Below are 144179 nucleotides of genomic sequence, written 5' to 3'. Positions count from 1 at the left end.
ATGGAATTTATGTGACCTGTATGTGTCCCCACTTGAGACTCCACCTTCCACCCTGCTCTGGGCCCCACCCCCAGTCTGTACCCTCACTTGTGCTCACTCACAGAGCTGTCAGTGGAATCCAGAGGTGTGGCAGGAACCTCTCTTCCTGCCCAGCAGGCCTGCTGGGGTTCACAGAGCAGATTTCGGTTCCTGCCTTTTGTGCCCAAAGGGATGGAGCCCTGTTTTCCTAACCTCACCTGCTTTTGAGGGTCCAGCATCTTCCAAGGACCTCCTGGGATGATGGGGGAGGAGGGGAGCTTGCCTCCTCCTTCCCTCTAGTACAACCTGGGTTGCTGTTTGGTCAGCTAAACATTCCCACCAAAAACTGGTAAAGGAAGCAACAGCTGGTTTAATTCTCAGAGTCTTGGCTGCCCGTTTCCTGGAGTTTATGGAGGCAACATTGCCACTTTCTGAGCACCTACTGACTGTATTCATGGGCCCCCAAGGGAAGGTCATCACCCTCTCCCCTAGCTTGGCTAAATCCTACCCCTTCAATCAAGACTCAAGCCCCATGTAGCCCAGGGCTTAATTTAAGAGCCTACCTTTATCACTTGCCATCGTTTTCTCTCTCGGTTGTTGCTGTCTCCAAAAAGAGACAATGTTGTCAACTTTGTCCCTATGATCAGCTCTGGTGCGCCCCACCACACCTAGGCTAGACAGCCGGCCACATGCCAAAAGAGGCAGGACTCCCCTTTCCAAGGGCCCTCGGGACATGTGCTATGGATGGGTGCCCAAGAAGATATGTGCAAAGTTCCCTCATGCCCCATAAGGCCACCACAGGGCTATTCTTGGCCCCTTACTGAGGACACACTGTGTCCTGCCCCTGGATGAAGACAGGAGTCCATCCTTTCAGGGATACACACTAAAATAGTGCTTCTCATATTTCCAGATTTTTATACACCAGGAAAAAGCATTGGAGTTTCTAACTTTTCACTTTGCCGAGAAGTTTACTGACAGTAAGTACCATCTACTATCACCATCATTTCATTTATCCAGAAACTTTAATTCCAATAATATGGGAATGACATAGATGCATTGCTAACATTGTGCTTTTTAAAAAGTTTTTTTTTTTTTGAGGGGTACCTGGGTGGCTCAGTCGGTTAAGCCAACTCTTGATCTCAGCTCAGGTCGTGATCTCATAGTGAACTCAAGCCCCATGTGGGGTTCTGCACTGACGGTGTGGAGCCTGCTTGGGATTCTCTCTCTCCCTTTCTCTCTGCCTCTCCTCCACTTGTCCTCTCTCTCTTTCTCTCTCTCTGTCTCTGTCTCTCTCGAAATAAATAAACTTAAAACAATTTTTTTGAGTTTTTGTTTTGAAATGATTGCAAACTTACAGAAATATTGCAAGAATAGTACAATGAATTCCTATATACCCTTCACTCGGATTTACAAAGTACTAACATTCTGCCATATTTGGTTTATTGTTCTCTCTCTTTCTCTACACACACGGGCACACACACACCAACAGAGAGAGAGAGAGAGAGAGAGAGAAGTCTCTATACCAATAAATGTATTACCTAAACCATTTGAAAGTAAATTGTAGATATGGCCCCTCTTAACCCTGAAATACCACAGTACTATTATCAAAATCAGGAAATTTAGCATCTTTGATACAGTACCATTATCTAATCTATGTACCTTCTTCGAATTTTGCCAGATGTCCCAATAATGTCCCTCCCCACCCTGCTGTTACAGCCCTCTCCTCCCTCCCACCTCCTCCTCCTCCTCTCTCTCTCCTCCCCCTCTTCCTCCTCCTCCTCCACTTCCTCCTCTCCTCCCCCTCTCCTTCTCTTCTTCCTTTCTCTCTCCTCCCCCTCTTCCTCCTCCTCCTGCTTCCCCTCCTCCTCCTTCTAATAGCTATTGTTTTCTCTGGTTCAGGATCCCATCCAGAATCTCATATTGCATTTAGCTGTCATGTCTCTTTAGTCTCCTTCAATCTGAGCAGTTCCTCAGCCTTTTTTTGTCTTTCATGATATTGGCTTTTTTCTTTCTTTTTTTTTTTTTTTTTTTTCAGTACAGGCCAGTTACTATGTAGAATGTCCCTTAGTTGGAGTTTGATGTTTCCTCATGATTATATTCAGGTAATGCGTTTTTGCCAAGAATACCACAGAAGTGATGTGTCCTTTCTCAGTATATCACATCAAGAGGCACATGACATTGGTTTGTCATACTTTGAGAAATGTTAATTTTGATCACTTGGTTAGAATGGTGGCAACTGTGTTTCCCCACTGTTAAATTACTATTTTTCCCTTTGGAATTTGGTAAGTAATTTGTCAGGTGAATTAGCAAGTCTTTTCAATGAAATAAAATTGGCTTTTTGGAAAACTCATTCCATAGCCCTGTTTTCCTCATTTGCTCATGTCTGTTGAAAATATCTTCAAGGGGCGCCTGGGTGGCTCAGTCGGTTAAGAATCTGACCCTTGGTTTCCACTCAGGTCACGATCTCCCAGTTTCGTGGGTTCAAGCCCAAAGTCGGGCTCTGTGCTGGCAGCATAGAGATTGCTTGGGATTTTCTCTCTTTCCCTTTGTCTGCCCCTCCTCCACTCATGCTGTCTCTGTCTCTTTCAAATAAATAAATAAACTTAAACAAGGAGAGAAAATATCTTCAAGATCACCAGTGATCCATATAGTGCCTCTTAAAAATCACTGCACAAGGATGCAAGCAAATTATTCATTTATCTAACAAATACTTGAGTACTATATAAGCCATGTACCTCAGAGGGAAGAACAGCATACAATCAGGACACCATATAATTAAGTATGGCACACCTCTTTTATAGAGGGCCTCTGGACCTAACTTCCAATTTGCAGAAAACACAGGGGACAGAGGAACAAGTTGAACAACTCAATGAGGAAACAACCACTAAATCCAGAATGTGAACCATTCTGTAAGAAAGCTGGCCTACAAAAGGACACTGTCTTGGAAAAAAGAAAGGAGTGACTAATCTGGATTAAACGTTGCAACAATTCATGAGCTTTGATCGAATCCGATTTTCTTCAAAACTATAATTGGGGACAATAGGGGAAATTTTCATGTAAATTAATATTAGATGACATGGAATTTATTGTTAGTTTTCTTAGGTATGATAATGGTTCTTTAATTATGTAAGGGAATGCCCTTATTTTAGGAGAAGCATGCTAATGTATTTAGAGGGGAGGGGGCATGATGTTTGCAATTTACTTTCAGCAAGGGGTGCCTGGCTGGCTCAGTGGGAAGGCCATGCAACTCTTGATCTCTGGGAGTTCAAGTCCCACTTTGGGTACAGAGATTACTTAAATAAATAAAGCTCTAGGGGTGCCTGGGTGGCTTAGTTGGTTGAGCATCTGACTTGATTTCGGCTCAGGCCATGACCCCAGAGTCGTGGGATCAAGCCCTGTGTGGCGCTCCGGGCTGAATGTGGAGCCTGTTTAAGATTCTCTCTCTCCCTCTGCCCCTCTCCCTTGCTTGTGTGTGCTTTCTCTCTCTCTAAAATAAAATAAAATAAAATAATTTAGTGAATAAAATTTAAAGAAAGGTTCCATGAAAATTCATTCATACATCTAGAGCGCGAAAGAGCAAAGTGGTAAAATGTTAAAAATTGTTGATGCTTGATAGAAGGTTTAGGGATGCTCATGGTACTATTCTTTCAACTTTTTGGTGGTTTTGGATTTTTGAAAATTAAAAATATGAAGGAAAAATATATAGGTGTAATTGTGATTACTAAGACTAAAACTCCCTTTAAAATGTTGCTGAATTTGTAGTATTTTTATTATTCTAAGTTTTCTCTGCTAGTTTCTCTTCACTGTTATATGTGGAGAAGGTCCTCAATTTTTTTTTTTAATATATTTAAAAAGGCTCCTAGGGGCACCTGGGTGGCTCATTAAGTTGAGCAGCCGACTCTTGATTTCAGCTCAGGTCATGATCTCATAGTTTGTGAGTTCAAGCCCCATACTGGGCTCTGCGCTGACAGTGAGGAGCCTGCTTGGGATCCTCTCTCTCCCTCTCTCTCTCTCCCCTTCCCTTGCTCTCTCTCTCCCTCTCTCAAAATAAATAAATGAACTTAAAAAAAAAAAAAAAAGGCTCCTAATTCAGCCTTTCTGGAAAGTGTCTGGATAATATATGAGAAATCTTACAAACTTCATAACAACTTTAACTTGGGTATTTACCCAAGAAAATAACTATGGGCTCCTGTAAAGATTCAGCAACAGGGTTGTTCATGCCAGTATAATAATACATCAGTGAAGAAACTGTATAATTTAAATGCTCACCTCTTTATTGTTGATTAGATAAACTATGGCCCAGCCACCTAAAGAAAGGAATGTAGCACAGGCATCAAAAATGTTGTGAGATCGGGGCGCCTGGGTGGCGCAGTCGGTTAAGCGTCCGACTTCAGCCAGGTCACGAACTCGCGGTCCGTGAGCTCGAGCCCCGCGTCGGGCTCTGGGCTGATGGCTCAGAGCCTGGAGCCTGTTTCCGATTCTGTGTCTCCCTCTCTCTCTGCCCCTACCCTGTTCATGCTCTGTCTCTCTCTGTCCCAAAAATAAATAAACATTGAAAAAAAAAATTAAAAAAAAAATGTTGTGAGATCAACCATGTGTTGACAACATTTGAGGCTGGATGACTTGTATATAGGAGCCCATTCTTTTTCCTTAATTAGAAAAAAAACCATTGCAGAACCATGTTTAACAAGTCGAAAGATATTGGTACGATATATTTAGCTTATGAAAAAATGGTATGGGGGTGCCTGGGTAGCTGGGTCAGGTAAGCTATCAACACTTGATTTCAGCTCAGGTCATGATCTCCCAGTTCCTGAGTTCCAGCCCCAAAACGGGACTCCGAGCTGACATTGCAGAGCCTGCTTGGGATTCTCTCTCTCTTCCTCTCTCTCTCTGCCCCTCCCCTGCTCACTCGCGCTCTCTCTGTCTCTCTTTCAAAATAAATAAATAAAGTTAAAAAAAAAAAGAAGGAAAAATGGTATGTACTGTCTAATCCTATTTTTGTTTAAAAAAAAAAAAAAGACTGGAAAAATATACATCCAAGTGCTCAACCTTGATTCTCTCTCCAGGTTGGATTTACAGGTAGTTTTTATTTTTTCTTGTTCCAACTTTCTGGAATTTGTAAAGCGAGCATGAATTGTCTTTATGTTAAGAAGACAAAAATCATGTTTGAAGAGATGTTACTGAATTACCCAGTGTTTTCTTCTACCTAGTATGAAGCATCCCCACTGGGGGTTCCTGGAGCCTCACCCAGAGGTGGGACCATCCTAGGCCACAAGGTGGCAGTGCTGCTCGCTGAGGGCGGCTCTTTAGCACCCTCTATCGCACCCCTGAGTGTCCTCTGCCTCCCTTCCCCCAGTCTCAGCCTCTTAGCCTGAAAAACACAAGAGGACTCCCTGAAAAAAGAAAGGCAATCTGGCGAATACAGGGTCTCCTCCCCACTCTGTACCTGGGTTAGGAGTGTAACTAGTGCCCGCAGTGGCGATGGCAAGTCAGGAAATGTTCCTTTCCTTGGGGATACTGGGAAGCCTCCCCACAGACAGTTGCCTGGTTGTTTCTAGATGTGACAGGGCCGCCAGTGTGTGTGTGTGTGTGTGTGTGTGTGTGTGTGTGTGTGTGTGAGAGAGAGAGAGAGAGAGAGAGAGAGAGAGAATGTGTTAAGAATGTATTCTGCATGTTTTACTGATTATGTCATTTTTCTTGGTGTGTGTTAATATTTAGAATATGTTCTTTTATTTCAAAACAACAATTATGGATAGAATGTTGAAGAAAGCATAATATTTACTTCATACCCAATTCTATGCATACTTTCTTCTGCTTTTCAGTCCACACATTGTTCATCATGCTGGAAATCCTTGCTATACCTTCCTTTGAAGCAGGATCAATGCACTATACAGATATAATTTCAGCAAATGACCTAACCAGTATGAAGTGCATTGAATAATGGTATCATTTTGTGTTATGCTCTGTGGACTTTTTTTAAAAAGTGCTTTATCTACAAAACAATAATGTAACTGTATTTATAAAATTGTTTCCCAATTAAGAACATATTTAATAATTTATAAAAGTGGACATTTGCACAATTTTTTATAGTTCGCCTAATTGTTTGAAGTGCAAAAATTAATGTTTTAATATATTCACAGAGTTCTGCAACCATCACCCCCATCAATTTTCACGGTCATTATACTACTGTATCAATTAGCAGTCATTCCCCACCTGCCCCCACATTCCCTCCCCAGACTGCAGCAAGCCCTGCTCTGCTGTCTCCATACATTTTCCTGCTCCAGAAATTTCATACACAGTAAATGGAATCATACAACATATGCTCTTTAGTGGCTGACTTAGCATTATGTTTTGAAGAGTCATCCGTGTTGTCACATATAGCAGTGGTTAAGTCCTTTTTATTGCTGAATAATATTCCATTGTGTGGACTTTTACTTACCCATTCATCAACTGATGGATATTTAGGTTCTTTCCACTTTGGGGTTATTATGAATAATGCTACCATGAGCACTCGTGTACAAGTTTTTGTGTGTGGGTGGATACATGGTTTCATTTTTCCCCCGGGGTATGTACCTAGGTAACTCGATGTTCAACGTTTTGAGGAACTACCAGGCTATTTTCCAGGGGCAATATATGTTGATTCCAATTTCTCCATGTCCCAAACACTCATTACCTGTCTTTTTGGTCACAGTCCTCCTACTAAGTGTGAAGTGGTATCTCATTGTGGTTTGAGTTGTATTTCCCTGATGGCTCGGGACCATTTGCATATCTTCTTTGGTGAAATGTCTGTTCAGACCCTTTGTTCATTTTTTGGTTGGATTATTTGCCGTTTTATTGTTGGGTTGGACGAGCTCTTTATACACCCTAAATATAAGCCCCTTATCAGACATCTGATTTGCAAACATTCTGTCTTATTCTGTAGGTTGTCTTCTTACTTTCGTGATAGTGTTCTTTTGAGGCACAAAAGTTTTTAATCTTTTAAGTTTTAATTTTGATGAATTTTAATTTGGGGGTTCATCAAATCTTAGAAGCCACCCACTCACAATGTCTGGCCCACCCAAGACCCAGGCCGCTGGGGGTTCATACTCTAGTGTCCCTGCTTAGGTATAAATAAAACAGCGTCCCGAATAATTGCATTTGCCCTTAGCTTTTTTTCCCCTGACCCTGTAGTTACCTTGAGTAGTGGTTGGGAGTAGGTTGGGCTTTCCTCTTCTTTCCCACTGAGAGAGCAGAACTGAAGACCCCCTACAAAGGCATCTCTAGTGAGCTGCCTGGTGTCTATGTGGGTTGCCCACTGTAACCCCACCTTAAGGGATGTGGGCTCTGGAGACCAGAGCCAAGCAAAGTTAAAGCTGCTTGTACCCAGGGATAAACACAGCTGACTGTGGCCGCTGTCCTTCCGGAACTTTATTTAGGCACATGAAAATATATGGACTTGTTTACGAGTGTGGGTTGGGGTGGTCAGTTTTTTTCTTTTCAGCAGACTGGGATCATTTTCTTTCAATGCAACAAGTATTCGTTGATTACCTCCTATATGCTAGGCATTTTTAGATCGCTGAAAATCTGCAACTTGCAGTTTTTGCTTAAAAGCATAAAATCTTTCTGTGTCAATACATAATGATCTGTCATTTTTTATCACTGTAAAACATTAGCACACTTAGCATTTTGATGTATTTAATGCTCTGATAAATATAAATTGATCGAAGTACCTCTAGCTATTTCTATCACCATTATTGGGTGGGATGCAATGAACAGATTTCCTAAGGTTAGGGAATTAGACATAAGCAGGGTTATGAGTTTAAGTCATAGACTCTTACTCCCTAATGGGTTAAAACATATTTTTCAGTTTTGCTTTATACTGTGGATCTGTAGAAAGAATTAGATTGGTACAACTATTTTTTTTAATTTTTTAAAATGTCTATTTTATTTTTGAGAGAAAGTGAAAGAGAGAGAACAAGTGAGGGAGGAGCAGAGAGAGAGGGAGACAAGAATCTGAAGCAGGCTCTAGGCTCTGAGCTCTTAGCACAGAGCCTGACACAGGGCTAGAATCCACAAGCCATGAGATTGTGACCTGAGCTGAAGTTGGATGCTTGACAGACTGAGCCACCCAGGTGCCCCATGATGAGAACTTTTAAGATCTACTCTCTTAACAACTTTCAAATATACAACACGCTATTGTTAACTATACCCACCATGCTGTACGTTACATCCCCAGAACTTACTTATTTTATAACTGGACATTTGTACCTTTTGACTCCCTTTCCCCATTTCCCCCACTCTCTTTCCCACTGGCTCTGGCAACCAACAATCCCTTCTCTATTTATGTGAGTTTGTTTTTTTAGATTTCAAATATAAGTGAGATAATACAATATTTGTCTTTCTCTTTCTCTCTTATTTCACTAAGCTTAATGCCCTCAAGATCCATTCATGTTGTTGCAAATGCCAGGAATTCCTTCCTTCTTTGTGGCTGAATAATATTCCATTGTGTATATATATATCACAGTTTTTTATCCATTCATCTGTTGATGGACATTTAGTTTCCTTGTCTTGGCTGTTGTAATTAACATTGCAATGGAAATGGGGGTGCAGATATCCTTTTGAGATAGCGATTTTGTTTCCTTTGGATATATACCCAGAAATGGAATTTCCGGATCATATGGTAGTTCTATTTTTTAATTTTTTCAGGAACCTCCGTACTGTTTTCCTGGTACTGGTACAGTGGCTGGACCAATTTACATTCCTGTCAACAGTGCACAAGGGTTCCCTTTCTACGTCCCTCCCACACTTGTTGTCTCTTGTCTTTTGAATGACAGCCAGTCTAACAGGTGTAAGGTATCTTATTGTGGTTGATTTGCATTTTTCTGATGATTAGTGATAGTGAGCACCTGTGGGGTGCTCACTTTTCACGTACCTGTTGGACATTTGTATGTCTTCTTTGGAAAAATGTCTATTTAGTTCCTCTGCCCATCTTATGATGTTTGTTTGTTATTTGCTATTAAATTGTATTTCTTTATATATTTTGGATGTTAATCCCTTGTCAGTTACATGACTTGCAAATATTTTCTCTCATCACCTGGGTTGCCCTTTCATTTTGTGGATGGTTTCCTTTGCTGTGCAGAAGCCTTTTAGTGTGATGTAGCCCCACGTGTTTATTTTTGCTTTTGTTGCTTCTGCTTTTGCTGTCATATTCAAAAAATCATGAGCAAGACTGATGTCAAGGAGCTTACTGCCTATGTTTTATTCCAGGAGTTTTATGGCTTCAGGTCTTACATTCAAGTCTTTAATCCATTTTGAGTTGATTTTTGTGTATGGTGTAAGATAGTGGTCCAATTTCATTCTTTTGCATGTCGCTGTCCAGTTTTCCCAGAACCATTTATTGAAGAGACTATCCCTTCCCCATTGTATATTCTTGGCTCCTTTGTCATAAATTAATTAACTGCGTGTGCATGGGTTTATTTGTGGACTCTCTATTCTGTTCCACTGATCTGTGTCTGTTTTTATGTCAATATCATACTGTTTTGATTACTATGACTTTGTAATATAGTTTAAAATCAGAAGTGTGATGCTTCCAGCTTTTTATTCTTCTTTCTCAAGATTTCTTTGGCTATTTGGGGTCTTTTATGGCTCTACACAGATTTTAGGATTATTTTTTCTATTTCTGTGAAAAATGCCATTGGAATTTTGATAGGGATTGCCTTGAGTCTGTGGGTTGCTTTGGGATCTGTCATTATTTTCAACAGCTGCATGGTGCCTGATAGCGTGGCAGCATTACAACTCCATGATTTCTTTAACTAGTTTCCTAATTGGGGGCATTCACATGGTCTCCGTATACTTTTCTATTACAAATAATGCTACAATGAGTGCCTTTGTCATGTGACCTTGTGCATATTTGTGAATATTTCTGGTAGACTCCTATGGGGAGAATTGCTTAATTAAAGAGAATGTGCTGAATATTTCTAATTGTTTCCAGGTAACAAGATTGTGTCCATTTATTCTCCTACTACTAGTATATGAGAGGATTCTGCTCCCTGTGGTCTAGAAGTTAATATTATCAAGTTGATAGGTGAAAATGGGCAATAACCTTTTCGATAGTTATCCGCCTCAGCCGTTTATCCTGACCGAGCAGCTTGCAACCCTCAGCACAGGGCACTTCGGGGATACAAATTAAGAAAGGTCAAGTTCTAGCTGTTCTCGTGGGTGAGCTGCAGCTATTACCAACGCTTGCTCAGATTCGTTGTGTACTTTTATATCCACGGTCTGTTTTCTCCCTTACCACCACACCCTCTAAGGTAAATGCCATTATCTCATTTACAGGTGAGGAAACACACCCAGTGAGGCCAATTTCTCCAAATCACAAAGTTAACAAGTAACAGAGCCAGGGAGGTAGGGGCCCCTGAGGGTGAAGGAAAGAACAGCAAGGGTAAGGCCACTGTTAACCCAGGAGTTTGAGTACTGACCTGGATGTCAAGGCCAGAACCAGACCAGTTGTGTGGTCTAGAATGGTCCTAAATTCCTTCCCATGGGCTGCGGCGTGTGCGATCTGTTCTGCCTGCACTTGTCCTGACTGGGCATGAGGTGGAGGCTACAGATATGGAGAGAGGAACCCCCCTGAGTCTAGTAACTCAAAGGGATCAGGGGAAGAGACGAAAGGACTGTTACCCTGGTGCTGGCAGAGGCGTTTATGAACGGATGATATGTGTGCAGACCTTGTCCACGAGCTCATGAGAAATCTCTTCCACCCTCCCAGCTGGCCGCTGTGCTAGTCACTGCCCAGGGCCCTCAGCATAGACTTCATTCCTCCCAACAAAGCATCCACTTAAACAGTCCTTGTATTACCGTGGCTCTACGCCTAGGAATTCCAAGGGCAGATTTGTTTAACCGTTTCTGGCTCCAGTACTTGTAGACTGGTCCTCAGAACTCAATGGTTTGGAGAAATATTTTCAGCAGACTCCAAGTGGGGAGCCGGCAGGCAGCTCAGCGTCTTTCCTTTGAGAGTGCATTTGTTCCCCCAGGGAAACTCAGCTCAGTGGACACACTTCTGGGGTCATAAAAACCCCTGTGGCCTTACACCATCAGGATTTTAGTCCCCAAACATGAGGCTCCTCAGGGTGGTACCATCTCAGCCCCTCCCCGACATGACCTGAGGGTTGGGGGGGGGCACAATGCACACTTGCTTTGCCAGCCATGTGAAGGGGGCTCTGCCACTGGGTAGCTGGCTGGTGGTTTCAGATGTGAGAGGCCCGAAGACTACGGAGAAGAGTCTTGTATCCTGAGCCTAGTGAGAATGTGGCCCAGGATCTCAGGAAGGTACAGTCTCTCTGCCCTTTTGTTTGTAAAAACAGTAAGAAATCTATCCTGTGGTCATGTGAGAGAATGTCTTTATTCTTAGGTAACGCGTATACACATGCAGAGAGAGAGAGCGCACGTGCGAATGGTGCATCTGGATAAAAGGTATTTGGAAATTACTTATACCGTGCAACTTTTCTGTAAGTTTGAAACCATATCAAAATTAAATGGTGACTGGGGCGCCTGGGTGGCGCAGTCGGTTAAGCGTCCGACTTCAGCCAGGTCACAATCTCGCGGCCCGTGAGTTTGAGCCCCGCGTCAGGCTCTGGGCTGATGGCTCAGAGCCTGGGGCCTGTTTCCGATTCTGTGTCTCCCTTTCTCTCTGCCCCTCCCCCGTTCATGCTCTGTCTCTCTCTGTCCCCAAAATAAATAAATGTTGAAAAAAAATTTAAAAAAAAAATTAAATGGTGACAAAAAAGTAGAATTATAAAACTCAAAGAAGCATACTTAGGTACATTAATTCTCATTCACACCTGACTAGCCCAAGAATGGACTTCATTTTTGTGTAAATTTTGAATTATTTGTACCCAGTTGTAATCACGGACAGTTTTGTAGTCTGTTTTTTGTTTGTGTGTTTGTTTTTACTTGACCTCGGTCGCAAACTGTTGTCTCTGCTGTTACACGGTCCTGATAACTATCATCTAAATGACTTACAAAATACCATTACAGGTCATAATTTATGCTTTCCCATTGGTGGACACTCCAGAGGAAGCAGGGGATTGATCTGAGTTCATCATGAACTTTGTACCAGGGGCTATCCACCACAGGCCTTATCTTATTTGCCCCTCACAATCATACTAAGATAAATATTTTTACCCCCAGCTTGTGGGTATGGAGCTTATAACAAGCCAACCCCACTCACGCAGGGCAGATTCAGCATTCAAACCCAGTCTCTCTGACTCCTCTGCTCATGCCTTCCCTTGGCTCTTCCACCACTAAAGACTTCTCTTCTTCCTCCTCTAACTGCATGGCTCTTTTTCTGTACTGCAGTTTCTATCTTGGACTGTAGTTATTAATTCCATGTCCCCAACACTGAGGCTAGCCTATGGGCCCTTTGAGGGTAGGGCTCACAGCAGTTTACCCTTGGAGGCCTCAACGTACTTAGGCCCTATGGAGGTCATTCATGGCAGGAGTTCATGTCATTTATTCTTTCCACACATACTGTATTTATGGAAGGCCTACTATGCTCCAGGCACCGTTCTAGATTCTTGGGACACATTAGCAATTCAACAGACAAAATGGAGCTTATATCCTAGGGGAAGAAGATGTACAATAAAAAACATACGTAGTAAATAAGAAAAGCATATGTTATGTTAGTCGGTGCTAAGTAATATGGGAAAAGAGAGCACAGTAAGGAGAATAAGGGATTACAGGAGGAAAGGTGTTTTAATTTTCTTTTTTTTTTTTAATTTTTTTTTTCAACGTTTATTTATTTTTGGGACAGAGAGAGACAGAGCATGAACGGGGGAGGGGCAGAGAGAGAGGGAGACACAGAATCGGAAACAGGCTCCAGGCTCTGAACCATCAGCCCAGAGCCGACACGGGGCTCGAACTCACGGACCACGAGATCGTGACCTGGCTGAGGTCGGACGCTTAACCGACTGCGCCACCCAGGCGCCCCGGGTGTTTTAATTTTCAATGGAGTAATTAGGGTAGGCCACACTGAGGGAGTAACATTTGAGCAAAGATTTGGAGGAGAAGAAAGTGAATACCACATGAATGAACACATGAGGGAATAAAGTTACCTTTAGGATACATTCTAACTATACAATTAGAAAGTGGTCATTAGAAGAGCTAGGACCCATGGGGTGCCTGGGTGGCTCAGTCGGTTAAGCATCTGACTTTAGCTCAGGTCATGATCTCATACTCCATGAATTCGAGCCCCGCATCGGGCCCTGTGCTGACAGCTCAGAGCCTGGAACCTGCTTTGGGTTCTGTGTTTCCTTCTCTCTCTGCCCCTCCCCTGCTCATGGTCTGTCTCTCTCACTCTCAAAAATGAGTAAGTGTTTAAAAAAAATTTTTTTTAAATAAAGAAAATTTTTTAAAAAAGAAAAGCTGGGACCCTAAGTCTGAAAAAGTCAGTGCTAAGGAGACATAAGATCAAAGTTTAAAAGATCATACCAAGCACAGACAGGGTGGACAATGGCTCATTCCACAAACAGTGCCAATTTGGCTCCTCAAAGTAATGTCAGAGCGAACAAGAAAAGCTGCTTTACACACAGGTGGTAAACACCTGAGACTTAAACCCCTAAAGCTGGCATGGGCTGAAAACACAGGACAGTTTTCAGTAAACCCATAGACACCAGCCCTGTGGTTGGTGATTGGAAGAAGTTGGGGATATTGGTAGGGCATGCCCCAACCATCTGACGTGATCCAGGACAAAAGTCCAGTCTTGTGCCATGTTAGGACGGAGGACCTGGGTGAGCTGGATGCCACCGAGAGGTCCTGTTGACCCCGGACTGCACTTCTCACATCAGCTAACACTGAAAGCCTTTTCTTTTACATGTCATGCTGTTGATGTTTGTCGAACAAATTGCAAACTGGACAGGTGGAATTATTACACTTAGAATTATTGCATTTGTGAATTTTTTTAATACAAGACTTACATAGAATCAACTTTTTCAAACATATAATCGCACTTTCTGACGGGGCAGGAGATATCATTTTGACCAAAGTATAATCTTTAACAATTTATTTGCTTAGTAAATAATTTCCAAGTTAAATGGCCTTTGTTTTTCATAGACTGTGTCTGTGTAAATACATAAACATGTTATCGATGAAATGAATCATAACTGAAATATGTGAGGTTGGCCTAACAGAGGATTTCTATGCAAATGGAAGCTTCTTTTGTGAAGTAAATACTTCCTGAAATTTTGCCTTACATATGTATATTTTTGTTTATTGGGTTTTCTTAGAGTAGAGCACACCCACTTGACATTCCATTTTTTAAAATGTATTTAAACTTTCTATCTACTGATATGGAATGTTCTCAAAACAGTAAAACACAGATCAGCACATATTGTATGCTGTATCATATGTTATCATTTCTATTAAGAATATACACATACAGGCTCATATATGCATAGAATGTCCCTAAAGGATACACAAGGAGGTGGAAACAGCATCTATCCCCAGGGGAAGAAATGTGATGATTAGAAGGCAGGAGAAGAGGGAGATGTTGTTTTCACTCCATATCTTTTTATATCTTTTGACCTTTGTACCATGTGTATACATTACCTAGTCAGAAAATAGTCTTTTTTTTTAATGTTTATTTATTTTTGAGAGAGACAGGGAGAGACAGTGTGTGAGTGGGGGGAGGGGCAGAGAGAGGGAGACAGAATCTGAAGCAGGATCCAGGCTCTGAGCTGTCAGCACAGAGCCCCACACGGGGCTCAAACCCTTGAATGGTGAGATCATGACCTGATCCAAAGTCAGATGCTCAACCAACTGAGCCACCCAGGTGCCCCAGAAAATAAAGTACTCTTTAATACACCATAAAAAAATAAAGCATCGCTGTTTCAGGACAAATATGTAGTCACCAAAATGACTCGGACATTAAGTAGTGAATGTTAGTGTTAGGACACACTGGTAGGGTCAGGAAAAGTATTGACTGAGTCCAGGAAATGCCTTCTCCAAAATGCTCCCTTTAATTGCAGACTATATTTTAAATCATTTGACCTCAATTTTGTTTTACAGATTTATTCAAGGTACAGTTTATTTACCTGCCTTTATAGTTAGGGATCTCTGCTCTGTTGTCACAGAGTCCACCATATCTGCTCTTAAAGACTGCCTTTTCTTCTTCTTCTTCTTCTTCTTCTTCTTCTTCTTCTTCTTCTTAATTCTTTCCCCACCCCCACCCCCAGTTGCATTTTGGAAACACAAAGACTTTAATAATTATATGAGCCACAGATATGAACACACACTCTGCATAAGGTAAAGTACAAATAGGAAACAGAATCATTGGAAAATATTCTATCTCAATAGTCAAAGAAACTCAAACTAAAAGAAATACCTTATTTAATATGCAAGTCATTCAAAGGTTACCCCCAGTGGCAAGTAGGGTCTGGTAAAAGCTGTATGTATTTATCATTGGCTAAAATATAAATCAGCTCAACCCTTTGGCCAGGCATATGTCAATTCATGCAGCCATAAAAATATTGATGTCTTTTTTTAAAGTATTGTTATCTCTAACATGTTTTTTTTTTAACGTTTATTTATTTTTGAGACAGAGAGAGGCAGAGCATGAACAGGGGAGGGTCAGAGAGAGAGGGAGACACAGAATCTGAAACAGGCTCCAGGCTCCGAGCTGTCAGCACATAGCCCGACGCGGGGCTCGAACTCACAGACCGTGAGATCGTGACCCGGGCTCGGAAGCTTAACCGACCGAGCCACCCAGGTGCCCCTACTTTATTTGTTTTTTTAATGTTTATTTATTTTTGAGAGAGAGGGAGAAACAGAGAGAGAGGGAGGCACAGAATCTGAAGCAGGCTCCAGGCTCTGAGCTGTCAGCACAGAGCCCCATGTGGGACTTGAACCCACGGACTCTGAGATCACGACCTGAGCTGAAGTCGGATGTTTAGCTGACTGAGCCATCCAGGAGCCCCAAAATATTAATGTCTTTTGACTTAGTAATCCCAACTCCTGGGAATTTGTCCTGAGGAAATTGTTTCCAAAGAAGAGAAAAAGCTGTGTGTGGGAAGATCTTCATTCATCTGTATCCATCGAAGGGAAAAGGTGAGGGGCTAGAAAGAGCGATGGTTTTGCAGTCAAGTGTCTGGGGTTTGATGGCTTGATCTTGGGATCTGCCGCTTAATGTCTGTGTGATGTTGGATAAGTGACTTGATCTCCCTAAGTCTGTATCTGCCAGGATGGAAGGAGGGAAATCAGGCTGGGAGAGTCGTGTGGGACCAGAGTCTGGAGGATCTTGACTGCTAAGACAAGGTCCCCAGGCTCTATGAAGTGGGCAAGAGGAGCATTGCAAGTATTTGACCTGAGCTCCACCTCAGGAAAGTTAAGCTGGTGGTGGCATGTAAGATATATGCAACTAGCGAGAAGGTGGAGGTAGGGAGGCCCTTTAGAAGGCTTCCGCAGTAGTGTATATGAGAGGCAATGACTAATTAAATGATGCAGCCTAAATTGTGCGAGTACTTTGTGGGTGATGAGTCATTATCATAAATCTCCAGCCTCCCCGAAGCATCTATTTTATAGCCTGCACTGAGCAGAAATATCACCTAATAATGCCTTATATTTCTAAAGCCTTTTACGGTTCAAAAAGTGCTTTCATGCGTATTATCTCATACGATCTTCTAGGGTGTTTACAAGTTGGTATTGTGAAGGACTTGTCCCAGATATTGTAGCAGGCCTATTCATTTATAATTTCCAGGGTCCACCCCTCCTCTCCTTCCCTCAGTTCCCTTTTGTTCAGTATTCAGCACTTTCCAGTTCTTTTTTCCATTTCACTGCAGAAAAAGAAAAAAAAGAAAAGAAAAGAAAAACAGAGTGGCTGAACAATGCCCCCTGCTTAAGTCCCCCAGAAGGTGGGTAAGTCATCAATGTGCTGAATTTGAGCACATTTGGTTTATTTAATCATGTGTTCATTTTTCTCTGATTGCACTGGAGTTTCACACATTCCACCATATGTTGTCTCCATGATGCTGTGCACACACGAGCGAGAACCCATGCGGGGGCCTAGCTTTCCCTCTCTTCTCTCCATCTCCAGCCCATTTCCCATCCCAGAGAGGGGTGTCTCCCTCTGGAGGCCCAAAAAGGGATCCCCAGTTACACAGACCCAATCCCTGAGAAATGGGACTTGTGATCACCCGGGAAATCTGAGGTCCTGGCCTCCACTGTGATCACAACGTCCTAACTCGGGGCTTCTCTGGCTTCCAGAGGCACTAATGAGCAGGGCTGAGCGGTAATTAAGACTGTGCTCAGCTCCCCATCACACAGCACAGCTGCAGCCAGCCAGGAGGAGGGAGAGGGAGGAGGACACGAAGGATGCCTCCAGCCTTCTCTTCCCACTCTGAGCCCACTCTCCAGGGCTCTGTTTAGTGCAGCAAGGGGAGTCAGTAAAGCCAAATAATGAGGGAATAACTGTAGGATTCAGCTGCCCAAAGCTGGGGAGGAAGCATCCAGATGCCGGCCAGGTGTTGCTTCTCTATCCCATGAGGCGCCAGTGGGTCAAAGCTGTGCTTTTGTCAGAGGTGAGAAGTATCCTGTTTTGCAACCAGCCTGACACAACAGGACCTGCATCAGGATGGGACTGTGGTCTCTCAAGGCAGGGGCAGCATGATACGCACCACCCACTATTCATTGCCATGCAGATATACCATTGCTTCTGGGGAGGCTTCTGAGACCTTCTCTGGCTCATACCCTAGACCAAGGCTCCACTCTGGGTGAGGACCAACAGCAATAACAAATACTGAGTGAGCAACACTGAGCCAAGTTCTGGAGACCCACAGATCCATATGACCCAGTCTCTTCCAGACAGCATACCCTCCAGGGAGGGGGCAGATGTGGAGAGATGTGACTGCTATGATAGTGGTAAGAACAAATTCTAAGGGAAACAGAGTAGCCTGGATAGATTGAGGATAGCTCTGCTTGTATAGTGGCAATCGAGTCATGTCTTGAAGCAGAACACAGATTCACCAGAAAAGAGCTTTTTGGCAAAGGGAACAGAGCCAGCGAAGGCATGGGCATGAAATAGCAGATGGCCTGTCCTAGCGCAGTGAGCATTCAGATCCAGACGGTGAGGCAGACCTGATGCATAGCTTGAGTGGAGAGAGGAGGGATGGATTCTAGGGGTCGCTGGCCTGGTGGGAGCAATTGCCAGTCTGACTCACATTCCCCAGCTTACACCACTTTCAGGTGCACAGATGCTCCCAGACTATCAGAATCCGTGGGGAGCTGTCCCAGCCCCAGGTGCTGAGCAGGAGAGGGATCAAGGGTGAGTTGAGGGGCTGATGGAGAAAAGCCAGAGCTAGGGGGAAGGGGATTAGGCAGAAGGAAAAGGCCCCATGCTCACACAGGAACGCAACTGCAGCCAGGGGAGAGGGGTGCCTGTTGCTAGGCTGGAGCCTGGGCCTCATGTGGGGCGGCGGTCACCCTTTTCCTTCCTGTCCTCTGCCAGCTGCTCCAAGAGTCACAGGTACCTGAAGGTCCCCAAAACCTACTCTGTCCCCAGGTAAGGGATAGAAGTATTCGGTGATGATTCTGTAGGGGCAGAACTGGGAGGTTATGTCAACCACTTCCCAAACATGTAAACCTATGAGTCAGAGAAAGAAAGGTTAGCCTCAAAAATGCTGAATCTTCAGTAACATTGTGACCACTTTCAAATATATACAATCAGGACTCATTTCAAATAGCCTTTTAGAAGCATGCTAACTTTTTTTTTAAGTAGGCTTCATGCCCAGCACAGAGCTCAATGAAGGGCTTGAACTCACAACTCTGAGATCAAGACCTGAGCTGAGATCAAGAGTCAGACGCTCAATCGACTGAGCCACTCAGGCACCCCAAAGCATGGTAGCTTATGACCGCTGGGTTATGGCCGTCCCCTCTCCTGCCAAGAATCAAAAGACTTCCCCTTTCCTTATCTGAGTGACATGATGAAGTTCTCCAAGGGTATTTTGGGCTGACTGATGAATAAAAGGAGCCTGGAATGCTGCTGTGTTAAGTCAGCCACCTCTTGGCTGGTGAGTGCCCACTTCATGACTTTCCTGCATGTAGATTTTTCAGTTCACGACAAGCTTCATTTTCATTCTGAGCTGGTGGTCTTGTTTTCCAAGGCAGTGTTTCCCAAAAGGCTTGAGATCTCTTGCATGGCCATGGCTCAAAAGTTTGGAAATGAGATCCACAGGTGAGCTGTGTCCTCTACGGAACTAACCTGAGGCTGCCCTGTACCCCTTGCCTCTCCCTTAAGGGGTCACAGGGTCAACAGGACACCTGTGGACACCTCTTCCCGGTGCCTGTATGTCTGCCCTGTAGGAGAAAGGTGTAAGGAGTGGAACGGGTATATCTGGACGGGGAGGAGGGCTGTGAGTCCAAGCCTCCTTCACACATGGGAAACAAAATATCTGGCTTCCCTTCTTGTGCCCTTGTCAGAGAAGTGGATCTGGGACCCAGCCTCGTCTCTCCCCACTGACTTGACAGGCATGGGAAGCGACGGTGGAGGGAACTTCAGAGCTGGGGGAAGTAGAGGGAGGATTGCCTTTTATTTTGAGTATCTTTCTTTGGACTTTTGCATTTATAATATTTCTATTTTTGAAAGAATCATTTGGTTCCTTTTTCTTTTAGCATATTTTCTTTAGAGCAACAGAGGCTTTTGCAATATGGAAAAAGTGACATTTGATCTGAAGGAGTGTGGAGGGGAGCTCTGAGTGTGGGGGACTGACCTTTACTAACCACCTACCCAGAGCGGAGGCTGGAGAAGCGCGAGCTGAGCCTGCAGCAGTGATGTCTGGTGCCCTCCACAGGTCAGTTCACAATGGGAGTCTCGGTGACGACCCGGAGCTGTGTGTGCGTGCCTATGCTCGCCCCGCTCTCCAGCGGATTCTCTGGATGGCTCTGGCTAACGTGTCTGTCCACGCGCTCTGTTGCCAGCTGTCCCAGTTCTCTCTTCCTCTCTCCCTCTCTCCTTTCAGCCCAGCCTGGAAGCCCCAGGGCTGGGCCAGAGGGAAGCAGTTGTTGCTGTTTTTCCCCAGCTCCCGCTCAAACGTGACACCACAGAAAGGTCAAGCCCACGTGGTTCTGCACGTCCCCTGCCTGGCCCGCCCTGGCTGTTACCATGACGACTCCTGGGCTGGAAATGTCCTTAGCCACCTCTACTCAGCATGTTGGGTGGCTGTCCCAGGCTCCGTTCTCAGAAAAGCCACTCCAGCCAGCTGTTCCGGAGTTATAGGTCTTCTGGGAATATGGACAGACAGATATAGAAAAACAGATCAAGTCAGAGGCACACACACCGACAGAGACAAAGAGAAATAAGGCATATTTAGGGACCCAGAGAATGTGAAGAGGCAAAAAAGTGAGATGGTGACAGGGTCTCAGTGATGCAGGACTGAGGGATGATGAACAAAGCACAGCAGAGTCTGAGACAGAAACAAGAAAAGAGACAAAGAGAGGCACAGGGGACTCATGACAACAAGGATGAGAGAAGCCCCCACTGAAGAGTAATGGAGATGGCCTGAGGGAGGCAGAGAGGGGAAAGGGGACAGTTGTGACAGGAGTTGGCCCACACTGCCTTGCTCCCATCCAGTATTTGTCTCACCTCCCCAAGGTCTCAGGTGGGATCTCAGGTGATTTGCTGGCCGGGCTCTTTCTCTGGCTGGGTCACATTTGCCATCCATTTGCCTTGCCCTAAGCTAACAATGGTGAAGTTGAACCCCACCCCAGCACACACCCACACCCAGCCCCTCCTTGCCTTAGGGAGGCCCTTGGTTCCATTTCACCCCAAACTCACCATAAATACCTACAGCTCAGCCTCCTTTCTCCCAGGTGGTGGAATGGGTATTAGAGCACTGAGTAGGATGGTAAGAAATGAGGCAAAATTAGGGAGTTTGAGTATGACCATCAGAGGTGACGTAGCCCCTGGGCAGGGGGCAGTTAACTAATATGAAGGAGGAGAGAAGGGGTGACCGGAAAGACTGAGTACCGGTTGGGAATGCAGGGGTAACAGGGTGAGAGGAATAGGGGAGGGGAGTGTTTGGAGTGCTCACCAAGGAGGCCAGAGGAGCACTAACTGGAGTCACAGACCTACTAGGATTGGTCCTCCAGGGCTGGCCAGGAATTTTGCATCCAACATTAGGTCATTAATTTCCTATCTTAGAAGTGTCTCTAAGGCTTTGAGTAAGGTCTCTCAGGGTCTTTGAATTCTCAGTCATTCTTAGCCTTTCTTCTTAAGAAATAATAGCCCATAAGCAGAGGAAACTTGGAGCCCATCCAGCCTCCGACCAGTTCTGTCCTTGACCATTGTAGAATGAACAGTACAACCAGTATCCCTAATGTCACCATGTTCCAGGCTCACATGTGGGTGTAGAATAGAACAGGTGGCAGCCTAGAGAGCCTAGTGCCTTGGTAGCCTCAGAGCAGACAGCCCAGTGAGGAAACTTGGCCCAGAAGGGAGACTTCAGCTCAACATAGCTGTGGGTGGACATCAGATAAGGCTATGCTGAATTAGCCAACTTGGAGAACTCCTTGGGCCACAGAAGCTAGAATGTGAAAATCAAAGGTCCCATGCTGTCCCTGGAAGATAGGTCCCGGACTGAATGGGAAAGGGACTGTGGCAGATGTTGTTGATGCCCTACCCCACATCCCTTCAGCCCACCTCTATGTCCAACTGCGGCTGTGATGGACAGTTCCAGAACATGTTCACAGTTTCCCATTTATGATATAATGATTTGTAAGAAATGTATATTTAGTCATTCAGATGACCAAAGTATCTTTCTCAGATATATTTGGTCTTCATCCACAGTTCCTGAAAATACTTCACAGCCATAAAGGTGAAAAGGGTGTCTTATAATTACTGAAGTTGACTTATAGACTCCACCCAAAGGCAGCGGCTGGTTTCCAGGAGAAACAACTTTGTGATTAGAGTGTTGGAACTTTCAGTCCTACTCCCACCTCCACCCCAACCTCTGGGGAGGGGAGACTGTAGACTGAATCAGCCAATGGCCAATGACTCAGTCAATCATGACTATGCAATGAAACCTCCATAATAACCCAAAAGGACTGAGTTGCGAGAGCTTTGGAGTTGGTGAACACATGAAGATTATGGAGAATGGTGTGCTTGGAGAGGGCATGGAAGCTTCGTGCCCTTTCCTCATACCTCACCTTATGTATCTCTTCATCTGACTGTTGACTATCACATCCTTTAATAAACTGATAAATAAATGTTAAGTGTTTCCCTGAGTTCTGTGAGCCACCCTAGTAAATTAATTGAACCTAAGGAAGAGGTAGTTGAAACCTCCAATCGGTCAGAAGAACAAATAACAGCCTGGGGTGGGAGGCAATTTTGTGGGACTGAACCCTTAACTTGTGAATCTGATGCCATCTCCAGGAAGATAGTGTCCGAATTGAGTTGAATTCTTGGACACCCTGCTGATGTATGAGAATTGCTTGGCACTATGTGTGTGAGAACCCAACCCACCCCTGTTGGAATTGGGTCCAGGAATCCTAATAGACCATCCTTCTCCTTCTCTGTGGGAGGCTTTTCTCAGTCTCTGCAGGGCAGCCTAGAAGCAGTAGGAGATTAACACTCCCAAAAGACAAACCTCAACCACTGAGGGATGGGGACTGGTGGAATTATAGCCATATTTCCCCATCGCTCAGTAGGAGAAATTCTGAGCTGTGATCTTTTATGCACCTCAGAGTGATCCCAGAGGGACTGAGCCCTAACTACCCACAAGGAACCACTCACTAGACCCTTCACCATCTCATTCTCTTTGCTCCATTATTCTTGCCCACCCCCTAAAATAAACTGTCTACATCCAAGACCTTGTCTGATGGTATGTGTTCAGAAGACATAAAATAGCACAAGGGCTGTCTTTCTGTGATCTTCCCTGCCAAAAAGTCTGTCCCACATGGCTGGGCTAAGATAAGAATTGTTGGAGAGCTCTGCCTCTGACTGATTGTTGGTAGGTGATCAGATGTTTGTTGGAAGAGGTCATTATCATGTAAGGAGGTCATTATCATCTAAAGAGCTCAACAGCTCCTCCTCCAAGATTTTGCGGAGTCCAGGGCTGACTTATTAGCAGCAAGCACCTGTAGGTCTCTGATGGACAACCATAGACTTTCATAACTGGAAAGGACCTTAGGGGTCATCTGATCCAACTTTCTATGAAATAAAGGAATCCATTTACAATATCTCTGATGCCTGATTGAACATATATTATTGGACAGCTATTAGAAAGTTTACCTTACATTGAATTGTGATTGCTCTCCCTGAAACTTACCCCCAGTGGTCCTAGTTTGTCCTTTGTATGTCAGTGTTTCATTTTTCTGCTCAAGACTCCTCCAAATATTTTAAGGCCAACCATGTTTATCATATCTTCTCTTTCCAGGCCAAATTTTATTGCCTTGACCTTTCTTCAAATGAGATGATCTTCTGGGCCTCCTTACGCTGGACCCCTACTCCAGGCAGCACTGTGAGTTTGTCAGTGTTCCTCTTTCATAGTGCCCAAATGATACTTCAGAGTCGTATGGCCAGTGCAGAATTTATTTTTATACTATTATAGCCCTAAGTACATTTCCACTATTGATTCCTAGAATTATAAACTTTGGCAGGTACACAACACTACTGACTCAACTGAACTGTAAAGACATTGAACATCTGTTGTTTTGGTTTCTCAGCATCCCTTTTGCTTTTCTTCAGGTAACAGCAACTCTCTCTCACTTCCCATTTTCAAATGGTTCTGGTGGGATTGCCAACCACGGTACCCTGTGCCTCTAGCCATAGGTTTTGGCCCATGACCTAGGCTCAGCCAATGAAAGCCAGTCCTTTCCCTGGTCACAGCAATTGGTTTGATGATTAGCATGTGACTCAGGCCAGGCCAATCAGAATCCTTCCCTGGGATTTATTATATGGAGTTGGAAGGGCTGGATTTGCTAAGCTGGGATGATGTAAAGAACTCCCAGGCCTATATCTGCTATACCTACACACAAAGAAATAGAGAAGAGTGAAAGAAAGAAGAGATTGAAGATATTACTTGAGTATTTGGATCCAGATGACCTTGAGGCCAGCTCTACTTCTGTCCTTATCAATCAATGTCCCTTTATGGTTTAATCTAGATTGAGTCTGTCTTCTGTTACTAGAACAAACTAATACACAGTTCTTTTTGTGTCCTCTAATTGTGTAGTTACTTTTTAAATCCTAAACGAAGGGCTTCATACTTATCCTTATTAGATTTCATACTTTGTCCCATCATTTCAGTCTACAAAAATTTAAAGTCTGATTCTGTTGGTCAGTCAATTACCTATCCTCTCACTTTTAGTAAGGATGTCTTCTATGCACTTATCCAAATCATTAATAAAAATGTTCAGCTCAGCAGAGTGAGGAGGAAGAAAAAGAAGAAGGAGGAGGAGGGGAGGAGGGGGAGGAGGGGGTAAGGGAGAAGGGGGAGAAGAAGAAGAAAAGGAAACAAAGAAGATATGAGCATCGTGTCAGTTTATTAGTCAATGAGCACAATTTTTAGATGGTTTTTCAAACAACTAAGAATTTACACTACTGTACTCTAATCCAACCTACACCTTCCATCCTGTCTCCCAGATCTCATGATTTAGTTGACCAGATGCTCTGCTGAAGGCTATGCTGCACCTTGGCATTCTGCTGAGATACCAATTGATAATCTCATCCAGGGGCACCTGGGTAGCTCAGTAGGTTAAGCGGCTGACTTTGGCTCAGGTCGTGATCTCGCGGTTCATGAGTTCAAGCCCCACATCCGGCTCTGTGCTGACAGCTCAGAGCCTGGAGCCTGCTTCGGATTCTGTGTCTCCCTCTCTCTCTTCCCCTCTCCCACACATTCTCTCTCTCTCTCTCTCTCTCTCTCTCTCTCTCTCTCTCTCTCTCTCAAAATAATAGATAATCTCATCCAAAAAGGACATAAGATAAAAAACCAAAAGTGGTCCTTTATTTATTTATTTATTTATTTATTTATTTATTTATTTATTTATTTATTTTAGAGAGAGAAAGGGCATGTGAGAGGGGGAGAGAGAGAGGAAGAGAATCGCAAGCAGGCTCTACGCTCAGTGTGGAGCCCAATGTGGGTCTTGATCCCACAACCCTGGGATCACAACCTGAGCCAAAATCAAAAGTCAGATGCTCAACTGATGGAGCCACCCAGGCTCCCTGGTTCTATTCTTTAAAATGCTCAAAACTCAGGGTGCCTGTCTGGCTCAGTAGATAGAGCTTGCAGCTCTTGATCTCAGGGTCATGAGTTCAAGCCTCATGTTGGGCATGGAGCCTATTTAAAAAATAATAATAATAAATACAATACAATAAAGGAAAAAAATAAAATGATGATAAACTCTCAGTAACCCATCTCCTTACCTGTGCACACATGCATGCCCACATAGGTACCATCTCTCTTACCTATCTCTGCCTCCTCCCTCCCTGCTTATCTGCAAAATAACTGATTTTTTAAGTGGATCAGGTCAGCATGAAGGGAGCAAAGAGTCTGTCTGTTTGGGAAGAGAAAAACTTTACTTCCGAACAATCTGTGACCTGTAGCACTTGGGAAAAGGAGGTGGGGAGAATGCCAGGAGATATATCTCAGCCACACATTGACTCATGGTGGGAAGTACCACCGCTTAAGATGGCCTCCAGCTGGAGGGTGGGGCCTCAAGGAGCAGAGACCCACCCACCTGTCGCTCCAGTGCAGCCTATAGGAGGCAGTGTGGTGCATCCAAGGAGCACAGGCTTCGGAGAGCTAAGCCAGGCTCGAAATTCCAAACCCAGCAACACCACTTGCTAGCCACCCCACACTCCCTCGTGCCAAACCCAGGTGTCAGGCTCCACTCCTACTCTCTCACACTTCATTCCACTAGGATACTGAGTTCCAGTGGTTCTTCCCCTCCAAATGCTTCCTTTATCCACTTCTCTCTAGGCTCAGAGCCACATCTTCGTTTGCGTTACTATCATCTCGTCAAATATTTCTTCTGCACCATTCGCTCTTTCTGGGACTCAAATTACACGTATATCAGACTGACTGATATTTTCCCACAGATCTTAGAAGCTTGGTTTTCTTTCTTTACTCCCACTCCTTTTTGCCCCTCTTTGTGTTTCAGCTTGGATGGTTTCTACTGACCTCTCTCAAGTTCATTGGTTTTTGTTTTTTTTTTCCCTCAGCTGTACCTACTATGGAAAAACTTGTTGAAGGAATTCATCTCTGATATCATGTTTTTTATTTCTAGCATTTTTTTAAGTAGGCTCCGTGCCCAACACGGAACTTGAACTCACGACCCTAGGATCAAGAGTAGGATGCTATACTGACTGAGCCATCCAGGAGTGCCCATTTCTAGCATTTGCATTGGACTTTCTCATAGTTTCTGTGTCTCTGCCAAGACTCCCTAAATGTTCATGCAAGTTGCCCGCCCTTTCCCACTAGACCTTTTCACATATTAGTTATTATTATTTTAAAGCCCCTATCTGTTAACTCCAAAATCTGTGTCATCTGTGAATCTGGTTCTGTTGATTTCTGTAACTTTTTTTTTTTTGAGAGAGAGAGAGAGAGAAAGAAAGAGCAAGCAGGGGAGGGGCAGAGACAGAGGGAGAGAGAGAGAATCCCAAGCAGGCTCTGCACAGCCAGGGCAGAGCCCCACGTGGGGCTCAAATTCATGAACCATGAGATCATGGCCTGAGCTAAAATCAAGAGTCGGGTGCTTAACTGACTGAGCCACCCAGGTGCCCTGATTTCTGTAACTTTTGACGATGGATTTTTATTTTTCTTCTTTTTCATATGCGTCATAAATTTTTATTGAATGCCCATCGCATGTAAACAGTAGAGACTGAGGTAAATGGTATTTATGTCTGGAAGTGGCCATGCCTCTTCTGTTGGTCTGAGGGGTTGAGTCTGTTTAGTTCGGTGTCAGGCAGGGTTTGGGCTATGTTGTTCCCACCATTACCTTAGTGCATCACAGGCTTTGAATCCCTCTAGTAGTGGGCTGCTTAGAGTGTGGACTGGTGTGTCAGAGGATTTTTCTGGGTTCCTGCTCCACGGACCTCAACCATCCCTGCATGCCTGCCCTACACCAGCAGTGGAGTGCTCTTGCTTGTCGTGTGGAGCCAGGCTCCTGGAGGGGTAAGACACGCAGTGGGGGTGGGTTGAGGGGGTGCGTCTCTGTTATCCTGGTTCAGCTTTAGTCTCAGGCACATCCCAAGGTCAGGAGTGAGGCTTTCTCATTATTTCTGCCCCTGTTCCCTCAGAAAGCCAAATTCTGCCTTACTATCTGCAGTTGGTTTTTGTGGCCAGTTTCTTGCCCGCTCCCCCAACAGAACAGACCCTTGCTTGAATCCTCAGCCCCATAGTTGCCCGCTTCTCCCTTTGGGATAGAGGGATTTTGCTTCCATTCTTCCTCACCAGAGCAGTGGATCTTTGCCTGTGGCAAAGAAGGACAGAAATGTTTTTACTCCTCACCCCAAAGCAGGTGAGTTTTGCTTTCATTACTCCCCCTAAAGCAAGAATCTGTTGCCCCTTCCTTAGCAGCTTAAGGCTTTTGCTTAAGAGAGGGATTCTGGAAGCAGCTGAGGCTTTTTGCCTTTGCCAAGCAGCTGCCTTAATCAACTTCTGCATGCTTGCACCACCACGGAGGAAAGCCCTCTTCCATTTCCTGCCCAGCTCCCAGTTTTTCTCTGAACCTCCGGGGAGGCCTCTGGAAAAACACTGTGAGTACAAACTCTCCTGTGTCTGGAATAGTCTCCAGCTATTCTAAACTGACACACTAGCCCATGTGTAGCCTTTTAGCTTTTGTTAAAGTTTTTGTTGCTTTCTTCTTACCCACTTGTATGATGGCCACCTCTTTCTTCCGTGCTCTGCTAAAGTTGAGACTGTTCACGTGTGTCTCTCTCTCCTTGAAGAGGCTTTATTTCATTGTCTTGTGACCTCAGCTTCCTGCAGACTCAAGAAAAGCTACGGTTTTGTAGATAATTCGGCTATTTCTCATCCCCGGGCAGGGGAGTGGCATTTTCTTGCAGGATTCTCTACCCTAAGTGGAGATGAAAGTCCTCAGGTCAGTCATCTCTTTCTTAAACAACCGCAGTCACCTCACAGCTGGCCCCTGCATCCAATTTTGCTCCTCTCCATACTGCATCCAGAATTAAGTATTAAAATTCTGTAACCATTAGAAACTAAAAGGGACTGAAAAATAAAATACCTGAAATTAGCTACATAAAATCCGAAACGTAGGTCATGGTGTGCCAGTTACCTATTGTCTTGTAACAAACCAGCTCCAAACCCAATGGCTCAAACCACAGCATTTATTTTGTTCATAAATCTGCAGGGCTTCTCAGGGACAGCTTGTCTCTGTTCCACCTGGTGTCAACTGGGGTAGCTTGAAGGCTGGGGTCTGAAATCATCTGAATCTCTCACATGTCTGATGCCTGGGTGGGAAGATTCATGCTGGGGGCTAAACTGCTGAGAGCCAGCCCCTCTGTCTCTCCATGGCGTTTCTATAGTATGGTGTCCTCAAGGTTGCCAGACATCTTCTATGTTGGCTCAGAACTACCAAGGAACATGTTGAGAGAGAGAGAGAGGAGTGCTTTCATGACCTAGCCTCAGAAGTCACATTATTTGTGCTGTACTCGATTAGCAAGGCACTTACATAGTCATACCCAGGTTCAAGGGGAGGGAGTGCTGACCCAACATCCCAAGAGAGGCATGTCCCCATCATACTTTAAGATGAAAGGCTGGGACGTGTTATGTTGATATGGCCACCTCTGAGGTCTGCCAACCATGATTCTATTTGTTCTGTAATCGTGAAACAATAGCTTCAAAGAAATCAAGCTAGAAAATAAAAATAAGACCACAAGCCATCAACTGCATTATTTCATATAGACATATCATTGCCAAGTGTGAATCTGTGCTCCCCTAATCAGTATAATCATGTCATACCCATGGCAACCATAGCTTGCATCTTTCTAGATGCAAATCCGATCCTGTCACTACCCCTCTTAAAATGACCCATTATCTCCTTGTCCTCACAATAAAACCCAAGCTCCTTAACATGGCTTAGAAAGCCCTTCATACCTGGCCTTGTTTATTAATTTCCCAACCTCACCTTTGGATGTTTCCTCCTTTGTCCTTCATGCTCCAGCTACACTGAACTACTTTCTAGTCTCCAAACTTTCTTTTGCCTTTAGGCCAATGTACATGCTGTTTTCCTCTTCTGGGACTTTTCTCTGTCCCCATGTTCTTCTCCCTCTATTTTCATGGTCTGACTGCTACTCATTTTTCTGGACTTGGCTTCCCTAACACAGCCTCTCTCCTACTTCCCACCCTGACTGGCCTAGGGTTCTCCTATCTTCTTCCCCATGCTCTAAAGCTCCCTGTGCTTACGTCTTGACTCCACAGCACCAGTGATGACAGCACTAATTAGCTAGACCATCTCTCTCCTTCCATCATTGTGTGGGAAGATGTGGTTTCACTTTATTCACCACCATGCACAGTGCAGGGTCTCAACAAATATTGGCTAGGTGAATGAATCTGTGCCTGAAATAACCCACTTCTGGGTTCAAGTAAACAACTCTCCCACAGACCTAAGATTGCTATGGCAGTGTCCTGTCTTGAATCTTATAACTCAAGTAGGGACAAAGCTGGCTGGGATGGTTTGGAATTTTCAGGAAAATATTGCCTGTTTCATGTGGCTGGAGCTTTTCTTAATCTTGGGGAGCCACTCCAAGGCAGGGCCAGGGAGTGGCCCAGGGCGTTTTCCCTTTTCCAGCAACAGTCCTGGTGGGCAGGCCTGCCTGGGAGAGGCACACCTCAGCAACAGCTGGTGGGATGTTTGTTTACTTGCTGTCCCTACATCCAGAGCCTATTTCTGGAACAGGTACTGGATGCAAGCCTGTGCCATTCCAGCCCTGATCCTACCAAAGCCCTGGGTGATGAGCGTGCCATGTGGCAGGAGAGAACAGTGTGGCAGTCACTTACCTTTCCTCCCTGGCTCTAACCCAACCTTCTTTGGGTATGCCACATCATTTCTGCTTTGCCCTATTGGCAAAAGTTGTCCTCCCTTGGCTCTGTGGTTTAGCATTAAATATTGCTCCATTTGCTCTGTTTCACTTAGGGAGCCCTCTCAACTCAAATCTGATTTGAGGAAGTGCTAACTGGAGTTCCTTGGAAATTTCCAGGGTCAAAGAAAAAAGATCAGCGTTTCTGGCCAGCAGAATTTTTCCTACATTTAGTCCAATTTCTGAAAGAAAATTGGAATATAAAGAGATCATTTGACTTGTGATCACACAGTAAGCCACAAGGCAGATAAAGATAGCACCCGAGACTCTTAGATTCAAATTTAGTACCATTTTAATAGTCTAAGTTAAGTCTATATTAAAAAACTAGTTTGGGAAGCTAGTATCAAATTTGGTTTCGCTATGGGATGCCTGGCTGGCTCAGTTGGAGGAGCGTCCTCAGTTGGAGGATGAACTTGGGTTCGTGGGTTTGAGCCCCACATAGGGTGTAGAGATTACAAATAAATAAAAACTTAAATTTTTTGGTAAATTGTGCTTCACTTGTTTTAAGAGCCATCACTCAGGTTGTCACCTCTAAACCATAGTTGTGGGGCACCTGGGTGGCTCAGCTGGTTGAGAGCCCAACCTTGGTTCAGGTTGTAATCTCATGGCTCCTGAGTTTAAGCCCTGCATTGGGCTCACTGCTGTCAGCGAGGAGCCCACTTTGGATCCTCGGCCCCTCCCCCGCTTGTGCTTTCATTCTTTCAAAAATAAAATTAAAAAAAAATAATAAGAAGAAGAAAAGAAACCATAGTTGCAACTCGCTGAACTCCCTTCTGTGGAAATCTGCCTCTATTAAAAGAGTTAAGTGAGGGGCGCCTGGGTGGCTCAGCTGGTTAAGTGACTGACTTCGGCTCAGGTCACGATCTCATGGTTCGTGGGTTTGAGCCCCTTGTCGGGCTCTGTGCTAAATGCTTGCTCGGAGCCTGGAGACTGTTTCAGATTCTGTGTCTCCTTCTCTCTCTGCCCCTTCCCCGCTTGTGCTCTGTCTTTCAAAAATAAATAAATGTAAAAAAATTTTTAAAGAGTTAAGTGAGCAGGTAGCTGAAGATCTAGGACTTTCATCCCATACGTCACCCAGATTTTCACGTGAGGCTAAAAGCCTTCCAGTCCTGCAGTTCCTCTAACTCCACTTCAGTTCCTCTAACTCAATTTCCCACCTTCTCATACTAAAATTTCTGTTTCTTAGGAAACGGGAGGTAGGGAAAAGGCAAAGCTAGAATCTTGACTGAACTATAAAAACACTATTTTCTGGTGCAGATACATTCTCTGTCTGATGATTGACTGCTCTTTAGGAGGGTGTTTTGGGACCTTATTGCTTTTTTCTTAAATTGTTGTTACTTGGGAAAGAGTCATTTTTGTTTATCATGAAGGGAAAAGAAAACTCAGTCTTTAAAAAAAAAAAAAAATCTATCCAATGAGAGCCATCAGATGGCCCCGTAGGAAGTGTGGTCCAGCACCTGAACCCCAGGCAGAGACAGAAACTTGCAAGCTCAGTCCAGGGCCAGATGACTGTTAAGTGTCTGCCTTCCCCAAAGTGTTTGGGGACCACAGACGGTCGCTCTCTATGTCAAAGGTATCCTACTATTAAAAAGCAGTAGAGGAAAAAATTTAAAAAATTAAAAAAAAAAAAAAGTAAAAAGCAGTAGAGGGCACCTGGGTGGCTCAGTCGGTTAAGCGTCCAACTTTGGCTCAGGTCATGAGCTCAGAGTTCTTGAGTTCTAGCCCCATGTCGGGCTCTGCGCTGACAGCTCTGAGCCTGCTTCAGATTCTCTGTCTCCCTCTCTCTCTGCCCCTCCCTTGCTCACGCTGTCTCTCTCTCTCAAAAATAAGTAAACATTTTTTAAAAAGCAGTAGGAATAAAGCTAATACCATTAATCAAATTTTTCTTTTTATTTTTAGAGGCGGGGAGCGGGGCAGAGAGAGACCTAGGGCTTGATCCCACCACCCTGGGATCACAGCCTGAGCCCAAATTAAGAGACAGACACTCAACCAACTGGGCCACCCAGGTGCCCCCATTATCAATTTTAAAGAAGGAAAATATATCTGGAAATTGCCACCTCCCCCTAAATTCATATAATTCAGCAAATACATGGAATTATCTGGTTGATTCCCATCCTTTGACAGTGCAAATACTTGATTTAGATATGACCACATGTTCTCTGAAGATTTTTATGGTCACTCTGTTCCATCATTAGGGATTTGAAACCTGTTACCCGGGAAGAAGCTCCATGGAGTCAGAGCTGCAGAAATCTGGCCACAGAATCCTACCCTAAGAGCACCGAGGTGAGATTTGGCTTGTCAGAGGGCTCATGTCAAAAATAGAAGGCTGCAAAGTTTCTCAGGTCTCCTGCATTGTCAAATACTTGTCTTTACCTCCCCACTAACTGGGAGCATCTCTCTGGGGGAGAAGCAGTTCAAGAGCACCACACACACAGCTATTCTCATCAGAAAAGCTTTATGTAGACAACACGGACTGAACATGAACACTATAAACAGGGAAGCACAGGCTCAGCCAGGAAAGCTGCCGCAAGAAGCTTGGAACTATTCAGAAGGGGTGTCAAATACCAACACCAAATTTACAAGTCTAATTTGAAGCTTGGCCCTTTTTAAGTGCAAGAGGAAGTTAGGGGAGAAACCATGCATGAAATAAAAATATATACATATACACACAAACACTCAAGTTGTCACACTGTTGTCCCTTTTCTCCACAAGGAACAAATCAGACAAAGGAAAAGTGTGGCCTCTTTTCCTAAAGTCTCTATATTTATTACAAACTTAGAGGAGCCCCACATGGGGTGTGGATCCAAGGAGGCAGATTTGATTCTCCTTGGCCTCACTTACCACTGACAATTAACCAAAGAAATACTTGGGATACAGGCAGGAACATCCAGAAGAGGCAAGCAAAAATATGGCTCACTGAGCTTATATATTCTACACAAGGATATCAGTTTCTCCAAATACTTTCATACTTGCTCCTTCACTAGATTCTTAGCAGACTTCTCACCTGTAGCAACAGGGCTCAGGCAAGGTGTGAGACACAGAGGAAAGCGGTATTTTGATCCAGCATGTGCTGGGTCAGTCACTTTATCCAGGACAGTCACACATGCCAGCCCCAAGCCAGTCCTCAGGGGCCCACAGCTGTTTGCTTTGTTGAGTGGGAGCGTGGGCTACCCTCCCTCCTTAGATTTCTCCTTGCTGCTCCGCTGTTCCCTCTGGACCCAAGACAGCTGCTTGGCGTGCGTGTGTGCAATTTACTGTTCCGCGGCTGCTGGCTGGTCCCCGGCCACTGGCTTCTCAACCTGGGACTCTGGAGGAATCAGATACTGGACCTCCTCTGTACTGATGGCTACTTTATCTGGCTGGAGCCACCTCTTGAAATGTTCCAAGGTGCTAGGAGAAAGCAGGAGAAAACGGTGGCCGCATCAGACCTGGCTGATTAATCACTTAATGATTATCTCAGTTACTCAAATGCTGCCTTCCCGCCCACCACCAATTTCTTCCTACAATTGTTTTTCACTGCTAACGGGGAGAACGCCGATCTTCCTCTGACAGCTGTGCATCCTGGCAGCTCGGTGGCATAATTTACCCCCTAGTGGGCACTTTGGCTATAAGCAGCACCAGGCCCCTTCAAATGCAGAGCCTCTGAAGGCTTGACGAGAATAGCTGAAGAGCTTATGTCTCAGTCCTGTCTTTTCTTCCTCAAAACTGGAGTGGAGAGAAACTGTCAGAGGGAGGAAACGTTCAAATAAATACCAAACTATTAGTGGAGCATCTTGAAATCTCCTATACCTGAGGCAGTCTGAGACTCGATTATACTTACAGCACACTTAGTTGCACTAAGCACCATTTTTGTGGTTTTTTTGTTTGTTTATTTCATCCTATAGCAAGTCCCCAAGATGGAAACATCTGCACAGCAATTTCTCCCACAAAGAAATAGCCACTATGCCAGAGGGCTCTTTTTTCCTTTGCATCTGTGCAGAGAGGGGAAGTGCCCCCTCCCACCTTCCTTAATTACCCAAGATCCTCCACTCTAAAGCTTATTAGATACTCATGGTGAACTACAAATGACCACAAATAATATAAACCTTATTCTATGCTCTTAAATAGGCCAAAGTCTCGAGCCCAGAAGTAAAGCCATCACCAGCAGATTTGAGACACCTAAAACGGGGGAATCCTGGTGTAGACAATAGGATTTCTCAGCCCATTACTCCTGCACCAAAAGCATGCCATGATGAGGGTCACCTACCTGGCCTTCACGTACATGAAGAACCACACAATTCCACTACAAAATGGCCTCCGTTTAAATCATAAATGTTGAAGTCAGCAAATAAATGCAAATCTATTTCTGGTGTGCTTGTTCTAACACTGATAGAAAGACGTGTTCCCACAGATGGAGCTTGGGAACAAGTGCCCACAGCTCAGGGGACTAAGGTACTCCAGGGGCATTTAATCTTCATCTACAACACTTTTCATAGAATTGTTTCAACTGCTTCTATAGAAAAGGGAACATCATATCATTTTAGGTATTGATAAACACACAGAAACATGACCTTGAGCCTTGGTGCTGATCTGATTTCAGAGAAAAAGAATTCCTACTTGAGAATCACATAGGAGAAAATTTTGTCTTTTCTTCTCAGAATTGGAGAGGAGGCAAACATTCAAGGGGAGCAAGAATCAAATACCAAGTTATTAGTGTGTTGGGAATGTGTACATCTTCAAGTCTTTTGTGTTTGGGGCAGTTGAAGGCTCAACGGTATTGAGTCTTTAGAGACAGAAAAAAGCAACATGTGTTTTATTTTCTGAACCCTCAGAGGGTAGGTAGTTGGCCTGACTTTAGATGCCACATGATTTCTGAAAAATCTAAGGGCACGCCAATGCAATATTTAAGGTAATGTAAGTAAAAGCACTTTGCAAATTAAAAAGCAAAATGTAGGGGCGCCTGGGTGGCTCAGCTGGTTAAGCATCTGATTTCAGTTCAAGTCATGATCTTACAGCTCATGAGTTCATAGGGCTACTCGTTAACAGTGAGGAGCCTGCTTGGGATTCTCTCTGTCTCTGTCTCTCTGTCTCTCTGCCCTTTCCATGCTCTCTCTCTGTCTCTCTCTCTCTCTCTCTCAAAAATAAATAAACTTAGAAAAAAAAGTAAAATGTAACTATCAAGTTTTATTTCCCTACTGTCCATGATTTCAGCAGCCATAGCTTCATCTGACATCATGGGGCTTTTTAAAATCAACGTTAATGGTATGTTGCAAACTTAGGTCATGTTTCCCTAAGACCTTTTGTTTCAAATTCGGGTTTTTACTTCCCTCACCAATTTTTTTGAATTATTTCTTACTGAACTTTAAAATTCCATCAAGACCAATGATAATAGCTAACACTTATATAGTACTTACCAGGGGCCAGGTCTGTTCTAAGCACTTTATACACAGTAACTCATTTAACCCTCATAACAACCCAAGAGGTAAGAGTTACTATTCCTGGAAAGCATATTACTATTACATATTCCTGTTACTATTCCTGCTCTGTAAAGCAGGAAACTGAGGCACACACAGGTTACTTCCTTAAGGACACACAGCCAGTAAGTGGCAGAGCGACTCTCCCGGGTGTTGGGCACCATGCAGCTCTTTGTGGCAGGATGCCCTCTCCTCCTCTCTGCATCCGCCACCCCCTGAAGATACTGTTCAAGTCCTGCCTTCTTCTCCGGCACAAACACCAGAGCCCACAGGGAGCTCAGTGGTCTCTCAACTCCCAAAGCATGCTCTGTCACTTCCACTCACCCGGCTCTTTTCTTATGCTGCCTTATTTTGTTAGGTTCATCTTTATATATATTTGTCATCTCTCTCCAAATAGTTGTGAGGACCAAAGGAAAAAAAAGGGATCTCTAAAATTTCTTTACATCTCCCCTCTGCCCCAGCACCCCCAGCCCCATAGCATCAAGCACAGTGCCTTCACACAGTAGATGCTTAGGAAATTCATGCTATACAAATTCAGTCTATACAAATTTGAATGCCTACAAGGTGATAGAAACTCTGTAAGGCAATAGGGAGTTACAGGTAAGATACTGTTCCAGTTGATGATTGGTTACTACTTTCTCAAGTACATTGTATACTTGGAAAAGAAGACTATGCTTTATCCTCAATTCTGTCCAATCTGTGATCAAGATGTAGGTGGGGTATTTGCTTTTTTGCAAAAATACTATCAAAAATCTGCTACTGGACCAAGAGCAAAGAGAGCAACCTTAAAAAAGGATGAGTTTTGAGCTCAGAAAAGCTGATGTTGATATTAACCAATATCTCGACTCAAATGTCACTCTCCCTGAATTCTTCAGAGAAAGAGAAATGCCCTCAGTGAAATACTGTCACCTGGAACTGGACTGAGAACCAATTACCTCTCATCAGAATCAAATCCATCCACAAAGAACTCTGATGCTAACTTCTCCTGGAGGAATCGGTCCCAGCATTCCTTCTTGGCTTGGGCCAAGGTTCGAAGCATGTCCTTAGAAGTTACTTCCTGATTTAAACCTTTGATTCTTCTCAGTTTCTTCTCTAAAAACAGATGAGGAGAAGTTAACAAGGAAAGTGAGTATAAAATGAAACTAAATCTAAAATGCAACATGACAACTTAAAAATTCTCTCAATGATGAGTATATTCACACTCCCTGCAAAAGAGCTCATTTTTTCTGAGGACATGTACAGGGAAATGTACATTTTTCTTTTTCCTTCACAATGTCTTAACTCTGGATTGTATCAGAGAAACATTTAACCCCAGAAAGGGAAAAAGCCATAGGCTCTCATAAATAAATCAGTGGCATGTCTTCTTTGAAATCACAGAAGCCAGCAGGTATCTTTCTAAGGAATTACTTGTTTTCCCTGGCTTGACATGTGTCAACTCCTTGAATATAGTCTCTCTGAGGAGTAAGTGGTTTTTCTTTTTGTTACAATGACATGAAGTAGTTTCCAAACCTCAGGAGAAAGAATTAGAGAAAATAATGAAAGATCCAATGGTTCATTAGACACTAAAATTGACTTGATGGGAACTCAATAATCAGAGACCTTGAAGATCTCTATGTGTGATTAAATTCTTCATAAAAGAAAACCTCCCAACGTTTTTTACAGTTACTCAACTTGTGGCCTGGATGTTGGGACCTTATAAAAACAAACATCTTCTAATTCCAATGAATGGTCTACATGGCTTCCTGATGATAGATGTTTACTTATTCTTCTGTGCATTTTAAGTGTAATTGTTGAACAACTGAAGAACAGAAGGAACAGTATCACCATTTGCCTTCTGCCTTAATTCAGTCTTGCCTTCAACTATAATAAATGTGTCAATGATGGCCTTTTGGAGGGGGGAGTGGGGAATAATATCAAGCCCAGACCCAAACAGAAACTTTATGATTTGCAATCCTGTTTTCATTTCTCCTTTTTAAAATTTTATTTATTTATTTTAAATAATCTCTACACCCAATGTGGGGCTTGAAATTATAAACCTGAGATCAAGAGTTACATATTCCTCCGACTAAGCTAGTCTGGAGCCCCCTGTTTTCACTTTTTTTTTTTTTTTAATGTTTACTTATTTATTTTGAAAGAGAGAGAGAGAGAGAGAGAGAGAGAGAGAGAGAGAGAGCGCGAGCAGGGACAGGGAGAGAGAGGGAGACAGAATCCCAGGCAGGCTCAGCTCAGAGCCTGATGCAGGGCTCTATCTCACAAACTGTGAGATCGTGACCTGAGCTGAAATCAAGAGTTGGTCACTTAACCAACTGAACCACCCAGGCACCTCTGTTTTCATTTCTAAACAGGCCACATCATCTGCCATCCACAGATCAAAGCAATAACCACCTTTTGTTGCTGCAAGTTACCACCAAGAGCTCGCCCATGTAAAAAACCTGCAATTGATAAAAGTTAAATATTTGAGGAGTTTTTGCCTCCTTGAGGATGTGAAAAGAATTATGTAGATCTCACACTGAGCTGGCTAAGTTTTTTTTTTTAATACTTTTAAAAAATATATTTATTTTTGAGAGAGAGAGAGACAGACAGACAGACAGGGTGTGAGTGGGGGAGGGGCAGAGAGAGAGGGAGACACAGATTCCGAAGCAGGCTCCAGGTTCTGAGCTGTCTGTACAGAGCCCGACGTGGGGCTCAAAGTCACAAACCATGAGATCATGAACTGAGCTGTAGTCAGTCGCTTAACTGACTGAGCCACCCAGGCGCCCCATGAGCTGGCTAAGGTTTTATAATTGGTGCCCTTAGTGGAAGGTACTCTTTTGGGCTGGCAAAGTCTTCCCCTCTCTGAGTGTGCTGAGTCCCTAATCGGTTGTGATCTAAGTTGGGCAGGTAGAAATAGATACCACTGCATACTCCAAGTCTGCCTGCCAATGTCTCCCAGACTGTGCCATAGGCACAGAAATGGCTCCTGTCTTCCTCAGAGAATGAAATTTTAATCATCTTTTTTTTTTCAAGATTTTATTTTTAAGTATTCTCTATACTCAACATGGGGCCCAAACTTACAATCCCCCAGATCAAAAGTCCTATGCTCTACCGACTGAGCCAGCCAGGAACCCTTTAATCATCTTCTTAACTGATTTTAGAAAAGATCAGTGGAGTTTTAACTTCCAAAACCAGTCTTGACCAATCAAATCATCACCAAATCCATTAAACTTTCTTACATCTCCTGGGCACAGAGTACCAACAAGCTGCAGGATGTGGGTCTCCAGCTTTCTCAGATGATTGCTTCTTCTCCTTATCATCGTTCTGACTACCACTGAACAGAATTGTGTGGGACACCTAGGTGGCTCAGTTAAGCATCTGACTCTTGATTTCAGCTCAGGCCACGACAGTTCGTGAGTTTGAGTCCAACATCAGGTGAGCTCGAGTCTGGCTTTGGGTAAAACATGAGCCCGGGTGAGCCCCTTTCTCTCTCCCTCTCTCTTTGCCCCTGATGGGATTCTCCCTCTCCTTCTCTCTCTCTCTCTGCCCTCACTCACTTGTGGCCTCTATCTCAAAAAAAAAAAAAAAAAAAAAGAGAACACAATTGTCAACAACCTTGGCCAGGGCTGCAGGCTGCAAGTATTACTATCCTAACGTTGGTGGCTTCCCGATAAATTTCACATTACACCTTTATATTTTTCATTATCCATCATTCCTCTTGTGTTTCTCTCATATCTTTTTCTTACAGATCCTGTAAACTCTATTCTGACTCTTCTTTCTGTCCTTCCTCAAAAGCTTCTTCCTGAATTGCCTTTCCTTTCTTAAATAATTATTCCTAGGTTTGGTTTTGTGACACCAAGATGAATCTCATGGGTGTTTAATAATAAAAGGATACCACAATTCTAAAGCACTCACTGCCCTAGACCGATATTTTTCTTTCCCCTTGCATGGGACAATCTGAATCTCTTTCCTGTATTTGGAGTCTCTCGAAATATTAATACTTAAGGCCACAGGACAGAAGATGTATTCAGGAAATATTTTCAAAATTAAACAACAAGAGGTAGAATGAATTTTATGTCAACATGGTCCCATTCCAACAATCAACCTATTTAATACAACAGTTTTTTAGTACAACAATTTTTCAATATAATAGTTTCATCAGAAATCCAAATGCAGCTCTGGAGCCATGCCCTTTTCTTTCAGGATGGCATAATGTTTGACACTTTTGAGTTATCTGAATATATGGGCCACCAATAGTAGGCAAGAGGATTGTACAGAATGGCAAGAAATGAAGCAGAATTCAGATGATACAGTCAGAGGCAGGAGGTAACAAAGACAGTTTTAAGGGATATACAAGGAAAAGGGTGCTCCTTCCCAACAACCAACCTGAAACCCTAGAATTATATCTGACAAATACATGTGGTGAGGACTAAAAATAATACTAATTAAGGGGGCAACTGGGTGGCTCAGTCAGTTAAGTGGCTGACTCTTGATTTCAGCTCAGGTCATGATCTCACAGTTCATGAGATTGAGCCCTGTGTCCGGCACAGTGCTGACAACACGGAGCCTGCTTGGGATTCTCTCTCTCCTCTTTCTCTGTCCCTCCTCCTACTCACACTGTCTCTCTCAAAAATAAATAAACATTAAAAAATTATGACAATGGGCACCTGGGTGGGTCAGTTGGTTAAGCGACTTCGGCTCAGGTCACGATCTCACGGTTTGTGAGTTTGAGTTCCAGATAGGGCTGTGTGCTGATGGCTCAGAGCCTGGAGCTTGCTTCAGATTCTCTCTCTCTCTCTCTCTCTCTCTCTCTCTCTCTCTCTCTCTCTCTGCCCCTCCCCTGCTCACACTCTGTGTCTCTCTCTCTCTCAAAAGTAAACATAAAAATAAATAAAAATAAATAAAATAATAATACAAAATGATAATAGTAATAATTAAGATTAGAAACCAGGTTTGAGGGGCACCTGGGTGGCTCACTCAGTTAAAACATCTGACTTCGGTTCATGTCAGGATCTCGCAGTCTGTGAGTTCGAGCCCAAACCCCATGTCGGGATCTGTGCTGACAGCCCAGAGTCAGGAGCCTGGTTCAGATTCTGTGTCTCCCTCTCTCTCTCTGCCCCTCCCCCGCTCTCGCTCTGTCTCCCTCTCTTTCTCAAAAATAAATACACATTAAAAAAATACATGTTAAAAAAAAACAGGTTTGATGTAACTTTAACATGCTTCCTTAAAACCACCAGCTTATGATTAAAAACATAAAAGAAAGTAATTTAACTCACCTAGAGATGCTAAATACACTTCTGAATCCTGCAAGGGAGCCCAAGGCTTTGTAGCTGGCTGATCAGCAAAATCTGGGGCCTCCCTCTGGCCTGTGCCTGCAGGGTAAGAATCCATAAAGGAGTCTGAAAAGGCATTGTTGGCACCATCTTCTTGATCAGGATTTGGCAGACAGGAACAGATTTCAGCCCAAAGATCAGGGCCAGATTTTGTAGCTGTAGAGTCAACGCTCTCAAACATTTTCATTTGGAATCTGAGCAGGAAAAACAGAACTGTAAGGACTGGCTCTAAGGATACAGCATAAGTATGCAGTACTGAGATATTTGTTTCCCTACTGAAGGAAGGTAACAGGGTTTTAAGAAGTTTCTCTAAACTTAAAATGTCTTTTATTAGATTCCTATGTTATAGATATAAAGATGACCAAAGGGCAATTGGGTTCCTCTTCTGGCTCGGCATTCCAGTTGTTTTCATAATAAAGTTTGTTTTTAAAAATGAAATTTCTCAAGCCAGACACAAAAGGACAAATATCAAATGATTCCACTTGTAAGAAGTACCTAGTGCAGTCAAATCCATAGAGACAGAAAACAGAATGGTGGTGGCCAGGGGGTTGGGGGAGGGGGAAATGGGAGTTACGTTTAATGGGTACAGAGTTTCAGTGGGAAGTTCTAGAGATGGATAATCATGATGGTTGCACACCCACGTGAGTGCCACTGAATTGTACATCTAAAAATGGTTAAAATGAGGGGCGCCTGGGTGGCTCAGTCAGTGGAGTGTCTGGCTCTTCGTTTCGGCTCAGGTCCCTGATCCCAGAGTCATGGGATCAAGCCCCCCATTGGGCTCAGAGCTGACAGCACAAAGCCTGCTTGGAATTCTCTCTCCCTCTGCCCCTCTCCCCCACTCACACTCTCTAAAAATAAAAATTTACAAATTTTAGGGGCACTGGGTGGCTCACTCAGTTAAGTGTCCAACTCTTGATTTCAGCTCAGGTCACCGTCTCACAGTCGTGGGATTGAGCCCCAAGTCGGGCTCCACTCTGAGCATGGAGACTGTTTGGTGTCTCTCCCTCCTCCCCTCTCACTCTCCCTTTCCCTAAATAAGTAAATAAATAATTTTTTTTTAAATAATTTTTTTAAACAGTTAAAATGGGCCCTTTTACATTATGTGTGTTTTAACACACACATACGCACACACACAAAGAAATGTCTAGGACATTTCCAGTGGAGACAAATATTCTGCACTTTGCTCCAAAGATCTCCAAAATGCAACCACTCTGTCCTCAGCCAATTAAATTCTGTTTTCAATAGGACATGAACTAAAGGCCTTGCACAGTTCCATAGACATGAGGATAATAAAAATGCTGTTTGGAAAATACTGTCAGAGAGTAATGTCATATGCAAAGCCCCATGTGCTCATTATATGTAGAAGCTGGACTATATACCTTATTTTATAAGTTCTTATTTTAATAATCAGAAACACTGGAAGAGGCATTTCCATCAGTTTACAGATGAAGAAACTGAGGATCAGAAGGATAACAAAAGTCTAGGGTACCTTACTGACATCTATGGTGATTCCTTGATTGGAAACCACACCTCTGCCGCTCCAAAATCCATGTTCTTATCCAATACCTCGCTGCTGGGGCTTTCATAACTATCTAGTCTTACAGCCTGGGCTGACACCCTCCTTCAGGAAGGACCTTTGAGATTAGGAAGGCTGCCTGGGGTAAGGTCTGAATAATTCCAGGAGAGAGCCCAGCCAGCGCAAGGGCCCAGAAGTAAAAGGGGCAGAAATGTCACAGAGGCTCTGGATGAATTGATGCCGGGGTCCCAGTGAACCTCCACTCCCATCCCGAAGTCGCTTGAACCCACCCAAACCAAAACTTTGCTCGCACCGGAGCCCCAGTCCTCCCCCCTTCTCTCTAGGAAGTCCAGAACAGAGCCGGCAATGCCAGTGTCCAGACCCGGGCCTCCGTCACTCTAACCTCAAGAACTGGCTGGGCAATACGAGTCAGGCCCCGAAGCTCCTCTGTGGTATCCCGGGATAGGACCCGGACCGAGGATCTAAAACTGTAGGTACCCCTGCCCCTCTTCACCTACCGCAACCGCCTGCCCAGCAGCCCACAAACGCTCGGCTCAGTTCCGTCGCTCAAGGCTGTGAAGAAATGGGGGGGGTGGAGTCTCCGAGTGATGGATCCCGGGAGTCCTCCAACCACCGCCCAACCTGACGATGTTCTGTGCGTCGATTGGTTGAGGGGAGCTCGGCTAAGTGAGGAAGTGAGGGGCCGAGTGAGAGAAAGAGGTAGGCGGGACTTGTTGCCGGGATATAGGGCAGTCACTTGGCCTTGGCTCCAACTTCCCTGGGGCAGGTAGATTCCACGCGCATCTGAGCATTCCTGGCGCGCGGACAGCGCCTTCCGCCATCACCTTCTCGAATAGGGAAGCCCAGTTGCCGAGGCCTTTTGAGTTTTCTTGGTTCCCTGAGGAAATTCACCTCCTCGGCAATTCTCTGGGTTGGTGTTTTGTCTGTGAAAATTTCAACCCTTTGCTACCCAAATTAGAGTACTTCAGCAGCTCAGATGGGAATGGAGGCGACTACTTTCCTTATTCTCACAGGAGACCCAGGCCCTATTAGCCAAGTTATGAACCTTTTTCTTTTTTTTTTCTTTTAAAATTTTTTTAACGTTTTATTTTTTTTTCACATTTTAACTTTATTTTTTATGTTTTAAAATCTACATCCAAATTAGTATATAGTGAAGCACTGATTTCAGTAGATTCCTTCATGCCCCTTCGCCATTTAGCCCATCCCCCCTCCCACAAACCCTCCAGCAACCCTCAGTTTGTTCTCCATATTTATGAATCTCTTTTGTTTTGTCCCCCTCCCTGTTTTTATATTATTTTTGTTTCTCTTCCTTTATGTTCATCTGTTTTGTCTCTTAAAGCCCTCATATGAATGAAGTCATATGATTTTTGTCTTTCTCTGACTAATTTCACTTAGCATAGTACCCTCCAGTTCCATCCACGTAGTTGCAAATGGCAAGATTTCATTCTTTTTGATTGCTGAGTAATACTCCATTGTATATATATATATATATATATATATATATATATATACCACATCTGCTTTATCCATTCATCCATCGATGGACATTTGGGCTCTTTCCATACTTTGGCTATTGTTGATAGTACTGCTATAAACATGGGGGTGCATGTGTCCCTTCGAGACAGCACACCTGTGTCCCGTGGATAAATGCCTAGTAGTGCAATTGCTGGGTCATAGGGTAGTTCTATTTTTAGTTTTTTGAGGAACCTCCATACTGTTTTCCAGAGTAGCTGCACCAGCTTGCATTCCCACCAACAACGCAAAAGAGGTCCTCTTTCTCCACATCCTCGCCAACATCTGTTGTTGCCTGAGTTCTTAATGTTAGCCATTCTGACAGGTGTAAGGTGGTATCTTATTGTGGTTTTGATTTGTATTTCCCTGATGATGAGTGATGCTGAGCATTTTTTCATGTGTCGTTTGGCCATCTGGATGTCTTCTTTGGAGAAGTGTCTATTCATGTCTTTTGCCCATTTCTTCACTGGATTGTTTTTCAGGTGTTGAGTTTGGTAAGTTCTTTGTAGATTTTGGATACTAACCCTTTATCTGATATGTCATTTGCAAATATCTTCTCCCATTCTGTTGGTTGCCTTTTAGTCTTGCTGATTGTTTCCTTTGCTGTGTAGAAGCTTTTTATTTTGATGAGGTCCCAGTAGTTCATTTTTGCTTTTGTTTCCCTTGCCTCCAGAGACATGTTGAGTAAGAAATTGCTGCGGGCAAGATCAAAGAGATTTTTGCCTGCTTTCTCCTAGAGGATTTTGACGGCTTCCTGTCTTACATTGAGGTCTTTCATCCACTTTGAGTTTATTTTTGTGTATGGTGTAAGAAAGTGGTCCAGGTTCATTTATCTGCATGTCACTGTCCAGTTTTCCCAGCAGCACTTGTTGAAGAGACTGTCTTTGTTCCGTTGGATATTCTTTCCTGCTTTGTCAAAGATTAGTTGCCCATACATTTGTGGGTCCATTTCTGGGTTCTCTATTCTATTCCCTTGATCTGAGTGTCTGTTCTTCTGCCAGTACTGTACTGTCTTGATGATTACAGCTTTGTAGTATAGCTTGAAGTCTGGGATTGTGATGCCTCCTGCTTGGTTTTCTTTTTCAAGATTGCTTTGGCTATTCGGGGTCTTTTCTGGTTCCATACAAATTTTAGGATTATTTGTTCTAGCTCTGTGAAGAATGCTGGTGTTACTTTGATAGGGATCGCGTTGAATATGTAGATTGCTTTGGGTAGTATCGACATTTTAACAATATTTGTTCTTCCTATCCAGGAGCATGGAATCTTTTACCATTTCTTTGTGTCTTCAATTTCTTTCATCAGCTTTCTATAGTTTTCAGTGTATAGATTTTTCACCTCTTTGGTTAGATTTATTCCTAGGTATTTTATGGGTTTTGGTGCAACTGTAAATGGGATCGATTCCTTGATTTCTCTTTCTGTCACTTCATTGTTGGTGTATAGGAATGCAACTGATTTCTGTGCATTGATTTTATATCCTGAAACTTTGCTGAATTCATGAATCAGTTCTAGCAGTTTTTTTGGTGGAATCTTTTGGGTTTTCCATATGGAGTATCATGTCATCTGCAAAGAGTGAAAGTTTGACCTCCTCCTGGCCGATTTGGATGCCTTTTATTTCTTTGTGTTATCTGATTGCAGAGGCTAAGAATGAAGCTTTTTCTTATTCAATTTGTCAATAGACATCAAGCCCCTGTTGTGTTCCAGGCATCGTGTTAAGCGGGAATTCAAAATAAGTAAGAGTTGGTAGGGGTCCAACAGGTCTTTATAGCTAAGTATAGGAGGGTGTGCCATGGGGGCAGAAAACTTTACAAGTAACAGCAAAGAGTTACAGAAGATATGACAGAAGTGTGGCCAGTGTACATAAAGGAGAGAGTGCCATGGGAGTGTGTCAGGAAGACTTTTTAAAAGAAGATGACTTGGAGCGCCTGGGTGGCTTAGTCGGTTAAGCGTCCGACTTCGGCTCAGGTCACGATCTCACGGTCCGGTCCATGAGTTCGAGCCCCGCGTCGGGCTCTGGGCTGATGGCTCAGAGCCTGGAGCCTGCTTCTGATTCTGTGTCTCCCTCTCTCTCTGCCCCTCCCCCCTTCATGCTCTGTCTCTGTCTCAAAAATAAATAAAAACGTTAAAAAAAAGTTTTAAAAGAAGATGACTTTCGATATCTTTCAGGGATTATCAATTCGCTGAGATGCAACCCTTCCTCCCCCCACCTATCCACCCCCAATTCCCAGGGCCCGTTACTCTCTCTCAAAGAATCAAGTAAGAAAAGACATCAGCCGACCATCGGTAGACATAACTTGGCTGAGGATAAAGTCTCTAGATGTGTCCAAAGCCAAAGTGGCTACGGTGGTAATAACTACCATCATGTAAAAGGGAACTATGAGGAACTCTGCTGCTCATATTTATAACCATCCTTAGAAAGCATATGCAAACAGAGGGAAGTGGAAAGCAAGAAGATTAGGAAGCAAAGGAGCAAATAATAGGCAAGATTTTTTTCAGTGTTTATTTATAAGGAATAAGTAGGGGGCCCAGAGCCAAGTCTACCAGTGAGGGATCCCAGAGTCCTTCAACTGCCACCAGAACTGAAGACCTAATCTGGAAGCATCTGATTCATAGAAAAGGTCACTGCCATAGGTTTACGGGTACTTCATCAAGCTACTCCATAACCTTTCGACTCACTTATGCCCTTTTCTCTGGTTTTCTGCTCACAAACAAATTTTTTTATTTCAAATGTGGCCTCTCAGATATCTTGAACAAGCATAAGAGTGCCTTTAACAGTAGGTATAAATAGTCACTGGTATGAAATAGAATACATTTTCTAAGTTAAAGTTACAGTTGTAAATTAACATATTGGTACCGTTACAGATTCACTGATGTCCCCTGAGTTTAATTAGTGTGTGTGATGAATAAATCAAAACCAGATCCTGGACTCGCAAAAGCCATGGTGATCTGCCACTTCCCAAGGACTCTTCATACTGGGAAGCCACATGAGGGCAGTCGCATCCCTCTATCTCAGACCCTGCATTAACTGCAGCGTAACCTAGCACAAATATGTTTTTTATTTGTATGATGCTGAACAGCATAGGCCGTCATTAAGATCAGGAACCATGTCTTTTTTACCTCTGTATCTCCAGAACCAAATGATGCCTAGGAAATGTTCAAAATTTATTTGGTATGGGAGTGTTTGAATTAGAACTCTCATAGTCCAAGACCACACAGAACTGCAGCTAGAGCTGTGATTCCCTCTTGAGTTCCTTCTTCCCTGTGCTACCAAGGTGATCTGAAAATGGAGATCAGATCATGTTACACACACACACACACACACGCACGCGCACGTGCACACGACAGACTCTTTGATGATTTCCCATTGCTCTTCAAGACTTAAATCCTTATCATGGCAAGTTAGTTGGAGTTCTTAGTTCAAACAATAGAATTCATTCAACCAGTATAAGCAGTAAAAAAAAAAAAAAAAAAAAAAGATTAAAGCTGCTCTGTCCAATAGAACTCTCTGTGATGATACAAATTTTCTGTATCTGAGTTGTCCAATAAGGTAGCCACTAGTTTGGGGCACCTGGATGGCTCAGGTGGTGAAGCATCCAACTCTTGATTTCGGCTCAGGTCCTGATCTCATACTTCGTGAGATTGAGCCCTGCGCTGGGCTCTGTGCTCACGGTATGGAGCCTGCTTGTGATTCTCTCTCTCTCTCTCTCTCTCTCTCTCTCTCTCTCTGTCTATGCCCCTTTCCCGCTTGCATGCATTATGTGCTCTCTTGCTCTCTCTCTCAAAATAAATAAATAAAAATTTTTTAAAAGGTAGCCCGTAGTTTCATGTGGCTCTTGAGCACTTGAACTGCAGTTTGTGCAACTGAAGAACTGAATTTTAGATTTTCTTTCATTTTATTTAATGTAAATTTAAATAGCCACATGTGGCTAATTTTTACTCTATTGTAGAGTACAGAATTAAAGGATATTAAGTAGTGCACAGAAAATCAAGATGGACCACAGTGTGAGGCATGGGGTCTATATAGCAAGGAACAGTGTCTAAACTTCACTGAGGGACTGCTCACGGAATACCCAAATGCCTTTGAACATAGACACTGCAGCTGTCATTGCTGACGAGCACTGGACACAATAATCCCCTGCTGTTAGCCCTCCAAAGCAGATGTTTCCAGGGGCTCCTGGGTGGCTCAGTCAGTTAAGTGTCTCACTTCAGCTCAGGTCATGACCTTGCGGTTCACGGGTTCAAGCCCCATGTCAGGCTCTGTGCTGATAGCTCAGAATCTGGAACGTGCTTCAGATTCTGTGTCCACCTCTCTCCCTGATCCTTCCCTATTCTCTCTCTCTCTCTCAAAAATAAACATGGAAAAAAATGTTTTAAAAATAAACAAATCAGATGTTACCAATGCTATCTTGTCACACATGGGTTCTACACTGTGCCTGCTTCCTCTGCTGTGTGCCTCTGAACCAAAGGCTCTGCCTGATCAGTGGAGCCCAGGTGATGAATGCCCAAGCTGCAAGGGAATTGGGAAGGCCAGTTTCTGGCTTCCACCTCTTGGAGGCTGTACTTTATTTTATTTAAATCTTAATTAAACATACCATGCAATATTGGTTTCAGGAGTAGAGTTCAGTGATTCATCATTTACATACCATACCCTGTGCTCATCACAAGTGCCCTCCTTAGTACCCATCCTCCATCTAGCCCATCTCCCACCTACCTCCCTCCATCGACCCATAGTTTATTCTCTATCATTAAGAGTCTGTCGTGGTTTGTTTCCCTCTCATCTCTCCCCCCACCCCTTCCCATATGTTCTTCTGTTTCTTAAATTCCACATGTAAGTGAAATCATATGGTATTTGTCTTTCTCTGATTGACTTATTTAGCTTAGTATAATGCATTCTAGCTCCAACCACATCATTGGAGATAGTACTTATGATGTGGGAAATTCCTCACATAAAAGAAGAGTGTTAAGAAGATGCTGGATATCCAAAGAATATGACAAATGTCTACTCTTCATGGTCTATACCAGTGCTTCTCAAACGTTAATATGCAGAAAAATCATCTGAGAGTCTTGTTAAGATACAGATTTTGGGTGGGGCGCCTGGGTGGCGCAGTCGGTTGGGCGTCCGACTTCAGCCAGGTCACGATCTCATGGTCTGTGAGTTCGAGCCCCGCGTCAGGCTCTGGGCTGATGGCTCAGAGCCTGGAGCCTGTTTCCGATTCTGTGTCTCCCTCTCTCTCTGCCTCACCCCCGTTCATGCTCTGTCTCTCTCTGTCCCAAAAATAAGTAAACGTTGAAAAAAAAAAAGATACAGATTTTGGGGGTTCCTGGGTGGCTCAGTCAGTGGTTAAGCATCCAACTCTTCATTTTGGCTCAAGTCATGATCTCACAGTTCGTGAATTTGAGCCCCACATCAGGCTTTGCGCTGACAATGTGGAGCCTGCTTGGGATTCTCTCTGTATCTCTGCCCCTCCCCTGCTTGCACTCTCTTTCTCTCTAACAATAAAAAATAATAATTTAAAAAATTTTAGGGGCATCTGGGTGGCTCAGTCAGTTAAGCGTCCAACTCTTGATTTCAGCTCAGGTCATGATCTCATAGTAATGGGATCAAGTCCCACGTCAGGCTCTGTGCTGGGTATGGAACCTTCTTACGATTCTCTTTCTCCCTCTCCCTCTGCCACCCTCCTTAAAAAAAATACAGATTCTCAGGGCCCCTGGGTGGCTCAGTTGGTTAAGTGACCCACTTCGGCTCAGGTCATGATCTTGCAGTCTGTGACTTCAAACCCTGCATCTGTGCTGACAGCTCAGAGCCTGGAGCCTGCTTCCAACTCTCTCTCTGCCCCTCCCGCTACCCCCCACTCTCAAAAATAAATAAACATTAAAAATATACAGATTCTCATTCAGTGGGGGGGAAGGGGAGAAGGAACAAGATTCTGCAGTTCCAACAAGTTGCCAGGTGTTTCCCATGTTGCTCATCCAAACACCACATTTTGAGAAGCAAGGCTTTATACAATCCCACAAGGACTTCCTCTCTATAACATTCTAGTATCTCATTCCTTTTCTGTGCTTCAGACACATTCTGAAAAAGTCTTTAAAAAAAAACTACTTTATTGAAATATAATTCACATTCCATACTATTCACCCTTATGTCGTGTGGCTGGTTTTCAGAGGACTTGTGTTCTCTTGATTTGGCTGTTTCTGAGCCTGTTCTCCAGCTCTCTTATGTACTCTATGAAGTACTAATATCCTTTCACTAATTCCCTCTCTGATGAAGTTAACCAGATTTGGTTTCATATCTTGCGTTTAAGAACTCTGACAAAGGCATCTACTGATCCACTTGCCGTTTCAATCTCAGGACAGGAGCATATGGAAGGCAAATGGGAGCTCTTTAATTCTACTGTTAGGGGGAAGGATAGATGTGAAGACATTGCTTCTGGAGTGTGTGTGTGTGTGTGTGTGTGTGTGTGTGTGTGTGTATACGCCCATGTGCGTTTAAATACATACATAACAGCTTTATTGAGTAATAAGTCACATACTATAACATGCTTTGAAGTATACAGCACGGCGCTTCTTAGGAGAGTAAGAGTTTAGCAATCCCCATTCTCATTTGAGTAAAGCTCCTTTCGTTTTTCCAGATCCAAGGGACTTTGAGCATATTTACGTGAATCTACACACTTCTGGTGAGTCATTCTCACTGCCTCTCAATTCAATTCACTCCCTTAGTCTCACCCACTGACTCTCAACTCACATTTCCACTCCTTCAACTCTCTCCCTCTCTCACGCCTTCTTTTCTCAGTCCCGCCTCGGCACTTGGGCCTCGCTGATTGGCTGATGCCCGGTGACGTCCTCAGACCGCGACGCAGAACGTGGAGGCCGCGGGTCATGTGGCTGAGCGGCCGGCCGTGGCTGCCAGTTCTCGTACAAGGGTGCTTCAACCTCCGGCGTCTCATTGCTGCCAGTACGTGGGGTGGTTGTAGGGGTCCGATGGCGGAAACATCCTCAACTGGGGCCGAGGCAGCGGCCGGGCTGAAGACTCCGGCTCAACAAAACGGAGACGTTAGTGGCGACACGAGTGGTGAGCTGCTCTCCGGGAGCCCGAAGCCTGTGGGCCCGGGAGTGGAGCCGGCCCGGGAGGACGGGAAGCCGACCCAAGCGAGCGAGGAGCAGGCCCCAGTTGCAGCTTCAGGCTCAGGCAAGCGTAAGAAGCGACGGGACGCCACCAGAGAGCGCGTCGTGCCACCCCCGAAGAAGCGGCGGGCAGGGGTGAGCTTCGGCGATGAGCACTTTGCAGAGACCAGCTACTACTTCGAGGGCGGCCTGCGCAAAGTGCGGCCCTATTACTTTGACTTCCGGACCTACTGCAAAGGCCGCTGGGTGGGCCACAGCTTGTTGCACGTCTTCAGCACCGAATTCCGAGCTCAGCCCTTGGCCTACTACGAGGCCGCAGTCCGGGCGGGGCGCCTGCACCTCAACGAGGAGCCGGTACAGGACCTCAACATCGTGCTCAAGGTGGAGTCCTGATGGGGCCGGCTGGAAGCGGGCGAGGAAAGGGGACAGGGGTCTTTTCAGAGTAAATAGGGCTTAGTTACTGGAGTAAAATCGAGGTAATTCTGAAGCATCTTCACTTTCACCTGGAACACTCTTTTAAGAGGCCTCTTCTCTCATCCCATCTGCGCAAAAGTAGCCTCTGTGCTTCAAAACTCAGCCCATTTATCCTTTCCATCCAGGCGGCTACCTTGTTTCCAAGGGACAGAAGTTGGAATTTTCAAAGCTCCCTTTGTGCACTGCCTTGTAGCACTGGCATTGATATCTATCTTGCATTATAGATCTCTGTACAAATAGTAATAACAGAGCCTCTCTTTTATGTGTTCTTACTGTGTGCTGGCACAGAGGTAAGCATTTTATGTACTTAACATTAAATTCTAATGACAGCCTTGTGGGATAGGTATTGCCACCTCATTTTACCTGTGAGGGAACAGAACTAAAGTGAACTTCAAAGAGGTAAGACAACAGTGTCACCTCCAAACCCTGTGTTCTTATAACTACTACTTAAATTATTTATCGTAGAAGGGCGCCTGGCTGGCTCAGTGGTTAAGGCTCTGACTCTTTTTTTTTTTTTTTTTAATTTTTTTTTTTAACGTTTATTTATTGTTGAGAGACGGTGTGATCAGAGGAGATGGAGAGAGAGAGGGAGACCCAGAATCTGAAGCAGGCTCCAGGCTCTGAGCTGTCAGCACAGAGCCTGATGCTTGGGCTTGAACCCATGAACTGCAATATCGTGACCTGCGCCGAAGTCAGATGCTTAACCAACTGAGCCACCCAGGCATCCCAAGCCTCTGGCTATTGATTTTGGCTCAGGTCATGATCTCACAGTTCCTGAGTTGGAGCCCCAGTCAGGCTTTGCGCGACAGCGTGGAGCCTGTCTGGGATTCTCTCTCTCTCACTCTTCCTCTATCTCTCCCCGCACTTCAAAATAAATAAACTTAAAAAAATTTTTTTTTAATACTTATCATAGAGCCTGATACGGTACAGTTGTGAAATGTCAGGGATGGAGTCTAGAATTGTCTAGCCCAGTGCTTTGACCATTTAAAAGTCCATCACAGCTAAGAGCTACCAGACAGCCCTGTCAGTAACACTGACTCACCAGGTTGTAAGGGGAGACAAGACAATGGAAGCATTTGGAGATCGAGTGGTTTGAATCCCCTCTCCTATTCCTATTTGGAGAAGTACAGGTCTGGCCTAACCCTCACATTTTACAGATCACGAAACTGAGGCCCAGAGAAGTTAAATGACATGCAGTGGGCCTGTGGCAGTTCAAGTCTAAAGGCCAGATGTCTGGACTTAGATCTTGGTGTTGTTTGTTCACGGTCACAGTAAGTGATGATTTTATGGAGGTTTTTCCCCTCCATTTTAGAAAGCTTTATCTTTTTTTAAAACTTTATTTTTTAAATATAACTTTATTGTAGAGAAAATACAAATGAGCAAAACCAAAAAAAAAAAATCCATAATACCACCACCCAGAAATACCAAAACATTTTTGTGTATATCTTTCTAGTACTTCTTCAGTGCCTACTATCTGCCTGCGTGTCTATCTGTACTTTTGCAAAATACGAATACACAATGCACACTGCATTTTCTGGTTAAGGATGTGCTGTGTCCATTGTGTGTCAGTAAGGAACAGGAAGCGGTGTGCGAAGTTGATTACAGGTTGCTGGCCTCTGGGCTGATGAGTTGCCTTTGTCATTGGCAGGACAATGACTTCTTGCGGAACAGAGTGCACAGGCATGAGCCACCGGTCACAGCGGAACCTGTCCGCCTGCTGGCTGAGAATGAGGATGTGGTGGTTGTAGACAAGCCTTCTTCCATTCCTGTCCACCCTTGTGGCCGCTTCCGACACAACACTGTCATCTTCATCCTGGGCAAGGAGCACCAACTCAAGGAGCTACATCCACTGCATCGGCTGGACCGCCTTACCTCAGGTGTCCTCATGTTTGCCAAAACGGCTGCTGTCTCAGAGAGAATTCATGAGCAGGTTCGGGATCGGCAGGTGAGCTGGGCTTCTGTCTCCTGCATGCCACTTCCTTGGCTCATGAATGCTTTGTATCAGAATTGTGTCACTGAGTTCTGTTGAAGTGGCCCTTCATGTTATCTGGCCAATCTTCCTATCTTCAGGAAGGTCAACACTGAAAATGTCAAAGACAGGTTATTATCTCTTATGTTTCAAAAGATCTTTTGAGATGGCGTATATACTGCCTTTCTTGGTAGCTTGCCATTTTGAAGTTTTAAAGTGCTGACAGGCTGACCAAGGTGTTTTCCGGTTTTGTTTGTTTTTTGATGATTAAGATTTTTAAGGTTGTGGGGAGAGTCTACTTGGTAGAAAAATTCTGGATGAAGTTGGAAGAAACTTGAGAAGAGTTCAATGGTAGTGACTATAGTCTTGAGGCTTGTACTTTTGGATCTGATTGCAATACATTTATTGAGTGTTTACTGTGTACCAGGCTCAGTACCAAGTACATTAGAGTCTAACTCACTGAATCCTTGTTAACAGTCCTGTGAGATAAATGCTTTTTTTAAAAATAACTTATTTTAAGTGTATTTATTTATTTTGAGAGAGAGAAAGAGAGAGAAAGAGAGGAGGGGGAAGGGGCAGAGAGAGAGAGAGGAAGACAGAGAATCCCAAGCGGGCCCCCTGTCATCATCACGGAGCCTGACACAGGGTTCAAACTCATACCTTGAAATCATGACCTGAGACAATACCAAGAGGCAGACACTTGATTGACTGAGCCACCTAGGCACCCCAATAATCGTAGGTTTTCTAGACAAGTTAATTGGATTTAAAGAGGTTAAGTAATGTGCCTAGAATCCTGCAACTGGCAAATGGTGGAGCTGGGGTTTGAATCCTCTTCTATCTGACACTGATGCATTTCTTGTCACTGTATTGGGTCTGAACTTCATGAATTTGGGCTTTGTGCTGACTTTCTTCTTCTTCCCTCCTATGTAGCTGGAGAAGGAGTACGTGTGCCGGGTGGAGGGGGAGTTCCCCACTGAGGAAGTTACCTGCAAGGAACCCATCTTGGTGGTATCTTACAAGGTAGGGGTGTGCCGTGTAGATACTCGGGGCAAGCCCTGTGAGACAGTATTCCAGAGACTGAGCTACAATGGCCACTCCAGTGTGGTGCGGTGCCGGCCACTCACAGGCCGCACTCACCAGATCCGAGTCCACCTCCAGTTCCTGGGACACCCCATTCTCAATGACCCCATCTACAACTCAGTTGCCTGGGGTCCATCCCGCGGCCGGGGCGGCCACATTCCCAAAACGGATGAGGAACTGCTTCGGGATCTTGTGGCAGAGCACCAGGCCAAACAGAGCCTGGATGTGCTAGATCTCTGTGAGGGCGACCTGTCCCCGGGACTAATAGACTCTACAGCTCCCTCCTCAGAGTTGGGTAAGGACCACCTAGAAGAGTTGGCTGCATCTGCCCAGAAGATGGATGGAGTGGTTGATGCAGCCCCTCAGGATCTGGACACAATGGCCTTGGCACCAGGAAAGGCAGCCGAAACTGATTTTGTGAATCAAGAGATAGACCCTCTGTGTGCAGAGTGCCGGCTGGTGCGACAGGACCCCTTGCCCCAGGACCTTGTGATGTTCCTGCATGCTCTCCGTTATAAAGGGCCTGGGTTTGAGTACTTTTCACCCATGCCTGCCTGGGCACAGGATGACTGGCAAGAAGACTGAAGGCTGTGGTCGAGGGACTGCTTCTTGAACTAGAAGACAAATGGGCCATGGAGTAGGAGCTGATCTCATGGGCTGGTACTCAGGGTTTCTACACGAGTGAGGTTGGGTTCATAAAGGATCTGCTTATACTTGCTACCTCCTTTCCTCTCCCTCTAGCTGGAGTTTGGGAGCTTGTTGGTTTGTAAATATATTCCTTTTTCTAAAACCTTGTGTGTCTTGGTTTTCTTACTTTTTTTTAATGTAAAAATAACATTGTACAATTAACTATCTTAAGATAGGCAGTTCAGTGACATTTGGTACATTCACAAGGTTGTGCAACCATCACCTCTCACTTAGTTTCCAAACACTTCCCCTACCCAAAAGGAAACCCATGACTATTAAACACTCACTCCCCATTTCCCATTCCTCCCACAGCTCTGGTAACCATTAATCTCCTTTCTGTCTGTCTGGATTCACCAATTCTGGACTTTTCATAGAAATTGAATCATACAATATGTGACCTTTTAGGTCTGTGTTCTTTTGCTTAGCATAGTGTTTTTAAGATTTGTCCAATTTATAGCATGTATCAGTACATCGTTCCTTTTTTATGGCCAAATAATATTTTTCTCTTATATGGTTATACCACACTTGTGTATCCATTCATCAGTTGATGGACATTTGGGTTGTGTCCACCTTTTGGCTATTGTGAATAGTGCTGTTATGAACGTTCATATTTATTTAATCACTACACCCAACGTGGGGCTTGAACTCAGAGCCCTGAGATCCAGCCAGGCGCCCTTCTATGTTTAACTTTTTGAGGAATCACCAACTTTTTACCCCAACAGCTGCTCCATCATACGTTCCCACTGGCAGTACACAAGGGTTTCAGTTTCTCCCCATCTTCACCAATATTTGTTGCTTTCTGTTGTTTTGATTATGGTCTGTTAGTGGGAGTGAAGTGTTCATGCATTGTGGTTTTGATTTTCATTTCCCTATTGAGCATCTCCAAGCATCTTTCCGTGTGCTTCCTGGCCATTTATGTATCTTTGGAGAAATGTCTATTCAAGTCTTCTGCCATTTTTGAATTGGGTTGTTTGTCTTTTGTTGTTGAGTTATAAGAGTTATTCATATATTCTGGATACAAGACCCTTATCAGATAAATGATTTGCAAATATTTTCTCCCATTCTGTAGGTTGTCTATACTTAGGCACAATTTATTAAGTCATTGACCATTGGGTTTGATTTTTTTAATGTTTATTTATTTAGAGAGGGAGTGCATGCACATGAACAAGGGAGGGGCAGAGGGAGGGGGAGAGACAATCCCAAGCAGGCTCTGTGTTGCCAGTGCAGAGCCCAACTCAGGGCTCAATCTCATGAACCGCGAGATCAGGACCTGAGTCGAAGTCAGCCTCTCAGATGATTGAGCCACCCAGATGCCCTTTGTAATAAGTTTTGAAATCAGGAACAGTGAGTCTTCCAACTTTTTCAAGACTGTTTTGGCTATTCAAGCCTCTTGATTTCTTACGAATTTTAAGATAAACTTTTCCATTCCTGCAAAAAGGCTAGTGGGATTTTAAAAATCAAATTTTGGGGGGTGCCTGGGTGGCTCAGTCTGTTAAGTGTCCAATTTTGGCTCAGGTCATGATCTCATGGTTCATGAGTTCGAGCCCCACATCCAGCTCTGTGCTGTCAGCACGGAGCCTGATTAGGATCCTCTGTCTTCCTTCACTCTCTGCCCCTCCCACACTGATGTCTCTGTCTTTCTCTCTCTCTCAAAAATATTTGAAAAAATTAAATCTTTATTTTGGTAAAAATTACATGACATAAAATTTACCATCCTAGCTATTTTTTAAGTGTACAGTTCAATAATGTTAATTATATTTACATTGTTGTGAAACAGATCTCCAGGACTTTTTCATCTTGCACGACTGAAACTCTATACCCTTTAAACTACAACTCCGCTCTCTTCCCTTCCTTCCAGGCTCTGGCAACCACCATTCTACTTTCTGTTTCTATGAACTTGACTATGTTAGATACCTCATATAAATGGAATCATGTAGTATTTGTCTTTTTGTGATTGGCTCATTTCATTAGCTTAATGTCCTCAAGGTTCATCCTTGTCGTAGCTTGTGACGGGATCTCTTCCTTTTTAAGACTGTCCATATGTACCACATTTTGTTTATCCATTCATCTGCTGATGGACACCTGGGCTGCTTCCACCTGTTAGCCTTCATAAATAATGCTGCTGTGAACAAATATCTCTTTAAGACTCTGCTTCTGGGCGCCTCAGTTAAATGTTCGACATTTGGGGCGCCTGGGTGGCTCAGTCGGTTAAGCGTCCGACTTCAGCTCAGGTCACGATCTCGCGGTCCGTGAGTTCGAGCCCCGCATCGGGCTCTGTGCTGACAGCTCAGAGCCTGGAGCCTGTTTCAGATTCTGTGTCTCCCTCTCTCTCTGACCCTCCCCCGTTCATGCTCTGTCTCTCTCTGTCTCAAAAATAAATAAACGTTAAAAAAAAATTTTTTTTTTTTTAAATGTCCGACATTTGATTTCAGCTCAGGTCATGATTTCATGGGTTTTGGGGATCAAGCCCTGCATCAGGTTCTGGGCTGATAGTACAGAGGCTTCTTGGGATTCTCTTTCTCCCTCTCTCTGCCCCTCTCCCCCAAAATAAATAAATAAACTTTTAAAAAAGAAGACCCTGCATTCAATTCTTTTGAGTATATATCAAGAAATAGGATTGTTAGATTGTATGGTATTTCTATTTTTAATTTTTTGGGGAGCCACCATACTATTTTCCATACTAGTTTCATCTTTTTTACAATGCTGTTAACAATGTACAAGTGTTCTAATTTCTCCACATCCTTGTCAACACTTGTTATTTTTTGTTGTTTGGGTTTTCTTTTTATGTGCGTGTGAGGTGTCATTTAATTGTAGTTTTGGTTTGCATTTCCCTGATGATTAGTGACATTGAACATCTTTTCATTTTCTTGTTGGCCTTTTGTACCTCATTTAGGAAAATGTCTATTCAAATCCTTTGTGCATTTTTCAATCAGGTTGTTTGATTTTTTGTTGTCCCTAAATTGTAGGAATTTTACGTATTCTGGATATTAACCCCTTATCAGATACATGGCTTATTTTCTCCCATTCCATAGGCTGCCTTTTATTTTATTGATTATGTCCTTTGATCCACAAAAGTTTCTTAAGTTTGATGTAGTCCCTTTTGTCTGTTTTTCCTTTTGTTGACTGTGAGGCTGATAGGAATTTGATAGGGATTGAATTGAATCTACAAATTATTTTTAATATTTTTATTTGTTTTTGAGAGAGACAGAGCACGAGCAGGGGAGGGACAGAGAGAGACACACAGAATCTGAAGCAGGCTCCAGGCTCCAAGCTGTCCGACATGGGGCTTGAACTCCTGAACTGCGAGATCATGACCTGAGCCAAAGTCAGATGCTTAACTGACTGAGCCACCCAGGTAATATTTTAGGTAATATTACCATCTTAACATTATTAAGTCTTCTAATCCATGAAAATGGAATATCTTTCCAATTTTTTAGATCTTTAATTTCTTCTGGCAATGTTTTGTCATTCCTAGTGTACAAGTCTTATACCTCCTTGGTTAAATTTACTCTCAAGCATCTTATTCTTTTTTTTAAGTTTTATTTATTTAAGTAATCTCTACACTCCATGTGGGACTCGAACTCATGACCCCAAGGTCAAGAGTCACATGCTCCTCTGACTGAACCAGCCAGGCACCTGCACTCTTTTTGATACTATTTAAAATGAACTAAAAATAATAAAATGAATAATTTTCTTAATTTTGTATTTGGATAGTTCATTGCAAGAGTATAGAATTACAACTGACTTTTGTGTTGGTTTTTTATCCTGCAACTTTGCTGAATTTATTAGCTTAATAGTTTTGTGTGTGTGGATTCTTTTTTTTTTTTCTTTTTTTAATTTTTGATGTTTATTTATTTGACAGAGGGAGAGACAGAGACAGAGTGTGAGAGGGGGAGGGCATAGAGAGAGGGAGACACAGGATCTGAAACAGTCTCCAGGCTCTGAGCTGTTAGCACAGAGCCCAACACAGGGCTTGAACCCACGAACTGTGAGATCATGACCAGAGTCAAAGTCAGAGCTTAACTGACTGAGCCACCCAGGTGCCCAGCCCACCCCCCGCTTTTTTTTAATGTTTATTTATTTTTGAGAAATAGAGAGTACGAGCAGGGGAGGGGCAGAGAGAGAAGGAGACGGAATCTGAAGCAGGCTCCAGGCTCTGAGCTGTCAGCACAGAGCCCAACACAGGGCTTGAATTTAGGGGCCACGAGATCATGACCTGAGCCGAAGTCGGACATTTAACCAACAGAGCCACCCAGGTGCTCCTGTGTGTGGATTCTTAATTGGGGGGGGGGGGTATTTTTTTCATGTCATCTGGGACTAGAGATAATTTTACTTCTTCCTTTTCCAATTGGATGCCTTTTATTTCTTTTTATGTCTAATTGCTCTGGATATCTCATTGTGATTCCAGTACAATGTTGAATAGAAGTAGCAGAGCGAAAGTGGGCATTTTTGTCTTCTCCGTGGCTTAGGGGGAAAGTTTTCAGTCTTTCACCATTTATGATGTTAGCTCTGGGCTTTTCTTAAAGTCCCTTTACCATATTCAGGATGTTCTTACTGCTTATTTCTTGCCCTGGATTTCTACCTGGTCAGCCTTTTGACTTCTCTTCTGTTCAGGTGCATGTTTTCTGCTTTCTGTTCCTTTTATTATTTCTCTGTCGTGTATTTCCTATTTCTTTGGAGTACCCCTGAATTTTTGTTTTTAGTCTTCTTCAGTGTGAATGAGACAGACTCATTAACTAATCTGTAGACTTTGATAAGCACACACTAAGCAGTCACAGCGTGATGGGGAAAAACAAATAAGTTTATATTCTTTTTGTGATCCATACTGGTTGGCCACCTGTGATATGCCAAACATTATTTAATGCTGGGATAAAAAATGAATAACTAGCCCTGCCCTGGCAGAGCACACATGATGAGATGTGCAAAATACAAAGGGAACCAGTGGAGATGTGGTATAATTCTGCCTGGAAGTGCCAGCACAGGTTTCTCAGAGAAAGCATCAAATAATGAGTCAGGATTTGCCCAGTAGAGACATAAGAGAAAGATTACAGGTGGAGGGGCAATCTGAGAGAAGGCAGGCGAATTCCAGAGGGAGAGAAATAGAGGAGACATCCAAGGAGAAGGGCTTTGGGGACTTTTGGCTCTCTGGCCCCAGTGTATGTGTGGTTCACTGTCACTATTGAAGTCTTTCCATGGCTTGTATATCAACAACTCCAAACGATCAGACAGGGACAGCCTGGGTGAGACAAGATTTTCATGGATCTGAGTATCTGCTCAATTTTGTGAAAACCCTGTATTTCTCATGAGCCAGCCAATTCGTTTTATCACTAAGACCCTCCTTAACTCAGGACCTCTGGTTTCCTAGGACTGGCAAGAATCAGATGCCTGGGAAAACTCATTCATTCAGCAGATATTTGAGTGCTAACTGTGTGCTAGGTTTATACTGGGCTTTCTGTATATAATGATGAGTAAGATAGATGTTGTCCCTGCTCTTAGGGAGTATATAGTCTGCAGTGTACGGTCCACTGTGGGGAAGACAAACAAACAGTTAAACAGTGAGGCAAATGTTCTTTGTGGTGGGAGGAGGAAAGAGGCAGAAACTATCTTCATATCTTGTCTTTTGCCTTCTGGGGTTCTGAATGGTAGCATTTTCCATCTCAACTCTTTAGTTCTGTACTCTTTCCCTCTCTAGTCCTGTTTATCTTATTCTCATTCTTTTAGTCAGCCTCAAAGATATTTGATGACAGGACACATGGATGGTCTTGAGAGGGTCCCTGAATCTCTTGAAATGGTATGCAAAATTTTGTATATGTGTATATTTTCCTGTTTATTTCAGCCGATCCTTCAAGTCTTCATTGTCTACTCCTAGGCATATGTGCTATTTAATTTAAATTAATTAAAATGAAATAAAATTTAATATGCAGTTATTCCATTGCACTAGCCACATACTGGGCTTTAAAGCCATTTGGTCTAGTGGCTACCATATCAGACAGCACAGATACAGAACATTTCCATCATTACACAAGTTTCTATTGAATAGCATTGCTTCAAAGGCCTTTATTGCAAATAAGAGTTCCTGGCGACAACGGTTCCACTGCAGATGCTTTAAAAACAGAGGTTGGGGCGCCTGGGTGGCTCAGTCGGTTGAGGGTCCAACTTCGGCTCAGGTCATGATCTCGCAGTGTGTGAGTTCGAGCCCCGCATTGGGCTCTTTGCTGACAGCTCAGAGCCTGGAGCCTGCTTCAGATTCTGTGTCTCCCTCTCCCTCTGCCCCTCCCCTGCTCATGCTCTGTCTCTCTCTGTCTCAAAAATAAATAAAACATTAAAAAAAAGATTTTTAAAAACAGGTGTCCATGCACACGCATGTGTTCTGCCATCTTGCACATAGCAGTAATTGGTCTCTTTGTCAAGTCAAATGCTGGGCTAAGTGCTAGAATATATAGAACCTGTGAAAAAGGTATTGCCCTAAGGAAGCTCAGGTTGAATCCAGTTGATCTTTCCTATAGTTTTTCCCCCTTGTAAAACGATATCCTTTTAGGTGCAGCTCTTCCTGACCATGGCTCCTGTCCCCGTGCTTTAATAAAATCACCTTTTTGCATCAAAAAATATATATCCTTTTAATTTTTTTAACATTTTTTAAAGTTTATTTATTTTTGAGAGAGAGAGAGCTGCAGAGGGGCAGAGACACTGGAAGATAGAAGATCCAAAGCGGGCTCTGCCCTGACAGCAGAGAGCCCCATGCAGGGCTCAAACTCATGAACCGTGAGATCATGACATAAGCCAAAGTCGGATGCTTAACCGACCGAGCTACCCAGGTGCCTCCTTTTAATTTTTTAAATTTTTTCATTTATGTTTTTTACTTTAGAGAGAGAGTGTGTGAACTGGGGAGAGGGGCAGAGGGAGAGAGAGGGAATCTGAAGCAGGCTCCATGATCAGTGCAGAGCCCAGTGCAGGGCTCCATCCCACGACCCTGGGATCATGACCTGAACTGAAATCAGGAGTCCACAGTTCAACTGAATAAGCCACACAGGCACCCCATAATACCCTTTTTAGAAATTTAACTCTTAGTATAGCCTCCCTCTCTTCACCCCTACTCTCGAGGTTACCACTCTTAATAATTAAGTGGTCTCTTCCTGTTTTCTATTTATAGATGCATAAATGTTTATGTAATTTTTTTTTAATAAAAATAGGATCATGCCATACAAATTGTTCTGCAACATGCTTTTCTGGAACATCTTTTTTTTTTTTTTTAATGTTTATTTATTTTTGAGACAGAGAGAGACAAAGCATGAACGGGGGAGGGTCAGAGAGAGGGAGACACAGAATCTGAAACAGGCTCCAGGCTCTGAGCTGTCAGCACAGAGCCCGACGCGGGGCTCAAACTCACGGACCGCGAGATCATGACCTGGGCCGAAGTCGGCCACTTAACCGACTGAGCCACCCAGGTGCCCCATGGAACATCTTTTTTAATAGCTTCATTGCATCACATTGTGTGACTACACTATAATTTCAACCATCCCCTATTGGTGGAATTTTAGGTGTTTGCAATTTTTCATTATTATAAACTGTAGTGAACATCCTTACATCTGTTTGTAGTTGTACCAGTGTTTCTGGTACTCATATTACACTAAAAATGTATTCTAGTGTAATATGAGGTTGATAGCTTTAAATATTCATTGATAGGTAATATCAAACTGCCTCCAAAAAAGATTATACCAGTTTGCATTCCTTCCAGTAAACAGTGTGAGAGGCAGAAGCAGGTGAATGCAGTGACTAAAACAGCTGGTCTGGCAGCTGCATTTTCAAGGTTGGCTTTAGTTCCAACTGTGGATTGGAACCAAGGGTTTCCTGGAATGTCTGAATCTCTCAATGAATGACCTAGATTTGCTTGGGTCAGCCTTTTCTCCCAAAGAGAAAATGGGCTCATTTTATAGCCTCTTTGGCTTTTGGATCACTGGTACCCAAGACTGAGGATTTTGTAGAACATAGAATTATTGAAAACCAAAAGCAGAGCAGCCTAAGGAATATGACCAGGTTTTAAATGGATAAGTTTACAGTCAGAGATATCATCACCAAAGCACTCATTCTGCTTGGAACACTTGCTTTGTGGGACACCTGGGTGGCTCAGTTTGTTGAAGGTCTGACTTTGGCTCAGGTCATGATCTCCCAGTTGGTGAATTTGAGCCCCACATTGGGTTCATTGCTGTCAGTGCAGAGCCCGCTTCAGAGCCTCTTCTGCCCCTCCCCCACTTGTGCGTGCTCTCTCACTCTCTCTCCCAAAAATAAACATTAAAAAAAGAACACTTACACTGAAAAATATAGAAAGCTTATGAAAGAAATTGAAGAAGATACAAAAAAATAGAAAAATATTCCATGCTCATGGATTGAAAGAACAAATATTGTTAAAATGTTGATACTACCCAAAGCAAGCTACGTATTCAATGCCATCCCTATCAAAATAACACCAGCATTCTTCACAGAGCTAGAACAAACAATCCTAAAATTTGTATGGAACCAGGAAAGACCCTGAATAGCCAAAGCAATCCTGAAAAAGAAAATCAAAGCTGGAGGCATCACAATTCCAGACTTCAAGATGTATTGCAAAGCTGTAATCATCAAGACACAAAAACAGTGACACAAAAACAGACTAGTTTTTTGGAACAATGGAACAGAATAGAGAACCCAGAAATGGACCCACGAACATATGGCCAACTAATCTTTGACAGAGCAGGAAAGAATATCCAATGGAATAAAGACAGTCTCTTCAGGAAATGGTGTTGGGAAAACTGGATGGCAACATATGGAAGATTGAACCTGGACCACTTTTCTACACCATACACAAAAATAAACTCAAAATGGATGAAAGACCTAAATGTAAGACAGGAAGTCCTCAAAATCCTAGAGAAGAAAGCAGGCAAAAACCTCTTTGACCTTGCCTGCAGTAACTTCTTACTCAACATGTCTCCAGAGGCAAAGGAAACAAAAGCAAAAATGAACACATCAAGAGAAAAAGCTTCTGCATGGCTAAGGAAACAATCAGCAAAACTAAAAGGCAACCAACAGAATGGGAGAAGATATTTGCAAATGACATTATCAGATAAAGGGTTAGTATCCAAAATCTATAAAGAACTTATCAAACTCAACACCCAAGAAAACAAATAATCCAGTGAAGAAATGGGCAAAACACAAATAGACACTTTTCCAAAGAAGACATCCAGATGGCTAACAGACACATGAAAAATTCTCAACATCACTCATCATCAAGGAAATACAAATGATACCACAATGATACCACCTCACACCAGTCAGAATGGCTAAGATTAACAACTCAGGTGAGAATGTGAAGAAAGAGGAACCCTTTTGCACTTCTGGTGGGAATGCAAACTGGTGCAGCCAATCTGGAAAACAGTATGGAGGTTCCTCAAAATATTAAAAATAGAACTACCCTACGACCCAGCAATTGCACTACTAGGTATTTATCCAAGGGATACAGGTGTGCTGTTTCAAAGGGGCACATGCACTATTGACAGTAGTTTATAGTAGCACTATCGACAATAGCCGAAGTATGGAAAGAGCCCAAATACCCATTGACAGATGAATGGGTAAAGAAGATGTGGTATAAATATTCAATGGAGTGTTACTCAGCAATCAAAAAGAGTGAAATCTTGCCATTTGCAACTGTGTGGATGGAACTAGAGGGTATTACACTAAGTGAAATTAGTCAGAGAAAGACAAATATCGTATGACTTCACTCGTGGAATTTAAGGTACAAAACAGATGAACATAAGGGAAGGGAAGCAAAAATAAGATAAAACAAGGAGGAGAACAAAACATAAGAGACTCAAATACAGAGAACAAACTGAGGGTTGCTGGAGGGATTGTGGGAGGGGGGATGGGCTAAATGGGTTAGTGGCATTAAGGAAGACCCATGTTGGGATGAGCCCTCGGTGTTACATGTAGGGGATGAATCACTGGATTCTACTCCTGAAATCATTATTGCACTGTATGCTAACTAACTTGGATGTTTAAAAATTAAAAATTAAAAAGAACGCTTGCTTTGTACATAGTAAACAATATTCTCTATGCTTATGATTATTGTTTTCTTCCCCTCCCAATCCTCTGGGTACTCTCTTCCTTTCATTTGAAGCTTGTCCAAATTTACAAAACTGCAACATTTTTATCAGCTATTAACCACACCAAACTGTTAAGAATTGCCTAGTAAAGTTGAACATGCACATAATTAATGATTCCACTTCTACTTATGTAACCAGAGAAACATTTGCACACGTACCACAGGAGACATGTGTGGGATTATTCACAGCAGCATTCTTGTAATAGCAAAAAACTGGAGACAACCAAAATACCTATCCATAAGAGAATGGATATCTAATTGTATATTCAGACAATTGTATATTTAGGAACAGTGAAAGTGAATGAACTATATGGATAAAATAATGTTGAATGGAAGAAGTCACAGATAAATGAATATAATATGATTCCATTTATATAAAATTCAAAAACAAGTAAGACAAATTTTTAGGGATATATACATGTATATTTGCTTAAGAAAAGCAAGAGCATGATTAACACCAAATTTAGTAGTTATCTCTGGTGGGAGGATTCCAGCAGGGAGGGGCACACAGGAAGCTTCAAAGGCGCTGTTAATGTTCTGCTTCTTAAGCTGGGTCATGTTAACATGGCATTGGTTTTATTATTGTTCCTTTAAATTGAATACACAGTATATTACGTATATATGTATTGCGTCACTGTATAATATCTTTCAAAATAAAAAATATAAAAAATGTTAGTAAAATACTTCTTTTTGTCTCTTTGTTTAACCTTTGGTTATCTCTGAAATAGTGACCCTCCTCTTTTAGTCCCCCACCACTTAACTCCTAAGGTCTATTTGACCTCTGTGTAGCTGGTGGTACCACTCCCACATGCCTAGGCCATCGGACACTTTCACCAGGGGTAGAAAGCAAACTCTATATGTCTGGTATTTGAGAGAATATGAGAAGGAATATATAATAATTTGTGAAAGTGACCACTTTAATATGCCTTAGCAGATTCAAACACTGCTCTTTATCATAAAAGAACAGGGATCTAGGGGCGCTTGGGTGGCGCAGTCGGTTAAGCGGCCGACTTCAGCCAGGTCACGATCTCACGGTCCGTGAGTTCGAGCCCCGCGTCGGGCTCTGGGCTGATGGCTCGGGCTCTGGGCTGATGGCTCGGAGCCTGGAGCCTGTTTCCGATTCTGTGTCTCCCTCTCTCTCTGCCCCTCCCCCGTTCATGCTCTGTCTCTCTCTGTCCCAAAAATAAACAAAAAGCGTTGAAAAAAAAATTAAAAAAAAAAAAAAAGAACAGGGATCTAAAAGCAGTTTATGGCTTTTGTGTTCTAGATCTGGCATACTTTCAGACATAAAGAGAGCTCTGTGCCTTGCATTTCCTAACACTTCAAATCATGGCATCTTAGACACAGATTCTTGAAAATACTTCACTAATTCAAGAAAATAATAAATGATACAATTTTTCTGGTTCTTTTTTCCTATAAACTTTCTAACATTCTAAATGTTGAAGTTAAGGTAGGTTGAGAATTTAAAGAGAATAGCTTTGTATCTGATCCTAAGTGCTAAGTTTTCCAGAATCAAAATCAAGGCAAAATTGTAAGGATTAAGAATTTTACAAGCCAAGGAATGCCAAGAATTGCCAGCAAACCACCAGAAGCTAGGAAAATATTGTGGAACAGATTCACCCTCACAGCCCTGTTGGCACCTTCATTTCAGACTTGTAGTCTCCATAACTACAAGACAATTCTGTTTAGCCCATGATGCTGAAACAACGGCTGCCTCTGTTACTTGTTAGGTTACACGAAAAATGACTGCTGACAGTCATTGAAGGGAGACTTTATTGGCAATGATCCTTTCAGTAAGTACACAGAAACCATTGTCAAGGATCCATTTCAACTTTTTAAAAAAGATTTTCTTATTCATTCATTCATTCATTCATTCATATTGAGAGAGACAGGGCACAAGTGTGTGAAGGGCAGACAGAGAGAGAGGGAGAGAGAGAGAGAGAGGGAGAGAGAGGGAGAGAGAGAGAGAGAGAGAGAGAGAGGGAGAGAGAGAAGCAGGGCTCACCTGAAGCAGGGCTCATGCTCACCCAATGCAGGGTTCAAATTCACCAACAGTGAGATCATAACCTGAGCCGAAGTCAGATGCTTAACCAACTGAACCACCCAGGTGCCAAGATTTTATTTCTAGTCTCTACATACATTGTGGGGCTCAAAAACTCACAGCCCTGAGATCAAGAGTCTCATGCTCCACCAACTGAGCCAGCCAGGCACCCCTCAACTTTTTAAAAGTTAGAAAAAAAGTTCTTTTTTTTTTTTTAAACTTTATTTATTTTTGAGACAAAGAGAGACAGAGCATGAATGGGGGAGGGTCAGAGAGAGGGAAACACAGAATCTGAAACAGGCTCCAGGCTCTGAGCTGTCAGCACAGAGCCCAATGCGGGGCTCGAACTCATGGACCGGGAGATCATAACCTGAGCCAAAGTCGGTTGCTTAACTGAGCCATCCAGGTGCCCCAAAAAGCTTCTTTTTTCACATTCATATGTAGTTTCTCTGCCATTCAAGAATTTAAAAATCAGAATTCTAAATCCATAGCTATATTAGTTATCAACAGAAAGTTGATAATTGAGATGACTTTGTCTCTCTTAATAGTCCATTTTAATCACTCAGTATGCTGTCATAATTCAGAACAAGTGCAGCCTTCATTTGTCCATCAGTAACACTTCTAAATATTTACTAAAGGAACTGATAAAGATAAATCAAAACATTTAGATAAGAATTTCAAGAAAATCAGGGCGCCTTGGTGTCTTAGTTGGTTGATAGTCTGACTGTTGGTTTCAGCTTAGGTCTTAATCTCAGAGTCGTGAGTTCAAGCCCCACATCAGGCTCTGCGCTGGGCCTGAAGCCTACTGAAAAAAAAAACAAAAAAAGAATTTCAAGAAAATCAGAATCTTTGGGGCGACTGGGTGGCTCAGTCGGTTAAGCGTCCAACTTTGGCTCAGGTCCGATCTCACAGTTTGTGAGTTTGAGCCCCGCACCCGGCTCTGTGCTGATAGTTCAGAGCCTGGAGCCTGCTTCATTCAGATTCTGTGTCTCCCTCTCTTTCTCTGTGACCCTCTCTTACTCATACTCTGTCCCTTTCTCTCTCTGTCAATAAATAAATAAATTAATTAATTAATTAAAAAAATTTTAAAAAGAAAAGAAAATCAGAATCTTTGAAAAAGCCAAAGGGAAAAAAATGCTCAAAATCAATGACCCAAAGAGAAACAAAAAACTTAATGCCCCAGGGGCATGTGCCTGGGTGATTAAGTTGGTTAAGCATCTGACTCTTGATTTTGGCTCAGATCATGATCTCTGCACTGACAGTGAGGAGCCTGCTTGGATTTCTCTCTCTTTCTTTTTCTCTCTCTCTCAAAATAAATAAATAAACTTTTAAAAATCTTAACAAAAAAACAAAAAGTAACTTACTGCCCTATAGTATCACAATTAAAAAAACAATGATTGCTCCTGTTGCTAACTCCATGGAGTCATTGGTCACATTCCCAGGTCTTGCTTTCGTCCATTAACTTGCACTTTTAGAGTTGGATTTGATCCAATTTTACTACTTTCTGGAAGATTTCGTATGGAAATGTAGAAATTTAGAAATCTGGAGGTGCCTGGGTAGCCCAGTCAATTAGGCTTCCACCTTTGGCTCAGGTCATGATCTCATGGTTCCTGAGTTTGAGATCTCATGGTTCCTGAGGTTGAGCCCCAGGTTGGGCTCTCTGTTGTCAGCACAGAACCCACTTTGGATCCTCTGTCCTCCGTCTGCTTCCCTCTCTCCATCCCTCCGCGGCTCACACATGCACACTCTCCCTCTCTCCCTTTCTCTCTCAAAAATAAATAAACATTAAGAAATTTTTTAGAAATCTGGAGCATTGTTCCTCTTCAATGTGATGGGAAGGAAAGGTGTAACTGGTTGTTGTTTGCTAATTATCCATAGCTACCTCCGCAGAAGACACAAAGCAAGGGGATAGAGCAAGTGTTGTTCCCCTAGTCTATTGGCATTTATTCATGTTGTCCTTCCTAAGCAAGGTTACTATAAACTGAGTTTTATCATCAGGTTACTAAAAACTTTCAGTTTTTGCTCTATTAATCTTCCATATGAAAACATTATTTAGTTTTCAACTCAGGAGACATTCCCAGAAGCTGTTATAGCAAGAGGGATGTTTTCACATAATAGCATGCAGCTCAGGGAATTATTTGAGCAAAGAAAAATGTTTCTGGTTGGTGTTGCAGGCACAGAGAATACCTAGATTCACTCTCGAACTTCTTCAGGCCTTGTCATGACTGTTTTCCTATAACTGGTTCTCCAGTGAGACCATACTTCCTAATGGTGAGGAACAGACTAAACTCACTTCTGTCATTGCCTGGCTCTCCAAACCAATCTTTGTGAGCCCTGAAGCTCAAGGTCTGTGTTTTCATTGCAAGAGTTAATAAAGTGGAGGCACACCAAAAAAAACCTTTTTTTTTCATTTGGTTTCAGTTCTTCCTTCAAAGCTCTGTCCTGTCACCAACTAAACACCGGACAGTTCTTCCCAGAGCACCTCATTCTTGAAGAGAGTGGGTTTTCCTGAAACTGGATTTGGAGAATGAAGACCCACTCCCTGGCACTGAAAAGTAAAAGAGCTGAAATATCTTGGCAGTGCTTTTGACTGTGCAATGATTTTTTTTTCTCTTGTGTTCTTCCAGCGGTTGAGGAGTCCTGCAATAGTTCAGGATAAGCCTTGTGAAGAAGAACCCCGGTGTTGATAGAGAATGGTCTCCCTGACCTGTGGTGTATTGACAAATTTCTGGGAGTGATGGGGGGATCTTTCCAAAGGTAGGAGGCATTCCTGCAGAAGTCCCTTGTCCAAGTCTTGCGGTTGCAGTTTCGCCAGTAGATGGCGCCTCTAACTCTTTTACTGATGTACTACATATTTATTTTTCCGTTGCTAACCCAAGGTCCACCCGCCCCCCTCCCCGCCCTTCTCAGCGCCCATCGTGGCCCTTTAAATAATCTGGGACGTTTTTGATTCTTTTGATTCTCTTAGAGAAAGTTAAAATAGGCACAGTTCTTACAGGTCAAGAGATTATAGAAAATGCAAAAACTGGGATTGTCATGGCGAGGATCCCTGCAATTTCATATGAAAGAAACCACAATGAACTAAGCATGAAAACAGGTAAAGAACTGAAGACTGGAAAAGTGAGCCTCCACTCACATTTTTTTTTTCTCCAGACACTTTCAGTGCCTTGTATTATCAGGATTTCTACAGCTGAAGATTTTCCTTTGGGAAAGCAATCCGCTTGCTTTTTATTTGTACAGACTGGACTCATGAATAGACTATCAGTTTTCCATAGGCACTGGTCACTGCCAGAAGCAGGCAGAACTCAGAGAAATGATGCAGGCTTGCCAATCTTTAGAGAGGTTGCAGTCCTAATGGGCAATTTAAAAAGTGTCTGGCAAGTCCTGGGGGAAACCCAGGGAGTTACAGTAGCAACTAGTAGGAGTGCAAAGGCCCGACAGCAAGAGAGAGAGCACAGGGTCCAGTTGCAGGGAATCCAAGAAGGAGCTGCAGGTTGCAGGGCAAGGGGGAGGCTGGTTGATGTGGATGATGTCTAAGCTGAGATCTGAAGGAGGAGCAGGAGCCAGCCAGGCAGGGGTGAATTGGAAGGAGGTACAGGGGAGTAGGAACATGTTCCAGGGAGAGGAGTGGGAACAGCATCTGTGTAGAGAGAGAAAGGCCTAGTTCAGGTTGAGGTCAGTATCTTCACGGTGCTTTAGAAAAGTCTCCTCAGAGATTCTTACCCGTTTTTGTGACATAGACCCCTTTGGCAGTCTGCTGAAGTCGTTGGGTCCCTTCTCAGAATATTGTTTTTAAATGCATAAAATTAAGTTTGTTGGAATTCAAAGGCAACAGTTCTGTTGGAATACAATTATCAAAATATTTTTAAAATCTGTGTTACAATAATATAATAATGTATGTACCTTCAGGAATGTGTAACATTACAAGATGTATTGGCAAGTGTAATAACTATTATTTTGAAATAGTTATGAGCATGTAAGGGGATATAAAAATTTATTAAAACATCTGTGATTTCTCTTGGTAACAAAATCACAGGCAACGTTAATATTACTGTAGTTTGTTGCTTACCTTTACTGAAGGCAGTGCTTTCAATGATAGATTAGTGAAAATAAAGATGTATTTTTTTCCTCCAACCAAATAACCAATTGAATTCTATCCATAGACACTTTATGAGTGTGTGGAAATCAGACCGAAAACCTTTCTTAACAGCAGGGTGGTGAATGGATTGAAAGAGCAAGACTGAAGACAGTTGCTGGGGTGAGCCAAAGCCCTCAACTGAGGGAGGCATCAACATTCCCAAGGGATTTGGATTTAAGGACGGAGGAACCAGTGGTGCCAGCAGAGCAGGGGCTTCTGCCTTCCACTCTCAGTGCTGCAAATCTTTCGGAAGCACCAGCCATGTGCCAGATTCTGTGGCACTATGCAGCGTGCTCAGCCTTGTGAGAGAGAGAACATGTAAATCATTTCTGCAAGGGATTAATGAGCACTAAATACTAATCTCTGTCATGGTATTGGATGCTGATTAAGACCCACCGGAGTTCGACAGACTTGGGTTACACTGCCCTTTGTTACACAGTTACAGAAGCTGTATAGCCTCCGACAAACTTATCTTTCAGTGTACTCATCTGTAAAAAGGAGTAATAAAAATGTCTATCATGATCATAGGGTTATGATGAGTTAAAGTGATGTAATTCATTGTGGCTCCTGTAGATAATAAATAGAGGATAAACAAAGGCTAAATATGAGTTGAATAAATCTGCCTGATGACCTTTGAAGAGGAGAACCCCTCTATTCTTTTTCTCTCCCCTGTGCCTCCCTCTCAGCTTAAATCTGAGAGAGAGTTTAACACTTTCTTCTCTGGGAAGGTAGCCGTGTTTCAGGTCTTCACTCTCTGGCTTCTAGATACTGCCAAGGTTCCATATGTTGTCAACATCTTTTTAATGTTTCCCAGTGTATACTTTTCTTGAGCACATGCAGCCTGCTGGGAGCTGGAAGAGAATCTTCAACACTGTGCCTCCAAGTGGCTTTTGCAGTGAAACCTGGTATTTCATAGCAAGGACAGGTATTAAAAACCTTGGGGTAAGAGTTTATAGCAATTAAACTCCCTCACTCAGAAGCTAGGTTAATTAAGACGGAGCAGATCAGCATTAGAATATATAGGGATGGCAATAACGGTAGAATTCTATGCACTGTTGCTTGTTTCATATAAAAAGAAACTAAATCAAGCACACATGTGTTCTGGAATGTTTCTTTCCCTGTCTTCTTTATCTGTGAGGTTAGAGTGCTCCAAAAGACAGCTTTTGGCCAAGCCTGACGTTGGTGACGCCAGAATAAATTGACTAGTAAATCCGTAACTGGAATTATCAACTATTTTTACTTGCATAAATTTACGTCAGTCCGAGGCAAAAAAAAAAAACTACATCCGACGAGGATGGGATTCGAACCCACGCGTGCAGAGCACAATGGATTAGCAGTCCATCGCCTTAACCACTCGGCCACCTCGTCCCAGAAGCCTACTGCTTCCTGGTAGCTATAGGGAGTAATACTAGGGGGATATGACGCAATGTTATGGAAGCCGCCATTTTGTACGGAAACAAAGACCCGATATTGTTATAGCAAGTAATCAAAAGAAGATGGCTGCTCCCGTAATGTGAGGGATCTACAATGGGGAGGGACCAAGGAAAATTCGGTTGAAAACGAGATAACCTTGAAAGAAGTAAAACTGATACACAGACTGGGAAAGAAGTTTGCTTAAAGGAGTCGGGTACTGGGTTGTTCCGGAGCCTAAGGGGCGGAGCCGACGCGTAGAGCAGCTTTGCGCATGTGCAATAGCTAGGCGGTTAGATTTGAATACCTCACCGAGGCAGTCGGGGCGTTGTGAGGTGAAGTTGGTGGGTGGCTGCGGGCTCTTTCTGAGGAGCGCGCGGACCCCAAAAAAGTCTGAGGAGCATTTGTCAAGCAGTTGGACTGCGGTGGGTAAAGAGAATGATTCTTTCGTTCCAGGGTTCCGTGACGGAGGCTTTAGGTTTTTTCTGGGCGCTCTGAAGGCCCGGCGGTCGGAGGTGGGGACGCTCCCTCCCTCTTCCTTGGCGGCCTCCGAAAGCGCTGGGCCGGGAGTAGAAGTTTCTGCCTGCTTGGGGGTCCTTTGCTCACCCGGGCTTGCACTTTGTGCGCCTTTCTCCTCCATAGCACTTCTCCCTCCACACCTGGGCCCGTCGGGCCTGCTAGGATTGCGGGTCCGCGGCGCCCCGCCTTGCCATCTCTTCTGTCAGCGCTCCCGGACTCTTCCTCGCTCCCTGCGACTCCCGGCGGTTTGTATTTCCCACTCTGTCTTTTCGTAGGTATAAATGAAGTGACAGCGATGAGTGGTTTTAAGTGCTCGACTGGTCGTAGTTTATTTGCAGTGTCTGATCCGTGTGCTAGCAGCACTGAGCAGACATTCGGTTTCATGCGGTAACAAGAACATTAATAAAGCCAGTATCAGTACGCCGCAGACGAGTTTTGGCAAATCTCCCTGTGTCGTTTGTAGCTCGGAGTTAAACCCCCGTTTTCTTGCTGCTTATCTCAGTAATCGAGTTTAAGAAAAAATTTTCTCAAAACAGTATTGCCAATTGGATTTTTAGAGATAAAGTTGTAGAGATACGACAGAGAAAACCAGAGCAGAGCTTTTCACTTCAGTTGAATTGGATCACTCGAATTCCTCAGATATTTATTGGGTTCCTTGTCTTGTGCTAGGGCCGGGAGCGAATGATGCAGAGTCCCTAATCTGGAGGAGTTTACACACAGTCCAGAAAGGGAAATGATTAATATACACAAATATTTAGAATACAAGACAATGTAAAGGATGATAGGAAATTGTAAGGTGGTATGGGGGCACGGAAAGGGGAAAGCTTATTGGATGCTTTAGGCACTGGAGACTAAAGGAGGCTTTGTGGAGAAAGGGGCATGTGAGGTGGAACTTGTAGAGAAGGATGCTTTGCAGAGTTGAGTCAGCCTAAAATTTTGCTAATTAAAGGGTGGGTTCAAAGCAGTATAATTCTTTTTAACTGCGTGAATGAATGGCTGGAAATGTATACAAGATGACACATACAATGTTTGGAATGGTAGTATCAATGACGTGTTTGATGCTAAATAAGAGCATAGAAGATGCTCTAGATATTGATAATGCTGTCCAATAAAGCTTTCAGTGATAATGGTAAGGTTTTAGATTTGTGCTGCCCAACATGGTTACCATTAGTCACAAATGACAACTGAATGCCTGAAATGTGGCCACTGTGAGTGACGGCCGAATTTTCTATTTTATAGAAATTTAAATACCTATTGTATTGGACAGCACAAGTCTAGAGCCTATATTAGTGGACACCATGGAATACCTTAGCTCTAGGTATTGGTAGTGTAAATGCAGGAGTAGGCAAAGAGCCAGATAGAAAATATTTCACGTTTTGCAATCTAGGTGGTCACCTGGTCACCAGCATGGTCTCTGTTGCATGTTCTTTGTTTTTTGTTTTGTGTTCTTTTTCTTTTGTCTTCTACAACCCATTGAAAATGTAAGAAAAAACACTCATATAAGGGCTCCTTTGGCCCAGTAGCTGTAGTTTGCACACCTCTGGATTATTTAGACTAGTAATTACCAAACTTTTCTGGCTCAAGGTGCCCGAAGGTCAAAAAACAACAACAACAAACACACACAAAAAAACAAAAAACACATAATAGTTCCATTTATTAAGTCATTAGGTCCAAACAACTTAAAAAATTAAGTTGTAATAAATTTATGTCCTAACTGCTTAGTAGCCATTTGAAAAAAAAAATAATATGCATAAATTGAAGGAAAAGATAATATATTTTCTTCTTAAGTAATCTCAATTATTTACTAATTGGATATGTTTGCTTGTTGAACACTACACAACTTCTCAAATCTTGGAATCATACTGGACACTGCCACCCTCATCTCCTGTACCACGTTGATAAAAAATATGTGCTTCATATCATAGTAACTGCCAAAAATCTGACTTGGCAATAATATGTTATCAAAACTAATGTAATACAAATGGGTACTGTTTTGAACAAGTAGTATTCATGGTGCCCGACAGATGTCAAGAATTGCTGTTTCTCTCAAAAATTTAAAATCCTAGGACACTTCTGTGAGTATGCTGTAGCACCCTTGGGTGCCAGGTGCACACTTTTACAACCAATCAGTAATTAGTTAATGTGAGAGCAATAAAGAGTTCAACCATAACAGCATTTTATAAATGAAGCTTAACATGATCTGGGGTACCTATTTCTGTTGAAAGTGGAACTTACAGTTATATAACAATTTTTTTTTAAAGGAGGACCTAAATAAGCTTCGAATCTCATTTAATTAAGTGCTGCAGACCAGTAGGTCTGCAGGTTAGATAGGACTGTTTCAAACAGTGAAGATGTTTAGGTGATCTTGATTTTATAGTATTTAATATTTTTAACTGTGAATTTTGGTTTTTTTATTTAAACATTTTGAAAAATGTTTATATTTATTCTTGATAGAGAGACAGTGTGAGTTGGGGAGGGGTAGAGAGAGAGGGAGACCCAGAATTCGAAGCAGGCTCCAGGCTCTGAGCTGTCAGCACAGAGCCCCATGTGGGACTTGAATTCACGAACCCATAAGATGATGACCAGAGCCAAAGGCCAACACTTAACCGACTGAGTCACCCAGGCACCCCTCTGTGAATTTTGAATGTGTCACTGAATTTAAAAATATTCTCAAAAGGAGAAAAACTATGGAAGTCAGTGATGGTAGAGGTAACTTAAAAGAATTGTTTCTTAATTACTCATTCAAATATTTATTGAGCTCCTATTATGTACAAAGCACGTGCTAGTTTCTCAGAATATAATAGTGAGGGTAAGAGACACCAGCCTTATTCTCATAGGGTTTATTAATGGGTCATAGGTAGTTTGGGGAAGTAACAGGAATAATTACTTTATGTAACAGACTTTTAAATTGTAGTTGTGGTAATGCTACAAAAGAGACATACACAATGCTACAAAGGGTGCTTTTCGTGGCTTTTTTTGCCAAAAGAGAATAACAAATATAAATTCAGTGGCTCAGGAAAGAGCTTTGTGTGTGCAGGAATGGAAATGCCAATGTGGCTAGCATAGTGAGGAAGACAGTAGCAACAGGTGAAGTGTGAAATCTGAGAGGAAGGTGGAGACCAGATCTTGTAGAGCTTTGTAAATCCTGGTGAAGAGTTTATTCTCAGTACTATGGGAAGCCATTGAAGGGTTTTAAGTAGGTGAGTCTCTTAGATGTAACTTATGTAAGAAGATAACTGTCAGGGTACTTGGGTGGCTCAGTTGGTTAAGCCACTATCTCTTGGTTTCGGCTCAGGTCATGATCTCACGGTACATGGGAACAAGCCCTAGGTTGGGCTGTGCACTGCTGCACTGACAGCATGGAGCCTGCTTGGGATATTCATTCATTCTCTCTCTCTCTCTCTCTCTCTCTCTCTCTCTCTCTCTCTCCCTCTCCCTCTCTCCCCACCCCCCCTCCACCTCCTCTCCCCTCCCCCCTTCACACAGCCTCTATCTCTCTCAAGATAAATAAAGCTTAAAAAAAGAAGATAACTGTCTATGTAAATAAGGGACTATGGGGGATCAGAATGAAAGTAGGGAGACCATTAGGTGCATTTTGCAATAGTTTACATGAGAGGTAATTGTAGCTTGAACTATGTTGGGGGCACCAAAGATAGAAGTGAATGTATTTGGATATATATAATGCATGTGGGATATATATTGGAAATAGAACTACTAAGATTTTGTGAATAACAGAATTGGAAATAGGTGTCCTACTTGTTTAATCCCAGAGGGAAATGTTCAGTTTCACCATTAAGTTGATGTATGCTGTTGGTTTTTTAAATAGATATGGCTTGTTAGATTAAGGAATTTATCCTCTCTTCCTAGTTTGTTAGGCTCTTCTTTTTTTAAACATGAAAGGATGTTAAAGTCAAACTTTTTTCATCTTAGATGATCTTATGATTTTTCCATTTGATCTGTTGGTATGGCAAATTGTAAAGTTGATTTTCTAATGTTGAGCAAGTTTTGCATTACTGGAATAAAACCAATATGACTTAGATGTATTATTCTCTTTACAAATTGTTGGCTTCTTTGTGCTATCTATTTAGGATTTTTATATTTATGGTGCTGAAATTGGCATGTGATATTTCCTTTCTGGTACTGTATTTATTTGGTGTGGGGGTGGGTGTGTATGTGAGATGGAGATGTTTGCAAGTAAGAGCTTTCATTAAATACAAAATAATTACCCTAAAATGGTAAAAGTGGTTGCTTTTAAGGAGAATAGTGAAGTGCAGGGGGCTGCTATTTTTAAAAAATTATCTTGAAAAATCAACTTCTAAAAATATTGTAAGTAGGTATGGGTATTATATGTGAGCAGGAGTAAGTGAAACCAGAAGAATGGATAAACAAACTGAGAAAGTTATGGAGGATGAAAGGAGAGGGTCTGAAATCAAATTCTAATAGATGCCCATCATCTTGCTATATTGACAGCTAATTGAATAAATTGATATTAAAAAAGAAGCAGATTTTTGTTTCAGTTTGAAGTTCAGATTCATTATGAACTATTGTCCCTTAACTTGGCTTTTGTTATATATGATGAAAGCATGTAAAATATCTTTTAAGTATCTGGGTTTTTTTGGCGTTTTCTTTTGTTTTACTTCTAAAATAAGAACTTTGATGGAATAGTTTATGTATATGGTAATGATGTGGTAGAAATGCTAATACTGTTGGGTAAAATATGTTCTATTCTGTTCTCTGAAGTCTGCAGTAGAATTTTTTCTTACACAGAGGTGAAGTTCTAAAGTTAATGCATAGGGTGCCTGACTGGCTCTGTTGGTTGAGCGTCCTACTCATGGTTTCGGCTCAGGTCATGATCCTGGCTCAGGTCATGATCCTGGGGTCATGGGATACAGCCCCTTGTTGTCTCTCCGTGCTGAGTGTGGAGCGTGGTTAGGATTCTCTCTCTCTCTCTCTCTCTCTCTCTCTCTCTCTCCCTCTCCCTCTCCCTCTCCCTCTCCCTCTCCCTCTCCCTCTCCTTCTCCCTCCCTCCCTCCCTCTGCCCCTCTCCTGTGCATGCACACACACTCTCTCTAAAATAAATAATAATAATAATAATAATAATAAAATAAAATAAAGTTAATGCATTTAGTATAGTTATGTGTAGATAGGAACTAAGACCAGTTGAGGAAACTTCAGCTTATGTCTCTTATTTCACATTTGGAAATAGAAATATTCATTGAGTGGAATTATAAGCATAATCAGCTACACTTTTTATTTTATTTTATTTTTTGCTATTTATATTTTAGAGAGAGAATGTGCAAATGGGGGAGGGGCAGAGAGAGAAGGGGACAGAGGATCTGAAGCGGGCTCTGCACTGACAGCAGTGGCCCCCATGCAGGGCTCAAACTCATGAACCATTAGATCATGGCCTTAGCCGAAGTCAGTGCTCAACCAAATGAGCCACCCAGGCTCCCCTGAGCTACACTTTTTAAATGTTATTTTCATGTCTTAAAGATTTTTTGCTAAGTACTCACAGTTGAATTTTCATAACATAAATATGTATATTATGTATTTTGATACCTAATTGATTTCATTTGGGGATTGAATTATTATATAATCCACAAATTCTTATAACTAAGGTGAATTTTTATTTGAAATATTAATACCCATCTCATCCCAATCAAAGTTAGTCACTGATTTTATCTTGAATATGAGAAGTATCCAGGAGTATTAATTATAAAGGGGTAGTTTAAACTCAACATTTCTCTTGTTCTATAGCCTCATTGTATAGCTTTTGCTTCCCTTTTTTTGGTCTTCCCCCAGAGAGTAATTCTGAAGTCACAACTTTGCTATTAATCTCGTCATAGTTTTTAATTTCTTTTCTTTCTTTCTCACCTTTTCTAATGTTGTATATTTGTTTCAGAAAAAGATATTCTTCAAAAAATGGATGGGATGTCTTCAGAAGCTAATGAAGAAAAGTAAGTTCATGCAGTGTAACTAAAAATGTTAAATTCTGTCAGAGAAAGATACTTTTCCTATTAGTAAGAACAACTGATAACTTCTGAAATCTTTTTCCATTTTGCTCCAAGGAAAAGAAGTAAATGTTACAAAGTCATAGCTCTCTTTGCCTTATCTTTGTGTTTATATATCTAGGGTCAAAATTAAGAGGGACTTTAGAGACCACCTCCCATCCCTTCAATTTAAGGATGGGAAAATTAAGGCCCAAGGAAATGAAGTGATTGGTCTAAAATTGGCATCACAAATTGGTGGCGTGTTTATAGCCTACACACTTCTTTTTTTTTTTTCCCTTAAACAATGTTTTTACATTTTAGGATTAGTTGCTAAAATTTTCTCTTGAAAAATTGAGTGTAGCAACACTGGGCTTATATTCTTGTGGCAACCACTAACCTGATCAGAGTCATGACTGTGACCATTAGACTAAACAGGAGCTCTCCGTTATCATCTCAACACTGCCTGTTTTTCTTGCATTTACTAAATTATCTGTTTGACCTCCATAGGCATTTTAATTTTCAAAACCGCTCTAAAAATCACACAGTAGTAAAACCAGAGCTAGAGTCTCTTGGTTTATGACCCATTTATCTTATAATTGTACCTCTGGGGGGCACCTGGGTGGCTCAGTCGGTTAAGTGTCTGAATTCAGCTCAGGTCGTGATCTCACGGTTCGTGGGTTTGAGCCCCACATTGGGCTCTATGCTAACAACTCAGAGCTTCGAGCCTGCTTCGGATTGTGTCTTCCCTCACTGCCCCTCCCCTGTCCGTGCTCTCTCTGTCTCTCAAAAATAAACATTAAAAAAAATTTTAATTGTACCTCTGTACATATGGTACATAATGTTGTACTCATGGTTATTTCAAGAGATATTCTTGTAGTACACATAAGTATTTTAAAACACTGACTTTCTAAATACTGAACTTAATGTCATATAAATTTTGCTAAGTGAAAGTGATGCCATGTGTTAATTGAAAGTGATGGCTGATTTAAGGATGCTGTGATGATGGCTTTTGAAAATTCAGTCTTTCATCAACGTGTCTGTAAATTTTTTTTTCCTTTTTCAGTGACAATATGGAAAGACCTCTTAGAAGAAGACATTCTTCAGTAAGAAACATTTAAGTTAATAATTGTTACCTTTTTTTTGAATGATGACTATATGCCACAGTAATTTTGACTATAGCATCACCATCTGGCTCCACTTTGCTCTCTGGATAAAAGACTGAAATATTTAATTGGTTATACAATTCTGTAAATATACTAAAGTTTGTATTTTATTAATTTCTTAGTAATTTTATCAATCGTATGCTATGTAAATTATACTGCACTAAAGTTAAAAAAAATGTATTTAAACAGTGAAGTAAGACACAAAAAATCCAACTCAAACTGATTTTAGCACAATATTTATCCAAACAGAAGGATGACTTTTAGCACAACTTAACAGGGGTTCCAATAATATCACCAATACTAGGATTTTTTTCTCACTTTTCTACTGATTGCTTCCTCTGTATAATCTCCAATGTCAGACAGGCTCTCTCCCAATGATTACTACATATAGCTCTCCCAACTTCCAGTTTCAGGTCCTAAATGAAAAAGTGTCTGTTTCCTCAAGATAAAACAAAAACAAGACTCAGGATCAAATCATATTGGCTCAATTATCTCGTTATAGGTCAAGTCCTCATTCCTGAACCACTCACTAATGATGAGAGAATATCATGTGCACATTGTTATAGACCAAGGCTACATGTTGTACCCTAGGGTTGGGGTGGGGCTTACCCAGACCACATGAGATGAAGGTAGGCAAAATAATTGAGGTGGGTGGGCAGAGAGAAGGGAGTAGATACCGAGTGTTTAAACCAGCCACAGAGTATAGCACTGCACAGTATGAATTTGAGGAGTTTTAGAGGCTTTCACAGAAATTTTAACATATCTACCTTTCTCCTTATGATATAACTTGAACTGATTATTAATGGATATGCCAGATTTTATTGAATAATTCTAATTCTTCTAGATTTTGAAACCCCCAAGGAGTCCTCTTCAGGATCTCAGAGGTGGGAATGAAACAGTTCCGGTAAGTCTCTAGTGCAAATGCTTTATATAGATGACTATTTTCAGTGATAATTTTAACAGTCAGGAATTTATTAGCTATATGAAGACAGACATCATAAATGATTTTTAGTTGAATGTGTACAAATAAGCATCCCATGACCCTCAGGTTAAAATCCAAACTCTTGAGTAAGCTGGCACTCTTGATTTTTAACCTCCATTTACTTTTCCAACCTTCTTACTTGCCACTCTCACACATGTATCTCACCATTCAGGATTGCTTACTATTCTGCAAACATGACACAGACTGTCAAGCCTATAAGAATTTACATGTGATATTTCCTTCATTTAGGTGGTTAGTCCTTCATTCTTCTTTGTCTTCCTAACATTCTATTAAAAACTTTTTTCAAACATTTTGAGAAGTAGCAGGAATTTTAGAGTGAATGCTCATATAGTCATCCCTTAGATTCTACAATTAATATTTTATCAAACTTTATCGTAAATCTGTAGCCCTCTTTATTTGGTAATTCCTGTTTACCCGTTAAGACTCAATTTTGGTATCACTTCTCTCAAAAAATCATCCCTCAATATCTTCTAATTGTCTGCTAATGTCTATTCTAAATGGGGAACTCTTTAAGGGTGGGTACTTTATCATGTGTTTTTTCAATTTATTTTGCCTGGTATAGTTGACTTTCAGTACATTTTGTTGACTGATGAAATGCATATAGTTTTGGAGACCATATAATTTTGAATGTTCACTCTACTTCGGCCTCTCTAATCTTTCTCAAATACATAAAGCTTTTTCCTGCCTCAGGGCCTCTGCATACATTCTACCTACAAGGCTTTCTCTCTACCCAGTGCTTTATCTGACTAATTTTAACTGATCCTTCAGGTTTCAAATATACTTCCTCAAAGTAATCTTTCCTGATTCTTAGGCTAGATTAGTTTTTTTTTTTCATACAATTTTCCTTCATAACACTCATCACACTTTGAATTTTATATTTGTGTAGATTTTTTGTTTCAGTATCTTTGTCACCATAATTCCCAGTATAGAGTAGGGGCTATATTTGTTTCCTTTACCATTATTTTTTCATCACTCAGTACAGGAGCTGGTGTGTGTGTGTGTGTGTGTGTTAAAAACTTAGTGAACATTGAATAAGTAAATAACAGATTCATAGACTCCTAAAGCTTTAAAACCAATAGGACCTCACCGGTAATCTTAAATCCAATTGCTTATTTTTTTTAAAATGTTTATTTTTTATAGATGAGAAATATAAGGTCCAAAGAGGTTAAATTTTTGTCCAAGTCCACGTAGTTAGTGGCAGACTTCAAATTTGAGCTCTAATCTACTAATTTATAGCTCAGTGCTCTTTCCAGTATGCCACACAAATTTCAGTTTTTCTTTTTCCTTTTATTATTTTTTTAAAGCTTATTTATTTTGAGAGAGAAAGAGTGAGAGAGCATGGGCTGGGGAGGGGCAGAGAGAGAGGCAGAGAAAGAGAATCCCAAGTAGGTTCCATGCTGCCAGTGCAGAGCCTGACACAGGTTTTGATCTCATGAACTCTGAGATCATGAACTGAGCCGAAATCAAGAGTTGGAGGTTTAATGGACTGAGCCACTCAGGTACCCCTTTTTTTTTTTAAAGTAGGAAGTATAGTAGTATCTGTTAGTTTCAGTATTTACTATGTCATTATTATTGTCCTAGTAAGCTCAAGGCCAGTTGTAGTGTCTGCTAGGGTATTAATAGAGAGGATGAACATTCCTGATTCTTTGTTATAATAAGACACACTCAAATATTAAGAATTAACATAATAAAAGTCTCTGTGGATTTTGTTTGTTTCTGTCTTTTGCTTTTTGTGTTTGGTATCTATGTGAGTAAAAATGTTTGCTCTTGGGGCGCCTGCGTGGCGCAGTCGGTTAAGCGTCCGACTTCAACCAGGTCACGATCTCGCGGTCCGTGAGTTCGAGCCCCGCATCGGGCTCTGGGCTGATGGCTCGGAGCCTGGAGCCTGTTTCTGATTCTGTGTCTCCCTCTCTCTTTGCCCCTCCCCCGTTCATGCTCTGTCTCTCTCTGTCCCAAACATAAATAAATGTTGAAAAAAAAAAATTAAAAAAAAAAAAAAGTTTGCTCTTGTTAAGGAAAATGAGAGAAAAAAATAGCATTTTATAATGAAAAAATGCTCAGCACCACTAATAGAGAAGTGCAAATCAAAACCACAGTGAGATATCAGCTCATATCCATTACTATGGCTACTGTAAAAAACAACAGAAGGGGTACCTGGCTGGCTCAGTTGGTAGAGCTTGTGACTTGATCTTGGAGTTGTGAGTTCAACTCCTATGTTGGGTGTAGAGGTTACTTAAAATAAAATCTTTGGGATGCCTGGATGGCTAAGTCCGTTCAACTCTTGATTTGATTTGATTGATTTCGCATGATCTCATGATCATGAGACTGAGCCTCACATCGGACTCCATGCTGGATGTGGAGCCTGCTTAAGATTAACTTTGCCTGGGGTGCCTGGGTGGCTCAGTTGGTTAAGCGTCCGACTTTGGCTCAAGTCATGATCTTGCGGTCTGTTAATTTGAGCCCTGCTTCTGGCTCTGTGCTGAGCCTGGAGCCTCCTTCAGATTCTGTGTCCCCCTCTTTCTCTGACCTTCCCCCACTCATACTCTGTCTCAAAAATAAATAAACATTAAAAAAATTTTCAAAAATTTAAAAAGATTAACTTTGCCTGTCTCCCCTAATTGCTCTCTCAATCTCTTTCTCAAAAAAAAAAAAAGAAAGAAAAAGGAAAAAAAGATGGAGTGCCTGAGTAGGGTAATTGGTTAAGCGTGGAACTCTTGATCTCGGCTCAGGTCATGATCTGACAGTTAGTGAGTTCAAGCCCCTGCACTGTAAGTGCAGAGCCTGCTTGGGATTCTCTCTCTCTGCCCCTCCCCCACTTGTGCTCTCTCTGTCTCAAAATAAATAAATAAACTTAAAAAAAATTTAAAAAATAAAGAAAACAACAGGTGCTGGCTAGGATGTGGAATAATTGGAAACCTTGTATACTGTTGGTGGAAATGTAAAATGTTGTAGCCACTATGGAAAACAGTATGGTGGTTCCTCAAAAAATCAAAATAGAATTACCATATGATAGTAATTCCACTTCTGGGTATATACCCAAAAGAAATGAAAGCAGGGTCTTGAAGTGAGATATACCTCTGTCATAGCAGCATTAGTCACAGTAGCCAAAAGTTAGAAGCAACTGACACTGTCCACTGACAGATGAATGGATAAACAAATGTGGTATCAGTGGAATATTAGCCTTTAAAAAGAAGGAAGTTCTGATACACATTGCAATAAAGAGGACATTATGCTAGGTGAAATAAATCAATCACAAAAAGACAAATGCTTTATGATTCTACTTAGGAATTACCTACAGTAATTAAATTCATAGAGACAGTAAGTGAAATGATGTTTTCTAGGAGACTGAGCAAGAGAAAAGGGAGTTGTTTAATGGATATGGAGTTGCAGTTTTGCAGGATAAAAAGCATTCTGGAGACTGGTTTCACAAAGTGTATACATAACATTACTGAACTGTACACTTAAAAATGGTTAAGATGTAGTTCACAGGTTCGAGCCCTGCATCAGGCTCTGTGCTGACAGCTCAGAGCCTGGAGCCTGCTTTAGATTCTGTGTCTCCCTCTCCCTCCCTCTGCCTCTCCTCTGCTCATTCTCTCTCTCTCTCTCTCCCCCTCTCAAAAACAAATAAAAACATTTTTTAAAAATTGGTTAAGGGGCGCCTGGGTGGCGCAGTCGGTTAAGCGTCCGACTTCAGCCAGGTCACGATCTCGCAGTCCGTGAGTTCGAGCCCCGCATCGGGCTCTGGGCTGATGGCTCAGAGCCTGGAGCCTGTTTCCGATTCTGTGTCTCCTTCTCTCTCTGCCCCTCCCCCGTTCATGCTCTGTCTCTCTCTGTCCCAAAAATAAATAAACGTTGAAAAAAAAAATTAAAAAAAAAAATTGGTTAAGATGTATTATGCTAAGTGAAATTAACTAGTCCCTTGACAAATACTGTGTGATTCCACTTATATAAGGTATCTAAAATAGTCAAACTCATAGCAGCAGAAAGCAGAACAGTGGTTGTCAAGACCACAGAGGAGGGTAAAATGGAGAGTTGCTGACTACAGGTATGAAGTTTCAGTAAGACAAGGCAAGTTCTAGAAATCTGCTGTACAATGTTGTGCCTGTAGTTAACAATATTGTATTATACACTTAAAAACTTATTGAGGGGCGCCTGGGTGGCTCAGTCGGTTGAGCGGCCGACTTCGGCTCAGGTCATGATCTCGCGGTCCGTGAGTTCGAGCCCCGTTTCGGGCTCTGTGCTGACAGCTCGGAGCCTGGAGCCTGTTTCAGATTCTCTGTCTCCCTCTCTCTGACCCTCCCCCGTTCATGCTTTGTCTCTCTCTGTCTCAACAATAAATAAATAACGTTAAAAAAAAAATTTGTTGAGAGGGTAGATCTAAAGCTAAGGGTTCTTAACACTTTTAAAATTAAAAAAATTTTTTAATTAAAAAAAATTTTTTTTAATGTTTATTTCTGAGACAGAGACGGAGCATGAGTGGGGAGGGGCAGAGAGAGAGGGAGACACAGAATCAGAAACAGGCTCCAGGTTCTGAGCTGTCAGCACAGAGCCCAATGTGGGGCTTGAACTCACAAACCATGAGATCATGACCCGAGCTGAAGTCGGTCACTCAACCGAATGAGCCACCCAGGCGCCCCTAAAATTAAATTTTTAAATGAAGTTAAGATGGTAAATTTTATTATGTGTATTTTACCACAGTTAAAATTTTTTCTTAAATCCTAAAAATAGGATAGTAAGGTTACTATAACAGACCACATATCACTTGCTTTGTCCCCAAGTCTTTCTTCTTCTAAATGGCAAAATAATCATTCATTTAAAAGGAGAGAGAAAAAGGAAAGAGAGCATAATCACCTTCCTTAAATATGTTGTTTGTGTCGGTATGCTTATTACCATTCACATGGAAAATCATACTCCTGTTTGTTAAGTGCATTAAGATATTTCAGAGAAGTAAATAATTACCACAATTGATAATATCACATTAACTCAGAGTAAGACTTAGTCTCTGTCTATAGTACTGTGGAGACCTAATTCACAGTAGTTTCATTATGAATTATACCATATATTCTCTGCCCTTAGGACTCTAATGCTTTGAGAAATAAGAAAAGCTCCCGTCGAGTCAGCTTTGCAGATACTATAAAGTAAGTTGGAAAGAGAAATAATTAAAATGTTACAGGTAATAATTTTTTGTCATCAAATCAAATATGTTGGTACTAAATGACTTGATAGTCTGGGTTTTAATTACATAAGCATGTTTTTGTTACTATTGTTATTCAGCATTATGCTTGAGAAACATTGAAAGGATCACCTCTAGAGTCGGAAACAAAACTATTTCTTACCACTGTTAATTTAACATTGTATTGAAGGTGCTAACCAAATATAGAGAAAGTGCAGTTATAAAAATTGGAAAGATGCGGGTAAATCTATTACCTTTTGCAGATTAAATGCTTGTATATTAGGAAAATCTAAGAATATCAATTGAAATACCTCTACAAACAATAAGCAGGATACAAAATTAATATATGAAAATTAATATATTTCTTATATATAAAAGATAACTAGATAGAAGATAAATGTCTTTTTTCCCATTGTATTATATTTTGTGGCTATGTGTTTAATAATAAAAGCATATAAAGGATAAACCATTGTTGAAGGATACTAAAGAATTGTGCAAATGAAAATATAACAAGTTCCTGAATAAAAAGATTCAACATCATAAAGATGTTACTTCTCCCCAAAATAATTTATTAATTTAATGTAATGCTTAGATGTAATGTTTTCATGATTATTTTCGTGATGTTCAGTAGTATATTTGTATTTCTTCATTGATTCAAAAGTTAATAGAGAATTTAAAAATAGCCAGGTGGTAAGAGCATTTTGTCATTACTTTTTAGTTATATTGCAAAAATGTTGATCTGTATTATTTTGATTTTTATTGAAAAATTTCTGTGACTTTATATATGATTAATTTTTATAGATGAACCATAAGTACTTAAAAAGAAGATAGATGTATTTTGTACTTTAGAGTGTAGAGTTTAATATATATCAACCATATCCACCTTCTACCTTATGTTATTTGGAACTTGTATAATCCTGTTTTAATCACTTTAATCTGTCATGAATTATAAGAGAGAGGTAAATTAGTCTCTTATTGATAGTGTGTCTTACTCTAGCTCTCTTTATATTTCTAATAGTTTTCCATTATGAATGTTGATTCTATATGTTCTTTGATACATAGTCATCATTGTTATATCTTCATTCAGAATTGTACTTTCCAGCATTAATGAAATCATCTTTGCTTCGTTTATTATTTTTTGACCCAAATTCTACCTGGACTGATTAATAAGATTTTTGACTCTGCTATATTTTATTTTCATTTACCTGGTTTACTTTTGTGTATAGTTTCATCATGTATGAGCAATGAATGGTATTCTGTATGTGACATCTTTTGGTTGCTGGGTAGTTCCAAATAGATACTGTCTTTTTTGTTGTTGATTGATAGTAATTTTAATTGTTTCATAACTTTTTTCTATTACTCTATTATCCATTTATCAGTTAACATCTTCTTGGATATACATGAGTTGTCAGTATTTCATATGTGTTGACTTTTGCAAAAAAGAAAAAATATAGTAAGATTTGGTATAATCAGAGAAGACTAACTGTTGGCTGGCAGTAGACTTCCCTGAGAAGTATATTCCTTGGTGAAGTTGCCACTGTCTTCCTGGATCTTGCCCATGGCTTTGCAGATTCCATGTTGTTTTTGTCTCTACCAAAAAATAGGTTGATCTCTTAGAGATGGGCTTACTAAACAGATTCACTAGAAATTTGTGTTTAAATAGAATGCTGCTACTAAAAACAATCATGAGAAACAGATGAATCAGAACAATCCTTGAGTAGTAAGTACTTTCCTTATAGGCATTCTACCTAAAAAAATAAATTGTAATGTAAATATGGCTTGCTGATTATAGAATTTGAGGTATTAGTTATTTAAATGATTCTGAATGTTTAATGGCTCCAGGCTCTGAAATGTAATTAATCCATCTCCACAGTAGACACATACACATCCATTGCAAAGTGTTGGATGCTTCTGTCTGTATACTCCTTGAATAGATATGGCCAAGGTTTTCTCCCATTTATTTCACACTGACTTTGCTTTTACATGTTTTCTTTAGGTGTTTTCTTATTAATGTAAAAATAAACAGGTTCAACTTTCTGCTGGATATTTGATTGTTCCTTGTGCTTGTTAAATTATTTTGTGTAAATTACCTTTTTGCTTTCGAATTTCTTCCCTGGGATTATATTTCCCGCAGTAGAATTGCTGGCCTTAAAGTAAGAAGCAGTTGTGTAGCCTTTATTACATTTTTGTTATTGGTTTTAATACTGCCAGGATGTACATTTTTTTCATAATACATTGTAAACATTAGATTTTAGCACTTATTTCCAGCTGACTTGATTGGTTATAATGTTATCTCCTAGTTATTTTAATTTGTAGTTTGTTTGCTATTATTTTTTCTATATTGTCTTCATTTTTTTTCTCATTTTGAAATGTTTCTTTTTTTTCCCTTGTCTACTAAGGCAATATTGAAGAAAATATTTTTTTTTAAGAAAATATTTTAAAGTTTTTGTGTGATTGAACACTTTAAATTTTGTGTTTACTGAAGTATGTGTCTTTCCTACTTCATAAGTAATTTTTTCAACCTATCTTCAGAAGCTTTCCTTATAGATATTACATAGGTTAAAAAGAGAAAGATCAAGGAACAACCATAATTAAGAAAAATTTACAGAAAAATGGAAGAAGAAAGAATTATTTTGCTATTTCATATCACATTTTGCCATTATGCCACTTGCACATCTCCATATGTTTACTAAATATGCTTTATTAAGTATATTTCGTTGGTTTACAACTTACACTTTGTCTACCTAATATGTGACAGTCTAACATTTGGATTTCAAGATGTCTAAATATATTTTTGCATTTTCTTCTTTGTATTTCTTTGATTTTTTGCTTCTGGTATTTTTTTTCCTTTATGTGTAATTTGGATTATTCGTTGTTAGTTTTTATTATTAATTTTTCTTTTATTATATGATAGTAACCTTATTTAGTACTGAGACTTTTTTGCTGTGAAACTTAATGTAATGGATAACTTCAAAATGTTCTTCTTTTCCTTTTATTTGTCCATAGATAATTTCCTAAATTGGATATTTTTCTTTTTTTTTTTTTTAATTTTTTTTTTTCAACGTTTATTTATTTTTGGGACAGAGAGAGACAGAGCATGAACGGGCAAGGGGCAGAGAGAGAGGGAGACACAGAATCGGAAACAGGCTCCAGGCTCTGAGCCATCAGCCCAGAGCCCGACGCGGGGCTCGAACTCACGGACCGTGAGATCGTGACCTGGCTGAAGTCGGACGCTTAACCGACTGCGCCACCCAGGCGCCCCAAAATTGGATATTTTTCAATTTATATCTTTAGGTTGTAGATTGAATTAAAGAAAAAAAACTTTTTTTAAGTAGGCTCCATGCCCAACGTGGAGCCCATTGTGGGACTTGAGCTCATGATTCTGAGATGAAGATGCTGAGATCAAGGGTGTCTGGGTGGCTTAGTCGGTTAAGCGTCCAACTCTTGATTTTGGCTCATATCAAGAGTTGGACGCTTAACCACCTGAGCCACCCAGAACCCCCAAAATCATTGATTTTTTAAAAATATATAGATTTAAAGTTATACATGATACTTGCATAATTGTTTAAAAATAGTCTCTGTATCTATAAGCTACTTTCTTATTCCAAATGTTTTTCATCATTTGCTATCTATTTTAGTTTTCTGCTGGTTCTTCAGCTAATTTTGTTCATTTTTTTTTAATAAAAAAAAATTTTAATTTAATTTTTTTTTTCAAAGTTTATTTGTGAGGGGGAGAGAGGAAGACAGAGGATCTGAAGCAGGCTCTGCACTGACAGAGAGCTTGATGCGGGGCTCAAACTCACCAACCATGAGATCCTGACCTGAGCCATAGTCAGACACTTAACTGACTGAGTCACTCAGGAGTGCCAATTTTGTTCATTTTTATTTTCCTAGACAATCACTGAGTTTTTTTCAAATGTGTAGGTTTAAAATTATACATGGTATTCTCATAATTTTTAAAATAGTCTCTGCATATACTACTTTCTTATTCCTAATGTTTATTTCCATCCTCATCTCTAAAGCATTGAATAAATCCTTTTATTCCATAATTAGAAACAATAATTAAAATATGCAGAGACCTTTGAGAGATAGTACAAATGTCTGGGTTACATAGACATGTATAAAGGAAGTGGAGGTACAAAAAATAAGTCATTGGGAAGTTAAAAAAAAAAAGCTTCCAAGTTTTTTCCTTTTTTTCCTCCATTTTAATGATTGAAAATTTATAGCATACACAAAAGTAGAAAAAATGGTATGAAAACATAGATGTCCATTTAGCAGTTACAACAGTTGTCCACTATGGCCACTTTTCTGTTACTGTACCCATACTTTCCCTTTCCCCTCCCACTGAATTATTCTCATGTGAATCCTAGATATTTCGTTAGTTATATAACTTTAAAAGGTACAGAATATTTTAAAAATATATTTGTAATACTATTATGAATAGTTCATAGTACTATTATCACATCTTTTATTTTTATTTATTTATATATTTTTTTTAATGTTTATTTATTTTTGAGAGAGAAACAGAGTGCAAGCAGGGAAGGGTCAGAGAGAGACGGAGACACAGAATCCGAAGCAGGCTCCAGACTCTGAGCTGTCAGCACAGAGCCCTATGCGGGGCTCAAACTCATAAACCATGAGATCATGACCTGAGCTGAAGTCAGATGCTTATCCAATGGAGCCACCCAGGCACCCAAACATCTTTTTTTTTTTCCTGATGCTTATTTATTTACTTTTGAGAGTGTGAGCAAGCAGGAAAGGGGCAGAGAGAGAATCCCAAGCAGGCTCCGTGCTTTCAGTGGTGGAGTCCAATGAGGAGCTTGGTCTCACAACTGAGACCATGACCTGAGCCAGTATCGAGTCAGATGCTTAACTGACTGAGCCACCCAGGCACCCCTATTATCACATCTTTTAAAAGCTGTGATATCACAGCTATGATATCAGCAAACATCTAGCCAGTGTTCACACTCCTTTGTCTCAGTTTTCTTCTCCTTAGATAATGGGCATGATTCATTATCCATACACACTTAACATATTTCATTTGGTTGATATCTGTCTTAAATCTTGTCATCTGTAGGTTCCCTCTTCCTTTTTTTCCTTATAATTTATTTAAAACATTTTTTTAATGTTTATTTTTGACAGAGAGACAGAGTGCGAGTGGGTGAGGGACAGAGAGAGAGAGGGAGTCAGAGAATCCAAGGCAGGCTCCAGACTCTGAGCTGTCAGCACAGAGCCCAATGGGCGGCGGGGGAGGGGGGGGGCCTCGAACCCATGAACTGTGAGATCATGACCTAAGCCCAAGTCGGATGCTTAACTGACTGAGCCACCCAGGCACCTCTCTTATAATTTATTTTTAAATAGTGTGTCCCATTTGGGGCGCCTGGGTGGCCCAGTCTGACTCTTGATTTTGGCTCAGGTTGTAATGTCACTGTTGGTGAGTTCGAGCCTCATGTAGAGCTCCATGCTGGAGCCAGCTTGGGATTCTCTTTCCCTCTGTCCCTCTGCTCTACTCTCTCTCTCTCTCTCTCTCAAAAATGAAGGAAGGAACGAACGAACAAAGTATCCTACATTTTGGATTTTGCTGATTATATCTACATGGGATAATATTGTATAATACATTTCTCCAGAATTCTTACCAATTGGTTACTCTATCAAAGTTTTAACTTAAATTTGATGTTTTGGACAAGAATTCTTGTGCTTGCATCAGACAGCACTTAATATTCAGTTATCTCTCTTTTTTATGATGTTAACAGCTGTTGATGATCATTACCTAGATCCATTATTTCCTTAAAGTTTAACTGATAATATTCTCATTCTGTCTCAGAGTTACGGTTCATATAGGAAAGGCAGATTAAATTCTTGGAGCAGGGGTCTGTTTACTAGTTTCAGTATAATGAGTTGGTTTCCTAGTATCCTTCAAAGTTTATAATAAGAATTTTTTCCCTGATATCTTTACTTAAATAAGTTATCTAAATCATGAACTTAAAAGCATATTTAATGTGTTTTATTAATACTCCAATTATTCTGCCTTTGACAAGTGGAAATCTCTTCAGATTGGTTTCTGACCTTTTGACATAACCCCAATAATCTTTGATAGCTTCTTTGCTTTATAATATACCAAGCTGTTGATGTTCATTTCACGTATTACCTGACTTAGACCTGGAATCAGCCATTTCTTCAAGGAGTGAGCCCAACTGCTTTTGGTAGGAATAGCATTTGAAGAACACAATCTGGATGCTATAAGTTCTCCTCACTATTGAATTGGTCATTGTTTCTAGGCCATTCTATTACCAAACAATCTATCACAGTTGCTAACTGAGGAAACAAATGAATGAGCCCTGGTGCACTGGTCTCCATCCCAGGTGATCCCAAGGGGACTAGACAGGTTGAAAGCATAACTCCTGGTTAAGTTTGCCAATGGTGTTGCCCAACAAAATTGGATAAACTCATCACAAGTGAAGCCAGTAACTCAAGAGACAAGGGTTTGGAAAAGAGAAAGGGAGAAATTTATTTCAAGTGCTGGCAGTCAGGGAAAGTGGCAAGCTCCAGCCTTAACAACTGACCTCTCCACCCACAGGATAGACACCTAGAGTTTTATAGGGAGGGATTCAGGAGTACATGAAAGAAGGCAAACAGCACGTGATCATGGGTGGGGATTGGTGTGTGTTCAGCCTATGATCATGGGCAGAAAAGGGGACGCTGGGGTGTCGTCTTCTAGGCATTCCCTTGCTATCAGGGCTTTTTTTGTTTGGTATCTTGGAAAGTTCGAGGTCATTGCAAAGCACCTTCGTCAATGTCTTAAAAAAGTGCAATAATAAATAAGCACAATGGGTTTTAGTTAGAGCCTGAGTTAAGCAGTCTTGTCTATTTCTGTTGTTTTTTTTTCAAGTTTTTTTGAGGGAGAGAGAGTGCACGCGCGCATGAGCAGAGGAGGGGCAGAGAGAGGGAGAGAGAGAATCCTAAGCAGGCTGCACACTCAGACGCAGGACTCAGTCCCATGAACCATGAGGTCATGATCTGAGCCGAAATCAAGAGTTTGTCACCCATCCAACTGAGCCTCAGTATTACTCATTGAATCCTAACAATCATCTCATTTTATGAATAAGGAAACTGAGGGTTAGCTTGAGTAACTTGCTCAAGTTTCCATACCTATTATGAGGTAGGGCTCATACTCTGGAACACACTGTGGAGGTTTCTCAAAAAGTTAAAAATAGAACTACCCTATGATCCAGCAGTTGCAGGTTATTTACCCAAGGATACAAAAATACAGATTCGAAGGGCTACATGCACCTTGATGTTTATAGCAGCATTATCAACAATAGCCAAACTATGGAAAGAGCCCAAGTGTCCTTTGACTGATGAATGGATAAAGAAGATGTGGCACATATGTACAATGGAATATTAATTAGCCATCAAAAAGAATGAAATCTTGCCATTTGCAGTGATCTGGATGGAGCTAGAGTGTATTATGCTAAGTAAAATAAGTCCATGAAAGACAAATACCATATATGTGGAATTTAGGCAACAAAACATGAACATATGGGAAGGGAAAAACTGGGGCGGGGAGCAGACCTTAACTGACTCTTAACAGTAGAGAACAAACTAAGGGTTGATGGAGGGAGTTGGGTTGGGGATGGGCTAAACAGGTAGTGGGTATTAAGGAGGGTACTTGTTACAATGAGTACTGGGTGTTAATATGTAAGTGATGAATCACTAAATTCTACTGAAACCAATAGTACACTATAGGTTAACTAGAATTCAAGTCAAAATTTGAAAAAAAAATGTATATATAATAGAAAAGATATATGGAAGCATCCCAAGTGTATATCAATAGATGAATGGGTAAAGAAAGTACACACATACATACACACACATACAAAGAGGTAGGGCTCAGACTCTTGACTATTTTTCATCAGACCATTCTTTTTTTTTTTTTTTTTTTTTTAATTTTTTTTTCAACGTTTATTTATTTTTGGGACAGAGAGAGACAGAGCATGAACGGGCAAGGGGCAGAGAGAGAGGGAGACACAGAATCAGAAACAGGATCCAGGCTCTGAGCCATCAGCCCAGAGCCTGACGCGGGGCTTGAACTCACGGACCGCGAGATCGTGACCTGGCTGAAGTCGGACGCTTAACCGACTGCGCCACCCAGGCGCCCCTCATCAGACCATTCTTAATCATATTATTATATCTTCTTACATTTTTCACATTGCTGGTATTTTCTTTTTCCTCTAGTTACCCTTATTATTTGTGGGATTAGACTATATTTTTTAGGTCTATCTGATTGTTATAATGGTTCTCTTCCTGTTTTCCTTGTTTTTTTAGATTTGCTGCTTATTCTGTTTATTTTATTTGTTTTATAGTGAGTTTGGCTAATAAAAAACATGTTCCTAGAATTAACAGGGAACTTTGGAAACAGGGGTAACTGAGATAGGATTCTTTTACTATCTGTCCAGGAGAAAATAACAGCATTTTTTACTTAAATATGTGTTAAGGATGATAGAATGTTAAAGTTAGAAGTAATCTGGAGCTCTTGACTGGCTTAGTTGGTAGGGTATGCGACTCTTAATCTTGGGGTTGTGAATTCAAATCCCACACTGGGGGGAAGTTTACTTTAAAAAAAAAAAAGTGAAATTAGAAGTAATGTTAGAGAGACAGTAATAGTCCAAACTCTTCACGTTTTAGTGAGAAGATTAAAGCCAGAGAAGTGATATAACTTTCCTAAGGTAACATAGGTAGTGACAGAGCCAACAGCTATAATATAGGTCTCCTGATTCCTAGTCTCCTGCTTTTTCCACTGCTTCTGATTACCTTTCCCTGTTACTGTTAAACCTAGCCCACCCTTTCCTTTCCTTGGTTATAAACTACTCATTATACATACTTTCCTGCAATGGCTCTGGGTTGTTAAAAGGAATTTGAGGTTCTAAACCAAAAAACCTGGAACAAGTTCTTGCTTATTACTACATAGTCCCTAGCAAGTCTCTTAAAGAACATCAGTTTCCTACTATTTTAGGATGGAAATAATAGTCCTCACATATCTGTTAGTGTTATTGCATGGCCAAAATAAGGTAATGTATGTTAGCGCAGTGTCAATTTAAATACTATTAAACAATGTATAAATAGTGTTTCAAGAAAGTATTCTTTGTTAAAAGATTAATTGAAAAAGAATTACAAGATTTTAGATGTAGAAACAAGCATAGTAAAAACTCTCTTAATAACTCCCACCTCACTAAATTATTAGAATAACCTATATTCTCCATCCCCCTTGTAAAATATACTGATATCTACAGTATAGATATCACTGACCTTTCCTGTCCATAAATTTCAGTTCCTGAGACTTGATTGGTAGGCTTTCCAAGAAGTATTTGTCTTGTTCATCTGCTTGAAGTTGTTGTAATTGTATAACTTAATTTAATATTAGATAAACTGATGAAAATGAATTCAAAGACAAAGATCGTTATTTCTGTGAAAGTTGTAATGAACAGCTAGGGAAAACTTTGATAAAGGTGAATTTATTTTTAAAAGTACTTTCAAATTTGGTATGGCTGAGACAACCATAGGGAAATCTTTCATGAAAATTTAGAAGGATTCTGTGTTCATATTACTTGAAAGTTTCTTTGTTTATTCCTCTTGATAAAAACACTAAAATTGAACCTATAGATCCACTCAAAGTCCTCAGATTGACATTCGGAGATTTGCAAATTAAAATCCACTTATGTTTTAAATTTTTTAATGTGTAAGGTGTGTATGGATCAGTTATGATTCCTTATTTTAAAAGGCTTTTTTTTTTTTTTTTAATTAATTGGCCAACTACTGATCCTGGTCATATTGAATAAAAAGGCTTCTATTCTATTGTAAATCATTTGAAGAAAAATTGTTTCTAGGATAGCTTGGTAGTTATAAGCTCAGGTTTTGAAGTCAGATTTGGGTTTGCATTTTGGCTCTGCCACTTACTAGTTCTATGACTTTGAGGGTTACTTAACTTTTATGACCTTTAGTATCTACATCTATAAAACAACATGGTAATTGTTATAATCATTAAAATGCATATAAACAACATAGCAGAGGGCTTGTCACACTGTATGCATGCAGATGTTCACTGCTTTTTGTAATTTAAACTTTTGAAATTTTAAAGAAGAGGTTCTTGGGGTACACACGCTCTCTGTCTCTCCAACAACAACAAAAAGAGCTTATCAGTAATGAATGATACTTCATATTAAAATAAAAATGAACTAGCCAGATTATTCAAGGTAGATATCAATGCTGCTTCTTCAGAAGCTTAATCCTCCCAATGAAAAGAGGTCCCTTCCTCTGGAGTCCATGCTATCTTATCGGAACTGTTAATAAAAAAAGTTTAGTAGGGGCACCTGGGTGGCTCAGTCAGTTAAGCGCCTGACTTCGGCTCAGGTCATGATCTCGCAGTTTGTGAGTTCGAGCCACGCGTCGGGCTCTGTGCTGACAGCTTGGAGCCTGGAGCCTGCTTCGGATTCTGTCTCCTTCTCTCTCTGCCCCTCCCCCACTTGTGCTCTGTCTCTCTCTGTCTATCAAAAATAAATGTAAAAAATATAAAATAAAATAAAAAGTTCAGTAAAGTAATGTTGATAATCACTGTTCCAGCTCTCTACTTACAGTGAAAACTCCTTGAGGTCAAGGATCATCTATCAGACTCTAGTATATAGCATCAAGTATATAGTGAGTGCTTAATAAGCGCTCTGTTGAATAAAATGAATATTTTAGGTTATTAAAAGGGATAAAATAATGATTTTTGTCAGAGTTCATTAAAAAACCATAACAGATCTTAATGTAAGTGAATTTTGGCATTTGAAAAATTAATAGTATATAATATAGCAAAGAGGAAGCTGAAATCAGTTATCTTTACCTATGTCAAGACTATAAGTTAGCACCATAGGGTTCTAATTAAAAATTACAGATTTTCACTAATCTTTATTTTCTTTTCTAGAGTATTCCAGACAGAGTCTCATATGAAAATAGTAAAGTCAGAAATTACAGGTAAATATGTTATTGCAATCTCTGCGAAATCTGTTTTCTATAAAATTTTCCTGTGGCTGGGGCACGTGGGTGGCTCAGTTTTTTGAGTGTCCAACTCTTGGTTTCAGTTCAGGTCATGATCTCACAGTCATGGTATCGAGCCCCAAGTTGGGCTCTGTGCTAAACATGGAGCCTGCTTAGGATTCTCTCTCTCCCTCTCTCTGCCTCTCTCCTGCTTGTGTGCACCTGTGCATGTACATGCTCTCTCTCAAAATAAATGAACTTTAAAATTTCACTGTTGCCATTTAACCAGGTAATTGATAAAACTTAATAAACTTACTGTCTATCTCACTGCTTAAAAGGTATAACTTGCAGGGCACCTGGGTGGCTCAGTCGGTTAAGCATCCGACTTCAGCTCAGGTCATGAACTCACAGTGAGTTTGAGCCCCGCATCGGGCTCTGTGCTGACAGCTCAGAGCCTGTAACTTGCTTTGGATTCTGTGTCTCCCTCTCTCACTGCTCCTCCCCTGCTCGTGTTCTGTCTCTCTCTCAAAAATAAATAAAAATAGGGGCGCCTGGGTGGCGCAGTCGGTTAAGCGTCCGACTTCAGCCAGGTCACGATCTCGCGGTCCGGGAGTTCGAGCCCCGCGTCGGGCTCTGGGCTGATGGCTCAGAGCCTGGAGCCTGTTTCCGATTCTGTGTCTCCCTCTCTCTGCCCCTTGCCCGTTCATGCTCTGTCTCTCTCTGTCCCAAAAATAAATAAATGTTGAAAAAAAAAATTAAAAAAAAAAAAAAAATAAATAAATAAATAAAAATATATTCTTTTAAATTTATTTTAAAATAAGTGTAACTTGAGCCATGAGAGGCAGAAAGTAAAGTGGGTATTTAGTAAATTCTTTTTTTTAATTGCTATTAATTTTTCTAATGTTTTATCAGTGTATCCTTGAACAAATTTAATTTTTATTTTATTTTTAGAAACAGATGCAGGAGAAAATGTTCTATTTATACAGTAAGTAAAGAAAATGTGATTCACATTATATTTTAAAAGCTCTTTATCCCTGTTAAATGCAGTGTTTTTTAAATTTTTTTTGTTTTTATTTTTGTGTCCCTTTTGTGGAATACTTAGGGTTAATTCAGAAAACAGATTCTTTGCAGAATTTAATATACTGCTTTCTCTCATAAGTGTGTGCATTGTCCAGCTTATCTTTTTAACAGAGTGATGAAACACTCTGCTTTCACATATAAATTCTTAAATACAACAGCTAATACAAGACAATACCAAGTTTTCAGATTTTTTCATTAAAGTAGTCTTTCTTATCATAATATAGAGAAAAATAAATACCAATAGCTCTTGCACAAATGAAAAGATGTTTATTTTCATTCATCATAAGAGAAATACAAAGACTGTTAATGAGATATAATTTTTCATCTAATCATCTGAGAATATAGGTAAAAAGTCATGCATTGTTAGTGGATGTAAATAGAAGAAGTCAGCTGGCAGTATCATTCAAAATTTTAAATATACATGTCCTTTGACTCAGCAATTTCATGCCTGGGAATTTATTTCATCAAGATACTTGTAAATGTTTGAAATGATAAACATGTAAGATTATTCACTGCAACATTTATGTAATAGCAAAAGACGTGAAAGATCCTCAAGATCCATCAGTAAGGGACTGGTTAAATAAATCACAAATTTTCCATGTAATTGACTACTGTTGAGCTGGAAAAAAAGATTCTTTTTATATACTGATGCAGAAAATACTCTAAGCTTAGGCTTTTCACAGTTAACCACTTGATAATTTTGGATGTCCTTGCAGAAATTTAAATGTATTTCCAAGTGATGTTTATCTTTAGTTTTTTTTTTTTTTTTTAAGACAAAAATGAGAACATTTAATAGTATGTCTTGTAACACTTTCCATGTTGTTATGTATAGATATACCTTAATCTTTTATAATTTGTTGTATGTCTGCATCAGCATTTAGTCAGCTGCCTATTGATGGACATTTGGGTTGTTTTACCTTTTTTTTGTTTGGTTTTCAGGATGAATTTCTAGAAAATGAGTCGCTTTATAGGTTGTTTTTTTGAAAAAAACAGTGGCATATATTAAGCATATTTTTATAGTATCCTTGAAATTAACAAGGCCTTAAGACCAATCTGAAAAGGGTCCTTTAATTGACTTGTAATTTTTTCCGTCAGAGGAGTCTTTTTAAAGGCTGTCTTTGTATTTTTCTGCCAGTCACCCTATGAAATCCTTAGACCTTCCCTACCCTTTCTAACTGTTGTGATACTTGGTAATTTTTTGGGGTATAGATTTTGAAAATACTTTTTAATTTTTAGGAACAAGAATCCAGAAGATAACTACTGTGAGATTACTGGTGAGTATGACCACAATACCTTTCTTACCACATACCTTTCTCTTTATCCAAATTTCTGACAAAATAATGTGTAAAAGAACTGTGGGAAAAAATGTAAAGAAAACTCTGTTCTTTACACAAAATCTTCACTTTGATATTTTGCAAACTTGCTGTTATTTCTGCCAGACTTGCTGTTCCTCTTGTTTTCTCTATTTTTGGATTCACACTCAGTCATTCACTCCAGTCAGGAGTTGAGTCATTTTTGAACTTTTCCTCATTCCCCATATCCACTTGGTTTCACTCTATTCTTTATCCTAAATCCTTTATCCTTTATCCTAAATCCATTTAGGATACTTAGTTTCTTATCCTTATTGTACTTAGTTTCTTATCCTTATGAACCATTTTATATATTTCTAAATCTGATATTACCCACTGACTTAGAATTGTTCAATGACACTTTTTTTGCTTATAGGATAAAACCCACCTCTTTGGCATAGGCTTAGCCCTTTGTAATTTGGCTGGTCTTCTCCAATCTTTTTTTTTTTTTTTAAGTTTTTTTTTTTTTTTTTTTTTTTTTTTTATTCTTGAGAGAGAGAGAGAGAGAGAGAGAGAGAAAGTGTGAGTTGGGAGGGGCAGAGAGAGAGAGAAGGAGAGAGAATTCCAAGCAGGTTCCACACTGTCAGCGTGGGGCGTGACGTGGGGCTCGACTTGAGGTTCAAACTCATAAACCATGAGATTATGGCATGAGCTGAAGTCAGACACTTAACCAACTGAGCCACCCAGGTGCCCCAACTTCTACAATCTTATCTCCTGCCCTTTATAGACATACTTTGTTCTAGCCCATGAAAAAGTATTTATAGTTCTCCATGTTGACTTTTTTTCTGCCTGTATCCATTTATAAATGCTGTTTCTTTTATCTGAAGTGACCTTCCTATTCCAAATTGCCTATCAGTCTTCTCATTTTTCACTTAACTTAGTTTTTCACTTAGCTTAATTTCAGTCCTATTCAAAATAGCCAGTCCAGTGTGCCTGGCTGGGTCAGTCAGTGGAGTATGCAACTCTTGATCTCAGGATTGTGAGTTTGATCCCCACAGTGGGTTTAGGGATTACTTAAAAATAAAACCTTAAAAGGGGCGCCTGGGTGGCGCAGTCGGTTGGGCGTCCGACTTCAGCCAGGTCACGATCTCACGGTCCGTGAGTTCGAGCCCCGCGTTGGGCTCTGGGCTGATGGCTCAGAGCCTGGAGCCTGTTTCCGATTCTATGTCTCCCTCTCTCTCTGCCCCTCCCCCGTTCATGCTCTGTCTCTCTCTGTCCCAAAAATAAATAAACGTTGAAAAAAAAAAATTAAAAAAATAAATAAATAAAACCTTAAAAAAAAAAAATAGCCAGTCCACAAAGTGGTATAGTCCATGACAGAAAAGGAACTTGCACATATAATGTAAATCAACTCTGGCAGTAAGCTACTGTTGAGTTAGGTGACACTTTTTTTCTTAGTAAAACTTTCTTGATGAAGGAAATATCACATGATTTACATTGGTTGCAAGCTCCTTATTTCATCATGAATTGGTAACAGGCAGTTCACAGATTGGCACCACACACTAAGTAGTACTGGGTTAAATGGAGCCTTCTCTGACAAAACGAAGGAATCACTCTGTCTTGTACTATCATACCATACCTTTTATGTCTCAGTCTTTTGTAGAATTTACACATTGTATTTCAGGTATTTACTTCTGGCTGTCTTATTAAACTAGGAATTCTGAGTCCAGAAATTGTGTTTATTCTTTGTGCCTTGGTAGGTAGTTGAGTTTTGAGGCATATAATGGGTTCTGAGTAAATATTTGTTGGATAAATGAATGAAAGCTTGATATATAAGTAAGACTTTGAACAAAAAACCTATAATGGGGCACCTGGGTGTCTCAGTCAGTTGAGCATTCAACTTCAGCTCAGGTCATGAACTCGCAGTCTGTGAGTTTGAGCCCCACGTCGGGCTCTGTGTGATAGCTCAGAGTCTGGAGCCTCCTTCAGATTCTGTGTCTGTCTCTCTCTGTGCCCCGACCCCAATCACACTCTGTCTTTCAAAAATGAATAAAATGTTAAAAAAATTTTTTTAAATAAAAAAGGCTGTAATTACTTCATCATATTCAATCAGGGTTGCCATAAACTCTTTAAAACTTTTTTTAATGTTTATTTATTTTTGAGAGACAGAGAATGAACAGGGGAGGGGCAGAGAGAGAGGGAGACAAAGAATCTGAAGCAGGCTCCAGGCTCTGAGGTGTTATGTTATTACAGAGCCCGATGTGGGGCTCGAACTCACAAACTGTGAAATCATGACCTGAGTTGAAGTTGGATGCTTAATATCTGATAGAGGTGCCTATAGATAGTGATATCCAGGTGCCCTGCTATAAACACTTTAAAATGTTCTAAAGATTTTTGTGATGTGTACCAGTGTTGTATGGAAGTGTTGAATCACTATATTGTACACCCGAAACTAATATTACACTGTATGTTAACCACCTGGCTAACTGTAATTTAAATAAAAACTTTAAAAAATGGTCTAAAGATTTGCCTTTAAATTTAAGTATTATAAAATGTATTTCTTGTTTTATATAGCATCTTCAATCCCTTCCTATTTCGAAAGTCCATTTGTGACCTAAATCTTTATATTTCAGTTCAAAAAGTCTTGAGTCTAATCTCTTATTTTCATTCTCATTTTCTCTTACCCAAACATAAATTTTCATCCTCTTTATATCTGCAGTATTGTAGCACCTCCTCATTGGTTCATCTTCTCTTAAATCTACTTTCTTCTCCTCTGGAGTTATTTTTTATAAAACGCACATCTCATCATGGAAGCATCTAGATCCTTTAACATAGAGGTACCTGGGTGGCTCAGTCGGTTAAGTGTCCGACTTCAGCTCAGGTCATGATCTCGGGGTTTGTGAGTTCGAGCCCTGCGTTGGGCTGTGCTGACAGCTCAGAGCCTGGAGCCTGCTTTGGATTCTGTGTCTCTCTCTGTGCCTCTCCCCTGATCATGCTCTGTCTCTCAAAAATAAATAAACATTAAAAAAAAATTTTTAGATTCTTTAACATAAAATAAAAGATGCTTCAAAATCTTTATCTAACATTTCATTTATTTTATTTTATTTTTTTATGAGAGAGCATGCGCGTGAGTCAGGGAGAGGGACAGAGAGAGAGAGAATCTCAAGCAGGCTCCCTGCAGAGCTTGATATGGGGCTGAATCTCATGACCCTGGGACCGTGACCTGAGCTGAAACCAAGAGTCTGACATTCAACCAACTGAGCCACCCACTTACTCCTTACTCTAACATATCTATCTCATCAGTTGGGTATTCTTTCCCATGTAACCTCTACTATCCAGAGAATAAAAATAAAATGGAGGGAAAAAAAAAAGTACTCCAAACTTTCCAACTTTACAGTTCCCCCTTTAAAATCACTACATCCGTGGGGCGCTTGGGTGGCTTAGTCGGTTGGGTGTCTGACTTCAGCTCAGGTCATGATCTCCTGGTTTGTGGGTTCGAGCCCCACGTCTGGCTCTGTGCTGACAGCTCAGAGCCTGCAGCCTGCTTCAGATTCTGTCTCTGGCTCTCTCTGCCCCTCCCCTGCTTGTGCTCTGTCTCTCTGTCTCTAAAATAAATAAACATTAAAAAAAATTTTTTTTTTTTTAATCACTACATCCTAGGAGTGCCTGAGTGGCTCAGTTGGTTAAGTGTCTAACTCTTTTTTTTTTTTTTTTTAATGTTTATTTATTTCTGAGACAGAGACCATGCATGAATGCGGGAGGGGCAGAGAGAGAGGGAGACACAGAATCAAGCAGGCTCCAGGCTCCGAGCTGTCAGCACAGAGCCCAACACGGGGCTCGAACTCACAAGCCACGAGATCATGACCTGAGCCGAAGTCGGTCACTCAACCGACTGAGCCACCCTGGCACCCCAAAGCGTCTAACTCTTGATATTGGCTCAGGTCATAATCTCACAGCTGTGAGATTGGGCCCTGGATTGGGCTCCGTGCTGAGCATGGAGCCTGCTTGGGATTCTCTCCCTCTCTCTGCCTCTCCTTCACTTGCTCTCTCTCTCTCAAAATAAATAAATAAACTTTGATAAAACAAATTTACCACATTCTAAAAGTATTTCAGTCACATAGAGAATATAATAATCGCTGATCTCTCTGTCCCTAAAATGGGACAATTGGAAGTCTTAATGAAATTTAATACCTAAGTTCTTATGAAGGGTTTAGTAACTGATAATACTAAGTAAATACTCATAAATGATAAAGAACCTAAGGAAAGAAAAATCAGTCTCTTGATAATATATTTTTTTTCTTATTGATAAGTTTTTTCTTCTTTTTCAATAGGAATGAACACATTGCTTTGTGCTCCCATTCAGTCTCAGATGCAACAGAGAGAGGTATGAGTTCATGCATGTGCCTTTATATTTTAGTCTCCCTTGATAGTTAACACACAAAAACATTAATGGTAATGGCATGATTTAGGGGTTAATTACCAAAGTGGACCAGCATAGACTGGAAAACTTCTTACCTTTTCAGTTAACTAAGGACAGTTCAGTCACAACCAGTATAAATAATAGGGAAATATATTAATTATATCAGGACTTCTCAAACTGTAATGAGCATATGAACTCAGGATTTTGTTGAAATATAGATACTTTTCCAGTACATCTGGCACAGGCCCTGTGATTCTTTACTTCTAATCTCCTGATGATACTAGTGCACGGACCATACTTTGAGTAGCAAGAAGTTAGGCTGTATCCTTACAAATAAAACCACTGCTTTAAGATTCAAAAAGAACCCAACTTCTAAGAGTAGAGCATACTATAAATTAGCTGTCATGCACTTATCCCTTTCTCAGTCTTTTTTCTTTAGCATAAGAATGACCTATCTAAATAGTAATTAGAATTTTTATTATAATTGACATCGTCAGTCTTTTTCATGTTTTAGTCATTCTAGTAGGTGTATAATTAACCTTGAACTTTCAATTTGTGCAAAAATATGCTACATACCATGTCACTGATTCAGACAAACAGTATATCATGAAACCATCGTTGAGGATTGTTTATATAGTACTCTGTATATAGTACACGTTATAAAATACCTTTCTAAAAGTTTGCATTTGATCTAATCTCCTACATTTTGCTTTCATTATAGATTTCAGTTGCAGAACACAGCCATGAAAAGAAACATGCACATGACCAGACAGTCGTCTTTTCAGATGAAAACCAGATGGATCTAACAACAAGTCACACTGTGATGATTACCAAAGGCCTTTTAGATTGTACCAAAAGTGAAAAATCCACTAAGATAGATACCACATCATTTCTGGCTAACTTAAAGCTCCATACTAAGGATTTAGGAATGAAAAAGGAATTAAATTTTTCCATGGATCAAAGCACTTCTTCAGAAAAGAAAATAAATTTTAATGACTTCATAAAAAGATTGAAAACAGGAAAATCTAATGCTTTAACAGGACCGGATAAGGAAAATTTTGAGATATCTGTTCATCCCAAAGGATCAAATAGGGCCTCTTCTGTACATCAAATGCATGTATCTCTTAGGGTAGATGAAAATAGCAATAATATGACTAGAATCTTTAGAGAACAAGATGATGAGATGAATTTCACCCAGTGTCATACAGTCAATATTCAGACTTTGGTTCCCACATCCAGTGAGACCAGCTTAAGGGAATTTAAAGGTGATGATATTACAATTTATGGCAATGACTTTATGGACTTGACAGTTAATCACACTATCCAGAATTTGCCCTCAGCAGATAATTTATCTAATACAGAAAATCACACTCAGAATGTCATGATGGATATTCCAACAGCTTATGGAACTAAAGCTCCAGGAAAGAAGACATTCTTAAAGAATAAACTGAATGCTGCTTTTCAAGACCCTTCTTTCAACCCTAAGGGTGAAATACATACTATCAGAAGTCCTATTACAGAGACAGAAACTCACATAGTCACACAGACTTCTAACCAAGATGCCAGAACATTGGCCATGATCCCAGAATCTATATGTGTGAGCCCAGCTACTCAAGATCATAAAACATTTTTCTATTCTAGCAGTAATGATGCTATGGAACTAACCAAGTGTCTCTCAGGTGTGAGAGAAGAGAAAAATTTACTGAAGAATGAGAGTAATTATTCTAAAATATATCCCAATCCAGATACCATGTGTATTGTCACAGAGAAAACTGTTTATTTAGGAGAGGATAGCATGGACATTACCAGGAGTCATACAGTTGCAATAGATAATCAGATTTTTAAACAAGATCAGACAAACATACAGAGAGCAGACACACCAGTATCTGAAAAAGAAATGATGCTCCAAAATCTCAAAACCATGTCAGAGGATGAGGAAATAAATATAAATTGTAGCTCAGTTCCTCATGAATTTAAGGGAAGATTACAGCAGAGCCTGGCAAATTCTTCATCCTTTTCATTGACTGACAAAAAGACTGAAATATTCACAGATGAAGATATGGATTTGACTAGAAGCCACACAACTAACCTAGGAAGTCAAGTTCCTCTTGCATCTTACAATCTAACATCTGAGAATACCAGTAAATTTCACTTTCAAAGCAAAAACTCTTCAAATGAATGGGAAGAAATGACCAAAAGTCATATGGAACCATCCCAACAGCCAGACAAAATATCCAAAAACACCCCAACTGACACCTGGGGCAAAGACAAAGATCAAGTTTTCAAGATTGCACCCTATCTTGACAAAGATTCTCCTCACTCAGCTGATGCTAATCAAGACATAGCAACAAGCCACAATATGGTATACTCTGGTGGAAATCTTGAGAAACAAGTAACACTGGGAAATAGTGGAAATACAGTTTTATGTCAGCAACCTTTATTTCCTACCACAGAGTCATTTTCTGTATTAGAAGGACAGTCTACCATGAAGAATCATAATATTGCTGTTAACAGTTACACAGTGAAATCTGCACCAGGCCAGAATTCTAAACTGCCTGAGCCACTAAGGAAAAGTTTAGGCAATCCCACACTTGACTGTTCTCATGACAAGATAATTATTTGTTCAGAGGAAGAACAAAATATGGATCTAACCAAGAGTCATACTGTTGTCATTGGATTTGGTCCTTCTGATGTACAAGAATTGGGTAAGAATGATTTAGAAAATACTAACAGCCAGCTGACAACAGTAAACAAACAGATAGCTGTAAAAGTCGAAAAATGTAGTAAAACTCCTGCAGAGAAAATTGGAGTATTTGTTTCTAATGATAACATAGATGTGTTGGAGGACAAAAGTATACAGAAACTTGGATTTCTGAATGAAAAGGAAGATGTCAAAATCTGTGGAAGGAAAAGTGTTGGCAGACTAAAAGTTGATAAGACTATTGTATTTTCAGAGGGTGATGAGAATGATATGGATATCACCAAGAGTTTTACAGTGGAAATAAATCATAAACCTTTATTAAATGAACAAGATTTTCATTTGGTGCCTTTGGCAGGACCTTCTAAAACTGTTTTGTATACGTGTGGGCAAGATGACATGGAAGTCACTAGAAGTCACACAACTGCTATAGAATGTAAAACTGTCTCACTGGATGAAATCACTAGGCCTGTTGACAAAACTGTAATGTTTGTAGATAATTACAGTGAACTGGAAATGACAAAGTCCCACACTGTTTTCATTGACTACCAAGCAAAGGATAGGACTGTGCTTACAGACAGACCTGACTTTGACCTATGCAAAAGAAAAAGCCCAGAAAAGCCAAGAGTGACATTTCCTTCTGCAGAGGACAGTGTTTTCTTTCCAGAGAATGGTGAAAGTGACCATTCAGCAGCAAAAGTCAAGCTAACACCACTGACAGAATGGCCTAACATTGGTCCTATAGAGAAAGCTGTAGGATTTATAGCTGGTGATAACATGGAAGTGCCTAAATCAACCATTTGGAAAAATGACAAAGATGTACCAAAGCCTGAACTTCTGAATGATACTATATCACGCAAAAGTCAAAGAAGGAAAAGCCTTAGTCTCAAAAATGACAAAACTGCATTTTTCAAAAATGTTAAAAATGGTATGGATATCACCCAGAGTTGTACAGTGAAAATAAGTAACAAAAGTGTCCTGGAAGATAGAGAGGATTCCCGTTTGGTGCCTTTGGCAGGAACTTCTAAAACTGTTTTGTACACATGTGGGCAGGATGACATGGAGATGACTAGAAGTCACACAACTGCCTTAGAATGTGAAACTGTCTCACCAGATAAAATAACTACTAGGCCTATGGACAAAACTGTAATGTTTGTAGATAATCACTGTGATCTGGAAGTTACCAAATCCCATACTGTTTTCATTGATTGTCAAGCCACAGAGGAAATTCTTCAAGAGTGCCCTAAATTTGGAATAGCTAAAGGAAAAACCTTGGGTATTTCTTTTCATAATGATGGTCACTCTATCCAAGAACTCACTGAAAAACAAGCACTGGCTGTAGAAAACAAAATTGTTTACTCTGAGCAAAAGCATCATGTGATACCCTCTGTTCCTATTAATACATTGTCTGGGGGTCAAAGTCAGTTAGAAATGATCAAATTCAATAGCACTGTGGATGAACAGGTCATGGGGAAAGTTGTAGACCAGGCCTATACATTGGAAAAAGCCAAAACTGAAAGCTGTCAGTTAAATAGTACAGATAGAAGAAACATGGATTTTACAAACAGTCATACAACTGCTATGTGTGGATCCAGTGATAATTATTCCTGTTTACCAAATGCTATTTCCTATTTTGACAATTTGGAGGGGAATGTCATGTCCTCAGATGATAAAGATGAGAAAGCCAGTAATTGCCCAATGCAAAACGATCTTGTTTATGCAAACAATTTAGCCAATGAATATTACTTGAAATCTGAGGGACTGCCTCTCTCTGCTTCTTGTTCTTTGTTAGAGGAAGAAATTACTCAAACCATTACCAAAGGACACTTAGACTGTGCTATAACAGTGCTCAAAGATCAAGATCTGATTAAGGAGCCCCAAAATGTGATAGCTAATCAAACTTTAATATATAGTCAAGATCTGGGGGAGGTAACTAAACCTAATTCAAAGCGAGTATCTTTTAAGCTCCCAAAGGATCAAATGGAGGGCTTTGTTGATAAGGCAGAACATAATTTAAAGATGACCTTTGTTGATGATGTCTGTATGGCTTCTAAGCCTCATCTCTCAACCCAGCTACCTCCATTATCTCAACAAGGACAAATAATTGTGAATAAAGATGAAACAGTATTGTGTAACACTGGAAATAAGGATTTAAATATTGTTATGGGAAATTATTCTGTACCCGCATGTGCAAATGAGTCCAAAATGCTCAATAATGCCCAACAGTATACTATAGCCTGTAAAAAAGAGCTGAGGAAAAATATTCAGGCAGCTAAATACAATACAGATTTCCACAGTAACTCTGACTTGACTAAGCAAGTTATTCACACTCATGCTAATTCTAGAGAAGCATCATCTCCTGAAATTGCATCTAATACTGCAAGTTTTAGTAGTGTCAAATCAGATCTGAATAATTTGAATGGAAAAACTGAAGAATTTTTAGATTTCCAAACTGCTCATATACCACCTTCTCCAGAACAATTACTTGCATTGGTAAATAAGGCACACAATCATATGAGTATAGAGCAAGCTACAGAAATACATAATATTAACACAGTGTCCAGCAATGTTGAAGATGATAGAGATAAAGAAAATAAAATTTCTCATAATGGAACTGAAACTGTCTCTGTACCACTCACAGTTGTAAAAGATAAAGTAAGGAGACGTTCTTTGGGAATATTTTTGCCCAGATTGCCAAATAAGAGAAATTGTAGCGTCACTGGTATTGATGACCTGAAGCAGATTCAAGGAGATACAGCTGATTTAAGTCACTTAGAAACTCAACCAGTCTTCAGTAAGGAATCAAGCATTGAGTTTGTTGCAACTAAGCTGAACTTAAGTCCATCTCAATATATAAATGAGGAAAACCTTCCTATATACCCTGGTGAGATTAATTCCTCAGACTCTATTATCGTAGAAACTGAGGAAAAGGCTTTGATTGAGACATATCAAAGAGAGATTTCACCATCTGAAAATAAAATAAGAGAAACCAGTAATAGCCAAAAAAGAACCTGGACACAAGAAGAAGATGATATTCAGAATGAGACAAAAATCAGAAAAAGTGAGATTAGGTTTAGTGATACTCCACAAGATCAGGAGGTAAGCTCTGTCTTGAACTAAGGAATGTTGTTTATTTTTTTAAATATGTATTAAGTTATTTTGAGAGAGAGAGAGAACACATGTGCACGAGCAGGGGAGGGGCAAAGAGAGAATCCCAAGCAGCCTCCACACCAATTCAGGGCTCTAACTCATGACCCTGAGATCATGACCTAAGCAGAAATCATTAGTCAGTAACTGACTGAGCCACACAGGCGGCCCTTGAATTTTAATTTTAAGGCAGAAGTTGATGAGCAGGAATTGATTATTTCCAACTCTAAGGCTGGGGAAATAATCGTGTGTGGCATGTTAAATTATTTGACTAACAATTTGAGGTGACAAATCACAAAAAAATGAAATGAGAAGTAGTATAAAAATTAATGCTGAAATTGTGCAATTTGTCATTGTGTGTTTGCATATGAGAATCTCCAGGCAGGGTGTATGTAGTTTGAAAAGTTATCTTTAGTGTTCTAAATATCTAGAGGGTAAAAAACAAAACAACTTTTTGTTATGCAAACTGCATAAAGAAAAGCCTGCTTGAATTTTCTTGGCTGATGAAGATATGTGAAAGCTGAGAGTCCATTTCTTTAGTGAATGAGAGAATGCCTAAGTCAAGCCCAGTATCTCAAGGTGAAGTAAGTGAGATTCTGAATTTATGAAAGAGGTCATAGATTTTTTTTTTTTTGAAGTTGAAGGAATACTCATTTAGATAACTTGGAGAGAATGAAACCTATCACTCAAATTGAGTTGTATAGGTGGAGAAATAAAGATTAGAAAGTATCAGAGATTGATAGAAAACAGAGTTTAAATGCTATTAAGAAATATGTGCGTGAGCTTAGAAAATTATTTTAGTACTTCTATAATATGAGGTCCTGAGGAAATGAAGCTTTGAAGTAGTATCAGTGATAGAAAATTTAAAACTAAAAAGATTCCATAAAAATTATTAATATTTTTTTAATGTTTATTTATTTTTGAAAGAGACAGAGACAGAATGCAAGTGGGTTAGGGGCAGAGAGAGAGGGAGACACAGAGTCCCAAGCAGGCTCCAGGCTCCAGGCTCCGAGCTATCAGCACAGAGCCTGATACGGGGCTCGAACCCACGAGCTGTGAGATCATGACCTGAGCTGAAGTCGGACTCTCAACTGACTGAGCCACCCAGGTGCCCCAAAAATTAGTATTATTTTGTTCAGTAGACAGTGAATATCTGCTGTGTCCTGGGTATTGTTTAGGAGCTGGGAATGAATCATTGAGAATTTACAGAAAAAAAAATCAATTCTCATGGAGATTACATTCTAACATTTAGACCAAGAACATGTTGTCTTCAAAACTTACGTAAGTAGTAGGTGAAAATGGCGTTTAAGGCTGTAAAGTCAAATGGCTAAAATGGTAAAAGCAAGACCACATCCCTTATTTGACATCAGCCAAAGGAATGTTGGTCACCTGGGGAAAGAAGTACTAAAGCCTGGAAGTAAGTTTCTTTGTGCTCTAGCCAGAGCCACTATGTATAGCCAATTTTCTATGCTGGTTTATTTCAGCGTGGTAGCCCTGACCCTGGTGGCTAGTAGTTAAATAATTGGATAGGTCAACATTTGTCAGTTCATTGGATCTGTCTTTAACTTAGACACATCTGAGAAACCATTTGCTTATGCGGTATAATGCACAAGGTGATTTTTATATATTCTTAAATAAATTACTTTAAAGGTTTACTAAGTTGCTTATTATTCTAATTTGTTACTGAGGTATTTCATATAAATTATTGATAAGTTTTATGTTAAGAAGTAGTATTTGTTAGCATTTAACAAACATTTAGTTATTTATAGGTATACGAAGTCCTAACTTCATGCTGATGATGTTCCTTAATTGATAATTTCAGATTTTTGATCACCATGCTGAAGGGGATATAGATAAAAATGCTAACAGTGTATTAATAAAGAGCCTAAGCAGGACACCATGTAGTTGCAGCAGTTCTCTGGATTCGATCAAGGCCGATGGGACTTCTCTGGACTTCAGCAGTAAGATCTTCATGAAGGCTAAATAATAGAAGTCATCTGCTTACTTGACTAATAATAAATGTATTTCAGTTTAGGAGATATTTAAAATTTATTTAAGCTTTTTGTGAGTTAGAGCTAATTGATAAGTAAAATATTTAGTATCTTTTTAATTCTTAGTAATTTTAATAAATTGAGAAGTGATAGACTATAAATGGTAAGAGAAACATTGAATGGGGCCTTAAAATTGTGATATACTTGCACTATAAATGACTCTCTTCCCCAAAAGATCCTAGTGGATATCTTCAATAGAATGAACCACACATATAAACCTGAATGATGGTTAAAATTAAGCTTACAATTCAGTTTTGACGTGTTCATCTCCTGAATTTGCTTTACCTCTAGCACACCACAATAGTCAAATGGAATCACAGTTCCTCAGAGACACTATTTGTGAAGAGAGCTTGAAGGAGGTATGTTAAAATACTTATGTTTCTGTTGCAACTGTTTTCCTCTTTTGTTTTTAAATTTTTTTAGGGGAGCTTGGGTGGCTCAATCGGTTAAGGGTCCAAGTCTTTGATTTCGGCTCAGGTCATGATCTCACAGTTCAAGAGATCAAGCCCCAGGCTGATCAGCTCTCTCCCTCTCTGTCTCTGCCCCTCCCCTGCTCACTCTTTCTCTCTCAAAAAAAAGAAACTTAAAAAAATGTTTTTTTAATTATGAAATATTTCAACTATACAGAAAACAAGTGTTTTTTATTAAGGACCCAGCATGTTCATTAGTCATATGGAGTAGAAATCACAATTAGAAGACCTATGTTTTATAATTTGTTCTTAATTCTATTGTTACTGAATAACATTAAGAAATACTATTAGATAAAATCTTTTCATGTATAGTACAGATATACTGTAAGCTATTTAGAAACAAAGTAGGGTGTTCTAGTCAAAAAGAACTCACTTTGAATAGTTGTGCAAACTTTTTTTCTTTCCTCAGAAACTCAAAGATGGGAAAATTACAATAAAGGAGTTCTTTATACTTCTTCAGGTCCACATTTTGATACAGAAACCCCGACAGAGCAATCTCCCAACCAGAGTAAGTGCAATTTCTTGACAAAATAGTTATCTCAGTCAAAATGTATTGTACTTGTTTATTAGACTGAATCAAAAGGTGTGTTTATACAAAACAGAAAGAGAATCTAAGGAAGCATATTTTCCTGCAGAAAGTTTTTCTATAGTAGGTATATTGTGCTTAGCATAAAAATTGATTTTTTGTAGTGTCATAGATTTTGATAAGGTGAAATTTTATTTTTTCTCATTCCTTGCTATGTATTTTGTCTTTGATCCTTTTTCTTGAACATATACTTTTTCACACTATTATAAAAATCCAAGTATAAAAAATTTTTAATAAACATTTTTCAAAATCAAAATTATGTAAGATTATACAATGTTTGAATTATATAATCAACAAACTCAATTTAAAAGATTAATAGAAAGATTTAATAGGAATATTTTTTTCTCTTAAGTCTGTCGAACATTTATAAAAATTAGTTATGCCCTTGACCACAAAGAAAGTATTAACAGACTGAAAAAAAAATGGAGATTTTACGGACAATATCACCTGATCTTAATCCAATAAAATTAGAACTAATAAAAGGACTAAAACATTCTTAACCTTCTTAGAAATTGAGAAATACACTTGTAGATAACTGTGAGATCAGAGAGGGAATCAAGACCATTAAGAAAGCACACTAAAGGGGAATATTTAATACAAATCTATGTGAAATACAGCAAAAATTATACTTAACAGAAAATTAAAAGTATTAGATATCATTCTTATTATAGAAGAGAACCTAAAAATAAAGGAATTTTTAATGCTCACTTTAAGAAATTGGAAAATGAGGGGCGTCTGGGTGGCCCATTTGGTTAAGCGTCTGACTCTTGATTTCAGCTCAAGTCATGATCTCATGGTTCATGAGTTCAAGCCCCGCATCGGGATCTGTGCTGTCAGCATGGAGCCTGCTTTGGATCCTCTGTCCTCCTCTCTGCCTCTGCCCCACTCATACATGCGTATATACCATGCACTCACAAACTCTCTCAAAAATAAATATTGAAAAAAAAAAAGAGGGGCGCCTGGGTGGCTCAGTCGGTTAAGCGTCCGACTTTAGCTCAGGTCGTGATCTCGCGGTCTGTGAGTTCGAGCCCTGCGTCGGGCTCTGTGCTGACAGTTCAGAGCCTGGAGCCTGCTTCAGATTCTGTGTGTGTCTCTCTCTCTCTCTCTGACCCTCCCCTGTTCGTGCTCTGTCTCTCTCTGTCTCAAAAATAAATAAACATTTAAAAAATGTAAAAAAAAAAGAAATCGGAAAATGAACCATAAAATAATATCCATAAAAAAGACATGAAGACAGAATTAATGCAGATAAATGGTAAAAGCTAATGAGACAGGAAACAAAAATTAGTAGAAAGAATAGCAAATCCAAAAACTGGTACTTTGAAAAAACAATAAAATAAGAAAACCCTTGAAGAGCCTAATTAAGAAAAAAAGACATGAGCACCTGGGTGGCTTGGTCAGTTAAGCATCCAACTCTTGATTTCAGCTCAGGTCATCAGGTCATGATCTCACAGTTCATGCGATAGAGTCCCACAATTGGGCTCTGTGCTGACAGCCAAAGTCTGCTTGGGATTCTCTCTCTCTCTCCCTTTCTCTCTCTCTCTCTCTCTCTCTCTCTCTCTCTCTCTCTCTGACCCTCCCCTGCTTGTGCGTGCATGAGTGCATGCACTCTCTCAAAATAAGTAAATAAACATTTAAAAAAAGAAAGAAAAGGAGAAAGCTAAAATATAGATGGTTGAGAAAGAAGACCTGTCCAGAGATTAAAATGATTTTTTTAAATCCATCAACTCTGACAACAAATTTTAAGACCCAGATGATTTTTTTTTAATGTTTATTTATTTTTGAGAGACAGAGATAGACAGAGCGTGAGTTGGGGAGGGGCAGAGAGAGAGGGAGACACAGAATCCAAAGCAGGCTCCAGGCCCTGAGCTGTCAGCACAGAGCCTGATGCAGGGCTCAAACTCACAAGTGGTGACATCATGACCTGAGCCGAAGTTGGACGCTCAACCGACTGAGCCACCCAGGTGCCCCCAGATGATTTTTCAGCAAGATATAAATTACCAAAATTAACCTAAGACATGGAAAACTTTTATTCTCATCGAAAATTTTATTTTATAACTTACCACTGAAATTGTCACTAGAACCAGATGAGTTCTATCTAGCTTTTAAAGAATGAACCTACACAGGGGCACCTGGCTGATTTAGTCAGTAGAGGATATGACTCTTGAAGCCCCACACTGGGCATAGAGCTTTTAAAAAAGTTTTTGTTGGGGCACCTAGGTGGCTCAGTCGGTTGAACATCTGACTTGATTTCAGCTAAAGTCATGATCTCATGGTTCGTGAGTTTGAGCCCCTCATCGGGCTGTATGCTGACAGCATGGAGCCTGCTTGGGATTCCCTCTCTCTGCCCCTCCCCTGCTCATGCTCTGTCTCTCTCAAAATAAATAAACTTTTAAATAAATAAAAATAAAGTTTTTGTTTTAAATAATGAAGGGAGAGAGGGAAGGAAGAAGAAAGGAGGGACGGAAGGATGAATGAACCTACACATCTATGGACATTTGGTTTATGAGAAAGATGCCAAAATCAAGTCTAAAAGGTGCCTGGGTGGCTCAGTCGGGTAAGAGTCGGTTTTGGCTTGTGTCATGATCTCGCGGCTTTGTGCGTTCCAGCCACATATCAGGCTCTGCGCTGGCAGCACAAAGCCTGCTTGGGATTCTCTCTCCCTCTCTGCCCCTCCCCCACTTGCACTATCTCTGTCTCTCTCAAAATAAGTAAACTTAAAAAAAAAAAGAACGTTTGTGCCACAAGTGATACCATCAAGAAAGTGAAAAGACAACCCACAGAATGGGAGAAAACATTGGCAAATCCTACATTTATAAAGGACTTGTATCTAGAATATATAAAGAACTTTTTCAACTCAATAATAAAAAGACAACCTAATTAAAAAACAGTCAAGAGAATCTAGGGGTGCCTGGGTGGCTCAGTCGGTTGAGCGTCTGACTCTTGATGCTGGCTCAGGTCATGACTTCATGGTTCCTGAGTTCAAGCCCTGTGTTGGGTTCTGTGCTGACAGCACAGAGCCTGCTTGGGATTTTGTCTCTTCTTCTCTCCGCCCCTTTCCTGCTTGCACTTTCACTGTCTCAAAAATAAACAAATAAGTAAAAACTTAAAAAAAAGAAAGTAGTCAAAGGGATCTGAATAAACATTTGTCTGAAGAACATATACAAAAGGCCCACGAGTAGAAGAAAACATGTTCAGCATCATTAGTCATTAAGGAAATGCAAGTTAAAACAGAAATGAGTTACCACTTCACAACTACTATGATGGCTGTAATCAAAAAGATAGGAAATAAAGTATTGGCAAGGATGTAGAGAAATTAGAATTTTCTTTCATACATTGCTGGTGGGAATGTAAAATGGTACAGCCACTTTGGAAAACAGTGGCATTTTCTCAAAAAGTTAAACATAGAACTATTAAAAGATTCAGCAATTCCACTTCTAAGTATATTCCCAAGAGAACTGGATATATACATCCACACAAAACTTGTACATGAGCACTATTCATAATAGCCAAAATGTGAACTTAGTGGTTTTTTGGGGCTGGAATGGGGGTGGAAGAGAATGCAGAGTGACACCTAATGGGTACAGGGTTTCTTACAGGGGGATGAAAATGCTCTAAATTAGATTGTGGTTGATGATTGCACAACCCTGTGAATAAACGTTAAAAAATTATTTAATTGTATACTTAAATGTATGAATTATATGGTATGTGAATTAAACTTTAATAAAGCTGTTTAGAAAGAAATCAATTCCAGGAGAATTGTATATCTAAATGTGAAGTGTGGATCAAAGATGGAAAGTGAGAAAATGGGCACACATCTTTTGTGTCCCCAACCTCATTATTCTTATCACTATAGCTATCCACTAGATTCCCACTAGAATCCTCTTGTTTCACCTGTAGATGTGGAGTAGAAAGCTGCCTAGATGTGGATCCAGAGTCTACAACTTCTTAGGAAAAGCAGAAAGAGTACCAGGGGACTAGGAGAAAGCAGAGGGGAACTATACGAGCAGAGACGCTGCTGGCAGAAGAGGTGAAGAAAAGGACACTTAAGGAACTAACCCTTAGGTTAACTACCCTTAAGGTCTGAATCTTCCCCTTTCCTCTCAGGCCTTGCAGAGGTCAGGAGGATCAGTGTTAGGGAAATAGATCTGGTAACAAACCCATAGAGATGGAAAGAGAGTTTATGCTATCCAGGAAAGAAATTTAAAGTTCCAAAGTAGGGACAAGCCAAAGAGGTACATACGGACCATTGAAAATGAAGTTCACAGCTATGGGCGTCTGATCCAGGACTTGGATAACTATGAGTCTATTTTAGGGTGGAACCGAGGAAAGTGGTTTTTTTTCTCCTTCCTTTTTCTTTTCTTTCTCTTTTTTTTTGTTTTTTTGGTTTTTTTTTCAACGTTTATTTATTTTTGGGACAGAGAGAGACAGAGCATGAACGGGGGAGGGGCAGAGAGAGAGGGAGACACAGAATCGGAAACAGGCTCCAGGCTCCGAGCCATCAGCCCAGAGCCCGACGCGGGGCTCGAACTCACGGACCGCGAGATCGTGACCTGGCTGAAGTCGGACGCTTAACCGACTGCGCCACCCAGGCGCCCCATCTTTTTTTGTTTTTTTAAAGTAAGCTCTACACCCAACATGGGGCTTGAACTCACAGCCCCAAGATCAAGAGTCACATGCTCAGGATGCCTGGCTGGCTCAGTCAGAGCATCCAGCTCTTGATCTTGGGGCCGTGAGTTCAAGCCTAACGTTGGGTGTAGAGATTACATTTGAATAAGTCACATGAGGGGCGCCTGGGTGGCACAGTCGGTTGAGCGTCCAACTTCAGCCAGGTCACGATCTCGCAGTCCGTGAGTTTGAGCCCCGCGTCAGGCTCTGGGCTGATGGCTCAGAGCCTGGAGCCTGTTTCCGATTCTGTGTCTCCCTCTCTCTCTGCCCCTCCCCCGTTCATGCTCTGTCTCTCTCTGTCCCCCCAAAAATAAATAAATAAATAAACGTTGAGGAAAAAAAAGTCACATGATCTACCAACTGAGCCAGCCAGGCACCCCTGAGGAGAATGTTCTTGAGGAAAGTGGGGAAGTGTGTGCTACCCCTTATAGACACATATACAGCTCCCATATGTGTTTGCAGTTACAGGAGCTCAGAAGGCATCACCAGCAAATGGTGCTTTTGTAGTGTCCCATGATGCTCATTATGTGCAGGGAGTGCCTCAGGCAGAAGTACTATAATTTACACCCTCCTCAGGGGTATCAAGGAACTATTGCAGGTACCCCTGCCAGGCCTGAAATAGCCAAGAGCTGATGGTGCATAAATTGGGTACTTAATCAAAATAGATAAGTCAGGGGAGGAGGGTCGCTGGTGTACATAGTCCTGGGTTCACGGTGCAGCAAATTAACCCAACTGTGCATATGGCATGGACAGTTGCAGCCCATATGTACCCACAGTGCATGAGCCTGGTACCCATTGACACTTGTACTCCTGATGAATCTCTAGGAACATGGCCCTGTGTTTCACTGGTGGTTATGAAGGTTCAGGAGGAACCCTACCCTTTGTAAAGAGACTTTTATTATTATAGGAAATGTCAAACATAGACAAAAATAGAGAACAGTTCAATGATCTCCCCATGTATACATCACCAAACTTCAAAATTTATCAACTCTTGTTTTGTCTCTGCATTTCCCTGCCTCCTTCCTGTTATTTTGAAGCAAATCCCAGGCATCATCAATTTATCTGGTTTTCAATACATATCCCTAAAAGATGAAGACTCATATTTTAAAAACATATCCAAACATAATAATCATACCTTAAAATGATTATTCAATCAGTATTTTTCTTTTCCTCATTGTCTTCAGCATTATCTTCTTTCCAGTTTACTAAATTGAGACCCAAATGAGGTCAATATAATATAATTGGTTGATATCTTTAGTCATCTCCTAAACTGTAAGGTCCCATTCCATCTCTGTCTCCTTTTTTTTTTTTCTTTTTAGTGAAGAAACCAAGTTTTTTTTTTTTGTTTTTTTGTAGAGTTTACCACTAAATGGATTTTGCCAGTTGTGCACACCCAACTTTTATCTATCCTTTGTATTTTTTGTAAAGTGGCAGAAGCTTTATCAGATTCAGAGTTTTTTTCAAGTTCACTTTATAGTCCTTCTTCCATATGGAAATAATGTGTGATGATGATGAATAGGCAGCCATTAATGATCATTATCTAGATCTAGTAATTAGGAGTTGTAAAGTAGTAGTTGTAAACTAATTCTATCATTTATTTTTCATTTATTGTCCAAATACTTCTATAAAAAGAAATATTCCTTTACCCAAGCATTTGAATCCTATATGAAGGCATTTAGCCATTTTCCCAAGGAGGCCTGATTTCTTTGAGTGAAAAATCCTTGCTTTAAAACCACAGTCTGGGTGTGCCTCAGTTGCTTAAGCATCTGACTCTTGATTTCAGCTCAGGTCATGATCTCACAGTTTTGTGAGGTGGAGCCCCTCATTGGGCTCTGCACTTGCAGCTCAGAACCTGCTTGGGATTCTTTCTATCTCTTCTCATTCTTCCCCTCCCCTACTCATGCTCTCTCTGTCACTCTCGAAACAAAAATGTAAATTAAAAAAAGCACAATCTGGGGAGCACCTGGGTGGTTCAGTCAGTTGAGCATATGACTCTTAATTTCAGTTCAGGTCAAGATCCTGGGGTGTGGGGTGAAGCCCTGTGTCCATCAAGCTCTGTGCTGAGCATGGAGCCTGCTTGGGATTCTCTTTCTCTCCCTCTGCCCCCTCCCCCTACCTCTCTCTCTCTCTTCTAAATTAAAACAAAAAACAAAAAAAAACAACAACAAAAAACCATAATCTGTGTTCTAGTGTTGCCATTTCTTTTTGAGCCAGTGTATGGAGCTTTGATTTTTATTTATAAATCTAGCCTTAAATATACCTTTAAGAGGGGCGCCTGGGTGGCGCAGTCGGTTAAGCGTCCGACTTCAGCCAGGTCACGATCTCGCGGTCTGTGAGTTCGAGCCCCGCGTAGGGCTCTGGGCTGATGGCTCAGAGCCTGGAGCCTGTTTCCGATTCTGTGTCTCCCTCTCTCTCTGCCCCTCCCCCGTTCATGCTCTGTCTCTCTCTGTCCCAAAAATAAATAAAAAACGTTGAAAAAAAATTTTTTTTAAATATATATATACCTTTAAGAAAGAGAATCAACTTCAGTTATAATTGATCTTAGCATTTTTTATACTTTATAAGTACTTTACTTAGTACTTTTATATTTTATTTTATACTTTCTAGTAAATACTTCTAGTATCTGCTAGAAGATGTGTTAGAGACAGAGAAGGGAGATTAAAACCTCATTCAGTTCTTTTTAATTTATCAAATAAAAGTAGAAAGTGAGAAGAAGCTAACATTTTGTTAGAACACTTTATCAGGCTCTGGACTTGAGTAACCTTTAAAAAAAAAACCTTTTACCATAATCTTGAGAGGCTGGTCAATATTGTGCCCATTTTATAGATGAGGAGACCAACTCTTAGAGTGGTAAAATGACTTATTCTGTGCCATACTGCCTATGAATAATGGGCAGTTGTGAGATTTTGGTTTGGTTTTTATATGTTATGTGATGTAAGGAGCTGACTTGGTTTTTCCATTACTGCATCAAGGACATCAAAAAGTCATTGGATTTGGGATGCCTGGCTGGCTCTGTTGGAAGGTCAAATGACTCTTGATATCATGGTTCTGAGTTTGAGCCCCATGTTCAATGTAGAGATTAAAAGTAAAATTGAGGCAGCTGGGTGGCTTAGTCAGTTGAGCATCCGACTTCAGCTCAGGTCATGAACTCATGGTTTGTCAGTTCAAGCTCCACATCAGTCTCACAGCTGTCAGTGCAGAGGGCACTTCATCTCCTCTGTCTCCCTCTCTCTCTGCACCTCCCCCATTCATGCCCTCCTTCTCTCTCAAAAATAAATAAACATTTAAAAAATAAAGATATGGGTGCTTGGGTGGCTTAGTCAGTTAAGCATCCAACTTCAGCTCAGGTCATGATCTCAAAGTATATGAGTTCAAGCCCTGCATCAGGCTCTGTGCTGACACCTCAGAGCCTGGAGCCTGCTTTGGATTCTGTGTCTCCCTCTTTCTCTGCCCCATCCCCACTCAAACTCTGTCTCTCTGACTCTCAAAAAAAAAAAAAATTTTTTTTAATAAAAATAAAATATTTATTTATTTATTTTTATTTATTTATTCTGAGAGAACAGGAAGGGCAGAGAGAGAGGAAGAGAGAATTACAAGCAAGCTCCACACTGCTAGCACAAAGCCTGACACGGGGCTTGAACCCACAAACTGCAAGATCATGACCTGAGCTAATAGCCAGAGTCAGATGCTTAACTGACTGAGCCACCTGGGTGCCCCAAAAATAAAATCTTAAAAAAAAAAAAAAATCATTGGATTAGAGCTATAAAACGTTTTTAAAAATAACCATATTTTTACTACCTTATTTTATATATGCCAGAAAATTTTGAATCTAAACTGAGACACAAGTATGGATTAGAGCTAGAGAATGGGAGTTGAAAAGAAAAATCTGGGAAACTGGCATCTTTTTTCTTTCTTTTAATGAAAGAGTTCCTGATAAGTTTGAACTTTTAGGTATCGATTTTCTTAAAAAAACACATAACCATTTTCAAACCACTTTGACTCGCATGTGAATGGAACATCCACTAAACAAATGTAGGAAATGGACTTTGACGTCAGAGACTTGAATTCAAATTCCAACTACTAGATTACTGGGTATATCAATCTCATAGGGTAATCAAATTTTTCTTTTATGACTTTTTAAAATAAGCACTCTGAAACGTGAAACAGTTTTTAAACATGGTTTTGTCTTCAAACTACCTGTTTTGAGGGACTGATTTTCTTTTTTTTCCAGTTTACTGTAAACACACCACCTACTCCAGAAGACGTGATGTTAAGTCAATATGTTTACCGACCCAAGATACAGATTTATAGAGAAGATTGTGAGGCTCTTCGCCAAAAGATCGAAGAGTATGAAAGTTTTCGTTTTTGTGTGTGTTTCATTGGATGGGTGAATAATCTGTGTGATAAGGTTTTGATTAGAATAACACTGGCACAGGAAAAAGCTCATGGCATTAACTGGCAGTGTGATATGGTATATAGGAAAGAGTCAGCTTTGTAGTCAGACAGATTAAAGCTCAATCCTGGCTACAGCACTAGCTGTGTAACTTTATGTGTCATTTAACCATCATTTCCACATCCATAAATTAGGGATAACGATACATGCGCAACAGGCAGAAATGAGCAGAGGAAATAATGTATATAAAATGTCTTGATGCCATTCTTAGCAAAAAGTACATCCTCAATAAACATTAATTATTAGATTATGATATCATAAATTGATTGCAGGGCGCCTGGGTGGCTCAGTCGGTTAAACGTCTGACTTCAGCTCAGGTCACGATCTCGCGGTCCGTGAGTTCGAGCCCCGCATCGGGCTCTGGGCTGATGGCTCGCAGCCTGGAGCCTGCTTCCGATTCTGTGTCTCCCTCTCTCTCTGACCCTCCCCCATTCATGCTGTCTCTCCCTGTCTCAAAAATAAATAAACGTTAAAAAAAAAAAATTAAAAAAAAAAAAAAGAAAAAGTATTGGTGTTCATCACTGAATAAGACAGAAAAGTTTCTTATCTTCATGTTTTTTAAAAGAGTTGAGTGCCTCAGATTTGTCTGAGAATGTTTTATTTTGAATAAAATAAGATCATGCATACAATGTGCAGTATGTTTAGATGTGCTCTACTATCTGATTTTACACCTATACTCCTGTATATAATATCTTCTAACTCTGATAGAAATGTATTCTACTTACTAACAAGAGACTAATATGTAACTTTGCTACTTTTACAAATGCTATTCTATAAAGATGAAATAAGACTGAGCTGAATGGGAACTTTTACTTAAAATAATAGCTACAACTTGACAATAATTACGCATTGATAGGCCTTAAAGATTCTTTAAAAGCAACATGTTTTCATGTTAGACCAAGTTGCTTGAGAATAATGTTTGTGAGAAGTTTTTATGATTCATAGCATTCTTGAACTGTTCTACAAGTGTTGAAATAATGAAGCTGACCACTGTTCTTGAGTAAATGCCCCTTTTTTTTTAAGGTAGAAAAGAATTAGGAAGAATCAAATTAATTATGCCTGTAAATCTGTGTTGATTCATTCTGGCTGACTTCTGAACCCTGAGCTAATTAACTTTTCTATATTTTAGATTAAAGCTATCTGCACTGAACCAGGATAAACTGTTGACTGATGTAAATAGGAACCTGTGGGAAAAAATGAGACACTGCTCTGATGAGGAGGTATTTTTGTCTCATTTTCTGAATGGGAATCAGTATACACATTTTGAACACAGTTTATTGTGAAATAAGTAACTGTTACGTGGTAATTAGTGATGAGTTCTTTAACTTCTCAGGTATAATATGTTATCAAGGTTTTAATTTAATTATATATGAGTAATTGTTAATATATAATTTTTCAAACCTGAAATGACTAATTTAATAATAGGAAATATATTTGAAGTTTATTTAGAATTTCCTCCTACTTGTTTTCCTTTCACTTAGATTTAGATGAGGAAAAGATTTACTTTAATTGGTTAAATAATAAGCAACACATTTTATATGTGCTCTAATATATTAAAAGAGTTTTTTAAATTAACTAAGAACCTGTTATTTTCTAACTTGTAATATGAATAAATGAATGAAAAACAGGAATTAGGGGTGCCTGGGTGGCTCAGTCGTTTGACCATCCGACTCCGGCTCAGGTCATGATCTCACTGCTTGTGAGTTCAAGACCCGTGTCAGCCTCTGTGCTGACTGCTCGCATCTCAGAGCCTGGAGCCTGTTTCGGATTCTGTCTCTGTCTCCCTGCCCCTCCACCACTTGTGCTCTGTCTTTCTCTCTCTCAAATATAAATAAACATTAAAAAAAATTTTTTAAGCAGGAATTAAAACTGAAATCATTGGTTCTATTCTTAAACTATTAAATATGATTAAATTTGCAAATGAGGGGACATCTGGCTGGCTCTCAACTCTTGGAGCGTATGACTCTTGATCTTGGGTCAGGAGTTTGAGTCCCACATTAGGCACAGAGATTACTTAATTTAAATGAATGAATGAGTTTTTGTTTTTTGTTTTTTTTAAGATTTGCAAAGGAGAAATGCCCTGCCTTAGGAATCAGTGTAGGATGGGCAAAGCTTAGCACATAGCAGCTGATCCAGCCTTTCCAGACTATTTGCCTTTTCTAACTCACTTGTTTTAGGGCATTATAACCTTTGACTTTCTCTTGCAGCTGAAGGCCTTTGGAATTTACCTGAACAAAATAAAGTCACGTTTTACCAAGATGACTAAAGTCTTCACTCACCAAGGAAAAGTGGCTCTCTACAGCAAGCTGGTACAGTCAGCTCAGGTAATTTGACACAGCTAACAGCATAGAAAGAAAGGTCTATTAAAGTTACTTTATAGTGGTTGTAGGATATGAAGAATGTTTCTTCAGAGAGACATGTGAATGAGACTTGGGCATAAATTTACAATGGTTCATAAGAGGTGGAGTTCAATTTATCAAAAGTGGGAAATCCAGAGGCACCTGGTTGGCTCAGTCAGTGGAGCATGCAACTCTCAATCTCAGAGTCATGAGTTCAAGCCCCACGTTAGGCATGGAGCCTACTTAAAAAAAAAAAAAAAAAAAAAAAGGAAATCTGAGTAATTCTAGAATATATTTACTAATATGGGCCTATGTCTCATCTCAAATGTTGAGGTAAAACAATGTAGGATTCTGATCTTCTGTTGCTAAGGACTGTACTGGAGTATTATCTTCCTCATAGTCCATACCCATCTATGAATGTATGTGCATGTTTATTTTTAGGTATGTATGTATGTAAGTAAGCAAGCAAGCTCTATGCCCAATGTGGGGCTTGAACTCACGACCCCTAAATCAAGAGTTGCATACTCTACTGACTGAGCCAACCAGTGCTCCTGTGTGTGCATGTTTAAAGTAGCATTTCCCAAAATGATGATACTTTAAGAAAGGCTCTTCATAAAAAAATTTTCATTTGGCAAATAACTCTGAGAAATGTCACATGCCATATCCTTCCTTTGGAGAAAAAATAGCATATTAAAGTCTAAACTCAGAATTTTTTTTTTTAAGTCTAAAAAGAACAAAAAATGCTTTAATTCTATTCAATGTTTTCCATATTTATTTGACCATAGAACATTTTTTTAAGAATTATTTTTTTGGGGGGGCGCCTGGGTGGCTCAGTCAGTTGAGCTTCCGACTTCGGCTCAGGTCATGATCTCACGGTTTGTGAGTTCGAGTCCCGTGTCAGGCTCTGTGCTGACAGCTCAGAGCCTGGAGCCTGCCTTGGATTCTGTGTCTCCCTCTCTCTCTGACCCTCCCCCATTCATGCTCTGTCTCTCTCTGTCTCAAATAAACATTAAAAAAAATTTTTTTTTAATTTAAAAAAGAATTCTTTTTTTTTTTTTTAAGTAATATATATTAACATGGAAATGCTGGAATAAAGGAAAGTACAAAAAATGGGTTTATATGAATCTGTTATGTATGCCTTTTTTTTTTTTAATGTTTATTATTTTTGAGAGAGTGCATGTGAGAGCAGGGGAGGGGCCAAGAGAGAGGGTGACAGAAGATCTAAAGTAGGCTCTGTGCTGACAGCAGAGAGCCCGATGTGGGGCTCAGACTTATGAACCATGAGATCATTGAGCCAAAGTTGAATGCTTAACCGACCAAGTCACCTTGACACACCTGTTATGTATGCTTTTTAAAAACATCTTAAGTCCAGACTTGAAGCTTTGACCTTCGTTTCAAGATTTGCCTGTTCATGGTATAGACAAAGCAGTAGGTCAGTAAGTTTAACCATTTATAATGTTAAAGTGTTTTGTTTAGAGGTTTAACTTAACAGTGTAATATTGTATTTTTAGAATGAGAGGGAGAGACTTCAGACAAGGATAGATGAAATGAACAACATACTTAAGAAGATTGAGAAATGTCTCACTGAGGTGGAAATAGGTAAAGTATTTTGAACACTTTCCCAAAGGTAGTTTAATTTTACCTAAAAGCTTCCCTACGGTACAGATTGCTGGTATCACTATGCTGAAGCCTTGTATTAGCAATTTGAGACATTAGAGCAAAATAAAGCTCTTTACCTGTGGTCATCCATAACACAATCAACAAGAGATGCCCAAGATAATAAACCTCTTTAGAAAGTTCTTCATAACCTAGACTATAATCTTATTTTTTTAATAGATGAACTTATTATCTCCATTTGGAAAATAGCTGTCCTTTTAGTTTGACCTCTCATATTCCCGATTTGTTAGTATTGTTGTCCTGCAGTGCTTTCTCATAAATCACAAAATTCCACATAATCATCAAATTTAGAAACTCTTAGTCCTTAGCTATCTTGACCTCCTTCAGCATTTGACACTGATGATTATTCTCTTCCTTCTGAATCTTTCATCTCCCTAAACCTCTATGATATTGTACTACCGTGACTCTTTTTTTCTGACTATTCCTTTTAGCTTCTCTGTTGCTCTCTCTCTAACTTCTTTTGTAGGCCTCTAGATTTTATCATCTACTCATTTCTATATTCTCTCCTTCATGCTTTCATCTGCCTTAACATTTGTGTTTGTATGATTTCCAAATTCAGTTAAATTCATCATTTGTTGAACACCTGCTGCATGCCCAATACTATGCTTAGCCTCAGAAAAAAAGATATTATAAACACAGATTTTTGCCCTTAAATAGCTTATAATTATTCTGAGTGAGGTCATCTTTAGCCTCTCTCTTGAGTTCCAAACTTAACATTTCTAGTTTCTTGCTGAACCTTTATGCAAATATGTCTTTAAGCACCTTAAGGACATTGTTATTTCCAAAATAAAATCTGAAAATCTGCTCTCCCTATGATGTTTCTCATCTCTGTTAATGGCATCACTATTGTTACATACTGTAAACAGCTAAAAACTTTCATTGTCTTTGAGTCTCTCTAATCAGGTCCTGTCATATCTGCTTCTTCAGCATCTCGTATTCTTTCCCATTCCCATTAAGGCTGTCATCAATTCTGACACGCTATTCCAAGTCTTCTAACTAATCTTTCTATACTCTTTTTTTTTAAGTTTATTTACTTATTTTTTTGAGAGAGATGGTGAGCAGGGGAAGGGCAGAGAGAGAGAGAGGGAGACAGAGAATCCCAAGCAGGCTCCACACTGTTAGCACAGAGCCCCTCACGGGACTCGAATTCACAAACCATGAGATCATGACCCGAGATGAAACCAAGAGTCAGACGCTTAACCAACCAAGCCACCTAGGCACCCTGCAATGTTTCTACACTCTTAATTTCATCCTACCTCCTTCTAGTCCAACCTCGCATTGCGGCCAGATTAAATAATTATGAAGAACAGTTTTCATTATGTTACTCCCTTCACAAACTTCTTTCCATTTATAACAATAAAGTCCAAACACCTGAGCTTGACATTTACATTCTCCACAATAATTTTTAGGTCTTCCTTTCTTACATGATTTACTATTATTCTTCTATTATGCATCCCAGATTCCAACCAAATCTTGTCATCTCTATGCAGTCTTGCTATTTTGTCTTTGCTAATGCATTTTCCTTCTGTTTTCTACCAAAGGAAGCAGTCCTTATCTCCCTTGAGCTCCTGTAGCTGTTTTATTAGTCCTTCTTGTAGTATACATCTACTTATAATTATAGTTATTTTTATATAGCTATCTCCCTAATGTGTAAGCTCCATGGAAGCAAAGATCAGCTTTTATTTTTCTCCATATCCTTCAGAGTTCTTAGTACTATGCTTTGCATTGAGCAAGTGCCTAGTACATGTTTTCTACATTGCATTGATAGTGAGTGTATGAATTCCATAATCTTAGACTCCTACTACTCATGCCCTACTCCTTTGTTCATTACCTTTCTACTTCACATACGAAAAACAAGCTATTAGGTCAGAACTTTTGAACTTCCTACTTCCAAACAAATCAAACTTTTATATATCTATATCCATTCTTTCATTATTCCTTTCTTTTCACTAAGACCAATCTGTCCACCTAAACTTCAGTTCCATCCCCTCTTAGGAATTTCATATCACTGATTTTCCCTTATCTCTTACATATTCAACCTTTCTGCCTCCTCTCTGAAGGATATATTCACCTCTCTCTTATCTTTAAAATACCAAAAACCACACTTCTTTCTCTAGATACCACTGACAAATAGCTATTTCTTTCTCATTCCTTCATTATGCCTTGAGCATATATACTGAGTACCTATGTTGTGCCATGTACAGTGCTCAATGCTTAGAATACTATGGTGATTAAACACAAAAACTTTATGGCCCTGTGGAAAAGAATCTTTTCATCTAGAAAAGAATATAAGAATTAAATAATTTAGGGCACCTGGATGGCTCAGTCAGTTAAGCATCTGACTCTTGGTTTCAGCTCAGGTCTTGATCTCACGGCTTTGAACCTTGTGGTTTCAAACCCCCTGCTGGGCTCTGAGCTGCCTATGTGGAGTCTGCTTGGGATTCTCTCTCTCTCCCTCTCACTGTCTCTCTCTGCCTCTCCCCAACTTGCTCTGTCTCTCCCAAAATAAATAAATAAGCTTAAAAATAATAATTTTATGTTAAGTGCTGTGAGAGAGGTTACACGGTGCTGTAAGGTCCTGAAACAAATCTAACCTAGTCAGGTCCGGAGGAGCTTCTCTCTGTGGAAATGGCTTTTAAGTTAAGATCTGAAAAATGAGGAGGATTTAAAGTGAGGAAGGGAAAGCAGACTATTTAATATGAATAACACACACAGAAGTTCTTCTATGGGAAAGAATGTAACAAGTATAAGGATCTGAAATAAGGCCAATGTTGGCTAGAATAGAGAAAGCGCAAGAGAGAACATGATTCAGATAAAGCTGGAGATGTCAGCTTTGCGGGCCTGGGAAAGGAGGGCCCCTTAAGGAGGTTTGACTTTTTTGAGAACAGTGAGCAACCTTGAAGAGTATTAAGCATTGGCTGCAATGTAGAGATGGAATTTGAATAGATGAAGAGTAAATGTAAGAAGTTAAGTACTTATTGGAAATGTGCACACATGCTTTTGTGTATGTGTATCTGTTCCTGTTTCTTGTCCATGGGGTTGCCTAACAATAACTTCAACATATGCAATTATATGTAAACAATTTCTACCTCAGAGTGGCCTATGAGAAGCTGCTGTTGGAGATCATTGCATGTGGCTCAAAGTTCACTTGTCTGCCGCTAGAAGCAAGTCTTTGTATGAAATTATAAGTTTAGCTCAGTGCTTTATTGGCAAGGAAAGGTGGGGAATGATGACTATTTGTGAAATACTGTTAACACTTCATTTTGGGACCATCTTTTTTTCTCATCTCTGGTTATTTTTGACTGAGTTATTCTAATGTACATTGCCTACTTAGAAACTAAGAATTTGGAGGATGAAGAGAAAGACAATCCTATGGAAGAATGGAATTCAGAAATGAGAGCTGCAGAGAAAGGTAACTGAATTAATTAAGAAGATAAATGGGGGAAAAAACAAGCTATTTTCTGTTTATTTAGGTGAGATAAAGTGATACAGAATTTTCAATAGAACAGATGATTTTTTGTAGCAACATTTTAATGTGTCCATTCTGACAGATTTTTTTTTTTCCCTAAAGAACTGGAACAGTTGAAAACTGAAGAAGAAGAGCTCCAAAGGTCAGCTTCAACTGGAGTGTTAGAAAGTAGGCTAAACTTTGCAAGGCTAAATGGCTTCCTGCCTCTAAAAACTGACAAGATTAGGCACATGAATATTGAATTAAGACTGACTCAGGGCTTCTGTTCCACGTTGAACTTGACCTGTCTTAGTTGGCAGTGTTTTCTAAGCACTTACGGGGCATTAATCCAAGGTAGTATTTCTCAAGCTTGAATAATATCGGGATCCTTTTAAAGAAAATAAACCTAGCATTAAACTGTTTTTATATTGTACTTTTTTTTTTTTTAAGTTTATTTACTTACTTTGAGAGAAAGAAGACAGAGAATCCCAAGTAGGCTCCATACTGTCACTGCAGAGCCCAACACGGGGCTCACTCCCACAAACCATGAGATCAAGACCTGAGTGGAAATCAAGAGTCGGATCCTTAACTGACTGAGCCACCCAGGCGCCCCAAAATGAAAAGTAAATTTTAATAATATTAAAGAATATGCAAACCGTCAAAGATGCAAACCTTCATGGATCCTAATTTTGAGAACCATTGGTTTAAGCCTTTCCTAATTAGACCCTCACTTCTAGATTAATGCTTATTAAAAAAAAACACACTCAAGAAAAAAAAAACTAAGAAAACAAAAATGGATGCCATTCACTTCACTGGGGAGCCATCTAGCATGTGACTTCTTCTCATAAACCTTTTATTTTTATGGAGTCCAAATTCTCTGACAACAGCCTTATCTCTCTGATTACCTGCTATGATTTGCAGAAATCTCTCAGAACTGGAAGTACAGAAAGAGCAGACCCTTGCTCAAATAGACTTCGTGCAAAAACAAACAAATAGAACTGAAGAGCTACTGGATCAGTTGAGGTAAGGAAAAGCAGGTGTCATTAGTTTGTGTTTTACCCTGTGCCTTTGTAGTTGGCTAACCTATTACAGCAGTTGACATGTGTTTTTAACATGTATCACTGTTGTTGTTTTTTTTAAGTTTATTTATTGATTTTGAGAGAGAGCCCGCATACAGTGGGAGAGGGGCAGAGAGAGAGGGAGAGAGAGAGAGAGAGATTCCCAAGCAGGCTCTGCACTGCCAGCACAGAGCCTGACATGGGGCTTGAAACCACAAACCAGGACTCAAACCCGGGGCTTGAACCCTTGAACCTTGAAATCATGACCCGAGCCAAAATCAAGAGTTGGACACTTAACTGACTGAGCCACCCAGATGCCCCTGTGTATCACTATCTTTAACCCGTAATACAACTTCAAAAAGAGTCAATGTACGCAACACCAAGCTGAAAGTATACAAGGTGGGAAAGCTATGAAATTATCATTTTAAAATATTTAACACTTTATATTGCCTAAACTTGGGTTTTCTCTGATGCAGAACTCAAAATTGGGTCAATTCTTTCAAAAGCATATTTGTACATTCACGGTATTTGATTCAAAATATTTGATTATCTCCCAAGCCAGCAAAAAACTTCAGCAAATATTTCTGGCACTCTTTGTGTGATATCAAAAGTTAACTCTTCTCTTCTTTTACTTCAGAAAAAAATTTTTGTCTTTGTTTATTTCTCTCCAGCGTGTCTGAGTGGGAAGTCATCGAGTGGAGTGATGATCAAGCTGTGTTCACCTTTCTTTATGACACAATAGAACTTACCATCACCTTTGGAGAGTCAGCAGGTGAGTAGCAAAAGTAATTCCTCTGCAGAAAAATGTATGGATAAACTCACTAAGGAGTCCAATCTTTATTTTACTACAATACTAACTATTGACATAATGAAATGAAAGCACACTAGAAGAAGCGATTATTTTAATTTATGATAATAGGAATTTCTTTTATTAGATAGAGAATAAAATAAAAATTCAACTAATGAAAGTTGACCTTTGTTGAATGACATTAGATGATAGAAATTTTACATATCCAAATAATGGATCAATATGCTATTTGCATCTATTTATTCTGGCTTCCTTTTTTCCATCTGTCTTTTTTGATAGACTTACTCTAATGGCTGGTGACACTTGTTTTGTTTTGTTTTGTTTTGTTTTGTTTTGAGAGAGAACATGAGCAGGGGAGGGGCAGAGAGAGAGGAGGACAGAAGGTCCAAAGCAGGCTGTCTGCTGACAGTAGCCAGCCTATTGTGGGGCTTGAACTTACGAACCGAAGCTTGAGTTCATGACTTGAGCTGAAGTTGAGTGTTCAGCCAACTGAGCCACCCAGGCACCCCTTGATATTTTTGTGTGTGTGTGTGTGTACTTAAATTAACCTGAAAAGTTCATTGGAAGTTCTGTATATATTGGTAGGCTTAACAGAGTCTTTGGAATCACTATATGGTAACTGGACAGAGTCCTAGCTATTTTGTTAAGAGGCTCCTGTCGGTGTCTTTAGGTCTTTTCTCTGAAACAATTTCAGCATAGCAAACCAAACTTCACATTTTTCCAGCCTCCACACATGATTCTCCTTAAAATTTCCTTTTCTCAAAGAATATCAACAACTTCAGTCCAGGTCCAAAATTAAATGTTTGTTTGTTTGTTTGCTTGTTTATTTTGAGAGAGAGAGAGGGTGGGGGAGGAGTGGGTAGAGTGAGAGGGAGAGAGAGAATGCCAAACAGACTCTGCACTCAAGCCACCCACATGCTCTAGTCCAGGTCCAAAATTAAAACAGGAATCACTCTTTACCGCTTTATTTTATCCCTTGCCAGGCATATCTAATCATCAATAAGACTTACTGATTTTAATTTCTTAATACTGATCCACTTTTCTTCATTTCCTATCAATAGTCATTTCTAACCAAATGACTACAATAACATTCAAACTGGCCTTTCTGGATCTTCTCCTTTTCCCCTCCAATTCATCTTCCTTCCTGCAGCTATGGGGATTCTTAAAAATCTGATTATGCACCAAATACTCTTAGACTAATGATCAAAATATTTACTATGAACTGTAACATCTTGCAAGAATTTAATTTTTCCTCCTTTTCCCGCCTCATCTTAAACTATTCTCTGCACTTTGGCACATGGATTTCTTTCATGTCCCCCTTTTTTTTTTTTAAAGTAGGCTCCACATACAATGTGGGCCGTGAACTCACAACCCTGAGAATCAAGGGTCTCATGCTCTGATGACTGGCCAGCCAGGCACCCCTCTTTCATTTCTTTAAAAGATCATGGTCTTTTTATGGTCAGTCATATTCCATCCTTCTCCAGGACCTTCATAATGATCTTTTTTATGCCTGAAAGCCCTTTCCCTTGCCTTTGTCCATTTGGACTACTATAACAAAAATGCCATAAACTGGGTAGCTTATGAACAACCAAAATTTATTTTCTACATTTCTGGAAGCTGGAGATCCAAGACTGGGATGCCAGCATGCTCAGCTGAAAGCCCTCTTCCAGGGCGCATACTTTTTATTGTATCCTTATATGCTGAAAGTCCAAGCTAGCTCTTTAGGGTCTCTTCGGAGACCCTAATTAATCTCGTTCATAAGGGGTCTACCCTCATGTCCGAAATACCTCCCCAAAAATCTGTCACCTAATACCATCACTTTGGGCATTAAGATTTCAACATACAAATTTGAGGGAAGGACACAATCATTCATACCATAGTACTCCCTCTCCACTAAATAAATTTCTGCCAGTAATCCTTAAGAGCTCATCTCAATTATCACTTTCTCAGGAAAGTTTTCCCTGACTCTCCTTTTACCCATTCCTTCTACTAGTTACCTTCCTCTTATATATTTTCTCATTGCTTCCCGCAGTTTTCCTTAATAGTGCCTATTCCCAGTTACGGTTTTTGGTGTGTTTATTTGTGCAATTATCTGTGTATCCCCCTGAGCTATTAGCTTTTTGAGAATATAAATTGATCGTGTCTTTTTGTCTCATTATTGTATTCCCAGTGCCTAACACATAGAAAATATTCAATAACATGAAAAGAATCAGAATTCGAGAAACATGAGAGAACTCTAGAGTTTGGAGGAGGAAGCAGCTCTCCTGGCTACCTAAAACTCATTACTGTAATGCTAAGAGCATAAATCATTTGCACTATATTTATAAAAAGAAAGTAGGTGTGAAGAGATCATAGTCATTTTTTTGTATGGTGTCTGAAAATAGTATCTTTGCACAAAATTTAGGAGTTAAAGGAGGAGGCCTTGATAAATTTAAAATAAAGGTACTACACCTTAAATTTCCTTCAAAGGCCTGTCAGTAAGTGTAGTTCAGCAGTCTCAGGGTGAGCCTTTACCATTCACAAAAAATAATATGATTCAAGGATATACCTTTAGCTGCTTATATTTAAAAAAAACTCTGCTTGGGCACCTGGGTGGCTCAGTCACTTGAGCATCTGACCCTTGATTTCAGCTCATGTCATGATCCCAAGGTGGTGGGATCGAGCCCCATGTCAAACTCTGCACTGAGTGTGGACCCTTCTTAAGATTCTCTTTCTTCTCTCTCTCTCTCTTCACATGTTCTCTCTCTCTCTAAAGAAAAAACAAAAACAAAAAACCCTGCTACCCAGAAAGAGTAGGCTTGTAAAGTACTGAGTTGTATGTGGCTTAAAATCAGATAATAAAAAGAAATACTGCTCTTACTCTGGTTCTTCCTAGTTGGTCTCCCTTTCCTGGACAAGGCTTTCAGGAAGATTGTTGACCTGAATTTTCAGTCTCTGTTAGATGGTAAGTCCAGTTATCCACTAGAAACTTGTTGAATATTTACAAGTGTAAATTGCTCCTTGAGAGCTCTTTCACATACAAAGTTAAATATAAACAATAATAATAATAATAATTTCTCCTTAGAAATGTTTATTAGACATAAAATTGCTTGGATAATGTTCCAAATATTAGGTAGGATTTAATTTTTTTAATTATTACTAGATTTTAAGCAATGATTGATGATTAATAATAGCTGTTTCCATAATTGAAAAATTACCTTATGAGTACTTAATCTGTATCAGGCATTAGTGTTACTTACGTTAACACTTGGAGGTAAGGTTCCTCATTTTACAAATTAGAGAACTGCAGCTCAAAAGAAGTAAGTGTTGTGCTTAGGATCACTCAGTTTGTAAGGAAAGGCAGGATTTAAACTTAGGTTTATGTTACATTTAAGCCCATGTTTTTAACCAGCTTCTATTCTGTACATGATAAAGGCTTGAGTTTTTATAAGAATGTCTGTGTTCACTATATATGTTGATTTATGTGTTTGAAAATAGAGCGGAGAGGATACTTAGATACCTAGTAGTTTGAAGGTATTTCTAGTTTATATATTTCTACCTTATGTGTAGAAGATAAAGTAAGTAATACCCTGTTGTTGTTGTTTTTCCTTCCTCAGAGGATAAAGCTCCTCCTTCCTCCCTTTTAGTTCATAAGCTTATCTTCCAGTACATTGAGGAACAAGAATCCTGGAAGAAGAAATGTAAAACACAGCATGAGGTTCCCAAGGTAAATCTGATTAAAGTATTTTGAAAGAAAATTTTGTTTTCTGTCACAAAAAGAAGAGCTCTGAGGGGCTCCTGGGTGGCTCATTTGGTTCGATGTCCAACTCTTGGTTTCGGCTCAGGTCATGATCTCACAGTTTCATGAGTTGGATCCCTGCATCAGGCTCTCCTGGTGGCATGAAGCCTGCTTGGGACACTCTGTCTCTTCCTCTTTCTCTGCCCCTATCCCACTCACACTGTCTCTGTCTCTTTCAAAAATAAGTAAACTTAAAAAAAATTTTTTTTTTAATAATAAATTAAAGGGGCGCCTGGGTGGCTCAATCGGTTGAGCATCCAACTTTGGCTTAGGTCATGATCTCACATTTTGTGCGTTCGAGCCCCACATCGGGCTCTGTGCTGACAGCTCAGCACCTGGAGCCTGCTTTGGATTCTGTGTCTCATTCTCTCTCTGCCCCTCCCCGACTTGTGCTCTTTCTCTGTCTCTCAAAAATAAGTAAATGTGGGGCGCCTGGGTGGCGCAGTCGGTTAAGCGTCCGACTTCAGCCAGGTCACGATCTTGCGGTCTGCGAGTTCGAGCCCCGCGTCGGGCTCTGGGCTGATGGCTCAGAGCCTGGAGCCTGTTTCCGATTCTGTGTCTCCCTCTCTCTCTGCCCCTCCCCCGTTCGTGCTCTGTCTCTCTCTGTCCCAAAAATAAATAAACGTTGAAAAAAAAAATTTAAAAATAAATAAATAAATAAATAAATAAATAAATAAATAAATAAATAAATGTAAAAAGAATTTTTTTTTAAATAATAAATTTTAAAAAAAGAAGAGCTGAAATTTTATATATGTAATAGTGGATCCTGAATTTATAAAAATATTGGGGTGCCTGGGTGGCTCAGTTGGTTAAGCATCCGACTTCAGCTCAGGTCATAATCTCACAGTTCATGAGTTCAAGTCCCATATCGGGCTCTGTGCTGACAGCTCAGAGCCTGGAGCCTGCTTTGGATTCTGTGTCTCCCTCTCTCTCTGCCCCTCCCCCATTCATGTGCTCTCTGTCGAAAATAAACATTTTTTAAAAATGAAAGTATAGGGGCGCTTGTGTGGCTCAGTCTTTTGGGCGTCTGACTTCGACTCAGGTCGTGATCTCACGGCTCATGGGTTCGAGCCCCACATCAGGCTCTGTGCTGACAACTCAGAGCCTGGAGCCTGCTTTCGATTCTGTGTCTTCCTCTCTCTCTGCCCCTCCTCAGCTCAAACTCTGTCTCTGTCTCTCTCTCAAAAATAAACATTACAAAAAAAATTTTATATGAAAGTTTAAATATATAAATTATTTAACTTTGGGGATTTCTTTATAACAGAGCCACTAAAAACTGAAATGTTTTTATAATTTCTTTTTTTTTTCCCCCTATTTTTCCCAGATGCTTCAAGAAATTTCACTTGTGGTGAGCCACTGTAGACTCCTTGGAGAAGAAATTGAGTTTTTAAAGAGATGGGGACCAAATTATAACCTAATGAACATAGATGTGACTAATACCGAGTAAGTGTATTACTTTCCCAGGGCTGCCTTAACAAAGTGCTACAAACTCAGTGGCTTTAAACAACAGCAATTTATTGTTTCACAGTTCTGGAGGCTAGAAGTCATCAAGATGTTAGCAGGGTTTGTTCTTTCGGAGGGGCTAAGAGAATCTGTTTCATGCCTCTCTCTCAAATTCTAGTAATTTGCTGGCAATCATTGACATACCTTGGCTTATAAATATATAACTCCAGTATCTGCTTTCATCTTCACATCATGTTCTTCCTGTATGCATGTTTGTGTCCAAGTGCCCCCTTTTTATAAGGACACCAATCATTTTGGATTAGGAGACCATCCCACTCCAGTAGGACTCCATCTTAACTAATTAAATCTGCAATGATCTTACATTCTGAGATACTGGGGGCTAGGGCTTCAACATATGAATGGCAGTAGGGACATAGTTCTATCTGTAACAGTAAGTAAGTAATCAAAAACTTACTAAAATGATTTCTTTCGGTGAATTTTATGACTAACAATGGAAATGAACAACCATAATAATACTTTGTTCCAGATGTTTTACCCTCTGTCCATTTGATAAGGACAAGAAATAATGTACCACCTAAGTTTCACCTACCAGTGTAAAAAGAAAATATATTTGTTTCATTCTATTTTTGTTTTTTATTTTTAATTGAGGATCTTGTCTTTTACAGATTGAGGCTTTTATTCTCCAGCTCTGCAGCATTTGCAAAGTTTGAGATAACTTTACCTCTCTCAGTTCATTTTCCAACTGTCCGCTTACCTTTTTCCATTCAAAATCACCTTGGAAACATTGGGTAAGTAAATGATAGTAAGGATAGGGCTCCTAATGACTTTTCTACCTCTCCTCTATTATTTGAAAAATCAAAGTGGCCAGAAATAATGGATATATACCATTATTGGATATGCCAATTATGGATAATCCATACTGAGTGCCAAGTGTTACTCCTGACTTCCTTTTGAAGGATTTGTTCTTATAATTTAGTGACCTTCATTGCTAGCACCAGTGGATACTGGAGACCACTGGTATATTCTTTTATACTTGCTCCACTTTTTGAATAATCTTACCTAAAACAGGAGCCCAAAAAGGAAAAAAATGGGTATAAGCTTAGCCCAGATCATATATAAACAACCTTTATGCCCTTAAAACCAGAATATCACTTAATCACTTAGTAATCATTTTAAAAAGCTGTGCAGTCATAATGCTTTTCTCCATTAGCCTTTGTAACCAGACATAACAATATTTCATTCCTATTTGTGACTTTTTAGACATACAGTTGACAGTTTGTAAGATGGTACAGTTTAGAATGCACCCACCTCAAATCCATCAGCAAACACCACCAGTTTAGATTTTTAGCTAAGTCAAGATACCCTCCATTTCATACAGAATTGCTCTTAGGCCTTGTTTTTGGAATCCCAGTTCAAACTTGGCAGTCTGTTTTTAGAAATGTCTATTTATGCTTCCTAAAAGACTCAGAGACCATACCCAAAAACATGAATTCCACTGAAATGCTATCGATAAGTAAGTTTCCAGAAAAATTAATGAACCTTTTGTTCTTTCTAGCCAAGATGAAATCACTGCAATTCTATCTAAAGTGCCACTGGAGGACAACTACCTAAAGAATGTAGTCAAGCAAATTTACCAAGATCTACTTCAGGACTGCCATTTCTACCACTAGACCTATGGACTACAGCTATAATAACCAACCATAGCGCACATCATAATGATATTACGTCGGAGTATCCATTGCTATTTGATCTTTGTCTTTAGGTCATAGAAAGAAGCCTCATAAAATTTCTCCTGATGATGTTATAGTTAATTTGTATGGCTAGTTTTTAAATCTCTACAGTCAGGAATGATGAAAGTCCTCAAATAGCCTTTTATCAACTTGCTCATCTTTTTATGAAAGGTTCAAATAGTAGAATACTTAGGGAAAATTTCTTCTAATTAAAGTTGTGCTCTTTGCTTTAGTACAAGCCCTACAGAGTAACTTTAAGTGGAGCTGTCACCGCTGACAAAAACATTAGCCATTTCCTCATATGTACAGCTCTAATTTTTTGGTTGCCGGCCTTCTGTCTAGTAGGTATTTTTCTGGGATAGAGATTTATCTGTCTACAAACTACTCATCCTCCTTTTTCTTCATTTTAAAAATTTTATTAAGAAAAAGCAATAGCACTCAGCTATTCAAATGGTTGCCAGCTTTTCTAGAGGGCCTTGCCTTTTATTATGTAATATGTGTTAATATTTTCTCAGTATAATTTTATAGAGAAAGTTAATTCATTTTGGGCCAGTACATATATGTAAATATATTGATATTTTTTTGTTTTTGTGATGTAGTAAGGAGATATATATATATACATATGGAAATACATAGTCATGTATAGAGAGATACTCTTCTGCCTAGGCAATTTCCATCTTTCTGAAGGATGCTTTACAGCAAGATTCTCAGTCTCTTTCTATCAAATAATTGTACTTCAAACAATACCAAATTTAAAACCACCAGTTCTGTCAAGTTCTGGCAGTAGTAATTAATTTAATGTGAGAATTGGTTTCTGAAGCCACACCCTTCTCATAAACAAAAATAAGCCATATCCATTGATATTGAATGACCAGTATTATCTGTGAGATAAATATGAGAAAATTTTTACCCAAACTTTAATTGAATCCTAATCATGATAATTTTTTCATTTCTTTTATATTTAATTATAAACTAAAGTATATTTGCATTTCAAACTAATTCATATTAAAATTTTGCTTTATACTTTACGATCAGGTTAAAGTCCTCTGGGTCTCATGAATGTTATCTTCACTCTTAAATTGGCTTTTACTTCTGAGCTATTGGTCAGAAAGATCACATGGTCTTTTAAACCTCAAATTCAACATAAAATTTATTTTCCATAAAAATCAAGATGTAAATATTCTTGAAAAACTTTTAAAGTCACCAATGTGGCCTGTTTTCCATGAAACTTAAATTAGTTTTCTTACTGGAGTTGTTTTATTTATTTTCTGTAAACCTAAAAAGTAGAAATTTTCTTTTGTTCATTTTGGTAAACTGGAATGACCAGCTTCAAGAATGATTTGGCTTGTTATTATGGACTCTGCTTTCTTGGGTTTAGATACAAAATTGTAATATATACCTAGTTATTTGCATTTGTATTTGTTCAAAGGATTGGCTATTTTTATAAAAATTTTTTGGAAATTGTTCCTTCACTAATTAGAAGCAGACTGGTTTTTGCACTATTAAAATAAGTTTATTATATGAAATCTTTTTTTTTATGTTTGTTTATTTTTGAGAGAGACAGAGCATAAGCAGAGGAAGGGCAAAGAGAGAGGAGGACACATAATCAGAAGCAGGCTCCAGGCTCCATGATGTTAGCACAGAGCCTGATGTGGGGCTCAAACTGACGAACCCTGAGATCATGACCCTAGCCAAAGTTGTATGTCTCGCCGACTGAGCCACCCAAGCGCCCCTATTACGTGAAATCTTTTTAAGCAGTGTCTGTTTATGAAGTGAAGAGGTTGTTTTTTTTTACCATGTATTCAATAGACCTGTGAAGATAGAAAAAGGAAGCTCTCTCTAGAAATACACACTCGAAAATTCAGATAAGATTAAAATATGTCAGGACCTGAGTGTAAGAACGAGATACAAACTATAGTTATCCCTATGTCTCTGAAAGACAGTAAAAGAAAACTATTTGAAGTTCCTTAGGAAACTATGATTTCTAAGGGCTAATGGAGTGGTTCTCCAAGTATAGTCCCTAGACTAGTAGCATCAGTTTCTCCCCAAACCTGCTGTATCAGAAACGCTAGGGGTGGGGACCAGTACTCTGTGTGTGTTTATTTTTTTTTACTTTCTTTTTGTTTTTTGTTTATTTATTTATTTTGAGAGAGATTGCGAGCAAGGGAGGGGCAGAGAGAGACAAGAGAGAGAATTCCAAGCCAGGCTCTCGATGTCAGCACAGGGCCCCATAGGGCCCCTTGCAGGGCTTAAACTCATATGACTTGAGCTGGAATTAAGAGCCAGATATTTAACCACTCAGCCACCCAGGCACCCCTTAACTTTTTTTTTTTTCAATAACTTCACTAAAATATAATTGACATCATATAATTCACCTTTTATTTTTTAATTAAAAAAATTGTTTTCAAAGTTTATTTATTTTTGAGAGACAGAGTGTGAGCAGGGGAGGGACAGAGAGAGAGAGAGGGAGACACAGAAACCAAAACAGGCCCCAGGCTCCAAGCTGTCAGCATAGAGCCTGACGAAGGGCTCGAACCCACATAACATGAGATCATGACCTGAGTCAAAATCCGCACTCAACCTACTGAGCCACCCAGACACCCCACACCTTTAGAGAGAGTGCACACATGTGAGTGCAGGAAGAGCAGAGAGAGAGAGGGAGAGAGAGAATCCCATGCAAGATCTGTTGTGTCAGCGCAGAGCCCAACATGGATCTGAGTCCCATGAACTGCAAGAACATGACCTGAGTCAAGATCAAGTTGGACACTCAACTGACTGAGCCACCCAGGTGCCCCTGGACCCTTATCTTACATCACATACAAAAATTAACTCAAAATGTATCAAAGAACTAAATGTTAAGAGCTAAAACTATGAGGTATAAAGCTCTTAGAAAAAAAGCATAGGGGAAAAGCTTTGCAATGTTGGATTTGGTGATAAATTTTTAGATACGATGCCAAAAGTACAGGCAACAAAAGTAAAAATAGATAAATTAGACTATATCAAAATTTGAAATTTGTGCAATAAAATAGGACATAAACTGGGGCACAGTGCTGGAAGAAATTAAAAGCCTAAATAAATGGAAGACATTCCATATGCAGGGTTGAAAGACAAGCTGTTAAGATGGCAATACTACCTAAAGTAATGTGCAGATTGAAAGCAGCCCCTATCAAAATCGCATCAACCTTTTTAGGATGGAAAAGTTGATCCTAAAAATTTATATGGAATTGCAAAGGACACTGATGGTATATCTGATAAGGGTCTAGTATCCAGAATATATAAAGAATTCTTGAAACTTAACAAGTAGACAATCCAATTTTTTAAATGGACAAAGGACTTGAATAGACGTTTTTCCAAAGAAGATATACAAATGGCATATACAACAAGTATATGAAAAAAAAATACTTGACATCATTAGTCATTAGGAAAATGCAAATTCAAACCATGATGAGATACCACCTTAAACCTATTAGAATGAGTAAATTTAAAAATTTTTTTTTAGATGTTTATTTTTGAGACCGAGTGAACAGGGAAGAGTCAGAGAGGGAGAGAGAGTATTTGAAGCAGTCACCGCACTGATAGCAGCAAGCCCAGTGCAGGGCTCGAACTCACAAACTGCGAGATCATGATCTGAGTAAAGTCAGTGACTCAACCAACTAAACCACCCAGGCACTCCTAGAATGGGTAATTTTTAAAATGAAAAATAAGGAGGCGCCTGGGCGTCTCAGTCTGTTGAGCATCCAACTTTGGCTCAAGTCAAAGTTTGGCTCGTGAGCTCACTTTGGCTCGTGAGCTCTATGCCAACAGTTCAGAGCTTGGAGCTTGCTTCAGATTCTCTCTCTCTCTCTCTCTCTCTTTGCCCCTTTCCCTCCCCCCAAGAAAAAAAGACTTAAAAAAAATGGAAAATAAGGGGCCCCTGGCTGGCCCAGTCAGTGGAACATACAATTCTTGATCTCAAGGTTGTGAGTTTGAGCCCCATGTTGGGCATAGAGATTACTCAATAAATAAATAAATAGGGTCGCCTGGTAGCTCAGCATCCCAACTCTTGATTTCGGCTCAGGTCATGATCTCACAGATTTGTGAGATGGAGCCCCAGGTCAGGCTCTGCGATGACAGCACAGAGCCTGCTTGGGGTTTTCTCTCCGTCTCTCTCTGCCCCTCCCCTGCTTGCACTCATGCATGCACCCTCTCTCTCTCTCAAAATAAGTAAGGAAACAAACTGGAAAGTAAGTGTTGGAGGAGATATGGAGAAATCAAAACCTTGTGATTTCTGGTGAGAATGTAAAATTAAGAAGCACGTACAATTCTTTAAACACTTTTATACAACTTTAAGTCCAAAAGGCTGTCATTCTAGTTTTTCTTTATTTTTAAAGTAGGCTTCAGGCCCAGCACAGAGCCCAACATGGGGCTTGAACTCATGACCCTGAGATCAAGACCTGAGCTGAGCTTGTATCAGACGCTTAACCAACTGAACTATCCAGGTGCCCCAAAATGCTGTCATTTTAAACATTACTTGTAGAAATTCTAAAAATAATGTCACGTTTAATAAGGAAACTCTAAAGCACAAATTCTCAGAAGCAGTCACTGTCAACCTGTCAATTGTCAATATCAGTATTTATAATTAACTAGTATGGTTTTCATGTCACCTGAGGATGCTGGTAGAGTGATCATGAGATAACCTCATCCAACTGAATGTGCAAGGAAACACTCATCAATATTTTATGTATTTTGGGTTTTCACTCTTTATTTATGACAAATATTCTGCATCTGTGATTCTCTCCAGTCAACAGTTCTTTGAAATGTGGCATTGGCCAGTTGGAGAATGGAGTCATCTGACTCACCCTTCCTGTGAATGGGCTCATCGATAGTGAAGGTTTTAAACTGGCTGTTGAACCTGTCTGTCACCTTGTCAACTTCAGCCTTATTCATCTAGAGGGATCCGTGGTCCTTGGCACTGATGACACGGTTGCTGGCTGAGCATTTCTGTGGCACATATAAGTCCATGAACTGGCTGGAGTCATTCTGCATGTGGAGGGCGCACATGGTTCTGCCAGGAGGGAGCCCTGGCAGAACCTGTGCCTGGCCACAGGACCTACCTGGTGCCAGCCACCACAACCAGTGGGAGCAAGGAAAGTCATCAGTATTTTATATAAAGAGAAGACTGCCTGCTAGGGGCTTGGGTTCTAACATTCCCATTCCTATACTCCACAAATGAGTGGAATG

General features: G+C 40.3%; 3 protein-coding genes, 1 long non-coding RNA gene and 1 other non-coding gene across 6 annotated transcripts in view; 3 read left to right on the top strand and 2 right to left on the bottom strand.

Annotated features, from left to right (window-relative positions):
• The window catches only part of LOC125168636 (uncharacterized), a 35588-nt gene extending 1316 nt beyond the window's left edge, over positions 1-34272 (top strand). Inside the window, exons 2-7 of the long non-coding RNA XR_007153228.1 lie at positions 929-995; positions 16830-16901; positions 19657-19835; positions 23418-23501; positions 32275-32362; positions 34187-34272. This is a non-coding gene — a long non-coding RNA (uncharacterized LOC125168636). The remainder of the gene's footprint in view (positions 1-928; positions 996-16829; positions 16902-19656; positions 19836-23417; positions 23502-32274; positions 32363-34186) is intronic.
• CCDC32 (coiled-coil domain containing 32) lies at positions 32822-42940 on the bottom strand. The gene is made up of 4 exons (XM_047863819.1): positions 42873-42940; positions 40782-41032; positions 36468-36624; positions 32822-33469 (listed from the first exon to the last, which is right to left on the bottom strand). The coding sequence occupies exons 2-4, from the start codon at positions 41023-41025 to the stop codon at positions 33331-33333; spliced, it is 540 nt and encodes a 179-aa protein (XP_047719775.1). The 5' UTR covers positions 41026-41032; positions 42873-42940; the 3' UTR covers positions 32822-33330.
• A 7810-nt stretch (positions 42941-50750) lies between these two features.
• RPUSD2 (RNA pseudouridine synthase domain containing 2) lies at positions 50751-55319 on the top strand. Its single transcript, XM_047863818.1, has 3 exons — positions 50751-51387; positions 53129-53425; positions 54380-55319. The coding sequence occupies exons 1-3, from the start codon at positions 50761-50763 to the stop codon at positions 55112-55114; spliced, it is 1659 nt and encodes a 552-aa protein (XP_047719774.1). The 5' UTR covers positions 50751-50760; the 3' UTR covers positions 55115-55319.
• Positions 55320-72813: 17494 nt separating this feature from the next.
• TRNAS-GCU (transfer RNA serine (anticodon GCU)) lies at positions 72814-72895 on the bottom strand. The gene has a single exon. It is a non-coding gene; the product is annotated as a tRNA-Ser (tRNA).
• A 149-nt stretch (positions 72896-73044) lies between these two features.
• On the top strand, positions 73045-140485 carry KNL1 (kinetochore scaffold 1). 2 transcript variants are annotated; one of them, XM_047863731.1, is made up of 26 exons: positions 73045-73362; positions 79359-79413; positions 80510-80549; positions 81454-81513; positions 86689-86750; positions 97746-97795; positions 98750-98783; positions 100115-100152; positions 104499-104551; positions 105309-110384; positions 112255-112393; positions 112775-112842; positions 113363-113461; positions 122436-122551; positions 123787-123877; positions 124865-124981; positions 126508-126595; positions 130008-130085; positions 130245-130284; positions 131043-131144; positions 131851-131951; positions 134863-134931; positions 135584-135693; positions 137090-137208; positions 137895-138017; positions 138785-140485. In XM_047863731.1, exons 2-26 carry the CDS (start codon positions 79379-79381, stop codon positions 138897-138899), a joined length of 7023 nt encoding a protein of 2340 aa, XP_047719687.1. In that variant the 5' UTR covers positions 73045-73362; positions 79359-79378; the 3' UTR covers positions 138900-140485. The 2 variants fall into 2 exon arrangements, with proteins under 2 accessions (XP_047719687.1, XP_047719688.1); XM_047863732.1 differs by lacking the exons at positions 73045-73362; positions 79359-79413; positions 80510-80549; positions 81454-81513; positions 86689-86750 and adding an exon at positions 87739-87744 and having other exon boundaries at positions 97762-97795.
• The last annotated feature ends 3694 nt before the right edge of the window (positions 140486-144179 follow it).

Source organism: Prionailurus viverrinus, chromosome B3 (genome assembly GCF_022837055.1).
Source record: "Prionailurus viverrinus isolate Anna chromosome B3, UM_Priviv_1.0, whole genome shotgun sequence".
Lineage (NCBI taxonomy): Eukaryota > Metazoa > Chordata > Mammalia > Carnivora > Felidae > Prionailurus > Prionailurus viverrinus.
Note: the sequence above shows the minus strand (reverse complement) of the source record. Positions and strands in the feature narration are given on the sequence as shown.

Coding starts and splice junctions, on each gene's coding strand:
- CCDC32 (XM_047863819.1), bottom strand. CDS start 41,025: ATGAAAATGTTTGAGAGCGTTGACTCTACAGCTACAAAATCTGGCCCT. Junction 36,625..40,781: donor AGTGTATTTAGCATCTCTAG/GTGAGTTAAATT, acceptor ATCTGTTTTTAG/AGAAGAAACTGAGAAGAATC. Junction 33,470..36,467: donor GGATTTGATTCTGATGAGAG/GTAATTGGTTCT, acceptor GCTTTCTCCTAG/CACCTTGGAACATTTCAAGA.
- RPUSD2 (XM_047863818.1), top strand. CDS start 50,761: ATGTGGCTGAGCGGCCGGCCGTGGCTGCCAGTTCTCGTACAAGGGTGC. Junction 51,388..53,128: donor ACCTCAACATCGTGCTCAAG/GTGGAGTCCTGA, acceptor TGTCATTGGCAG/GACAATGACTTCTTGCGGAA. Junction 53,426..54,379: donor AGCAGGTTCGGGATCGGCAG/GTGAGCTGGGCT, acceptor CCTCCTATGTAG/CTGGAGAAGGAGTACGTGTG.
- KNL1 (XM_047863731.1), top strand. CDS start 79,379: ATGGATGGGATGTCTTCAGAAGCTAATGAAGAAAA. Junction 100,153..104,498: donor TAACTACTGTGAGATTACTG/GTGAGTATGACC, acceptor CTTTTTCAATAG/GAATGAACACATTGCTTTGT. Junction 126,596..130,007: donor TCTCACTGAGGTGGAAATAG/GTAAAGTATTTT, acceptor TTGCCTACTTAG/AAACTAAGAATTTGGAGGAT.